This window comes from Ovis canadensis, chromosome 8 (genome assembly GCF_042477335.2).
Source record: "Ovis canadensis isolate MfBH-ARS-UI-01 breed Bighorn chromosome 8, ARS-UI_OviCan_v2, whole genome shotgun sequence".
NCBI lineage: Eukaryota > Metazoa > Chordata > Mammalia > Artiodactyla > Bovidae > Ovis > Ovis canadensis.
This window is the reverse complement of record NC_091252.1, coordinates 43,175,492-43,319,670: the sequence shown is the minus strand read 5'-3', so window position 1 is coordinate 43,319,670 and position 144,179 is coordinate 43,175,492. Positions and strand designations below refer to the sequence as shown.

The window sequence follows — 144,179 nt, the reverse complement described above, 5'->3', positions numbered from 1 at the left end:
CCAGAACCTTAAATGTTTACACAGAGGTCTCAACCACATTCAGTCACACACACTGTCCAGATGTCTCAACACCACATTATTCTCAAGGCTGTGTCGCTGAAACAGCTCCATCTATGGGAACTCTGGACAGAATGTACATTCCATGAGCAGGGGAGGGTATAGGAGACTGCTATTACCAAGGTCCAGCTTACAGGAAAACCAGCAGTCACATCCTCTCAATAACTTTCTCCAACAACACTTTACAGTGATACTTGGAAATATTTGCCAAAAATATAAATACACAAATTTTTAAAATTTATTTATTTTTAATTGGAGGATAATTGCTTTACAATGTTGTGTTGGTTTCTGTGATACATCAACATGAGTCAGCCATAGGTATACATATGTTCCCTCCCTCATGAAACTCCTTCCCACCTCCATCTCATCCCACCCCTCTAGGTTGTCCCAGAGCACCAGGTTGAGCTCCCTGTGTTATACAGCAAATTCCCACTGGCTATCTATTTTACACACGGTAATGTATATGTATCAATATTATGCTCTCAATTCATCCCACCTTCTCCTTCCCCTCCTGTGTCCACAAGTCTGTTCTCTATGTCTGCATGCTAAGTCACTTCAACAGTGTCTGACTCTTTGCAACCCTATAGACTCTAGCCTGCCAGGCTCCTCTGTCCATGGGATTTCCCAGGCAAGAATACTGGAATGGGATGCCATGCTGTCCTCCAGGGAATCTTCCCAACCCAGGGATCAAAACTGGGTCTCCTATGTCTCCAGCATCGGCAAGCGAGTTCTTTACCACTACTGCCACCTGGGAAGCCCTGAAGCCCTATTCAGTTCAGTTCAGTTCAGTCGCTCAGTTGTGTCCAACTCTGTGACCCCATGAATCGCAGCACACCAGGCCTCCCTGTCCATCACCAACTCCCGGAGTTCACTCAGACTCACGTCCATTGAGTCAGTGGTGCCATCCAGCCATCTCATCCTCCGTCGTCCCCTTCTCCTCCTGCCCCCAATCCCTCCCAGCATCAGAGTCTTTGCTGCCCTAGAAATAGGCTCATCAGTTAAATGCACAAATGTTGACACATAAGTTCCACTTACATTAAAATTAAGAGTCTATGAAAATTTTATAGACACTTATTCTGACCCTAATGTATCATATAAAAATACTTTCACATGTGTACAAATAAGTATGTAAATGAAAATTAAATTGTAACATTTTTGGTAATAGAAAACAATCAGATAAAAATCAAATGCCCTTCAGTGGAGAACTGGTTAAATAAGTGCTAGCACACACATACAATGAAATATTCTGCAACTGATAAAAGGAGAAAGCTATATCTAAGGGTATAAGAATATTACTATAAGAAAGAAATCAAGGTGCAGAACATGTGGCATGCTACCACATTTGTGTGTTTAAGGGATATGTATGCATGTATACAATTGTAGGATCAAGGATGGAGGAAATCTTTTGAATGTTTCAGTCATGTTCATATATTATCTATTCAAAATATTAAGAAAAAACGTTCAAGCAAGGTCTTGAGACATTAGGCAATAATCTGTGCTTTAGCACTGCTGGCACCACTGAGTCTTGTTGTTGACATAGATAATGAACAACTGACTGCATATCATCTCTCATTGTTCATCAAGCACTAAATTCAGTGAAGTCTGAAATTCAGGGGGGAAAAGCATAATGCAGTGTGAATGCACAACAAGTATTTGGAGTTAGAAGATCTGAGTTCAGTCTTCGGCTCCATGTCTTAAAAGCTAAATGATCCTCAAAAAGGCACTCACATGTTGAATCTCAGTTTTCTCAGCTATCAGGAGGGACAAATACTATAGGGTTTTCTTGAGCTCTTCCAACTGGGTAATATTTTTTTTTTTTTTTGCTAAGTCACTTCAGTCGTGTCCGACTCTGTGTGACCCCATAGACGGCAGCCCACCAGGCTCCCCCATCCCTGGGATTCTCCAGGCAAGAACACTGGAGTGGGTTTCCATTTCCTTCTCCAATGCATGAAAGTGAAAAGTAAAAGTGAAGTCGCTCAGTCATGTCTGACTCTTCGCGACCTCATGGACTGAAGCCTACCAAGTTCCTCTGTCCATGGGATTTTCCAGGCAAGAGTACTGGAGTGGGTTGCCATTGCCTTCTCCTGGGTAATATTTAGGTTGGTACAAAAGTAATTGCAGTTTTGGACCTTGAATTTTAAATCATTATAACTAAGCTCAAACACATCTTTATTAATCAAAATAGGAACCATTACAATCAATACATTTTTGCCAACAAGAAATGCTTGTTTATTTCTGTAACATAAAAATCCATGTTTCAGAATTCAGCAAACTCTTGGAAAGCATTTTCTGCCTCCTGCTGGTTGTGGAAGCATTTTCCCTACAAAAAGTTGTTGAGATGCTTGAAGAAGTGGTAACTGGCTGGTGAGAGAGGAAGGTTTACTGAGGCCCATGCAAGGAGATAGGTGACCTTAAAAACCCCACATTCCAAAAAAACTTTCAGGAAAGCCCTTTTCTAAGAAGGGGGAGGGAGGAACGTGGTTATTTGTTGCAAACTTCTTGGCGTCAGAGCCTTTATTCTTGAGGTCAGGTCACGGTCAGGTAACCATGTTCCTATCAATCTCTCCCAAACAAACGTTGTTCTCTGACAAGAGCGAGCAAGGTTGCAAGGCACAACTTTCCCCCTCTGAGTTCCCGGTCCTGGGGAAGAGGAGGCAGATCTCAGACGGCAGCTCCCTCAAGGACGGGTCCCCAGACACTGCCCACCTGTCATAGCTGAGGGAGCCAGGTGCCCAGGACCCAACTGGCCCTCAGGCTTCTTAGGCCACCCAAGGTGGCAGGATAGGTGAGTGGGAAGGGAGTAGGTAGGTCCCACAGACTGCGACCCAGGCAGACTGCCGTTGCTATTAAGTCACAGGGACAGGGATGGGAGAGAGGTTCGCCACTGTCTCACGGCCTCAATCCAGCCAGTGGGCGGCCGTGGAGAGGACTCTGGAGCCATGCAGGAGACAGCCCCCAGTTTGTTCCTTGAGCTCCCCCACTCACCCACTGGCCCAAGGCCCGGTGGGCTGGAGTGTGGGGGCGGGGTAGGGGAAGGCCGGAATCTGCCTCTTACCTCATTCTTCACCTCATGACCACCATTCCACTGACAGTTGGCTGAATGCCCCACTAACGGTCACTCTCGGACAGTTGGTTGCTTGTGGGCGGGGCCCACTGCGGCACTGACCAATGGCTGAGCAGGACCATGGCCGGTCCTGTGGTAATCACTGCCTGGTAATGGGGTGTGGGATTATGGGTGCACAGCAACAACAGCTGTGTGCTGAAGGCTATACTCAGTCTCGCTCTGTTAACAATATCTAACAGTTTATTGCCAAAGGGCTTCCCTGGTGGCTAGGCAGTAAAGAATCTGTTTGCAATGCAGAAGACGCAGGAGATTGGGATTTGACCCCTGAGTCAGGAAGAGCCTCTGGAGGAGAGCATGGTAACCCACTCGTATATTCTTACCTGGAAAATCCCATGGATTTTGGAGACTGGCAGACTACAGTCCACTGGGTCACAAAGCGTTGGATATGACTAAAGTGACTGAGCACACACACAGCACACAAACTTTAAGTAACATAAGCAAGATGGTTAATATGTAAGTTCCATTTAATTAAGAAACTCAGTGGCCTGACTATAAGACAATAACCTGGAAAGTCTTGACTATGGACTGTAGCCCACCAGGCTCCTCTATCCATGGAGATTTTCCAGGCAAGGATACTGAAGTGGGTTGTCATGCCTTCCTCCAGGGGATCTTCCCTATTCAGAGATCAAACTCGGGTCTCCTGCATTGGTAGACTGGTTCTTTACCACTAGCACCACCTGGAAAGCCCAGTTACACATCAATGAGGATTAAACAGAAAAACCCTCTGTAGCTACAGACCAAGATGCTCAATGGGCCCAAGTAGAGGGTGCTGTTCATATATTTGTCCAAAGAGTGGCCATTTGGTTTGTGTGTGTCTGTGTGTGTTTATGTGTGTACTGTGAGCAGGGGACATACTTTTTTTTTTTTATTTCAGCTTGATCCACTCAAGAAGTTTATCTTCCTCTTGAAGAAATTCAATGAATTTAACTTCTTCCTCTGCCCTGGCAGGTGTTGAGCACAAATTGAGCACAAACGGACATATACCAGAGGCAGCTTGCTACCCAGTCCAGAGCTCAGTGACAAGCAGGAAATTCTGACAAGCCATCTTCAGCAGGGGCAGAAGCATTTCATGAAGTAAATTTGACTGTCATACTTCCAAACAACTGTTAGAGACATATTATTTAAAATTTATATTTGACTAACCTCAAATTAAAACTGAAAAAAAATTCTACAAATAGTAGTAAGGACCCTCGTCTAAGGAAAGAGTAATACACACGCAACAAGAATAAAGAGAATGATCGGCAGAACACAGACAAGTCCTAAAAAGGCAGAGGCAACATTTAAATTCATGTCTGCAAATTCACTGACACTCTTGTCATCTCAAGATGGGTTTCTAAGTTCTACGCCCTTGAATATGGGTTGACCTTAATGATGGATCCACCACGAGTATATGATGATAGGGACACTATGTGACTTTCACAGTTGTGGGACATACGGCATCACAGAGGGCAGCATGCCCCTCTCTTGGTTTGCATGAGCGTAGTAAGTTGTTTCAGTCATGTCTGACTCTTTTTGCGACCCTATGGACTGTAGCCCAACAGGCTCCTCAGTCCGTGACATCCTCCAGGAAAGAGTACTGGAGTGTGTTGCCATGCCCTCCTCCAGGGAACCTTCCTGACCCAGGAACTGAACCCGTGTCTCTTATGTCTCCTGGACTGGCAGGTGGCTTCTTTACCACTATTTGCTGCCTGGGAAGCCCCTCGCTTGGTTTAATGCTCTATTACAATCTTGAGATTCTTAGCAATTTTTGAACAAAAGACCCACATTTTCCTTTTGCACCAAGCCCCACAAATTATAAAGCCAGTCCTGCTTCTGAATCTGGGTCATAAAGGCAATACAGCTTTCACTTGGTATTCTAGAACATAAATGCCTGAGCCCTAAGCTACCACACAAGCAGTCTGAATTACCCTGAGGCCACTCTGCTATGAGGAACCAAACTATCCCAACCAAAGGGAATGCGAGTGCTGAGACTACATGAAGAGAACAGTGCCAGGTAGCACCCAGCTACTCAAGGCCCCTGAGTCCCATTTCCAGCCACTGTCTGATGTAAACATATGAGAGACCCAGAATCAGAACTGTCCAGCTGAGCCCTCCCCAAATTCCTTATTGGAAATTGTCAGAGATGATAAAATGGTTGTTGATGTTCTAAGTCTTTACGATTTAGGCTATTTAAATTAAAAAAAAAAAAAAGTTAACTGGAACACTGGAATATGCCAGACTAGATTTACTTCCTTAAATCATACCTTCTTAATCTTTTTGTATGCAGCAAAGGAGAGAGGAGCAGCTAAGAAACAGTAGAGACACTTTCTTTAGGCCTTTTCTCTGAGTCAGTGAGTGAGTGAAAATCTCTCAATCGTGTCTGATTCTTTGTGACCCCAGGGGCTGTAGACCTGCCAAGCTCTTCTGGCGACGGGATTTTCCAGGCAAGAACACTGGAGAGGTTTGTTATTCCTTTCTCCAGGGGATCTTCCCAACCCAAGGATTGAAACCGGGTCTCCTGCATTGCAGGCATATTCTTTACCATCTGAGCCACCAGGGAAGCCTTTTCTCTAGCTGCTGCTGCTGCTGCTAAGTCACTTTAGTCGTGTCCGACTCTGTTGACCCCATGGACGGCAGCCCACCAGGTTCCCCCGTCCCTGGGATTCTCCAGGCAAGAACACTGGAGTGGGTTGCCATTTCCTTCTCCAATGCATGAAAGTAAAAAGTGAAAGTGAAGTCACTCAGTCATGTCCAACTCTTAACGACCCCATGGACTGCAGCCTACCAGGCTCCTCTGTCCATGGGATTTTCCAGACAAGAGTACTGGAGCGGGGTGCCATTGCCTTTTCCTTTCTCTAGCTACTAGCCATTAAACAAGAAAGAGAGACAGTCTAGGGGAGCAACTGGGCCGAGGATGCAGGAAACAAGGCACATCCTTCCAGTCACTGTCTGGATTGGTGCCTTGACCCAGAACCTCAGAAGCCAGGGCTGCATCAACTCCATGAGCCTAACTGAACGAGGTAAAGAGAGTAAAAAGAGACCGTATCTCACTAACCTAACTAATCTCCATGAGGTTTGTGTGTCTCATGGCATCAACTATCATACTGCTGAATCCTACAACTCCAACCCCTGATGGGGTTTGCAGGGCTCAGGGAGAACAGCGACCAATCATCAAGGACTCAGCATGAGTCAGACTCTCCACCTGCACCAGCTCTAATTCCACAAACTCCATGAGAGGGTTCTATTGTCCCCCTTCAAGGATTTAGGAAACAGAGCTTAGAGTTGAGAACTGATGTCTCTTGAGTGCTGACTGCATGCACGCCCTGCTGCCTCCTCCATGTGCATTACCCCACTGACTGCTCACAGCTGTGCTCTAAAGTAGGGACTAGCATCATCCCTGTTTCCAACAGAAGATATCTAGTTCCAGAGAGGTTAGGAAACTTGCCCAGGGTCAAGGGTGGCCTTGAGAAAGCAGTTTGAAATCTTGCTCAGGGCCTCTCTGCTCTGGTAACTGGTTCCACGGACCAGACTCAGCCCATGAGACTTCTCCCTGCCTACTCGCAAGACTTCCTCTTCAGAAAGAGGGATCAGCATGAACAGTATAATCTTTGGAGAGGGAATGGGGATATGTCCCCACTCCCAAGGTCCTGTAATGAGACTACTGAAATACACAATCTTTACAGATTGGGAGATTCACAAGGCCTATTTTATAACAGATATCACCATAAAACTTCAGTGAGTACATCTTGCTTCCCACAAAGTCTCCCATCAAAGGAGTGTGCCATTCAGATTATGTATGGCAAATGGTATAGTACACAATTTAGCCTGGGGAAAGTGCTCTGGAAACACAGGCTCCTCTTGCCTGTATTTGGCCTGAAATGTTTTCTGTGTTTATACACAGCTGTTGTTTGGTTCCACTTCTCTCAGACCAGCAAGGCAGTACTGCTTACAATAACAACCGGCTAGGCCAGGCCTTGTCACCCTTATGTGGGTGATGGGGAGCCACACAGAACCTAAGTTTTTTCTGTCTTTTTGGTTTATATTTACAAGTGTTTTATAACTTTCAGAGCCAATTTGTTGACAGTTTCTAAGGTTAGCAACATCACCGCCATCAGACACCTCTTGGCCATCTCCTAGACGGGATCTTACACCATCTATTCCCAATCATTGCTTCTTGCTTACTGTGTAAATTGCATTTATCACTCTAAAAGGACTTGAGACATCTTGACTGTTTTCTCCTATGTGGAACTTGAAGTGCATCGATTTCTGTTGCTGCAGCCCTAGCTATATGTTTATTATCTGTCAGTTCTAGTTTACACAGAAGTTACCTCGACAGAACTTAACAGTCTAAAACCAGCTCACAAAATAAGAGAATCAAAAGCCTGATTTCATTCACATATTGACATTTGTCATCCACCCTCCCGCTTCTACTCAACATAATGCTACCAGAAAGGCCTCTGGCATTCAAGGGCTCTCTCTCCCTCAGCACTGGCCAGCAGAAAAGCCTTCTAAAAGCCTCCATAGCTAGAAGAGAACAAAGTTGTCACTTCTTGTGATCAAATTCAGCACTTCCTGTTCTTCTGCCACCATCATGAATGCATGTTACACAGAAAAGCCACATGAGGCTGAGTCCCAGGACTCCCACAACGCCAGGAATACAGTTATCTCCAGGCAAGTCCTGGGGAACTACTGCAGGTAAGTAAAGGCAGGTCTAGAGGGCAGAGAGTGAGCTTTGGGGCCACAGATGTGGTGTTAAAAAGTCATTTAACTCCTCTTGAGGGGTAGTTTTCTTCTCTATACATGGTGATGCTAATTCAGGGTTCATATAAAAACTAGAAATAAAGTGTCTGGGACTTTCCTGGTGGTCCAGTGGTTAAGACTCTGCCTTCCAATGCAGGGGATGTGGGTTAGATCCCCTGTCAGGGAGCTAAGATCCACATGCCTCCTGGCTAAAATAAAAACAAACAAAACAGGAAATGAAAGCAATACTGTAGCAAACTCAATAAAGACTAAAAAAGTGGTCCAGTCAAAAAAAAAAAAAACTTAAAAAAAAGGAATAATGTCTCAAAAAACTTACTTTCATGACTAACAGAATGTCCTCAGTAAACAGTAGTTATTATTGTTATGAAAAGAATTTAACATAATAGTTTTCTTTAAAATGTTATTTTTAACCAAGTTACACATGTTAATATTTCAAATGGTCAAATGGGGCAAACAGTCCTCTTATAAAACACTATCTCTTAGCTTATGCCTACTTTCCCCTGCACATGTAACACCAAAGTGGTTTGATACATTGGTATTCCCACCAGTCCATGGGCTCTTTGATTCCTGAAACTCTTGTCCTTCAGTACTGCAATGTTTTAAATATTATTTTCTGGTCTATCTTCTGGCTTATTTCTTCATCTTCATGCCCTTCCACTGACTTTTCATTTCTTCTCTCATAGTTTAAACTTTCGGGATCGCTCACTGTTTTCCGAATGTTATTTTTATAGCCTCTATTTTTTTTGGTCCCTGGCTGCAGTGTGTTCTTCTATGCCTGATTATGTTAGTAATTTCTTCTGGTTCTATTTTCTTCTTCTATTGCTTTCCTAGTGCTTATTCCTCCAAGATGCTTTTTGTAGGTTGTTTTCATCTCTGTCTGTCTTAATGGACATTTTCCTAAAAGGCATGAAGATCTCTGGTTGTCTGCCTCTATTTAGAAATCTTTCACTAATACGTTTATTGCAGCTCTGTATACTTGGATGAGGTTTGGCAACTTTGTTCTTCTGTGTAGTCACCTGCCAAGGTCCATTCACATCAGAAGATGAAGGTCTTTCTCTTGGGTTGATCAGATTTTTCAGACTCTCAAGTTTTCCTGCATATAGGTAAAGCCTGACTCTCTAACCTGGGAACTGACAGGAGAAGTGAAAGGGGAATCGAAACCACACTACCAGTATGTAAACATTCACTTAATCTCTCTATTTTTAGTATGCGTGTGGACATGCTCAGTCGCTCAGTCATGTCCAACTCTGCAATCCCCATGTACTGAAGCCTGCCTGGCTCTTCTGGCCATGGAATTTTCCAGACAAGAGTACTGGAGTGGGTTGCCATTTACGGGATCTTCCTGACCCAGGGATCAAATCTGCATCTTTTGCATCTCCTGCATTGCCAGGTGGATTTTTTACTACTATACCACCTGGGTATGGTCCTGGATAAATAAACCTCCAGTATTCTGCCACGTAGGCAAGAAACAGTCACCTGGCTGTGCAGAATTAGAGAGAAGGTCTTAAGATCTGTTTTTTTTTTTGTTAATTAGGAAAATACTTAATTTTTATCTCGAAAATTAGTTCAGAAGTTGACAGATGGTCATGGGTGAGTGAGCTATGCTTCATGAGGAGAAAAAAAGAAAATAAAAAAGAAAACGAAAAATCCAGGTGCATACTAACTGTTGCTCCACCTTCCCCTAGGAGATCCTCTTCATCGGTATGAGCATGGTCAAGGTTAACTCAGTATGATATCTACATTCCAGCCCACAGGAAGAGAGGAGAGAGAAACTGAAGGGCAATTAATTTCTTTTCCAAAAACCTGACCCATCATATCCCATTAGGTAAAACTGATTCACGTAGCCATCTCTCCCTGCAAAATCAGTCCAAGAAATGCCGCTGCTCTCTGGGCAGCACATGCTCAGCTAAAACTCGGTGATGAGGGGGTTCTGTTTCAAAAGGAAGCAAGGAAGACTGGATCTGGGGACAAAAGCTTTAACACTTACCAGACAGATCGTTCAATCAGTGCCCCTGTCCTTGGCCCACCTCCACGTCTCCTTCTAGAACATTTCACACCAATGGGGGGCTTTATCAGAGTTTTGCAGTGCTACTCAGGATGCTTTTTTAACTTTCCCGACTCTGGGCCAGGGTTCAGACTTCTTGAATCTGCTTCGGCATTTGCAAAGAATCCGCCTGTTCTCCAGCATCCGAAATTTCATGGCTGTTGTCGTCTCCTGACTTCCTTTTCCTTGAAGATGTATTCCTTGTTTAATAAAACTTTTTACTCGTATTTTAGTGGGATTATGGGAGGAATGGTGGCTAAATATGTGTGCTCAATCAGCCAATTTTAAACAATTCTGATTTTACCAATTCTAATTTTTAATCAGGATGAAAGGTGACAGACATCTATTTGGGGCCTGTTCATTGGTCATATAGTCATTAATTAATTCCACAAACATCAATTAAGGGTCTGCCATATGGTAGTCATGGTGCTAAACACTGGAAAGACAATGCCTTTATCAACATCATAGCCCAAGGCAAAAACAGATAAGTAGATTTTTAGAAGGTAAACATGAAGTAAAAATTAAGAAATATGCAATAAAGAAAACAAACATTACACTGAGATAGAAAACAAAGAGAAGGTCTCTGAAGTGGTCACATTTGAGTTGAGACTTGCAAAAAACCTAGAAGGTAGCAAAGCAAGGAACATGTGCTAAATTTGCTTTGTTTGAGGAGCTAAAAAGATACTATGTTTTTATGGCTTCTTTGCAACTTCTTACCTAGTGACCTCTAAATAGTCCCATAAAGTTTTTCTTGCTTTTTTCCTCCCAATTTACAGTTGGTGGTGGCATAATAAATAGGATGTCTTCTGACTCAAAAGACAGGGGTTCAAATTCCAGCTCTCCCACTTTTCAGTTGTGTGACTCAGTCAAGTTATTCAACTTTTTCAAACTTAGTGTTCTCAGCTGAAAAATGAAACATTAGAAAAGGCTCATTTCTAGTAAGAATCAAATTAGATAATTCATGTGGAAGTGCCTGGCATTTAGTAGAAACTCAGAAACTGTTTGCTGAAACAAAATCTGAATATTGAACATGTTCTCAGCTAGCATTAAGCCTGGATTCTCACTGGCAAAAGACTCATGAATTAATTTTCTACTCAGATAATAAGGAAAATAAATGAATATCATCAGTGAATGTTACAAACAAAGTATCCTAGGTAAAAACACCAGAATGGCTGGGTTAGATCCCTGGCTTCCCCTACTTATAAATGCATCTGCTGGTGATATCCAGACCCAGCAGTTATGTACCTTGACATCTGTTTCAAGAGTAGGGATATAACATCCCTTAACACTCTGCCTGTCAATAATCCATTACAGAACTACAGCTAATGGACTTATCTAATGTGTTCTCAGTAATTCTGCTTTTTTAGCACATATGAAGTCTTGGAAGGCATAAGCTCCGTAAGTTTGGATTTGGAGTACTCTTGCTTATTTTTCCATAACTTAATGTCTTGAATATCATGAAATGCTCCTAGTGATATTATCTAGACTTAATTTAACAAGTCTTTCTCCTTTGCTTCTTAGACACACAATACTGTCTTCACATAGAGGGAGAAATACAAAGACGATGTGAATATTTGTGGTCTAGAATATAATAAATTACAGATAATTCCAAACTCTCTTTTCAGTGATTCAGAGGGTACTTTATGACCTTACAACATCCCAGAATCATCATTATAAACATCAGTTACTATTCTATAGGATCATGCTTGTAAGGAAAGGCCGAATAAGGTCTAAAATACACACAATAATGGCAGAAAAGTAAGTTGCTTTCTTCATGCTCCCATAAAGAGCACTCAGTTCCACATGGAACTTGGAGGTTTGTAGTAACTCAAATGCAGAGAGACCTGCCCTCCAGATTCTGAAGTGTTTAGAGGCCAGGTCTCTGTCCTGTCCATTTTTGCATCCTCAGTGCCTAAAAATCAGGTGAGACATGCAGTGTACACTCAGTGAGTGTGGAGTATCTAAGACTGTCTCTGTTTAGTGCCCTGGAAACTATACAATGGTAAATGTTCATACTAAAGACACTCTAGTGGCACACCAAAGCTTGGCATTAGCATTGCTTCCAGTGATGCTATCATTTCCATAGCAGCATGTATAGTTCGAGCAAAGGGTTAACACCAGGCCTGGCTGAGGCAGGCCTGCCTGAGAATGACCTCGGTCTCCCAAGGCCCTGTTTCCTTGGAAACAGTAGAGTTAAGATAAATAGAGAACAGTTGTCTCTCCCTCTGTACTGTGTGAAACAAAAACCTGGGTTGGGGATCTGCGAGCTGGCATGCAGATCTCAGGCTTGATGAAAACCATATACAAGACTGACGGGGGAAGGAGACCGTGGCCTCTTTGTAACAAGGTGACCCCACACACCTTGGCTCTCACACTTTGGCCTTGCATGGGTGAAGAGGCCAAAAAAAAAAAAGCTGCTACTAGGGTACCTGCCAGGCCTCCCCATGAGTTGACGATGCTGTATTTCCTTGTTGGGTCTCTTGTTGTCTTCCCTTCCAGAAAGCTCAGTAAGAGCAGTGTTAGATTAAAGCCTGTCTGTGTCTTCAGAATCTGATTTGCCAACTCGAACTCAAGGGCCACACAGTTGTCATAGTCAGTAACCATCATACCTGCTCTCTTGTTCCCAAATATCACTCTTAACACAGAGAAGAGGTGACGTAAAAGGAAAAACAAAAGAGAAGCAAAATCTTCAATACTATGGAAAATAAAATGTTTGTCTATATCTGGGGTTGCTGTGAACCCCAGGCAGAACCCAGACTTGCTCCCAAGGGGTCAGCACACTTGATGGTCATGTCCCAGCAAGATCAGAATGGAGGGGATTAAAATTAATCCAAGTGGCAATGTCTGAAGGAGGCACTGCACAATTTAAACTGCATCACCAAAGAAAGGCCATTTGGAAAAGGAAGTGAAAAAGAGAAAAAGCAGGATGAGGGTAATTTGATGACTAGGTAAAGGTCAAAGGGGCATATTCACTGAAGGTCTCTCTGGATCAGTGAAACAAGATGGAATAAAAGCACAGGCATGTTCCCTGAAGTTAAAGACCCTTTTAAGTTGTCCTCTCTGTTAAATTCTTATGGCTTGAGAATGGTTTAAATTCCTTCCTGAAACTCCTTCCTCTCTGAGTGAATGTTTAGCCACTTTAAGATGCTTAGCCTGGGAGTTTCATACGTGCCTTCAGCCAGGAAAAGTTTTAACAGGGTCTACTATTCCCTTTGGACATATGCAATTTTGTCAAGCACCAAACAAACAGGTCCACAAGCTAATCAGATATAAAAAGACCACAAGGGGTGACATCAGACAGAGCGCCACTCAAAGCACCAAGCTCATCCTCAGAACTCACATTCACTAAGCTGACCATCTTCACTATCCTTCATTCATATTTTTCAACTTGTATTGAGAGTCCACCATGAGCAAATCTAAATGGCCTTAAATTTCTTTTACCTCATTTATTCCAAGTGTTTAGCTCCAAAGAGAAGCAAACTATAGGTAATTACTCTCCACATATTTAAAAATATCTAAACCACCTTCAGTAGGTCAATTCCAAAAAATACTGATAGCTTTAGTTACATCAACACAATACTAAGGCAGACTCTACGAGAAAAAGCATTTTCCTCCAACAAAATCCTAAATGCAATATATTTAAAGCAGTCTACATACACGAATACTATTTTAAGTAAAACTGCTTATATTCCTATAGTCCTTTAATATCTAAACATTTTGCATAATCATCTCATTTGATATTCTCAATAACCTGTGATATACTAAAGCTGATATTATCACTATTCAGCTCTCTTGTTAAGAAAAGTGGTTTTAAAATGTCCGCTAGAACACAATGTTATTAAATGGCCTTAAACTACAGCCTAGATATTCTGACCTCTAGCAAAATGCTCTATTAGAGAACTTAATAAAAATTAATGAAAAATTTGTATCAGTTCATTTCTTCAAGTTTTCAGTCAGTTAAAACAAAAGTTGTTAAACGTATCTTTCTCCCTCAGTAATAAAGTAACTGAGTAATTCATCTGTAAGTAATTATGTAAAGAGTCAAGCTTTTGAAAAACATGCAGCCATTTCTGTGAAGCTACTGGGTAAGGAACTTACTCTATTTCTTTTCTATTTTTCAAGAGGGATTTGTTAGACAAATAGCAAGTTTAAAAATTCATATAGCTCAAGCGTAAATTCAAAAGATTTAATCCCAGCAATACAAACACTTAAAATTTCCTGGGAAGAACATTTTTTAAAAAATCAAAATTTGGACCCACATCCTTTAGTACTCAGTTCACCAAGCTCCAAATTTTGTTTCAGAACAATTCTAGCGGGCATTCCATCCGCTTGGGTAATCTTCAGGTTTGACTTAATTCTTTTGGAAGATTCATACTTTTATAGTTGGGAAAGGAAATTAAAGACTTCTATAAAGGATAGGGGGGGAAAGTATTTATAATGGGATTTAGGGGCAGGAGCTTTGCAATTAAAAATACCATTTAAACATTTTACTTAAATCCAACCAAACTAGAGTGTCAGCGCAATTCTATTCGTTAATTTTGACATGATTTACTGAGTATAATCCCCTTAAGTCAGAAGCTGACCTCCACAGCATTCAAACTTCCTGTGGGATCAAAAGGAATAATAAGAAACATGTTACTACTGTAAAATAAGCAAGGCTGGTGTTGTATGCAGGTTTCTTCCTATGTTGTCAAATAGACAAGCACACAGCAAATGCTCAGCAATAACAAAATAAATGTCCAGAGACCTTTTCCCAACCAACCAAGCCGACAACTCAGCAACTTCAAACAGATTTTTTTTCTTTCAGAGCCAATTCACTTGCAGTGTAGGCTGATAAAGCAGTATTAATCTCCTGCTTTAAATCAAGTTTCTGTCACTGGGCTCCATTAATCTCCACCCTGTTATCAAGTGTCTCCATGGCAGGAAATTATATTTCTAAATTGAATTTTGCTCTGTTTCGATGTAGTAAGAAATATTTTCCAGACTACTAATAGGATGCATAAAGATTGTGACTCCGACAATACTGTTAGACAAATAAAAGCTATAAATTAAAACCACCTTCATTCACTAACCAGCATAATAGCAAAATAGAAAACATTGATTACCTGGAAAGAGTAATCAAATAAAAGATTTTAGATGAAAAGTGAGGTAGCAGATGGTTAACTTTTTAATTTACCTTTTTATAGCAATTGCCCATAAAGGTAAAAAGAAGAAAAAAAAATCAATCCAATGAGTCTCTCAGTGCTAATAAAACACATATTGATTCTTAGCGCATATGCTTACTCTACAAGATGCTAGAACTTGGTTCTTCCACCCATAATGGAAGCAGATACTGTTTATGAGCACTTCAGTGGAGACAAATTTACAGTAAAGAAATATCTTTGGACTAAATTTATTATCAAGGAACAAAAACTTATAACCTCAAGCAACAAAGAGATTTCATTTTATTGGTTGGGATCCACTCACAGGAGGCCAGGACAATTCAGTCAAATGGCAGTTCAGTTACTGGAAAAGGTCTTCAAAATTACAGTCTCATTTTTTGTTGGTGAACAATACAGTGATTCCACTAAAGTTTAGATTTTTTTTTCATCAATATAAATTACTTTGTATTGCTTGCTTTAACACAGGTCTGGGTTCTCCTTGACAATAACAATGTGAGAAAAGTCTCTTCAAGATGCTATTGAAAGGATAGTCCCAAGGTGGCCCATTTAAAACTTCCCATATTTAAAGGAACACTGCACAAAAGAGGGGCTTCCTTCATGGCTTAGATGGTAAAGAATCTGCCTGCAAAGCAGGAAACCCGGGTTCGATCCCTGGGTTGGGATGATCCCTTGGAGAATGGAATAGCTACCCACTCCAGTACTCTTGCCTGGAGAATCCCATGGACAGAGGAGCCTGGCAGGCTACAGTCCACAGGGTCACAAAGAGTCGACATGACTGAGCAACTAACACTCTCACTGTTCACTTGCATGAAAGGTTTTCCTTGGGCATCAGTGTAAGGAGCTTGTGGAACAAGTAATGGATGCTACCTATACCAAAATGCTTGAAGGATAAGTAGGACAAAGGAATGGTTGGAATGTTTTCCAGACAGAATAGAGATGAATGGATACCAACACCTCTTTCCCACTCTGAAGCGTGGGAAATAGATAAGGTATTCAGAAAAACTCACATCTACATTCTTTATATCCAAACTCAGAATATCTCAAACAATTATCACGGTAGACTTAAACCACTGAAACACATACTGTCTTCATCAGCTTAACTATTTTGAAGCTCCTTTAGATTAAACACATAAAGGTGACTTCTAATGGGTAAAGAAACAATAATAATTTGAAGTCACAAGTCTTAAATTTTACAAAAGTAAAACTAAGAATCTGATGAAAATTATAAAGCATACCTTCAAAATAAGTATTAACTAGAATTGGAAAGCTAACTGAAATGGAATAAATTACTTTCAGAAGAGAAAGAAATAAAATGTGTTCTTTTTTTAACATAAATAAAAGCAGGTGGTAAAGGGGAAGCCAGCATTTGAAAAACATACATCCTCCTCCTCTATCCTTTGGGTGGATCTCACCTATATGTGTGAAAAAGAAACTCCAGCATCACAAAGCAGAGATCATAAGTCACATTCCCTAAGAACAACCAACTGGTAATGGTAAGTTTGAAACCCTGTGAAGCTTATCTACTATTATTATTATTGTCATTTAACTTAATTTTGACTAGCAAGCAGACAATAACATGCTCCTGGGAGGAATGGCAACAAAAGAGAACAACAATCATTACTTTTTTATATGCTGAAATTTGACAATATATTTTGCATAAACAACACCACCAGATGTCTAGCCTCTGGACTCACTTTTTATCAGAAAGACCAGCCATCTCATCAAGTGTGATATACATTTCAAACATTAATATTATGCTCCATTTAATGTCAAAAGGTTTGGTGGGGTTCCACATGGAATTAATTTATGATCCTGAAAGCCTGTTTAGGACATTCTCAGTTTTAAGCTAAGTCCAGCTGCCACAAAAAGGTTGCTTCACAGTCTGAGCCACCAGGGAGGCCTGAAGTGTACTTGCTAGTGGCTAATTTTCAGAAGCATCTCATAGTCACCTACCGGCACATAAAATGTATACTTCAATTGCTTATTCATTAAGGGGGGAAATCGATAGTGCCTACATGGAGTACAACACACACAAGGGAGAAAAAGCACTTCAGTCTTTTAGTAAGAGGGTCTCATCACATTTTTAAAAATTTTCTAGCATCAGTCATGCTCCTGGGCTGACAGTTCAAGATTTTCATTTTCACCATTAAATGGTTCCATCATTCTATTTGCAAGGCAGCAAAAGAGACACATATGTAAAGAACAGACTTTTGGACTCTGTGGTAGAAAGTGAGGGTGGGATTATTTGAAAGAATAGCACTGAAACATATATATTACCATATGTAAAATAGATAACCAGTGTAAGTTCGATGCATGAAGCAAGGCGCTCAAGGCCAGTGTTCTGGGACAGCCCAGAGGGATGGGGTGGGGAGGGAGGTGGGAGGACGTTCAGGATGGGGGGACACATGTGCACCCATGGCTGATTCATGTCGATGTATGGCAAAAACCACCACAAGATTGTAATTATACTCCAATTAAAATAAATTATTTAATTTTTTAAAAATAAAAGGACTGCCTTATTTAGCAAAACATATTTAGACACCTAGTCGTGTTGGTTCAAAGCCTTCTAGTTCTAAATGTTTACAGGTAGAAAAGAGAAAAGTTAGGAGCCTACTTCACCTTGCCTTTCCCTGAAATTTGTGAAAGTCTGACCACACACCAGAACGACAAGATGTGGCCAGAGGCTTCATTCTTCTGCTGAGAGACAGAGTCCCCAAGAAGGAAATCTCAAGTAAGAAAGGAATCGGGAAACCAAGGACTATGGCATTCATCTGTAAAGAGCTCAAAACACTTTTGAGCACAAAATGCTCAAGCCAGCTCTTTTTCTGAACAAAAGAATCAAATCCCACTATCAGCAAGAAGAAAAAGATCACAAGGGATATTCTATCTCTAGCTCAAAAAAAAAAAAAAAAAAAAAGCACCCATTCTCAGTTTTTAAAATGCATCTTTAGTCACTTGCAAATATAGCATTAAATATATCGGGAGTTTTAAATATACTGCTTTGCATAGTGGTCCTGGATTTTCTCTGATCATGTGTCCTAGGCCATGTACCTTGAATGTCAAAGTGCCCAGGATGCTTCTTTATGAGAGCTTCTCTTCCAGAAGATACCAATTCTTAAAACTTGAACTAGTAGGAGAAGAGATGCTTGATTTTAAGCATTTTGTCAAGTTCTAGTTGAGTAAAGGGGACAACTCCCAGGGCTAACATAAAGTGACTTTGAAGATCCAACTTCATAAGCAACTGGCTCATCGACTGTGAAAGCTTAAACAGGGAAGAAAGTTCACTGACATAGCTTCTTAATACCTATCTGGCTCCAAACAGCCAAAATTTATACTAAAAGGCTACAGCTGATGATTTTTTTCTTGTGTGTGTCAGTGTTAAGGTCTAACAAGACCATCTTCTAGAACTCCTTCAATTATATTCTTTAGCTACATCCATCACCAATTCATAGCAAGCTGAGGACAAAGCAAGATACAAATAAACTAAAACAGCAGGGTCTCTGACTTTAACAGAATTTTAAGAGTTTTTAATTCATTGCTGCTGTTTAAAAATTTGAAGATTTCCCATAAATTTCCAGATTTCCGTTATTTTTTAAATTTTTTTAATTTAAGATCCAGCATCACTAGGCCCTCAGCCCAGTCTAGCGATAATTGACTGGCACTGACTGGCATTGAGTGGCTGCTGTGTAATTCCTGGGCCAGATAATCTCCAAAACCTTTCCAGGAACAAAATTCTGAGTGTCTAAAATATGACTGTAGAAAGTTTGTTAAATTTTTCCATTCAGATTGCATTAGCAAAATAGAATTCAAAAGTGTGAAACTCAGTACACATCTTTGAACTTAAAACGAATTCCAGAATTGTTTATTTAAAATAACTGGGTGGTTCCTCTTAAACTAATCAGCATTACCATGGCAATAACATATCAACAGTAGGGTGCAACTAACCTGTCTCTCCACGGTGAAATTCCAGCTCACATTCTCTATCAGGGTGAACAATCTGACCGTTGAACTGTGCTTCATGATGATAAGAAGAGCCAACATCGAAGGATGGAAGAGCAGCATCGCTGTGAATACTTGGCTGCCACAAGTCAGTTATGCCTCTGGTAACTCTTCTGACATCTCCTACTTAAAATGCAAAAGGTCAGCAGGATCACGAGGCTCCACTTTCATGGCCTGTATTCATATGGAATATCAAGATCAAGGGAGGTTTTGCCTCTCTTCCCTACAGAAGGTTTTGGTCCTCCCAGAGGAGCCTAGCAGGCTCCAGTCCATAGGGTTCCAAAGAGCTGGACTCAACTGAAGCGACTGAACATGCACACACACCAAGCTCACCTTAGGATATCTGCGTACTATTTAAAAGGTCCACTGCCCCAGTCCTGAGCAGCCTGCTGGCCCCAGCACCTATGTGCTTGTTGAAAGAGATGTGCAGTGGGAATTCAGTCCTAGTTACTTGATTATGTCTAAGAGAGCTAAGGCATCATCTTCATCCAGGCTCATCTGCTCTAGACCCATGACCTTGAACTGCAGTCTCTTGAAGATCTCTTTCAGGGCCCAGTAGGTCTTACAGTTGAGCTTCTGAACCTCCTCCTGAAGCTCCTTGGACCAGAGGAAATTCATGGCCAGTGGTGAGGAGGGGAAAGAGGAGGTGATGGAGATGGACCAGGCCAGGGCTGACACTGCCAAAGAGGAGAAGGCTGCCCAGAATATGATGCCCATTCCTATGGACCTGATACAGAGGACCGCACTGCACTGTGCATGACCAGTCTGGCCACATCCCATCCAGCAGCCCCAGGCTGGCTGAACCTAGAGAGACACCTCCACTGCACCACCCGAGTCAGCTCATGTGGCATATGTGTGTCCTTATCGCCATGATGGTGTGGAGCATCACCCACCAGGGCTGGATGACCTTTGCGCTGCTGCTCTGGGCCTGCCGCATCCAGACAGGGCTGCAGTTCCCATCAACTGGGCGTATTCTGCTTCCCCTTCATCCTGCTTTATGGGCTTGTGCCACGTGTGGGCCATGTGCCTGCCCCGCCCTTCGCTCCCCCGACCCCGCCCCGAGTCCCCTCAGCCTGTGCAGCTAGGGCGGGGCTGGAGCTCACCCACTGCCGCTGCCTGGACCTAGGCACTGAGGCTGCACACTCTGACCTTCTAGCTCCTGCTGTGCTGGTTTAGTCCAAGAGCAGCTGCTGAAGAAGGTGAAGGCCGTCAATGCAGCGGCTGAGGTCATCGCAGCAGACAGAGAGCCTCCGAAGTCATAAATGATTCTCCAGAGCCTGGGGGAGCGGCTGGCAGCCATTTGGTCACAGAAAGGCTCTGTCACAGCAAGGCTCTGCCTCTCACTCTTCCGGGTCTACTACACACCTGTGGTGAAAGCTGCTCGAAGCGTTCTGGGAGCTGGAGGGGCCTACATGACGCTGGTATTCATCGCGGTCTACACCTTCCAGTTCCGGGACGTGCCCGTGGTGGAGCACACCTGCGCCAAGCAGGGCCGGGCTGGCCGCGGCCCGCTCCAGGGACTGAGTCCGGGAGCCAGGGCCCGCCAGTGCGGGGGGCTCCTGCCTGCCACAGAGATAGCGGGGGCGGCTCTGACTGGACCGTGCCACAGTCGTCCACTCCCGGATCGGCTTCCTTTTCGAGTCCAGAGGAGAAAGCCCAGGCCGAGAAGCCCAGGCCCCGGACACAGAGCACCCTCCAGAGGGACTACTAGGCATGGGTAGCCATGGCTCATAAGGTGCGGAGCCGGCCGGAGCCAGGAGGTGGAGGCGGTGAGGGTCCCAGAGCACAAGGTGGCGGGCCACTGGCACCTGACGCAGCAAGTGCCAAGCACTAGGCAAGCAGCCGGGGTGCGGGGCCAGCGCTGGCAGACTGACTGGCCGCCCACCTGCCGGTGACCGCCGGCCGTGGAGCTGCGCAACGCCCTCTCGTGGGAGCCCCTCAGGGTAAGAGGTGCACCTGGCCGGCTGTGAACGAATGAAGCTCACGGCCCCTTGGACGCCCGCGGTGTCCCGAGCACAGCGCCCAGAGGACCGGGGGCCAAGGAGCTGCTGAGCAGCCCCCCGAGCACGTGCTACAGCCCTGCGGCACCAGCAGCAGCAGGGAGGAGAGGGTCACCCACCCCTGGGCTTTCCGCGGCTTCCAGAAGCTTCCGGCTCCACACTAACACCAGGACTTACTCGGCCTCCCCTGGGCTCCTCCCCGCACGGCGCCTGCGTATCCGGAGCTGGAGGAGTCCACGCAGGGCTGGGGCTGCCGCTTATGCAGGCGGACCAGTGTGTCCAGAACTGCTCTGCTTCTTGGTCCTTGTCGTCCAACACGTGGCCACCTCCTCCCCATACTCAGTGAATGTCCTTTGTTCTACTCGGTGCTCCCCCAGTTTTAAGTATTTCAGATCCCACAGGGGAGGGATTGAGGTTCTGATATGGCTGGAGATGGCAGTGTGTAGGCCGATTACCGGGTGTCAGGTTCTGCTGGGGCAGCACTAGCTACTGGAAGTGACCAGTAGCCTGTTAGAGCTCATTTTGCTCCCTCTCTTCTCTGTGTGAGTGACACTGTTGCTCCATCCAGTACTTGACTGTGTTGTTTCCCTTGGTAACTCGGATACCAAGATGCAGTGGGCAGAGTGTTTCGATTTACCTTCCTGGTGACTGGCACTGTGATCTTTGCTATCCTCCATGCAGGTGGAGTCATTGATTCCTGATACTTGGGTTTCTTTGGGATGATGAAAATGGTCTAAACTCAGGTCATCAAGATGGTCACGCAAGTCGACAAAAGATACTAATAGATGAACATGGTAATGATGCTGTTTGTTGACAAAAATTCACCACAAATTCACTAAAATTAAAACTGTATATCCAAGGCTTTCTGTAGCCTAGGTCCAAGTGAGGATTATACTCTCAGGGGACTTCAACTGCTAAGAGAGTAGACAGGAGCCCATCAAGCCAGGCTTCTCATCTCCTCCTCCTCTCCATCACCTTCCATATTCAAAGAGCTCAAGGAGCCTAAACATAAAAGAGAGCTGTGATATAAGGGATGGTGTGTATGAAACTTTCCTCTTACTCACACTTGTTTCAGGGCTCTTTTGCTGATTCACCAGAGACAGAGTGGATGTCAGCTTAATGTCATCTCAACCTCTCTTTTTTATCTACAGCTAAGGCAGGCTGGGGATGTAATTTCGGACATCAGCCTTAAATTTCACTTAAGTCAGATATTCCACTCACTTTTTAAAAGATGACGTAAATCTTAGCATATTACTATTTCTTCTTCTTGATAGTATTGTTTCTTCTATTAAATTCTGGGGTAGGTTCAGAAAGGGGGAATTGTGAGACACCTGCATATATCTCAAAATATTTTCCATTGTTCAGTCAGAACATGAGTCCTTCCTCCTCCAGTTCTAACAGTGGTCAGTGTTGTGCAAATGTGATCAGAGTAGTACCTCACACATCTGTCACCACCTTCACAGTACATTGGGCACGGATAAAGTTGCTATTAAAAGCAATGTACCCTTCCCTCCCTTGCATATGCCTAGGGTCACTTTTGTTTGGCATTTACACTCCTTCACATTATTACAAAACCATACCCCAGAGTATTTGCTAACTCAGTTTTCTCTTCACTACAGTGGATGCAATTTTCACATCAAGGTGTTTCTATAGACTGGACACAGTTAGAGTTCAGCTACTTCTAGCCAAAGTGTTTAAATTTGACTAGACAGCAGCAATTGCTTTTTAATCTAAGCAAACTGATCTGTCAAAGGCAATCAACTCAGGGAAGTTATTCCTGGAGGATCCTAATAATCCCGATGAATCACACTGCCCTATGTGAAACTCAGCTGCTGAACCCTTGACATAGTATGTCACAAGTACTTAGAGGAATAAGCACATACAGCAGAACTCTGTGTTGACACACAAACTCTAGCCTCTTGTGCATAGGTTAATGATCACTGCTTTGGGTCTGGTGGAGGAGTACACTCCTGTGTGTGGTGATGTCAATTCATGCTTAATGACATAACATCCACCAGGCTTCATGTCATATAACCCATTATCCTCACAAGCACCTACCAATGGTGTGCTCCGTTCCTCAAGATGTTTGCCATGGTGCTTTTAATGCCTCCCTATCTCTTAAACAAGAGTTCCCAAACTCTTCATAATGCTCGTACCAACTTAGGGCTTGACAGTTATCAAGATCTTTAAGCATTTTTCTTGTTTAATTATCACAGTGCTGAGAGGTCGGTAGAGATGGGAGCATCATTCACATCATTAGGAAACTCCTAGGGCTGAAACTCAAACCTAGATCTGATGACCTCGAGTTTTGAGGTCTTCCCAATGCTGGAGATCTTGTTACTGGAGCTTTGGTTCTAGTGTCAGTCTAGAGTAGCTGGGTTAAGGGGGGATAGCAGTGTTGAGGGTCCTATTCCTGAGCAGGGTGGCACTGTCTGAGTCCCTCTGCTCCCTACAGAGAACCCTTCCACACTTTAGAGAAGGAAACAGAGAACAAATGTGAAGGCAGCAGTAAATGTGTGGGGTTTGGCAGAGGGCAGTGCTGAAAATTGTCAAATTCTCCCTAAGCGATGGGACAAGTGTTCTTTGAGAATGACTTCCACTTATTAACAGTTAGAAGAGAGCTTTAAGAAAAATATTGACACACAGTTTAAAGGGCAATGAGAGAGTAGATTGGCTAGAAGGTATATGAAAGAATGGTCATAATAAGAGGTAGGGAGCTCCCTTGTGGTAGACTCGGCACTTCCACCACCAGGGCCCAGGTTCAATCCTCACTCGAGGAACTGAGATCCTGCAAACCATGCAGCAGGGCCAAAAATAACTAATATATATCAAGCACTTAATATTTTCCATTATTCTAAATGCTTTATGTTAGTTATTAAATTCTCATCATAGCTACATTAAATAGGTACTGTTCTGATGAGATGACTGACGCAACAAAGGGTTGATTAACTTACCTGTGACCACACAGCTAGCAAATATTAAAAATAAGATTCCGGCCTAGGCAAACTGATTCTCTCACTGGTGCTCCAGTTACTGTGTGGCAGTAATGATGAATTAGGGAGGACTTCCTGAATTCTGAGAAATTTCATTAATTTTTCTTACTAAAATCAATAACAAATATTTTCATGTCAGGTCATAGTACAGCATAGATGGTCAGTCCAACTTAACATCTCACTGAAAAACACCCAAAATTGATACATAAACTCAAATGAAAAAAAAAAAATTAACACACTAACAAGCTGGCAGGAAAGTAAAGAACACTGAAGTGCCTAAAATCAAAAGAAAACGTGGGCCTAGAGAGGCAAGCTGAACCATGAAGTCGATCTTCGCTCAGATGTTAACGGATCATGAGGGCCTTGCTTTTGATTGCACAGGGTTGTGAAGATGGAGACAGAAGTCAAAGTCCAGGTTCTGACCAAGGTGGGAAGGCTAACAGGAGACTTCAATGACCCACAGATCCACTGCCTCCTCCATCACAGAAAAGAAAACCTATTGATAATTTCTCATTCTCTAGTGCTAGTAGCTCTTGCCTGGAAAATCCCATGGACGGAGGAGCCTGGTAGGCTGCAGTCCATGGGGTTGCGAAGAGTCGGACACAACTGAGCAACTTCACTTTCATGCATTGGAGAAGGAAATGGAACCCCACTCCCAGTGTTCTTGCCAGGAGAATCCCAGGGATAGTGGAGCCTGGTGGGCTGCCATCTATGGGATTGCACAGAGTTGGACACGACTGAAGCAACTTAGCAGCAGCAGCAGTGCCAGTAGCAGAGGAAAAAGCCTTTCCTGAGAATTTGGAACCTCAAAACAGATCTTCATTTAGGTTTCTAGTCCAAATTCACATCATTGGAGTGATACCAAAGAAACGTCAAGGTAGGACTACGGTTTAGAATGATCCTGGGTTGGTGGTGCACCCAGATGCCTAGCAGAATCAAAGCAGCCCCACCCTAAAGGAGCCAACCTTAGAGTCAGATGTCACCACATCCAAGTGCCCCTTGAAAGTGAAAGTAGCTGTCTGCAGAGGCATCTCCAGCTCAGTGGTTCTCAACTAGAGGCAGTTTTGCCTCCCATGGGACAATTGACAACATCTGCAAGGCATTTTTGAATGTCATGATCCAGGGACAGATACTACTGACATCTAGTGGATAGAGACACTTGTTCCTTGGAAGAAAAGCTATGACAAACCTAGACAGCATATTAAAAAGCCATAGACATTAGTTTGCCAACAAAGGTCTGTATAGTCAAAGCTATGGTTTTTCCAGTAGTTGTGTAGATGTGAGAGTTGGACCATAAAGAAAGCTGAGCGAAAGAAATAAGAATTGATGCTTTCAAACTGTAGTGTTGGAGAAGACTCTTGAGAGTCCCTTGGACTGCAAGGAGATCATACCTAATGTATGATCAGTCCTAAAGGAAATCAACCCTGAATATTCATGGGAAGGACTGATGCTGAAGCTGAAGCCCCAATACTTTGACCATCTGATGCAAAGAGTCAACTCACTGGAAAAGACCCTGATGCTGGGAAAGACTGAAGGCAGGAGGAGAAGGGGACAACAGAGGAAGAGATGGCTGGATGGCATCACCAACTCAATGGACATGAGTTTGAGCAAACTCCGGGAGCTGGTGATGGACAGGGAAACCTGGCATGCTGCAGTCCAAGGGATTGCAAAGAGTCAGACAACTGAGCGACTGAACCACAACAAAGTGGGTAGAGGCCAGTTTTGTTTAGTTGCTATATCATGTCCGACTCTTTTGCACCCCATGGACTGTAGCCTGCCAGGCTCCTCTGTCCATAGGATTTTCCAGGCAAGAATACTGAAGTAGGTTGCCATTTCCTTCTCCAGGGTATCTTCCTGATCCAAGGATTGAACTTATGTCTCCCGCATTGCAGGCAGATTCTTTACCACTGAGTCATCAGGGAAGCCCACAGGTAGAGGCTGGGAATGCTGCTAAATATCCTACACTGCACAGGACAGCCCCCTACAACAAGTATACAAAATATCAGTAGTATCAAGGTTGAGAAACCCTGGACATACACTCCATATATGGCCTGAAAAGAAAACAACAGTATGCATACTACCTCTCTTTGGCAAGAAATGAATACGGTTATTAATGCATTGATCGGAGAAGGCAATGGCACCCCACTCCAGTACTCTTGCCTGGAAAATCCCATGGATGGAGGAGCCTGGTAGGCTGCAGTCCATGGGGTCGCTAAAAGTTGTACACGACTGAGCGGCTTCACTTTCACTTTTCTGCATTGGAGAAGGAAATGACAACCCACTTGTGTTCTTGCCTGGAGAATCCCAGGGATGGAGGAGCTTGGTAGGCTGCCGTCTATGGGGTCGCACAGAGTCGGACACGACTGAAGCGACTTAGCAGCAGTAGCAGCAATGCATTGATACCTTACTATGTATTCATTCATTCATGTTACAGTATTGGTTTCTATGAAGCTAGCTAGTAGTCACCGCAAATTCTCAGGGTAGTTTCCCCCTCATTAACTACTTTCAAGCCACATGTTCCCTATATTTTCAACTTTTTTTTTAAAAGCAAGATATGAAATTTTATATTTAACTGTTTCAGGTTGTTTATTAATTCCCATTTTTCTAGTCCATAGCTATCTTTTTAAAAACTGAGATGTAATTGACATGTTAGTTTCAGATGTAAAACATATCAATTCAATATTTGTATATATTGCAAAATGATCACCACAGTAAGTCTAGTTAACACCTGTCATAACATCTAGTTAATATCTGTCAAAAATATGTAGTTTTGTAACATAACTACAAAAACTTTTCTTAAATTGATTCTTTTAGCAACTTTCAAATATGCAGTAATTATGAACTATAATCACCAAGTGATTAATGTAATACTTAATCATAATACTTAAATGTAATAAATGTAATGGTTTACATTTCCATGATTTATTTACTTTAGGTTTATACTTCTTGACTCTTTTCATCCATTTCATCCACCCTCTACCCTCCTACCTCTTGCAACCATCAATCTGTTCTGTTTCTCAAGATTCCACACATAATTGAGATCATATGATGTTCATCTTTCTGACTTACTTCACTTAGCATAGCACCTTCAAGGTCCATCCATGTTGTCACAAAGGGCAAGATTTCCTTTTCATGGCTGAAGAATATTCCATTCATACCACATTTTCCTTATCCATTTATCCATCCATGGGCACTTATGCAACCATATCATGGCTATTGTAAATAACGCTGGAGAAGAACATGGAGGTGCAGATTTCTTTTCTAGTATTTTCATTTCCTTCAGATAACTATTCAGAACTGGAACTGGTGGACCATATGGTAACTCTATGTTTAATTTTCTGAGGAACCTCCATTAAGTGAAGTTGCTCAGTCGTGTCCGACTCTTTGCAACCCCGTGGACTGTAGCCCATCAGGCTCCTCCACCCATGGGATTCTCCAGGCAATAAGATTGGAGTGGGTTGCCATTCCCTTCTCCAGGGGATCTTCCCGACCCAGGGATCAAACCCAGGTCTCCCACATTGCAGACAGACGCTTTAACCTCTGAGCTACCAGGGAAGCCCATACTGTTTAGAGGAACCTCCAAACTGTTTTAGAAATTTGGAATTTGAATGACAATATTAATTTTACTTGAATACTGTATTAGCCACCACTTTAAGAACCTTTCCCCACTTTTACAATAAGCTTTTCAAAAAGTCAGATATTGCCACTCTTCTCAGAAAAACACAGACAACCAGACACAATAGCCTTCAAATCATGAAGCCACAAGATCAGAATTCTCAATGAATAATCAGAACACATAACTGAGCGAGGAATAATACAGTAATGAAAAACTTTAGAAAAACTCACTGACTAGCACACATTAGTTTTATTTCACTCTAAGTTTATCAAGTTTAACATTTTCACCTATTTGCTCAATCAACAGGCTAATCATTTGTCTCCAAATCTAGAGGGCAATTTGACAATTCAATTAGACCAGATGCTTAAAGCTGCCTTGGACACTCAGTCTATATGAATCTCCTCTTCTCCTCACTAATACTTTCTGCAACTGGCTTCTACCCTTATCATATGCCACATGCCACAGTTTTAAAACCTCGCCAAGTAGGCCTTCCATCTGCCCAACTTCATTTTATTTTCTTTGAGGGGAGTGACCTAGTCACTGTCCCTAAACCAGTACTAAATACATAGAAGGCATTTAAGGGAATTTGTTGAATTGTTTTGAAACGTTTTCTCCACTAACCATATAACCAGCACCCACCTAGGACTTCTTCCCCTCCATTTCACTCAGCTAGACTCGATTCACTCACACGAATATACCATTATAGTCATTATATTTTCAGTTTATGGTTTTAATGGTTTTGCAACATTAGATGCACAATGTCTTTCCAAGCACCAAGTATGCTTGAAATTGAACACTTTTATAAAGATAATAAAAGTTAATGACTACCCATGATCTATGATCTGACAATACATCTGTTCTTTTTCATCTTAAAATGGTAAAATATCCACCCTCGCTTATTGTGGCACAGTAGGAGAGAAGAAATATAGTCCAATTAATCTCTCTTAACTATCAGCTTATTAAGTTATAGTTTCCCAACAGGCTTGTCTTACATGACTATTAGTAGGCTGCAGGTGTTTTTCTAAGAGTCTTTTTATAATGCAGTTATGTCATAAAGAGACAGCATGGAGTAAAAGAAAACCTACTGGACTAAAAAATCAGAAAATCTAAGTTCTGAATTCGAGTTTGATTAAGTAGCCATGAAGGCTTAAGGAAGTCATCACCTCTCCCGTCTCTAATTTTCTCATCTGTAAAATGAAAGGACTAGTTATAAATTAAATAAACAAATTTATGCCAATCTACACCAGACCAATAGTCAGGTAACCATAACCCAAGACCTAAGAATTTCACAAGACATTCTAACAGAAATCTTGTCCACATTTAACTATCTTAAATCAAACTGCCAAGTTGGGATTTATGTTACTACTGTTAACCTTAAAAGTATGTTTTGTTGCCTAATAAGTGTGGAAGTATATAGGAAACAGAGCATGTTTCACATGAAAAAGCAATTGTGACTATAGGCACACATGGATATGCCTAAATTTTGTGGTGAAAATAACCAAAATTTTGATATTAGCTAAAAACCCACTCACAAAGACAGCTATTACACATTCTCCAGTTGACAAAAGGGTTGCACTCCAAAAAAGCCATGAGTCCATGTTTGGGAAGTCTCATAAGTGGAAGCTAGGTTTCTAGTTTAACACATAGCACATACGTGACCCTTGATATAGCTGAGCTATGTAACATTAAATGCTTAAGTTCCAGATCCTGAGACTGGGTCTTGTGTCACATACAAGATGAATTTCCTTCCCTATTCTTGGAGAGAAGACTGGAAGTAAGCAGTTATCACAACTAATTTACCTTTGTCACAGCCTTCTAACACGAACCCTTTCACACTCTGGAAGGGTGCACAGCCCTAACTGTGCTTTTGGAACAATCCTATCAGTCCTACTTAAGGGTTCTCTGTTCCAACTGCCTCTTCCTGAGCCTTCCAACAGTAATTCCACAACTACGGAGCAACTGATGAACATTTCTACTTAAGCATTTCAACAAATAACCCAGAAAATGTTACTTATTCCTGGAATATAACTAGTGCTAAAAAAAAAAGCCACCTATTATTTTATTTATAAAAGTAAAAAATATTAGAAATCTAAGTGTTAATTTTTTTACAGATCTGGACAATTATGAAACATCTATATGACAGAACGTGCCATCACTTTTTATAAGTTTACAAATAAGCTGCAATAACATAGGAAAAGCTTAATATAAATGATGAATAAATAAAAAAGATACTAAATGCTATGTCCTTTATGAACTCAACTATGGGGAAAATGCACTGAGAAAGATTAGAAATTTAGTGCTTTTTCCAGTCTACAAGAATCCATGCTTTCTATATTTTACCATAATAAATAAGTACCACTTCTGTTATTAAAAAAAACAAAAATCGGGGTGGGGATGTGTAAATTCAAATAAATTTCCAGCTAATAGAATTTGAGAGCTATAAACAGTGCTGTTTATCAGGCAACATGGAAACAGAGCTTTGTGGGCAAAGAGGCATTCCTTTCTTTGACTTTGTTAGGAAAAGAATTTAATTAGGATATTTTAAACTTTTATAAAATGTTTTGTGATTATTAAAATATTACTTATCACTATTGCTGTGGCATTTTATAGATTAAACAAAACCTACTACTGAGATTTCTCCTGATTTAGGATACTGAACATGTAATACATATATCATATAGAAAATAACACAGGCTTATGATTTAGATGCTTGCTCCTTGGAAGAAAAGCTATGACCAACCTAGACAGCACATTAAAAAGCAGAGACATTATTTTACCATAGGGTTTTTCCAGTGGTCATGTATGGATGTGAGAGTTGGACTATAAAGAAGGCTGAGTGCCGAAGAATTGATGCTTTTGAACTGTGGTGTTGAAGAAGACTTGAGAGTCCCTTAGACTGCAAGGAGATCCAACCAGTCCATCCTAAAGGAGATCAGTCCTGAATATTCATTGGAAGGACTAATGCTGAAGCTGAAACTCCAATACTTTGGCCATGTGATGCAAAAAACTGACTCATTTGAAAAGACCCTGATGCTGGGAAAGGTTGAAGGCAGGAAAAGAAGAGGACGACAGAGGATGAGATGGTTGGATGGCATCACTGACTCGATGGACGTGAGTCTGAGTGAACTCCTGGAGTTGGTGATGGACAGGGAGGCCTGGTGTGCTGTGATGCATGGGGTCGCAAAGAGTCAGACACGACTGAGCGACTGAACTGAACTGTGATTTAGACAAACAGGATAAAAACTTTATATAGTGAAAAAGTCTTCATCCCATCTTATGCTTTCCCAGATATAGCATGTCTCTTGCCCAGAAACTTTTCTTGCATATAACCCTATATATATATATATATACAGTATTTACACACTAATATTAACAGCACTTTGATACCTCTTATTTCACTTAATGAAACATTTACGTATCAGATGTACACATCCATTTCATTCTTTGTAAATATGAATTAATGTTCTATTAGTATAGATATAACACAATTAACAACCCCTTACTGATATTTATTTCCATTTTTCTCTATAATGAACAAGTCTTCAGTGAACATTCTTGTACAAATATATGTGTACAAGTATCTCCACAGATGAAGTCTTAGATGTAGAATTGTTGAGTCAAAGACTTGTGTACATTTTAAAAGCCTGATACTGCCAAATTGCTTTCCAAAGAATTTGTTTCACTTTATACTCCAAGAGAACATTTCTAATCAACACACTTTTTTTTTAAAAGCAAACTCCAATGCCATCAATGTCCAGGAAAATAGTGAAGCAGGTTGGGATAAGACAATGGCAAACTGGAGACCATGTTCGGCATTCCAAGAAGTGACTTTTACTCAATTCCAGCCTACTACTAATGCCTTCTAGGGAATCTCTGCCCAATGTTAAATTATCTGATTTCTCAAAAGTCAAAAATATTGACTTCTAAGTGAAATCTCCTGATTTTTTCAAATGTTGAAAACTTATTCAACATTTAGAATTGGTACGACAAACAAAACACATGTGTGAGTGGGAATTATCTGTGAGCCTCCAACACATAACCTATGTTTAAAGCTACCATTCTGCCACCCAAGCCAACAAAGATCACCACAACTTGCTGTGCTTAGCATAGATTTCATTAGATTATATTACCTTTTGTTTTCAGATGAATTAGAAGATGGTTTTTATTAACTATGTGGTCACTATCCTCTCAAATAACTTTAATTAGACTTAAAGTTAATCATATTATAGCTATAATGATAATAATAATATCAATAATATTACTCTTGCCCAGATGTTTTCATTAGTCAGTTTCCTACAATATGCTCCGTTGCCTTCTAGTTTCATTTCTGTAAAATGCTGTATTTCTCTGTTTTTTTCCTTATATGAAACTCCCACATGTCGTAAGAGTTATTTTCCTATTAGCGTAATCTTTTACCCAAAGGGGAAGAAAATCTCTAATCATTTTTTTATACTTGCATTCAACATATTCATCTACTTACAGAAGAAACTGTGGGAACAGAATAAATTAGAGACCTGCTGCCTCTAGCTTAAATAGGAATTTTAATCCATAGAAAACCTTTTGGTATTAACTAAATTCTTTAAGTTTAGAAACTAAAGATAATGTAAAAGAACAAACCCTAAAATTGCTAGCTCTATATAAAAATATTCAAACCATGGATATAAAACCATGAGATTTTAAAGGTTCTATTATCTCCTCTCCATAAATACCTGCAAAAGGACCAGCGTGACAAAGCTGATGTATGACTATAAACAGAAATAAATGTTTAGAAATACTAAAATTATAAGCAACATAATATTAAATAACCTATTTGAAGTTAGAAGGCAATGACCTCTTGTACAATAATTTCAAAACCCAACGTTTTAAAAACTACTAGCTTCATTTATTGTAAATAAAGCATCTGAATCCTAATTTTAGAGCTACTAGTAATTTTAAGAGATTTCCTTGTTTCTAATGTAATCTGTTGAAAGATGTTTTCTTAACATTAAAAAACCAACAATAATGGAAGAGGACCAAAAACATGTATTAAAGAAGTTTTATAACTTAGCAAAGCAAGGCTTTCTTCAACATATAAGCCTATATACACATATATACATTTTGTCTATATTGATATATACATTGTCTATATTTGTCACAGACAACTATAGTGTCTGCTGTGTTTGCATATATATGAGAAAATATGCATATAAGAGTCATTTTACCAATAATGATGCCACTGGATAGTCTATTTTTAGTTTCCAGAGGCAAGGCCATCAGTTCAGTTCAGTCGCTCAGTAGTGTCCGACTCTTTGCAACCCCATGAACTGCAGCACGCCAGGCCTCCCCGTCCCTCACCAACTCCCGGAGTTCACTCAAACTCATGTCCATCGAGTCAGTGATGCCATCCAGCCGTCTCATCCTGTTATCCCCTTCTCCTCCTGTCCCCAAACATTACAAATTCCTCATTTATATCTTTGAATGTCGGAGTGTGCCTGCTTCCCCACTAAAAGGTATGCTGTAACTATTGAAATGTGTCTTTTCAAAAGAAAACTGATTAGCCCACCCTAAAATTTAAAATCCAATGCTCTATATTAGGTATCTATCACTTGAATTCAACATTTTAATCATAAAAAGCAAATTTAAAGAAGAATTACATACTTAAATTGTAATCTGCACACTGGATCATGTTTTCAAATGTGACATTAGATTTCACAGATAAATCCATAGTAATGAAAAGAAACATGGTAAAATATCATATTTTAATTTTATCTAAATAAAATTAAAACAAAACATAAGAATAACTTTGAGACAATAATTCATACAATACAGAAAAAGCTTTAATATATAAATCAGATGTCACTTCATCAGCTGTTTTAGTCACATCAGTCTAAACTTTACATATTAAAATATTGAAAAGCTAAAAAACATCACTGCAATATAGATTCAATATGGGAAAATACATATTTGTGGCTTTATATACAATGTAAATTAACCCATTCTATACAGTAGTTTTCCAAAATATAAACGGCACTTTACATGCAATAGGACATACCAGGCTGGATGTCCTATAACAATTTATTATATAGAAAAATAAAGAGACAACACCTTTTTAACATAACAGTTACATAGGAAATGTGGAATGTAGAATAGGATGCTGCCTTAACACACTCTTGGATAAGATTAAAGAAATGTGAAAAAGGACAGTTTCTATTATTTTCAATTACCATTTTTGAAATGAAGACTACTGTGATTTTATATTTTCTAATTGTATCACAAACTGAGAAAACATAAAAGGGAAAGTGAGAGAGAAAAAAAGGAAACCTGATCCTTTATGAATTTTAAACGTCAGCCCCGCCTATGGGCTGCAATTGGGCTGCTTTTCTGTTGACAGTTTCCTAAATTACTTCTGCCACTCTGAATTGCTCATCAGCAGTCAGATGAATTTTCCAGACTTCATTATGCCATTGTGTAACCATAGCTGCCACAATGTAGTGCCACAAGAAGCCTGTCCTTGAGTATTTCCTTGCTTGGGTATTCAGGTAACTTGAGCATGTTGATGCTTTAAAAGAAAAATATACCACTATTACATAGGAAAGCTCTAAAATATTTTATTGTTTTGTCTAGAAGTGAAAACACCACTCAAAATTAACATAAAACCATCCTCTCAAATTTGCATTCAAATTGGAAAACCCTGAAGTAGTATTTAAAAAGGAAAAAAACACCAAACCCTGCTGCACTGCAGTTTCCTTTAGTATGCAAATTACCAGACCAAAATAAGCTCCCTCCAGTCTAAAATAAATAAGCAATAGGGCAATTAAGTTTGAAATGATAGTGTAACTCAGTGATACTTATGACAGTGTAACTTTAGTGATATTTGAACTATATGTATTCAATTAGAGTATAGATGGGGCTTCCCAGGTCGCGCTAGTGGTAAAAAACCCACCTGCCAATGCAGGAGACATAAGAGACATGGGTTTGGTCCCTGGGTTGGGAAGATCCCCTGGAGGAGAGCAAGGCAAATGACTCCAGTATTCTTGCCTGGAGAATCCTATGGACAAAGAATCCTGGAGGGCTACAGTCCATACGGTCGCAAAGAGTCAGACACAACTGAAGCAACTTAGCACTCATGCACACACAGAATATAAGTAGGTAGTTTCCTCAAACATTTTCCTACATACAAAGCGGAAGGCAAGAAACTATTACTATATAGTTCTTGATTTATCAGTGATTACAAAATGAACAGAGATCACTGCTGAGATTTTCCTCTCAATGAAGCAGTAAGCAGTCAGACCTTTGATCATTTAAAATTAATCAGAAATTCACAGTGCATTTAAATAAGCCAATTTAACATACCATGTGCTTGAAGTAGGTAGGAGATTTGGAGTATATGGAACAGCAGCAATTGTGAAGTTTTGCAATCCACTTCCACCCATGATATTAGCAAATCCACCATGTGGGACCCTGGAACTAAGAGTTCATATCTAGTAAGTTGTAACCATGCAAGAAAAATCTTTGAAATAGATATATTTTGAATTATAAAAATGAATAGTATCTAATAGATATTCATTAAATATTTGCTGAATAAATAAATGGTTTACTTGATTAATTCAAGCAACAGAGGCTTTTATGTGGAATCCAAAATGATTTCCCTGTCTGTGAAAAATATCTAGGCTCAAACATTTTTGTTTTGTATTCTTTTACACAGTGGGAAAACTAGAAAATTCTTTACACTTATCTTTCCAGAGATTTACATCGGATGCATTTTTTAAAATGTTACTTGACATAATGAGAATGCATTTGAATGCAGAGTGCTAAAGAAAAGCAAGGAGAGATAAGAAAGCCTTCCTCAGTGATCAATGCAAAGAAATAGAGGAAAACAACAGAATGGGAAAGACTAGAGATCTCTTCAAGAAAATTAGAGATACCAAGGGAACATTTCATGCAAAGATGGGATCGATAAAGGACAGGAATGGTATGGACCTAACAGAAGCAGAAGATATTAAGAAGAGGTGGCAAGAATACACAGGAGAACTATACAAAAAAGATCTTCACGACCCAGATAACCACGATGGTGTGATCACTTTCTTGGAGCCAGATGTCATGGAATGCGAAATTAAGTGGGCCTTAAGAAGCATTACTACAGACAAAACTAGTGGAGGTGATGGAATTCCAGTTGAAGTATTTCAAATCCTAAAAGATGATGCTGTGAAAGTGCTGCACTCAATATGCCAGCAAATTTGGAAAACCAGCAGTGGTCACAGGACTGGAAAAGCTCAGTTTTATTCCAATCCCAAAGAAAGGCAATGCCAAAGAATGCTTAAACTGCCACACAATTACACTCATCTCACACATTAGCAAAGATTACCATGATACTGAATGGCTTGCCTTGGAAATGAACAGACCATTCTGTCATTTCGGAGATTGCATCCAAGTACTGCATTTCGGACTCTTTGTTGACTATGATGGCTACTCCATTTCTTCTTAGGGATTCCTGTCCACAGAGGTAGATATAATGGCCACCTGAGTGAAATTCACCCATTCCAGTCCACTTTAGTTTGCTGATTCCTAGAATGTCAACGTTCACTCTTTCCATCTCCTGTTTAACCACTTCCAATTTGCCTTGATTCATGGACCTAACATTCCAGGTTACTATGCAATATTGCTCTTTACAGCATTGGACCTTGCTTCTATCACCAGTCATATCCACAACTGGGTGCTGTCTTTGCTTTGGCTCCACCCCTTCAATCTTTCTGGAGTTATTTCTCCATTGATCTCCAGCAGCATATCGGGCACCTACTGACCTGAGGAGTTCATCTTTCAGTGTCCTGTCTTTTTGCCTTTTCATACTGTTCATGGGGTTCTCAAGGCAAGAATACTGAAGTAGTTTGCCATTCCCTTCTCCAGCAGACCACATTCTGTCAGACGTCTTCACCATGACCTGTTTGTCTTGGGTGGCCCCACATGGCATGTCTCACACTGAGTTAGACAAGGCTGTGGTCCATATGATCAGAGTGGCTAGTTTTCTGTGATTGTGGTTTTAGTGTGTCTGCCCTCTGATGCCCTCTCTTAGCGCCTACCCTCTTACTTGGGTTTCTCTTACCTTGGACGTGAGGTATCTCTTCATGGCTGAGAGGTCAATAGATTTAAGAATAGATAGCCATTTAAAAAATTAGATCTATAAATGAATTTATTTTAAACAATATATTGTTTTTTTAAAAGAGGAACAATGTTTTTAAAAAATAAAAATTTGTAAATGTCAGAAAAACTCTGGAAGAATAACCAAAATAGATTACATTCAGAGACTGAGATGAGAGATGATTTTATAAAACTTTAGTCTAACCTTCCTACATATAAAAAATAATTTTAAACTCCTTTTATTAAATTACTGAAATCTCTAGGTATTTCTTGGCAGTAAGAAGCCAAGTAAACAAAAAACTGACAAGATTTTGTTTCATATTTTTAGTCTATAATCTGTGACTAATTCGATTTATTCTTTAAAATTAGGTATTCAGAATGGGAGAAAATAATAGCAAATGAAGGAACTGACAAAGAATTAATCTCAAAAAATATACAAGCATCTCCTGCAGCTCAATTCCAGAAAAATAAACGACCCAATCAAAAAATGGGCCAAAGAACTAAACAGACATTTTTCCAAAGAAGACATACAGATGGCTAACAAACACATGAAAAGATGCTCAACATCACTCATTATCAGGGAAATGCAAATCAAAACCATGCCATTTTCACATGGCCATTTCAAGGCAGTCAGAATGGTTGCTATTCAAAAGAGCGTGTGGAGAAAAGGGAACCCTTTTACACTGTTGATGGAAATGCAAACTAGTACAGCCACTATGGAGAACAGTGTGGAGATTCCTTAAAAAACTGGAAATAGAACTGCCTTATGACCCAGCAATCCCACTACTGGGCATACACACCGAGGAAACCAGAATTGAAAGAGACACATGCACCCCAATGTTCATCGCAGCACTGTTTATAATAGCCAGGACACAGAAGCAACCTAGACGTCCATCAGCAGACAAACAGATAAGAAAGCTGTGGTACACATACACAATGGAGTATTACTCAGCCATTAAAAAGAATACATTTGAATCAGTTCTAATGAGGTGGATGAAACTGGAGCCTATCATACAGAGTGAAGTAAGCCAGAAAGAAAAACACCAATACAGTATACTAACACATATATACGGAATTTAGAAAGATGTTAACGATAACCCTGTATGCGAGACAGCAAAAGAGACACAGATGTAAAGAACAGTCTTATGGACTCTGTGGGAGAGGGAGAGGGTGGGATGATTTGGGAGAATGGCACTGAAACATGTATAATATCATATGTGAAACGAAACGCCAGTCCAGGTTTGATGCATGATACAGATGCTCGGGGCTGGCACACTGGGATGACCCAGAGGGATGGTATGGGGAGGGAAGTGGGAGGGGGGTTCAGGATGGGGAACACATGTACACCCATGGCAGATTCATGTTGATGTATGGCAAAACCAATACGATATTGTAAAGTAATTAGCCTCCGGTGAAAATAAATAAATTTAATTTAAAAAAAAAGAATGTCACATTATAATTGACCTGAATAAGGTCATCTAATGCCTCTCCTTTCCCTAAAGGAATGAAACTACAAGGCATCCCTCGGGAACAGCAGCAGTAGCTGTGGCACCTGCAAGCCCATTTCATTGGTCTATCTGATCCCAAAGGGCCTCTCCCAATAAACATGGTGTTTGTGTTCCCTTCTCCTTGTAAAACAGGACACAAATGCATCAACCCCTCTCCTTAGTCTAGAAAGAAAGGAGCATAGAAAAGGACCCTGAATATCTGAAGCAAATAAAGGATTAACTGGAAGCCCCAGATGGATAGTCCCTTGGACTGCAAGGAGATCAAACCAGTCAATCCTAAAGGAAATCAATCCTGAATATTCACTGGAGGTACTGATCCTGAGGCTGAAGCTCCAATCCTTTGGCTACCCAATGTGAATAGCAGACTCACTGGAAAAGACCCTGATGCCAGGAAAGACTGAAGGCAGGAGGAGAAAGGGATGACAAAGGACGAGATGGTTGGATGGCATCACTGACTCAATGGACATGAGTTTGAGCAAGTTCTGGGAGATGGTGAAAGGCAGGGAAGCTTGGCGTACTGCAGTCCATGGAATCGCAAAAAGTCGGACACAATTGAGCAACTGAAAAACAACCAGATGGATAAATGAAAGCCTTCCTGGCCCACAGCAGAAGGGATAAAAAGGACTGCACAGGACACACTAGGGTCAGTGTTTCTCAGACTCACAGGCTTTGTCTTCTTGGAAAGCCTATCCCAAATAAACCAAGATGGAGCTTTTGTATCTCCAAAGCCACAGTTCACCATAAAACCTAACATTTACAGAGAAAGTAAACAACTGTAATGGGGAAAAAGCTTCAGCTGAGGCACTCTGGACCACAAGGAACATTTTTTGGTAGATGAGATGCATGCGTGTGAAGGGAGCTTTGGAGAGGAGCCAGCCAAGGCCAAGCATATGAAGACGTGGGCTGTTATGGTTCATGAAAAGTGAAAGAGAAAACCCAGAGAGGTCACTCACCGTGGACAAACTAAAGCCCAACCTAGTCTGCGGCTACCTTTAAGACATTTGGCCTGAGAGGCAAAATTCCAACACTTCTGCTCAATAGAATTCGTGACAGCAATAATGGCAATATTATTATTAAGGTTTTATGGCTTTTTATAATTTACAAAGTCACATTATCTCATTTGATCCTAATCTTCATCCTGAGAAATAACCAGTAGAGATTTATAATCCCCTTTGGAAAGTAATCATGAGTAAAGAAGAAGAAACTCAAGACATTTTCCCAAGATTGGAGGGAGAGTCAGTGGCAGGGAAGTTCCTGGCACCAGAACATCAGCTTCTCTCTCCAGAGCTCTTCATGCATCAGCTACTTGATTCTATGTCACTCATTTCTCGGTTCATGTGTCCTAAGGGGTGTTCATTTTGTCAGCTACTATCAGGTCAGGAGACTTGGAAAATAAATAAGTAATGATACTAATGTAAAAAATAATAATAATAATAAAATAAAAGTAGGTATACACTGTAACTCCAACTATTTTTCTAACTATATACTTAAAAAACTAAAAAATACAGCAAAATATTAATAGTGTTATCTGTGAACAGTTTAATTACTTAGTGGGATTTTCATCTTGTCCTATCTATATTCTCCATTTTCCAAAGTTTCTACAATGGTTACAAACTACTTTAAAAATAAAACAGTGGGAACTTCACTGGTGGTCCAATGGCAAAGACTCTGCGCTCTTAATGAAGGGGGCCTGGATTCGATTCCTGGTTGGGTAACTAGATCCCACATGCTACAACTAAAGAACCTGCATGCTGCAACAAAAATCAAACAGCCTGCATGCCACAACTAAAATGCAGTGCCGAAAAATAAAATTAAAAAAATAAAACAATGGACTTTAAGTTACATATATGTAATATAGATTTACATTCACACTATGCTTTTAAAACAGGTAGTAAAAAATAAATATATCAAATTATTTATAATGGTTGTTGCTGGCAAGTGATGGTTTTTCTTATTTCTTTTAGTCTTCTATGTTCCAATCTTCTTAGAAGAACCATGCAAATTTATAATGAAAAAAAGTGAACTACATTTTGATAAACAGAAGGATACAGATGAAATTCTAAGTTATCAAGAATGAAAAATCACACCTTTCTTTTACATCTTTCAGAACTATAAGTTAAGAGAGATTTAAATAATTTAGTTTTCTAACACTGATGATGTTTAATTGTTTTCAAATGTACACTTTTCAATGTATGGTATCACAAATTAGTTTTTAGGCCACAAATCTTAAAAGATTAAAATCTGACAAAAATTGAAGAAAAAATGCTGTGTATGCATATTATATGTATTGTGTGTGTGTGTTGTCCCAGCAACAACTATTGGCTACTATTATTGACTTACAGATTGAAAAGACTACCAAGTTACAAACTAATATATATGTTGACAGTTCTGACAGGAACATTTTTTACACCTTAAATAAACATATTTTGGGTACTACTATATATTTTAACTTTAATGCCTAAACAAACCTTTGTTTAATGTCTAAAAATATAGAAAAGAAGGTGAGAAACAGACAATTTGGAGTAATAATTCACTTTGAGTTGCTTATCTCTAATCAATTAGAAATGGAATACATTAGATTCTTTCTACATTATCATAAAAACACTTCTTACCTGCCAGTAACAAACTGCAAGAGAAGAACTCTCTCCTCTGGAGTAATATCTTCCACAACTTCCCAGAACCACTAAAAACAACAATAAAAAACTAAACTTATATTTCAAAGCAATTGTAGGCTTCTTATTACCAGAGCAATATGTAATATTCATAAAACATATTTTATTCTATGAAACTCATTTATCAAAAAAGATTTCATACAAAGCTTTCATATGGAATTCCCATGAGAAGAATTTAGGGAAAAACTTTACTTTGTTAATTAATACAGGTTTTCATTCAATAGTGCTGAAAAGCTTACAAGATTAAATGGCAAAACTTAACTTCATTCTAAGCTCTAGAGAGATTTTACCTGAATAACTGGATCTTCTCTTTCATAGCCACTTGTGTATTCTGTATTTTTCATCCAATCACTCACATCAATTTCTGGCATGCCAGAAAGCAGTAGCTCCTTTGGGAAAGAAGAAAAATATTTCATTAATCTTCTTTGGGGGAAAAAAGAGATTACATTTAAATAGCAAATCTGTCTTAATTAGAAACTAATCCCATGTAAAACTGATTTATCTCTGTGACAGTGTCTGCATGTTATCAATAACAAGTACTACATGGCAGAGAACCCTTGATACTGGTAATCACAAATACTGTGAGATGTGGAGATGTTGCTAAAGTAATACAATTAAAACATAAGCCTTCATGTTTATATACAAACACATATGCCACAAGTTTATATGTGCAACAATTTTATGAACATTATTCTCTTTGGTTTATATATATTTTATGAATTTGTTAAATTTTATAATGATACTATACTCTCAATATAGAAATAACCACAGAGATCTAAATAAATCTGAGTTAAGCAAAGAAAAGATCAAGCAACTCTAATCACTAGAAAAAAGAAGTCATAATAAAAAGTTATTTTTAAAAATCAAAATAGATTTAGGCCTTAGAACAACTCTATTCTGAAATAATTTCAATCCTTTAAAGTCAAATTTCCATAAGGTGAAAAAACCCACAATTTTCCTACTAATGACTTTTGGTATCCATTTTTTCAGGAAGATCATCAAACAAACAAAATATCAATCAAATAACTAAGAATGAAATTAAGAATGGCAAAAGTATTTTACCATAGTATTCTTCAAGTGAAAACAGAACATGAAAAAGTTTGTCCACATCTCTGAATCAGACCGTATCTATCTCACAGTTGGATGTGTTTACTCATTAAAGTAAGGCAATAACTAGCCTACGCTCAAAACGGACAGGCCAGAACAGCAGATCTTGTTATTGCAGAGAAAGATACAATGTGGTTCAAAGTCACTTCTCCTACAGCAACTCCTCAAAAATATATAAGGTATATATAGTATAGAGTGTGCTCTGAAAAAGATTAATGAAGGTCAATATAAGGGGGTGTCTGAGAAATCTTGGGTGTTTGAGATCTATTCAAGGAGTCTGCAAGGTTCTCCCTTTTCCAACTGAGGCTGAATTTTCTCTATATATTTCAGTCAAACAACATATCACAACAGATTATAAGCAGAAACAGGTATGAGAACCCAGTTTCTTCTATGAAGCCGGGCATTAAATTTGGAAAGATATAAAACAATAATACTTTCCCACTATTTTTGTTTTATTCTGGAAAATAAATAATTTTATTTATTAATTTAATTTTTTTAGCTTTAATTTTTAAAATCTTATTTATGTTAATATGTAATGAATTGTTATTCTTATATGAGCTAATAAAATATTTTACATTTCTGTTCAAATTTAAAATACAGTAAGTATCAATTACTATAACCAACATAAATTCTTTTCTTGTAAGGGGTCTTAAGACCAAATAATTTAATAATTCCTGTCTAGGTTGTCTTTTAGTCCTCCTTACTAAGTATTTGGCTATGGTCAATACTTTAGCCACCTGATGCGAAGAACTGACCCATTAGAAAAAGACCCTGATGCTGGGAAAGATTGAAGGTAGGAGGAGAAGGGGACAACAGAGGACAAGATGGTTGGATGGCCTCACCCACTTGATGGACATGAGTTTGAGCAAGCTCCAGGAGTTGGTGATGGACAAGGAAGCCTGGCGTGTTGCAGTTCATGGGGTCGCAAAGAGTTGGACACAACTGAGCAACTGAACCAACTGACCATAGTATTATAAAATACTTTAACTGATGAAGGCATTCTGGTAGCATCCATTTACCACCCCCAAATACATTTTCCATCTTCCTTTGCACGTTCTGTGCCCCGGGTGGCTGATCCCTGCAGACTGGCTCTCTTGCCTGTTGGCCTCAGATTGGGTTCCATCACTGGGCAACAGGCAGGAGTCTGAAGGTGAGAGTATATTCTGCTCCTTCCCTTCTCCAGCACATCTTTGCAGTAGCTGTGCCTCCCCAACTATAGCTACTACCTGGTGGTTCAGACTCTCACAGGGCTCCTCACAGTAACTCCTCCATGCGTCTTCAGTTTTAGGGATGAGAAAGGCTTTCTCCTGTTGCTATTCTCTGGATGCCTCAATCATATCTTGTTTATTCTTAACCTGCCCATGCCTCTGTAAGTTCCTTCAGTAAAGTTTCTTTATTTGAACCATCTAGGGAAATTCTGTTCCCTGGCACTATACTGATACAGATCTACCAAAAAAGGAATATGGATGATTGTTACATGTTTCTTACAATCCATGAGTTTAATCCTCTTCCCTTCTAGGCTGAAGATAAGCTTTTAATAACATTGAGTATGCTTTCATTGTTAATAATTGTGAATAAAAATGAGACTAAATTCTCTCAAGGAATTTGAAGTATTTCATGAACATCATACGTTATGATTTTGTGACAGGAACAAAATATTCTTATTAGCTCATTTAACACTTGGGGGGAAAGTTATTAAGTTGACTAAAAGAAGATGAAATTGGAAGTATACAATAAAAAATATCAATACATATACATATAGCAAAAGATTTTAGTCCAAATCAACAATTTATTATTTTTAAAAATATGAAAAAATAATTGGTCTTTTGGAATTGGGAACAAAGTATATATCCCCAAAACAGTCAGAAACTGTGTCATGCAAGTGTTCACAGCTGTTCATAGTATTCACATGGCTCGGTGTTTTAATATCCTGGTACCACCATGGATAAACTCATAAGCAGCACAGTATGGCAGGACAGTCCCTCAGACATTTGAGGAACCCTGCAACTCTGGAGAAGAAAACGGCAACCCACTCCAGTATTCTTGCCTGGAGAATCCCATGGACGGAGGAGCCTGGTGGGCTATAGTCCACGGGGTCACAAAGAGTTGGACACGACTGAGCGACTTCACTTTCACCTGTAATAATACTATAGATATAGTAATCACAACAATGTTGTCACCATATTTGAGCCTGATGATCATCTCTTGACTTGAGACTGCATTCTGTCCACAACTTGATGAACACATCAATTTGTAAGGACACTGATGCTACTAAATACTTTCTTTTCATGAAAAATCCAGAATCTAAACTGTATCTTGAACTCTGATGAACATGTTTATGCCATGAACTTAGATGAAATGAACTTAGATATTTGAGTCAACTTTTAAAAAAACATTTCCTATCCCAGCGTAGCAGAGCCCTTTCCTATGAAAGACACACAAGCCACAAAAAAGGTTCCAAATCCAAGCCCCATTTATAACTCACACCACTGAAAAGTACCCAACAAATGTTCACCAAGAGTAGAAAGGAGAGAAAAAAAAAAAGTAGACTGACACAATGAAGTACTACAGAGCAATGAGAATGAACACATTACAGCTGCATGCAACAGCACAAATGATTCTCACAAAGAAAAAGTTGTGCTAAAGAAGTCAGACATATTCTAGGTGACTATTCCATTTACATAAGTTCAAAACCAGGTAACCTAACCTACATCATAACAAATCAGGGGAGTGGATGCCCATGAGGGGAAAGTGACTGGAAGGGAACATCACAAGGATCTAGGATATTAGGATTTCTCAGTTTCTTGATCCAGATGTTTCATGGGTGTACACAGTGTGAAAATTCATCAAGCTATACATGTATGATGCATGTTAGGGTTAGGTTATATTTTTCTCATGTATACTGTAACTCAGTAAGAAGTTTTATAAAACTTACCAGCATCAACAACTTACAAGGCAAAGTTTTTGTCAATTATCTGTATTGTTGCTATTTGTTTTTTATACATTGGTCCAGAAAAAGAATATAATTTTCTGTTTAATAATGCATAAGTACACCTCCATTATCGAATGCTAAAAATAGCAACTCATGACATTAAAAGACTTACTCCTTGGAAGAAAAGTTATGACCAACCTAGACAGCATATTCAAAAGCAGAGATATTACTTTCCTGACGAAGGTCCGTCTAGTCAAGGCTATGGTTTTTCCAGCAGTCATGTATGGATGTGAGAGTTGGACTGTGAAGAAGGCTGAGCACTAAAGAATTGATGCTTTTGAACTGTGGTGTTGGAGAAGACTCTTGGAGAGTCCCTTGGACTGCAAGGAGATCCCACCAGTCCATTCTAAAGGAGATCAGCCCTGGGATTTCTTTGGAAGGAATGATGCTAAAGCTGAAACTCCAGTACTTTGGCCACCTCATGAGAAGAGTTGACCCATTTGAAAAGACTCTGATGCTGGGAGGGATTGGGGGCAGGAGGAGAAGGGGACGACAGAGGATGAGATGGCTGGATAGCATCACCGACTCAATGGACATGAGTCTGAGTGAACTCTGGGAGTTGGTGATGGACAGGGAGGCCTGGCATGCTGCGATTCATGGGGTTGCAAAGAGTCGGACACAACTGAGCGACTGAACTGAACTGATTCTAGTTATTACCCTTTAGAGAAGCACAATCACAAATCTTACAGCTCCCTAAACATGAACATTTTAATGGTTTACCATATTTTCTACATTATTCCATTCACTTTTGTGCACTAAAATTATTTCTAAATTATATCAAGTGGAGTTTTGTTTTGTATTGTAACAGCAAAAGAACTGATGCTTTTCCTTACCAATTCGTATTCATCAAAAAGTTGTATGAGGGATGGTGGAATGAACATATGAAAGCCCTGTAGAAAAGCATTGATCTGAGGCTGAATGGCTCTTGTCATTCGCAGTTCAGTGACAAGCTGGACGTACTCCGCCTATTAAAAAAAAAGGTTTCTGTGATTATTATTTTTTTAATTTCACATACTTAAGAGTTGACTCATTGGAAGAGACTGATGCTAGGGGGGATTGGGGGCAGGAGGAGAAGGGGATGACAGAGGATGAAATGGCTGGATGGCATCACTGACTAGATGGATGTGAGTCTGAGTGAACTCTGGGAGTTGGTGATGGACAGGGAGGCCTGGCGTGCTGTGATTCATGGGGTCGCAAACAGCTGGACGTGACTGAGCGACTGAACTGAACTGAACTGAAGATACTGCTGACCATTTCTCATTTTAGAAATAAAGGTTTACAATTAGTTTGGCACCAATGTTCACACATCTCAGCAAAAGAGTAATCTATCATTCACTAAGCTGTTTAGGCCAAAATCCTAGGAGTCAATCATCCAGGTTTCTCTCACAGCTTCTATCAGGGAGTGCTATCAGCTCTATCTTCAAAAAATATTCTCAGTCAGACCCTGTGGCATCACCTCCGCTGGCAGCACCTTGGTTCAAGCCATCATCTCTCACCTGGATATTAGACTATCTGGTGTCACTGCTGCCATGTTTGCCTCTGTATTGCTTCTTCTCCACATTAGAGCAACTTTTTAAACTATGTGTGTGTATATATATATATATTTTTATATATATATATAATTCAGATCACATAACCCTCCTTTCAAAAACCCTACAATGACTTCCCATGACACTTGGAGTAAAGTTCAAATTCCTTCCCTAGTCCATAAGGCCCCAAACGACCCAACCTCTGCCTTACCCTCTCATCTCATTTCCTCCCACTTTCCCTTTTGTTCCCTCACTCTATCCCCCAAACACAGCTTGTTCAGGTCTCACCATCTGTATATTTACTGCTTTTTTTTTTCTTAAATGTCTCATTAGACTGTAATCTCTTTGCAAGCAAAGGTTCTGTTTGTTTACCAGTATATATCCTCAGCTCTTCCTCAGTGATCAGTGCAAAGAAATAGAGGAAAACAATAGAATGGAAAAGACTAGAGATCTCTTCAAGAAAAGAGATACCAAGGGAACATTTCATGCAAAGATGGACACAATAAAAGACAGAAATGGTATGGACCTAACAGAAGCAGCAGATATTAAGAAGAGGTGGCAAGAATACAAAGAAGAATTGTACAAAAAAGAGCTTCATGACCCAGATAATCACGATGCTATGATCACTCACTGAGAACCAGACATTCTAGAATGTGAAGTCAAGTGGGCCTTAGAAGGCATCACTATGAAAAAAGCTAGTGGAGGTGATGGAATTCCAGCTGAGCTATTTCAAATCCTAAAAGATGATGCTGTCAAAGTGCTGCACTCAATACGCCAGCAAATTTGGAAAACTTAGCAGTGGCCACAGGACTGGAAAAGGTTAGTTTTCATTCTAATCCCAAAGAAAGGCAATGCCAAAGAATGCTCAAACTACTGCACAACTGCACTCATCTCACATGCTAGTAAAGTAATGCTCAAAATTCTTCAAGCCAGGCTTCAGCAATATGTGAACTGTGAACAGACAGGGAGGCCTGGTGTGCTGCAGTGCAGGGGATAGCAAACAGTCAGACAGGACTTAGCAATAGCAACTGAACTGAACTGATCCTCAGCTCTTAAAAATGTGGCTGCTGCTTTCTGTTCAACAAATAAGGTGATGAATATACATTTAATAAATTTATTTAAAACACACTTTGAACTTGATCAAATGACTCAATTAAGTGCAGCCTATTCTGAGTTAAACAAGAACATTCTGAGTTATGGTAAGCTATTTTGACACATTTAAAATATGCATCATCAAGAATAGTGTCACTTAAAATTTAACTAGCAGTAAAAAAATGTATTTTGCCTCAAATCAAAGTGAATGACTGTATCTTTCTGTATACAAACCCTATCATTGTTATTATTCATGCGTGTGTGTGTGTGTGTGTGTGTGTGTGTGTGAGTCTTTCAGTCATGTCCGACTCTTTGCGACTCCATGGACTGCAGCCCACCAGGCTCCTCTGTCCATGGGATTCTCCAGGCAAGAATACTGGAGTGCCAGTTCCCATTATTATCCATACATTTTAAATTACCCATCTAAGTGAAACTTTAAGAATTAAAAGCATTATGTATATAGTTCTCACCTCCCAGGAAAGAATGCTCTAAACGCAGAGAGAGAAAACTTATTTTAGGCCCCTTCTTTTAATCTTTTTCTGGGGGTTATTAATCTGACACAGTTCCTCTCAATCCCTAAAAAATACCCACAGGCACTGAGCCAACACGTTGTATGACTCCAGCTATGAATTCTCCATACATCTCAGAGCTACAGGATTGTCACAATGGATTGCTCACAGCTTTCCCCAATCCTGCATGGCTCTTTCTGCAATCTGGCATGGGGAAAGCTACTATCTATTACCATCTATATAGCACACTATTCAATCTACTTTCACTCCAAATCCCACTCCCAACCACCCAAAGGTTTTTCTCCACTGAATAGGAATTAATCAGATTCTACAAGTTACATCCAGGTATTTAGAGAGAGGGGGACATAGAAACGTGTGCCAATCAAACAGAAACACAAACTGAATCTTGAGGATCCAATCTAAGAAATAAAATATACACATAATAACTACCAATGATTTTTGCACTAACACATGATTATCTTTTAATTTAATTTGCCACTGCATCCCATTTTTATCTGAATAGTACACACTTTTCTATCAATTAATTCCTATTATTTCCACATACATTGTTTTAAAAAATTAATTTTCACAAATATACTATTTCCCACACTTATTTTTATAGCTCTGGCCCGTAGTTATTGGATATCAATTTGTGAAAAATCAGTTCCTTCAAATCCCAGTCTCCATATTAATTTAAATATGGAAAAATCTTGATCTAAGTTATTTCTCAGTAAAATAATAAAATCCTAGCCAGCACAAATTCTTCTGAGTTGTTTAGTAAAGTGAGAGTTTTCAGATAGCTGAAAGATAAGTGTTTAATAGGACAAAAATCTAAATCCAACTGTTTCTAAAATGTTTCCCTGCTTCCTTACAGAACACATCCTCAAAGACAGTAACACATATTAACATGTTCTTGATAATACAATTATTACTATGAACATCAACTATCACTATACACTAACATTTTTACTATTCATACTGTGCAGAAATACTACACTGGCTACAGTCCCACCAGCTACAAAGGCCAAGTGACTCACCCCCACATTTCATGCTCCTGAGTAACTACATCAAATATCTTAAATGCTCTAAGGAAACAGTCAACATGTAGATGACCAGCAGTCCACAAAACACTGGCATAAAGAGTTGCTCAAATAAACATGAAATATAAGTGAAACCTAAAATCTCGCTTAATTCTAAGGTATTTAAAGAGATGACATAACTCAGGGGTGAGGGATATTTTATCACCAACAGATAGCACATCCTAGGAGTCGGACACAACTGAAGCGACTTAGCAGCAGCAACAGCAGCAGGAATCATATTTGTTCCTACCTGAGTTTTGTTAATCCTTTGAGGGCATAAAATAATACCAGATATCACAGAATTAAACTGGAGAATTAACTATACTAAAGAACGTGGTGAAATAGCTGTGATTATAGAAAGTTTTCAACTTAGAAAGTCTCACTCAGCACAGGCAACTGAGTCAATTCCTAGGCAGGCTGATAAAACGTCAGAGGTCCTCCCGGAGGAGAAAGGGGCCTGGGGCTCTTGAAGTGGAGATGGGGTCTGGGATTCTCAAGGAGGAAGAAAGGACAAACATCTTTTCTCTACATTCTTTAGTCTTAGTCACATAAAATGTTTTTCTCTTTAAGCCTGAAACTGATGATTACACAACAAACAACTCAGCTTAAACTATGTACTAAGCATTATATAACAACACTGCATCCTGCTTGAGGACAGTTTCTCCTTCCTGAAAACCTTCTGGCTAATCCTGTTATCTTAAAATGTAAATTATGGGAGTGGGTCTAGTAAGATCTTTACAACCTTGAGACATTCTTTTGATTTACTGTAATAAGCAATTTTAAAAAGTACGTAACTCCCTTTTCTAAGACTAGTGAATGGGGCACTCTCCGTCCCTCTTCTGATGTTAATGTCAGACGCTTTCTCTGTCCCTTTTCATACTTTAATAAAATTCTGCTATACAAAAGCTCTTGAATAATCAAGTCTGGTCCCTGGTCCTGAAGCTAAATCTTCTTCAGAGATCACAAATCCAACATTGTTCACCATAAGCTATCATAACAATAAAAAAGAGCCTTAGCAAATTCTTTCAAGCTCAACCCCCAGCCTCATAACTGATATAAGATAGGTAAGCAAAAAATAACTGCAAAGGGAAAAAATAAGAACAGTAAGATTGAGACTCAGTTTTCAGATATAATATTCTAGTTAAACTACATACATAGTTACAGAAACATTTTGTTTTAAAATCTAGCCTTTTGCACCTATGGAATGAACAATATCATCCCTTGAAATCTTCCTTAAAATGTTAACTTCTTTTCAGGCTTTGAGTCTAAATTATGTCTTTTTACGAGGGGTAGTGGTAATGCTGAAAACTGACACCTTTTTTAAAAGCTATTTTTCCTCTTGAAAATTTTTTTCACTACGCTTCTTAAAAGATATACTTACTTAACTAATAGTTAACTTTTAATAGTGAAAGCAAGGTGTTCTTATCCCCCTCGAAGTAAACTGATAAACTTGGACACACCTGTAAAATTGTTTGAAATAGTTATTTTTAGTTTTAAATGAACAGTTTAAATGGCATTATAACTGGCACAATGCAATTCACTGTTTGAATATAAATCCTTTAACAATAAAAGCTTCTTTCCTGGGCTTATCCACTTGATTACTATTGCTATCATATGTAAGAGTTCTTACTGAAAATTTCTTCAGGGAAAACTCAAAAGACACCAGGTTTCTTCTGCATGAATAAATAAGTATAAGAAAAGAGAGGCACATTTAAACAATGTAACATTTTCCAATAATTTATCCTTTACCAGTATATTATTTTTAAGGTCACAAATTAAGCTATAAAGATTGATAGTATGATAAATATCCTATTACTTCAGTTTCCTTGGAACAAATTCAGTCATTGAAAACAGTGACTCTTCAGATTACCATTACATGGATTTGGTGATTTTTGAAGTGAATTTTTAGAATATATGAAATGCAAAGAAAAATATATTCTCCATTGTTGACAAAAAGATAATTTAAAAAGATAATTTACTAAAGATAATTTAAAACCCGAATCGAAAAATATACTCCATATTGAGAACCTTAGACCTAAACTGTTTTAAAAGTTTTCAGAGTATTAAAAGATCTTTCATAGTATACTTTTCTGAGGACACACCTAAGCAATCCACTTTAAGTCAATAATCTACATAGAGAAGTTTCAATTTTTTACTAGTACAGGCATCAAATGTGTCTGTATGTGAAATAAATCAAATGATACCGACAATAAAATATAATAATGAGTACACACACAGACTGGGCTTCTCCGATGACTCAGAGAGTAAAGAATCCGCCTGCAATGTGGGAGACTTGGGTTTGATTCCTGGGTTGGGAAGATCCCCTGGAGGAGGGCATGGCAACCCACTCCAGCATCTCTGCCTGGAGAATCCCCATGGACAGAGAAGCCTGGCGGACTACAGTCCATGGAGTCGCAAAAAGTCAGACACGACTGAGCACAGCATAGTTAACATACACACTGAGAACAACCAAATAAAAATGAAATGGAGGAAAATATACCAAGTTTTTAAAATTGAAGTGCAGTTGATTTATAAAATGGTGTTAGTTTCAGGTGTGCAGCAAAATGACTCAGTTACGTATGTGTGTGTGTGTGTGTGTGTGTGTGTGTATTCTTTTTCATATTCTTTTCCATCATAGGTTACTACAGTATATTGAGTATAGTTCCCTGTGCTCCATTGTAGGTCCTTGTTGTTTATCTGTTTTATATATAGTAGTATGTAACTGCTAATCCCAGACTCCTAATTTATCCCTCCCTCCCTCTCCACCTTTAACCTTTGCTAATCATAAATTTGGAAAGCATACTAAATTTGTATTTGTTACCTTGTTCATATTCACTGCCTCAGTAGATAAGAGACCCAGCAGTTACACAACCATACAGAACTCGATTTAAACTGAGGGTCTACCAGTCACCAATTTTAAGCCCTTAGACAGTTACTTAATTTCTAAAGAAATATAGTGTCATAGTTACAAGCTCAGGCTTGAAATTTATAGACTGTCTGGATTCACATCCACCATTTATTACCCTGCAATTTGGAGGAAAGCAATTTAACCTTGCCATGCTTGTTTCCTCACCTGCAGAAATGGGTATCTAGATCTCATATGATTGTTTAAGCTAATACAAATAAAACACCTTTAACAGTGCCTAGCACATTATAAGCACCTAATAAATATCACATGCTTTTATTATTAAAGCTGTTTCTACACTAAAAGAATAGAAATAATTACCTCAAAAGGTTGTTACAGTAAATGAGAAATGCACAAAGAACATGGCTCAAATACATAAAATACAGACTCAACAGGCAGTGGTTATTACTATCCCTAGAAAATACAAATGCTATGATGAGGTTAATGGCTAGGAGGATAACGATACCACTTGTCATTCTGGAGCCCATCCACCTAAGCAGCTCATCCTCCAGTTCTTTTTCACCTTTCCAAACAGCTAGTATGGATACCATGTTCCATAAATTCTACATCTTAAAAAGCTATCTCATTTTCTGTATCCTTGCTCCCACTGTCTTATAAAATCCCTTGTGCATGCTCCCCAACACCAATTCTACCATCACCTATCAGTTGCCCTGACTCCCATATTGCCCCATTTCAACTCATTCTTCACAATCCAAGCTGAGATTAGTGCTGTTTTCCTTTAAAAAAAAAAATTAAACAGAAATTCAATCATGTCATTGCCCTCTACAGCATCTGCAATCATCCTCTAGCCTTCAGAGTAACTTTCAAATTTATAATGGTGGATGCAATGTCTTTCAGGATTTGGCCCCTGTCTACTTCCTCCACCTCATCCTCTCCTATTCACTTACTTTGCAATCTAAGCTAACATCTACAACTCTGACCTACCTGTGCTTACAGAAACATATCACGCTCTATCATCTCTGTGCTTTCCTATATGCCCAGAACGTTTCTTTCTCCCCTTCATTACTCCTATCTGATCACTTAATGCTTTTCCTCTGCAACTCAATTTCCATGCTATTTCTTTTTTTTTTTTTTCCATGCTATTTTGTACATTCCCTGATATCCTGTCCCATCTTTCCTCACTTTTTTCCCCTCCTACCCTGAATGAACTTTATGATCAGTAGGGTAAAGGTGTTAACGCTTAAAAGCCACAAAGCTTACTCTTCAGTTCTAAGAAGTAGAACTGGGTCTAACAAAAATATTTCATTCCTAACACCTTTTGGTCAAGAATTTAAAACTGAAAATGAAAAGTGAAAGGAAAAAGCTCTTCTTTAAAAAGCTGAAAACACCATTTAAATATAAATGTTAATCCCCTGGTAATTCAGTCATTTTCTAAAGTGAAACGAAAGGGGTTTTTTTTCCTCTAGATTTTAAAACAAATCACAGATAAAAATTAAATTTAAAAGAGCATTTTATTTCAAATGTGGAACTGATATATATTGTTCTTCCTATATTATCTGTATTTATTAATGTACCTTTTTTTAAACAAATGTATTTTGCCTATTTGGTTTCAGTCTATAATTACCAAAGCCTTTCAATAAAACAGGAATAAATGACTCCCCCATGTGGAGACCAGCTTACATAGACTTTTTTCTTACTAACAAGCTTGGCAAATCATTTAAGATTCAATATGCTTACAAATTCTGAAGTTGACTCCAAATGTGACAATTATAACTTTACATCTATAAAGATAAATAAGTAAAACGCTGGCCCTAGAATAACAAAAATTCATGACAGAAATATATGTTAAAAATAACATGTCTAAAGAAGACAATGTGACATTTTTACTTGTAAACTGAATTCTAAATCAAGTGATCAATTTAAGATATTTCTAAAGATTTTTAATTTAGAAAATCAGCTTGCTTATTGCTTACTGCTAATATTAGAAACTGAAAAGGCTCAATTTATTGTGGCAATTGTTTATATTAGAAAAACAAAAGTTGAGAACTAACATATTAGTGACTGAGATCCTCTGTTACCGAAGCTCATCGTGAGAAAGTAACACTGACATACATACACCACCACGTACGTGTAAAACAGACAGCTAGAGGGAAGCTGCTATATAAGACAGGGAGCCCAGCCTGGCATTCTGTGATGACCTACAGGGGTGGGCAGGGTGAGAGGAAGGCTCAAGGGGAAGGGAATATACATATAGTTATGACTGATTCACCCTGTTGTATGGCAGAAACCAATACAACATTGTAAACCAATTATTCTCCAATTAAAAACAAATACGTAGTTAGCCTGTCACTAACAAAACAATGTCAATAGTGTAATGTTAAACTTAGAAACAAAACTTACAAGGTTTTTAATGTTACAGGATTATTCCAGCCTCAGGCTAGACTATAATCAAGAGTATAACCATAATGTAAGTGTATTTGTTATTATTTATTTAAAATGTTCCTTTGTTCTAAATTCCCACAGAAAGATACAAAGGGAAAAGAATTAAAAAACATATTTTTAAAATATAAACAAAAATCACATCAAAGTGGGAGGGACGCTGTTAGGAGATATAAGTGTCAACATAGCTATTTACCACACAATTGCTAACAAGCCTTTATACTTCCTCACATAAAATGTATCCAAGAGGAGTGACAGATCCACCTACCAAACAGTGTATTCACAGACAGGAGTCAGGTAAGAGGGTCTCCCATGAAAAGCAATCTCTTGGTTATAATGAAGATTCTATTCTATGACTTTATTACCCCTGAGAGGAAGTATTCAGTGTAAAATAAAATAATAAATGCACCATGAGTGTGTGTGTGTGCTGAGTTGCTTCAGTCATGTCTGACTCTTTGCAACCCAATGGACTGTAGCCCACCAGGTTCCTCTGTCCATGGGATTTTTCCAGGCAAGAACACTGGAGTGGGTTGCCATGCCCTCCTCCAGGGTATCTCCCCAACCCAGGGATCAAACCTACATCTCTAATTTCTCCTGCATTGGCAGGTGGGTTCTTTGGCACTAGTGCCACTTGGGAAGTACTATGAGACAGACAATCTAATCATTAGATTTTTAAAAATATTTCCATTCACTGACAAATCCATCAATTTAATTTTGCTATTTTAATAGCATTTTAATCTTCTAGAGCTAAACATATTCATTATATTAAAAATATATTAAAAGATCTTCCCTAATGTGGTTAATTTTGCTAACAGGATGAAGAACATTAGACTTGAAACTAGGAGACCTGGGTTTTGGCTCCAGCTGTACCATTAACTTTTCAGACTTCAGTGTCTTCATGTGTAAAATGAGAGGTTAGGCCAAAATTAGTAAGTATAAATATGTAAAAACTTAGCTCCTGATTTTATTTTCCAAAAGTAAATTTCATATATTTTTTTAATATGTATAGTATCTAAGTTTCAAAAAGTAAAATTACATAGCTTAACTTAGGTCTTCATTCCTATAGATATGTGAAACCCATAAATCTATTTTTATAGAAAACTATTCAATAAAAACTAATGTTTGGGTTGTGTGTGTTTCAGTTTACCAAATGCTGGTACCAATTCTGCATGGAAGGTATTATTCCAGTTATACAGAATAGAAAACTGAGGCTCAAAGAGGTTAAAATATGGCCAAGTCTTTAGGCCTTTAAGAAAACAAACAAACAAAAAATTATATTAGATCTTTAGTCTACAAAATGATTCAATGATTATTATTTTATAGTTAGCTGATCCTGAAGCAGTCTTGGAACTAAAATCCAATGAAAGGAAAGGAAAAAGGTTTTAGTTCTGTTTTACCATAAGTTGCTACTGGTAAGTGCTGCTGCTGCTGCTAAGTGACCAAACTGGAATTCCAAAATCAGATTTTCTGACTCTCAATTTCCTAATTTATCAAAACATAAAACATATTTTGGAAAAAAAAGGTGAAAGTGAAAGTCACTCAGTCGTGTCTGACTCTTTGTGATCCCATGGACTATGCAGTCCATGGAATTCTCCAGGCCAGAATATTGGAGTAGGTAGCCTTTCCCTTCTCCAGGGGATCTTCCCAACCCAGAGATTGAACACAGGTCTCCCACATTGCAGGAGGATTCTTTACCAGCTGGGTTACAAGGGAAGCCCGTATTATATATTAAAGTAATATAACTTTTAACAGTGTAATTTAAAACGTGCACCAAGTTTTTAAAACTATATATACAAACAGGAGATACAATAATAAATAAAAATAATCAAGGTATAAAGTTAAAAGAAAAATCAAATTCAGAGGTCTAACAAAATATACTGGATCCCAAAAGTGTGTACAAAGTTTAAACACTGGAATTTTTTCTCTGTGTTAGAACTCAATATTTTACTTTTAAAAGATGAAACAGTGATTTAGTGCAAATATATTGATGTGAGTTTGTATTTCTAATTGCATGTTTTGACATGCACATTCCCAACTTACACAATCAACTGAACTGTGCTCTAGGTTGCTTAAGAAACTGCCTCAGGATATCTAACACAGCACAGAAATGATCCTTTATAATTTGAAGTTTATTTGATGGTTTAGTCAATTTAAATATTTTATCTGCTATAAATGTTACAAAACTCTTAACAGTAAAAGTTTTTCTAGCTAGTGCTAAGACTTTACAGCAATTAGCAAAATATCAGGGCTAAGTTACCAACAATGGTTAAGGTAAAAATGTGAATACTTACTTTGTTATTTTGCGTTACAAGAATACTTCCACCCCCGGGTTTCAAGGGCACCTCTTCCATTGCTCCAAACACATCAGTCTCAACAGAAAAAGTTAATTCTAGGCCCAAATCACTAATATCATTATCTAAAATCCATTGCAAGTTTTTGGCATATTCTGGATCAATGGATGCCACATCTTGGTAATTCACGGGAATACCTAAAAATGCAAACATACAGTAGTTATATTCTAAATGTTTCTGCCTTTCCTTATCTGTTTAATGGTGAAACACTGCCCTCTACAGATACTCTGTAAAACTGCAAAATATTATAATCCAATTCACAGCATGATTTAAATGAACACTAATTCCTAAATTTGGAGGTCTGTAAATTTAAGCTTATGTTACTGCCACATTTCTACAATTAGCCTTTCTAATTGAGAAAGAGATTTTTATCAAAAATGTAGATTATTTTTGCCTCTCCCTCAGGCCCTCAAATGCCTTACATATACAAACAGCAAAATAGCAGGAGCAGAGCAAAATAACATCAATCAAATAAATCTCCAATCAAAATAAAAATTACTCACCCAACTGCCAAGGCTTACTTAGCTTTCTCTATTTAAAAAACACTTTAAATATATGTCTATGAAATAACAATAGAGCCATACCAAGAATGTGCTTATAGAATGATCTCGTGAAGTAAATGTTCACCAGTTGCCTATGGTTCAGAGCTAATCCCAAGATCTGTCCAGCAAACCGGAAATAGTTCAAATGATCAGGATTTACAGAGGAGTTGCTATTGGGTTGAAAAGTTGTTCCTATTAAAATCAAGATAAAATAATTTATTTTTAAGATTATGTATAAGAGAGATCATTTCAAAGCAGGTAAATTATTAGTTCACAGACAACTTCAGCAAAGCTAAGGTTACATTGTGCATAAACTTCCATAAGAACATTCTTTGTGGAATATTTAACAGTGGAATTGAAAATACTAAAGATAATCATTAATTTTCATATACGTATCAAAGTAAGCCTGTGCAGACAGAAAATTTTAGAATACTTTTCACTGAAGGTAGCTGGAAGATGTGTCAGAGAGATCCTAGAAACACATAAACACACATTTTCCCAAGCAATGTGGAAATAACTATTTAGGCTGTGAATTAGGGCAGACATTGTCTCATTCGTCTATACATGCCCAGCGTAACAGGTGTTCACCTCATTTTGTTCCTCAAAGAATAGAGCACTGTAAGAGAATAACTAAAATTTCTAAATGTAAAATTGTTTCCATCATAACAAATAAAACAAGTTTGAATAGGTACCACTGAGGTAGAAAAGTTAAAACACTATCAGTAATAGTTACTATTGCCAGACTCTAGGATAATGGAGTGCAATTCCATTTACGTGAAAAAAAAAAAAAAAAAAAGGCCTGGAAACAGATAGTGATGAATGTACTTAAGGCCAGTGAAGTATACACTTCTAAATGGTTAAAATGGAAAATTTTATGTTATGTCTATTTTACCACAATAAAACAGTCTCAAAAAAAAACCCCAGTGCAATGGAAAAACCTAAACAGCAAGATCTCAATCCTCTTTTCTTATCTTTTCATGTGATCACTACCTCAAATTACAAATTCTCTCATCCACTCGACAAATACTTAAGATCATGCTATTTACTTCTCTTCTAGGCACTTGGGCAAAAAGAAAGAATAACCGATAAATCTAATGAAATAACATCTAAAATAAGTAAAGGAAAAGCAAAGTATTGGAAAGTAGAATGTTTGGTTATTGAGCACACATTTTTGTTTGTTGGCCAAATTCATTCAATACCCCTCGATGAGCATCACCTCTAACCCCTGCACAGTGCTGGGAACTGAAGACATGAAAGTGACCGAGACGAGGGCAGTCTCTGTCTCACGTGCGGGATGACGTGACAGGTACACAAGTGAAACCTGACTCAGCAGGAGCATACATAATCTCTTTGTGCTTCGCTGGTCTTTATCAGTGCTGGCACTGGACTAAATTACCATGGCCAGTAAGTTTACTTAAATGTAAGGTACATATATGGATACTTAAAGCTGAATGACTTAAAAGACCACTGTTAAGTATCTTTTGAGAATCATTCCCAGTCACTTTTGGTATCAAAAGTCAAAGCAAAGTTTTGTGAGATGAAGAAACACTTCAAAGACAGAAAAAAATATAATTTAAAAGATAACAATATTCTGAAAATAATCACAATTTTACCTATTTCCCCTCATAAGTCTGTACATAACAGGAAATCTGATTTATCAAAAAGAATAGATACAGAGAAATCAAAAGAACAAAAAGGAAATAAGGGGAAAAGTCTTCAGGAAATGCGTAAGTTTTTAACTTGATGATGAACTAAGATAGAATATAAAGTGTATGTCATGCTTTAAGTTCAAATCCGTAAAACTGTGACATTTCATCATCTCAGAAAAAACCTATTCAATAAGAAAATATCATTTTCACAGAATAGTAATAATAGCCCCTAATATTTATTTTTGATTTCTATGTGCCAGGCACTGGACTAAGCATTTTTATACATCAGCTGATTTCCCACTACATTACAAACCACAGGTACTCACCATTTTCAAATAAGGGAATTGAGCTCCAGAAATATTACATTTGCAAGCCCAAGATCACAGCAAAAAGGACAGCATAAGGATTGACATTCAGTAGAACACACCAAAGGCACTGGTCCCTCCCCTCCACTATTACTGCTCTACAGTAAGCATCTCAATTTAATTAGAAAGCATGTTTTAAAGAAATTACTGTATACATTTGGTCTACCCAAGCATCTCCCGTATTTGGGAATCCTAAATGTAACTTTCTAGAACAAGATAATGTTTTCACCTACTTTTAAATTTATTAATATAACCCCAAAGAGAAAACCTATATGGCTTACAAAACGGACGAGTCACAAACTTTATGGTCTAAACACATGGTGCTTCAACATATTATCTGCTATAAATCTGTAGAGTAAGTGGTGGTGATGGTTTAATATCTAAGTTATGTCTAACTCTTGCAATCCCATGGACTATAGCCTGCCAGGCTCCTCTGTCCCTGAAATTTCCCAGGCAAGAATACTGGAGTAGGGTGCCATTCCTTCTCCAGGGGATCTTCCTGACCCAGAGATCAAACCCAGATATTCTGCACTGCAGGCTGTCTTCTGCATTACAGGCAATTCTTTACCAACTGAGCCAGCAGCAATGAGTAAGTACATCTAAAGTGAAATCTAATGATTTCACACCAAATGTATTCCTCAGACATGAAACTAAAGAGACAGCTCAGAATAACGGACTATAAAGACAAGACATAAACCTAAAATACAATGTCTCAATATTAAAAAGCAGAAATATTACTTTGCCGACTAAGGTCCATCTAGTCAAGGCTACGGTTTTTCCAGTGGTCATGTAGGGATGTGAGAGTTGGACTGTGAAGAAGGCTGAGCGCAGAAGAATTGATGCTTTTGAACTGTGGTGTTGGAGAAGACTCTTGAAAGAGTCCCTTGGACTGCAAGGAGGTCCAACCAGTCCATTCTAAAGGAGATCAGTCCTGGGCGTTCATTGGAAGGACTGATGCTAAAGCTGAAACTCCAATACTTTGGCCACCTCATGCGAAGAGGTGACTCACTGGAAAAGACCCTGATGCTGGGAGGGACTGGGGGCAGGATGAGAAGGGGATGACAGAGGATGAGACGGCTGGATGGCATCACCGACTCGATGGACGTGAGTGTGAGTGAACTCCGGGAGTTGGTGATGGACAGGGAGGCCCAGCGTGCTGCAATTCATAGGGTCACAGAGTCGGACACGACTGAGCAACTGAACTGAACTGAATGCTAAATCTTGCTTCAGAGATTAGGCCTAAATAGCTAAACCAGGGCTTCATCAAATTTGTCATAAAAATCACAAAGATGCCAATTTATCTCAGAGAAAATAATCAAAAGGTTACAGAATTAAAGCAGCAAGTCCCACATTCCTAAATAATTTCAAATACACCAAGTGTATTTGAGGAGCCCATCAAACAGGTGAATTCCTGCAGTTGCCTAGCATCATGAAGCCCAGCCCCACTTGCTCCTCTTACAGTCATCCTTCTTATTCAGTGGAGATTTCTGCTGGCTTGGTTGAATGCAATCAGAAACTATAATTAATGAGACACTCTCCTCTTACACAAAAATTTAAACAGAGAAAGAAAAATTTTTCAGAAAATAAAAGCAACTGTACAAAGCATTTAAAAACTGAAATCCTACCTTGACTTGAATGTAAGTCTTAAGTTAGAAAACTTTCAGGTATATCTTATACACATGAGGTGGTAATCATCTCCATTTAGTCTACAATGTATGTGTGTTAGTCACTTAGTTGTGTCCGACTCTTAGGAATCCATGGATGCAGTTCAGCAGTCTCCTCTGTCCATGAAATCCTTCAGGCAAGAATACTGGAGTGGGTTGCCATTCCCTTCTCCAGGGGATCTTCCCCACCCAGGAACTGAACCCAGGTCTCCCACAATGCAGGCAGATTTCTATACTGTCTAAGTCACCAGGGAAGCCCTTTAGCCTACAATATCAAATCGTAAGTCTGTAGGCAGCAAACAACATTTCAATAAGGAAGAGTCTTTTATCTGTATTACATGATTAAATAAAAGCTTTTTAGTTACCACGTCAATCTTTTAAAAGGACTGAAAACAAAGTTACTATAGTAATGTAAACATACTATAAGTTAAGATTTAATACAATGACTTCTAGACTTGCTTTTAATGATCAAAAAACTTCCAAGAGTTGGAAACTCATATAAGGTTAGCAAATTTTAATTTTCCCAAACAAGGACTTACATTTTTTTAAAAGTTCACCTACTAGCACCATTTTATAAAAGGAAATTTTAATTCAAGAAAAGTAGACTAAAGGACAAGCCTTAAATTGAATAAATTTAGCTTTATTTTACAAATAACTGATGAAAACTTCCTTGAGGCCAGCAACAGTAGTTGAGATAACCATTTGAGAACCAACTGCTTACAGAGGAAAGAATGCTATGCTGAGTCAGGTTCTACTCATGATCCTACCACTCATGAATGGCTATCATAGACAAAAACTCTGAATTTCAATTTTCTCATCTATCAAAAGGGAACGGTCACCCTAGCTTAGAAGGCTACTGTAGAAATCAAAGGATAAAAGGCACTGAAGTAGTGCAGTCTGAAAATGTGACAAATCACAGAAGAAGTCATCTCAACTGTACAACTTACCATCAGCTGACTGGGTAAACAAAGCATAATCAGGATTGACTATCTCATTAGACAGAATATCAAACCACTCACGGACAACACCTTGACCCTGAGTTCAAGAAAATAAGATTAAGTATCAATAGAAATATAATGATGAAATTTTTTCTAAATTATAATAACATTAAATTTCTTCCATTATTAATTATATATTAAACTTTATGCAAGGGCTTTTCAATCTTTTATAGACAGTGATCTTAACAACACTTATTTATACACCCACCATGCCTTCTTCTCCATGGAACCGTACAGCAATTCCTTGCTTTAGCTTTGCACAATTTGCTTTTGACACAACTTCACAGCTACTCCTAAAAATAGAATCTAAATATGTAGCAGTGGTTAATTTTACATACTAAAATTTACAAAAACTAGTATTTTGTGCCTTACACACACATCACTTGATTTCTAAACGTACCTCTATGAACCAGCAGGATATCACTTTCATTCACTGGCCTGTGCACCATGTCTGAATCCGGCTGTCCTGAGTGCAAATGTTCATAGAACCACTCACAGCGATCTTTAAATGGCTACCCCAACAAATAACAGTGAAATATGTTAGCAGGATTTCAGTCACTTAGCTATCAGATTTACTTAACTAGCATTCTAAATGTCCTTTCTACAAATAATCATTCTTATACATTTATAATTAGTTCTAAATAATGTTCTGACATTTCATCTACTATTCACAAAAAGGCCAATCTAAGTTGAAATACTTTGACTACCTAGATAGTGTATTTCTTTTAATTCCCTGCATTATCTACAGAAAAGACTTGATAAATTAAAAGAATTTAACATCAGACACAGAATTGAACACACACTCAATTTCTTTTAAACCCCAAAAGGTTTGTAAGAATGAATTTCCATATCTAGAAAAATTATGTTGCATATTCCATTTAATACTCCATGAAAACAATCTTTACACCTAATTCTAACTTCTATCCTTCGAACATATGCAGCAACTAAAATGGAATTGGTTAAACTGTTTTTCTGTCCTTCCTCCCCACTAAAAACTGAAAAATAAGATCCTGTGAACAGTTAAGATAGTCTCTACCTTTCATTCATTTGCCAGATATGCAAACTGTAAGTGATCTGTAATTTTATTAACCTGAAAGTATTACTGAGTACCTAGAATGTGCGGATACTCCAGGTAACATGAGAGCTGTAAACATTTCACTGCTAGAAACTGTTCCGTATAAAGAGATGAGACTAACACTGAAACAATACAACACATTTAATGATACCAAGTTCTAAACAGTAATGTACAGATCACAGTGCACTAAGAATTCTGAGACTGTGCAGATGAGTGGAGTACAAAGGCTTCATGGGATCCTGGTCTGAACCAGGACTTACAGGTGGGTAGGATCTGCTCAAGCAGGAGGAAAAGAAAGCACACCAGGCTAAGGGAGACAAGAAAAAAGGCACAAAAGAAACCATGTCCCCCTGGAAGATGCAGTGAAGGTGCCAGCATAACCCTATATATATTGAAGGAAATAAGTTTTTGTAAGTAAATCAAGGACACAATTATGGATTCTTTGAATCAAGATACAATGGCCACTGAAGGTACCTGGTCAGAGAAATAGCATGGTAAACTCAGTAATTAACGTGAGAGTAGTACCAGGATAAAGGGAGGCCATCTACACAGCAGCTGAAATACTAGTAATTGAGTGATATGGTCCTGGTCATGGTAAGAAAGAACAGTAAAGAAAATCTGAAAGACATTACTCCTTTAAGAGAAGGTCTCTAAGGACAGAACTTTACATCAGAAATAGCTTAGAGGAGGAACCTCCTGCCCCAGCACTATCTACCCCAATTCCTAGAAGGTACTCGTGAAGATAACAAATGAGATCTTATAAATTCTTAATTTAAGGCTAATAGGGATATAAGTACTAAGAGCTTGGAAATAAATACTGGAATGTTCTGCAGGTGAGACACTGGAAAGAGTCATGAATGAAGATAATATAGGAGACAAGGTAATCTCTCATGTTCAAGAGATTAAAGATACAGGGACACACACCAAGAATGGAGAAGTTTATGATCACAGGTCAATACTGAGAATTTGCTTATTACCAAATGATACACACAGCTAGAAAAGTCAAAGGAGAATCACGGTGCTGCAATATCAGAAAAGGCAACAGTTTCAAGAGATAAATATGATCAATACCCAACACCACAAAGAGGTTCTCTCTCATGCAATTTTTAGGACACCAGTAAATTTCTTTATCTGAGCTAAATATTAGTTTTGCTTCAAAAGACTTAAACACCACTTTTAACCAATTCTTAATAAAATATTTTTATGAAAATAACTTGTGCAATATTAATTTTTACCTTTTAATATCTGTTCTTCCAATAAGAAAAAATGTTCCCTTTCCAAAATTAAATGTATAATTTTATCCATACTTCTAGAAGTTTTCCACATTTTGAATAAAATGTTGCTACTGTTATATTCATTACTGGGTATATTTCATTTTTAGTACACAGACTAGAATGTTAAGTGCTTGACATTTTAATGCTGATTATTCCTAAAATCTAGGTAAACGAGGAGAAACCATTACACAGAAGTAATGTATTTAAATACGGGCTTTGAATTTTGATGAACAACGTTTTGAAATCCTAGATCTATCACTACTAGGTTTGTGACCTGAGGGGAATTACCAATCCTCTCAGAACTTCCTACATGTAATCCTCTCAGTCTTCCTACCTGTAAAGTGGGGGAAATCATACCAACTTGGAAGGGCTAATTCTGAGGATTAAATGAAGACAGTTATTATTATAATCATAAATTAACTAATGTTTATTAAAGCACCTATAAGTCAGGTACTATTTTAAGCATTTAACATGCATTTTCACATATAACCTTTACAACACTCCGAGAAAAAGGGACTCATTATTATTATCCCCATTTTACAGAAGGGAAAAAATGCAGCACCAAGAGGTTAGGTAATTTGTGCAAATACTCAACTCCCAGAATCCTAACTCTGGCCACCTGATGCGAAGAACTGACTCATTGGAAAAGACCCTGATGCTAGGAAAGATTGCAGGTAGGAGGAGAAGGGGACAACAGAGGATGAGATGGTTAGATGGCATCACCAAATCAATGCATGAGTTTGAGCAGGCTCCGGGAGTTGGTGACAGACAGGGAAGCCTGGTATGCTGCAGACCATGGGGTCGCAAAGAATCGGACACGACTGAGCAACTGAACTGAACTGAGAATGCTAACAGATACTGCTCTTATCACTCACACCAACATTAAAATGACTGCAAATAAGTATTTTAAATGACAGTAAACCTATTTGCCATTATAAGAGATTAAATATTAAACTCTATCCTTTATCTAGAAAACGAGAACCAGTTTTAAAATAAACACATACGGCAACTTTTTTTTAAAAGTAATTCAAATGTAACATTAAAAGGTACAAAAAGCTAGTAAGTTATCTGTTAAGATCAAAATATCTCAACACATATATGTACATATGCCTACAAAACCAAAGGACACATTTCTGTATGTAAACTTTCTGAGTACCTGTATTTCCATAAAATAATTCACAAAACAGGACTGATAACAGAGGCTCCTCTTAACAGTGTTTGTACAGCAATACAAAATGTCTCTCCCTTTAACTACCAGGCCACCTAAAAACCACCAACAGAAGAAGAAGTCAATCTCTTAGCAGAGGTAGTTGTTTTCACTTTTTTCTGTCATAGCCTCCAGTTTCTTAGTATAGTACAATGGTGTCTTTTTCCCCCTAATGTGAATAAGTTGCTAACATGATGTCCAGACAGTCCTAGAAAATACTTCACTGTATATTTCCTACAGATAATTCATCTACATAAGCAGTTCACAATCATCAAAATCAGGAAATTAACACTGCTATATTATTATATCTAATCTTCAGACCCCCATTTCAAGTTTTGCCAAGTTCCAAATAATATCCTATATAGCATAATGACTCATGAACTGTATTTATTAATAGCTGTCTCTTTCATTTGGCACAGTTGTTCTGTGCTTTCTTAATTTTCAGGACCTACATTTAAAGATTGCTTATATTGTAAGTTATATTGTAGAATGCCTCTCAATTAGAGTTAGTCTGATTATTATGGTGTCACAGAGAATGGGACACAACATAGTGACAGAATAACAACAATCATGATTTCCCATGATTAAATTCAGGGTGTATATCTTTGTCAACCATATCTAAGAAGTGATGCCATATTCTCAGTGCTAGCACACTGATACGTCTGCTGGGATCATTGCCAAACTTTTCCACTGTAAAGTCCCTTTTTAATCTTTGTAATTAGTATTCTAAAAAGAGATACTTTGAGATTATAAAAATATACCACCCTTCATCATAGTTTCCACTTATTCATTAATCCTTTCACTATAGACTTACAACCTTCAATTTTATTTGCAGTATTTTGCCATCATTATTTATTTTGATGTTCAGATTATTCCAGATTTGGCCACTAGAGTCTATTCAAGCTGCTTCTGAATCATTTTGACACAACCTCATCATTCATCATTCTTTCAACAACTTTCTTGCATGATAAGATGATCCAGGTTCATCTCACACTATCCCTAAATTAGCCATTTCTCCAACAGGCCCTAGTCTACTGAGAATGGTATTCAGAGGCCAAGAAGTGGGGTCCCAGATTTGCTATATCTATCTACCGACATTGGAAACTCTTAAGTTCACACTGGTATCTCCAATTCTAATTCAACAGTACATGATTCATTGTTTTCCTCCATCTTTTAACTCCTTTCTCCAACAGTAAGACACTAGGCTTCCATTATCTTCACTAATTCAGTCAACTGCCCTCCCTCATACATAATCAATCTTCTGTCACTGATGTGGACCATTCATTGCATAGACACCCGATGCCCCACTCAAGCTCTGTTACTCAAGTTCTGTCAAACTACTCTGAGCAACTATCACCAGCTTGCACACTGGACATCCTCCATATACTGCTCCAGCTCAAACACTCTACGCTGAGCTCCTCTTCCACACATACACCCTTCGTTAGCACGTCCAAGTTCCAACACCTCTCACTGGACCCACCACTATGCCATGTGGACATATGTATTGGTTAGGTGACAAAACCCCCTCTGTGAGTCAAGCAGGTGGATAGCTAATCCAGATGGTTTTTGAATGAATCATTCAGGAAGGGAAGAGGGAAAAGGAAGGGAAAAACAGAGACAATATTAGAAATAACAAACTACCTCTTTCAAAAAACTTGAGTTTCTTTTACCTATAATCACATTTACCCTAGATAATAGAGTAGATTAAGAAAATGAATTTAAGAACCAGAGAAGATTTTTTAGATTCTAGTTCCCCCACTAAGCAGCTGAATGACATAAACAAGTTATTCAAACTCTTCAGTAAACAAGTAGCTATATCACATGATTGGTATGAAAATAATCTATATAAAACCAATGTATGGAACCTGACCTAAAGTTAGCATTCAATAAATGTAAGTTATTACCACTACTTTCTCTTTTATATCATCATTATTAAACAGATGCCAAAGAAGACCTATATACATGTGTATAATTTTATAAGGCTTAGTTCTTAGCTTTTTTTAATTATTGAGAGGGTCACTGTCCCTGAAGACATTTTAAAACACCTATAGCATTTACCTTATGACTAATAACCAAACCTTTGCCTCCAGGCTAGCCTACATTTCACACAAATTATTTCCTAAAACTTTGACAGGATCATGTTAGTCTCCTGAAATAAAGTTATCAGTGGCTCCTGACAGTCTAGCAAATGAAAATTCTTCAATGTGGCAATCAAGGTTCCATGTAGTATTAACCCTAATCTACCTTCCCAGAATTATATCTCATTCCTCACCTACACAAAATTCCTGCTTTAACCAACTTTTCCATCTATATGCCCTAACCCATATCTTGGCTAGAATGTTCATCTTCCCCATTTATTTCTATCAAAAATTTGCATGTTTTTCAAAGTCTAGATTAAAATCCACTTCCTCTTTAAAATCTCCTTTGACTACAGCAGCCAAACGTAAGCCCTTCCTTCCTCAAAATCCTGAAGAACTAGGTAAAACTGTGATACTACAATTATACAGGTACATTTATTATCTCCCCTGCTAGGCTGAATTAAGATCCCTTTGGAGATATAACATATGCTTTTGATCTCCAAAACAATTACCACTTATTGAATATATATACCAGTCACTATTTAAAACATATTCTTCACAACAGAGGTTTTATGAAGTTAAATAGTCATTATCTCTGTTTTTGTAAATGAAGATCTCAAGGCTCAAGAAAGTTAGAAAGATGCCCGAAGTCACATAGCTGATAAGTAGCAAAATGAGCTTTTCCCAAGCATGTCTTATAAAAAATGAGATATACGGAATGAACCCTTGGGAAGGAAAGCTCTCAGGTCAAATAAGTTTGGAAGATTAACAAAGTTAAACCACTGTATTTACCAAAGGGCTTCCAAACTCTTTAGTAAACTGCTGATATGCTTTATAAATCCCCAACAAGGCATTTGTTTATTTCCCAAATGTATTTGGGGATAAAATCCCCAAGAACCATTGCCCTTACAGGATTAGTGTTCCATTTAAGGAATGTGACAAGGTGCTATCTTTGCACACAGTAGGCACTCAACATACATTTCTTAAATTTACTCTTCATACAAAAGGAACACACTAGGGTAATGCCATATACTAAAGAATAAGGTAATGTCACTTCACTTACAGCAGGTTGTCTCTAGTAATCACTCTACTGAATAGTGTTCAAATTAAAAACTTAATTTTCCTTAGACAGGCTAAAGAGAGATTTTAAAAAGCACTACCTGTGCCTTTATGATATGCATGAATCTTGACATCAATTCAGGACATTCGAGAAGGAAGTGAAAGTGGTCAAATATAATCTTGGGATTCCTAAAAGAAAAACATGCCGTGCTTGTTAAATGGGAAGGATGAGTAGCATTAAGTGACATATAAATTTAGACACACAGATATTGAAATAGAATAAAAATACATATTAATCCACACCTACTATCTCATACTTGTCACTGAACATTTTTTAGATAATAACAAGTAATATTTTTTCTGTTGAGATAAAAACTGTAAGAAAGAAAAAGTTACAAGAGCAGTCCATTAAACCAAGGAAGTTTTACCTGTTAACAAAGCATTTTAAAACTTCATCATGTTTGCAGACAAATTCAATGAAACGGGGCGAAGTCATTCTGTGAAGGGTGAAAAACAATCAGAACACGTAGACAAAAGTTGGTGATATGGTAAATTTGACTATGTATTGAATTCGACTGGCTTCTAACCAAAAAAGAAAATGGGGTCTGGTTTTTCTTTATAGACTCTGAGGCATGCCTAGCCAATTTATAATGTGAAATATATAAATATATACACACACTCATATAGATGATAAAATAACTTCATTAACAGATGATACAAAGTGACTTTTTAAAAACCTTGAAGTTTTAAGTATCTCTGTTTCCAACATATAATTAAATGATCCTATACAAAGTAACATTCACCATCCTACATGTTAATAACACATATGGATGTTTAAAACTCAAATATTCTGTACTAATTTCAGATCAGTTCAATGAGTATCCTGAAGATTAGAATAGAACCAAAACAGCAAAGTATTATTTATTTCTGCAATTACAAAAAAAAAATTATAGCTTTTCTTCATCAGAAACTGGGTTTTCTCTACTTTGTAATGCAAGTACCTGACTTAAGGCTTGGTTGGTGAGGCATCCACTTTAAAGACGGCTATCTTGACTAAACACAATGCCAGCCCCACAACTAGATAAAGAGCCAGAATGCCTCCCACTGAGGCTCTTGTGTTTAGAGATTTTGGTTAACTTTGATAACTGACCATTTGGATCACTTGACTTTTATTTTTCTCATACTTTATATTCCTACTCTTATGTTTTAAATTCATCAATAAAAAGTGAGTCCTCAAAACCTTTCCCAGGTGGCGGTAGTGGTAAAGAACCTGCCTGCCAATGCAGGAGATACAAGAGATGTGGGTTTGATCCCTGGGTTGGGAAGATCCCCTGGAGAAGGGTATGGCAACCCACTCCATTATTCTTGGGATTCTCTGGACAAAGATTTGAAAAATAAAAAATAATTAGAAGATTACATGATGACCATATAATTAAAGAGAAACAGAGTGTCTTGGGATATAATTCATTCATGTCATAATAGGGCCTGATAGCTCAGCTGGTAAAGAATCTGCATGCAATGCAGGAGACCATGGTTTGATTCCTAGGTTGGGAAGATCCTCTGGAGAAGGGATAGGCTACCCATTCCAGTATTCTGGTGGCTCAGCTGGTAAAGAATCCGCCTGCAATATGGGAGACCCAAGTTTGATCCCTGGGTTGGGAAGATCCCCTGGAGAAGGGAACGGCTCCCCACCCCAGTCTTCTGGCCTGAAGAAAACTATATAATCCATGGGGTCACAGAGAGTCGGACACGACTGAGTGATTTTCATTTTTCAAAACCCGAGTGCCTCTCCACCCTCAACCCCAGGCTTATGTGCACTTTTTCTTGCTCCCTCTACAACAACCTTGCTGTGTGGCCCCAGGTGCACCATGTAATTTCCAGGTCCTAGAAGTAATAAATCTTTCTCCCTTCAAAGGTTTCCAATGGTTATTGCTGAAGGACATCTGTAATCATAAGAATTAAGGATTAGTCCAGCCACAACACTGGTTATTGATAGGTGGCGACTGGCATATAAAACAGTTGGCATAGTCAGCAGAACTGCATGATTACCACTGCAATAAATCAAAGGGAATGCCTGTTAGCTGTAGCTTGCTTACTACCACTTAACTCAGGTGAGTAACACCATCTGGGAAAAGAGTACCACTTGCTGAGGGTCTGACTTACTGCAACGTGCTTTTACATAGTGCCTATCACGTGTTGCCTGAGGCATCCAACCCAAAAGGTCAAGGATGCCATAATCCAACAATATCAGAGAAGTGTGATCAAGGCCATATGGTCTAATGAGATGATGAGACCACTAATTATAAAGACCTTAATTGACTATTAATGTGTGTGAGGGTCCTCCATACCTCAAGGCCAAGAAGAGCCAAGGAGTGCGAACTGGATAGCGAGACTATCACCACTACCCGAGGAAAGGCTCCGGCTAAAGGCACAAGAAGATTCCCTTAGGTGAGGAGGAGAGACTCCCACATGCAACCACGGAGTCAGTGGGTTGTGCCTAGACTATGAGTTCTAACCTAGAAGAGTAAAATAGCCTCACAATTGAAACCAATGGCACCACCAGAGAAGACTATGGACCCCATGTCACTACTTCACTCACTACCATTGCTCTTCGTCCCCTAAGCCAATGGGACAGGGAGTCCAATCTCTGGTATAAAGCTGCTAAAAAATGAACGGACAAATTAAAAAATTCTAAACCTCTGGTGCCAGTGCCTCCTGGGAACCCTGAGGAGATACACTAGCTCTTTGATCAACACAAAACCTCCTGGCTGCTTCCTGGGCATTTTTCAACGTCATGCATGCTAATATGCTAAGAATTGTATATTACATTTCAGGCGCCTGGAAGCTTTTCCCAAGAGCCTGAGCATATGATGCTAATAGAGGCAGACCACCATTCTGGAATGCTCCCTTGGGACACCCTGCAAAGGAAAGCAGCCACCTACAATGGGGCTCACCGTGTTGTCATCTAAAATTTTCCAGTAACAACACATAAGATTAAGGTAAAAGGAAAAAAAAAAAAAAGAAGTTGAAACTGAGATCAAAAACTACTCTTTAACTGACAGAGGATAAGATGGTTGGATGGCATCACTGACACAACAGACATGAGTCTGAGCAAAGTCTGGGAAATAGTGAAGGACAGGGAAGCCTGGCGTGTTGCAGTCCATGGGGTGGCAAAGAGTTGGACAAGACTGAGCGACTGTACAAGAAGAACAGTAGTCTAATACAAATCCTGACCCACTTTCCACTTTCTCTTACAAAAGGCAGAACCTGGAAACATTCCTCATGAGGCTTCCCTGCTGCCAAATCAAAAGGTGACAGGGTCATCAAGGCTGTGAGTGAGGAAAGAAAGGGACACGAGAAGGCAAAAGGCCCCCAGACCCACCGATATTCATTACCAGGGCACTGCCTCCCCTCACCTGGGTATTTAATACCTGACCCCATGCCAACTTTTCCATCATAGTGATCCCTGCTAAGGCTCACTGTGAATGGAAAATATTAAGATGAGGCCCATCTCCTGCTGCACAAAACTGGCATGTTCCAATGAGTTCACCATGTCCATGACCAAAGTGACCAAATTGATTGCCTCTTCATTTTTAACCCTGGATAAGCCCCATTTGACCCTGAGTCCAGAGAATTATTTTTACAGGACACTCATCCTAAGTAGAAGGTAGCCCTACTATCTTTTGTTGGGATATGAAAATCATCCAAAAGGCACTAAAAATCCTAGGAGGAAACTTACATTCTTCCTCTGTCCCTGAAGATGTAAGTCTCATCATGTCTCTGAAACATAAATATCCAAGAAGGTAACTAAAACTCTGACCACAATCACCAGAGACTGAAGGAAAAAGTGGGAGGGAAAGAGGTCTTTTAAAATATAAACTGTTGTAAAATCTCTCTTACTGAAAATCTAGTCCACACCCTCCTGAAGATAACTTACCAAGACAAATACAAATCTTAGAAGTCTTCTCCACAAATGCTAGTAAAAAGCTCTAGTCACAGGAGAAGGTAACCTTAACTTGTTCCATCTGCCAGACACAATCTGGACTCAAAGGTAATCTACAAAATAGAAAGTTGTATACTGTTGCACCTGATTCACAGGGAAAATTTTGGAATGGAAACTACAGAGTGGTTCTGTCTGGCTGCACGTTTCTGTACGCCTATGGATATATGTTACATGCAAGTGACTTTTTTTCTCTCTCTCTGGATAGTATTGACAAAATTAATTTGTAAAAAAGCTGTATTTAATTGGCTTAAAAATAAATACTATGAATTAAGTATTCTGAAAATCAGTAATACAGTAACTAATCCAACAGTTTTCAATTCCATGTGATCTGGGATAATCTTCTATAAATAAAAGGTAGTTTAAGTTTGTTAGTTCAATTAAAAGTCATGTCTCAAATTTATCAATATCAGCTATAATACAGACATGCAGCTTTTATTCTACTTGGATTTACTATTCAAATAAGTTCATGTTATCTAGATTACAAAATTTGTCAGTAAGAAAAACTACTCGGGATGATGACCAATTTTGCTTAATGTCTCATGAGACTTTCATAAATAATCTAAACATAATTGTTAAGAACAAGCGATTTAAAGAGATGTAAGCAGAATAAGAGTTTAGGTGAACTTTTCAGCAATAGTTTTGTTGTTCAGTCATGTCCAACTCTTTGCAACCCCATGGACTGCAGCACACCAGGCCTCCCTGTCCTTCACTATCTTCCAGAGCCTGCTCAAACTCATGTCCATCAAGCCAGTGATGCCATCCAACCATCTCATCCTCTGTCGTCCCCTTCTCCCCCTGCCTTCAATCTTTCCCAGCATCAGGGTCTTTTCCAGTGAGTCAATTCTTCACATCAGGTGGTCAAAGTATTGGAGCTTCAGCATCAGTCCTTCCAATGAGTATTCAGGATTGAGTTCCTTCACAATTGACTGGTTTGATCTCCTTGCAGTCCAAGGGACTCTCAAGAGTCTTCTCCAACACTACAGATCAAAAGCATCAATTCCTTAGCGCTCAGCCTTCTCTACGGTCCAACTCTCACATCCATACATATTTTATGGAATGTCTTCTTAAAAATAGTTTCCCAAATCTCTTTGGTGATTTGAAACGTCAGAGTTCTGCTAAGTTAAATGCTGGAAAATTTATTGACTATCTGGGTCACTTCCAAATAAGGTAAAACATTAATACTGAACATCGGTTTATCCACTTTGAGCTTTTCACTACAAAGGAGCCAATGATAAATTTGGTTCTCCTTGGTAAACATGTGTTGTACCACACTGAAAAATTATACTATAAGGAAGCATGTGCTTCTAGAAATTATGAAACTTATTCATAAATTTGCCAATACGAAGAATTCTGATATAGCAGACAGTTTATAGTTGCTTGCTTCTCAGTTTTCACTAGAAAGTTAAGTTTCTAAGGGTTAAGAATTCTGATTAATATATATAATTTAAACTAGTGAAAATAACAGAGGAACTGTCTCTGAATGCAAGGAAAGTTGGATGTGTTTTGGAATAAGAAAGGTATGAGGTTGTTGATACTCAGTCAATAAGTCCTGTCCAACTCTTTGCAACCCCATGGAATGCAGCATCCCATGCTTCCCTGTCCTTCAAAGGGAAGGGAAGTTTGCTCAAACTCATGTCCATTGAGTCGGTGATGCCATCCAACCATCTCATCCTGTCACCCCCTTGTTAAGAGAATTTTAAGTAATTTTGTCCTAAAGCAAAGCTGGTTATTTCAGAAGAGGAAAGAGGGAAATAAAGAACAAAATGATATAGAAAAGACAGCAAGGTGGAAAGATACAGAATGAGGCTTTTACCTTGTACTGGCAGGCTGGCTAAAATTCAACTGTTATCCTAAGGGCCTTTTTTCCCCAACAAGCTTTATTATCAATGATATGTTTATGCAATATTTTTCATCTCCTAAAAGGACAGTTTTCCTGCAGGGTTTGTCTACTGCTGATAGAGAAAGAAACTGTAAAAGGTTTTCCTTTACCCTCTAAGTAATCTGGCTAGAAAAGCAAAGATTTTGTATTTTATCAAAATAATTTCCTGTATTTCATGCTGTCTTTAAGTGATTAAGTGAAACTCGCTCAGACATATCCAACTCTTTGTGGCCCCATGGACTGTAGCCCATAAGCCCCTCTGTCCATGGAATTCTCCAGGCCAAGAATACTGGAATGGGTGCCATTTCCTTCTCCAGGGGATCTTTCTGACCCAGGGTTTGAACCCAGGTCTCCTGCATTATAGGTGGACTCTACCATCTGAGTCACCAGGGAAGTCCCATGCTATCTTAATCAGGTATTTGATTACTTAAGAAAAATGAATCTTCTCAATAGGAAGAGTTAAGATTTGCTCGTAACAATGTAAGTATATACATTTGCCTTTAAAATCATCTGTCACTTTGGTTAGGTAGATAAGTATTATTTCATAATGATCTGTGATCCTATTTAGTCAAGTGTCTAAAATCTTTTTAATATTTTTAAACAAACTTCCCCAAATCAAATTCTAAACGAAGTCTTTTTGATCTAGAAGTAACTTTTGGATTTTTTGAAAGGCCCCTGGAACATCTCAAAAGACATGTTCTCTCTCCTTATAAAAAGAGAGACATTAAACTAATTAGGCTTATCTGATACATTAAACGTCAGATAAGAAATAATGCTAAACCTTCTTTATCAATATCCTTATTTGGATATGTATTATTAACATAAGTGTTCCAGAAATAATACGAAATTTCCTAAAACTCTGATATGGAATGCTATTCACTGTAATTCTAGGTATCATCTTAAAGTGTTGTGCGTCACATTTTGTGTTGTGTCACACACATTATTGGGTCACAATAACCAAATTCCCCTGTCAACTGCATTACAATGAACTCTCATCATATCTCTAACCACTGGCATTTTTCAAGCCTTTTCTCAATTACAGGCAGTTATTATTTCACTCTGATGCTTTTGCAAAGGGGCTTCATCTTTAAGGAGATGCATGGAAAGGACTCTGACAAATACAAGTTTCTGATAATTTTCACATCCTACCACTGAACATGGTAAGCATTTATAGAACTCTAAGGGAAAAACAGATTCATAACACTGTTAACCAAAGATCGATATCAAGAATTATATAGGACTTAATGAATTCATGAAGGATGATCACAATTTTTATGAATTTTTGTTTGAAACACTGCTAGTTCTTCAATATTTGCTTTTCAGACTTACAGAAACTTTTCCTTCTACACTAGCAATAACTCAACAATCTGGTAAAGCATACCTCTGTGAACAAACATGAAACAACTACTTTTTCTCCTAACCTGATCCCTCCAGAATTTGGAAACTCTCTGGGTATCCTTATTTTCATAGCAATATAGTTACCTGCATAAGTTCAGTAAAAATCTGTTCTCCTTGTAACATGACACAGTCAAAAACACTGGTTATACTGCCAAAGCTTTGACTGGAATGTCTCCCTTTGACAGAAGAATGTACAGACTCTGATATGACCAGACAACTTTAGGGAACTAAGGGTGTTAATTTTATGAAGCCAATAAAACTGCGGAAAAATCAACCTGGTACTTTGCTTACAGGGTTCCTGGCAGAGTTACCAGGTAAGTAAGGAAGGTCACTTCCTGGCAGGCGCAGAAACTTCAAGATATTTTGGGGACCTCAAGAAGAGAGGAATTCACCCAAATCTATAGGTACTGCAGGCAAAATGTGATGGTGAGTCCTTGGCTTGGCTTCTTAGCCTCCAGAGGCTTTTAAACGTTCTATCTGAGATTCCTCATGAAAAGTTCTGGCAAAACAGACATGCTGCAGCTAAATCGCTTCAGTCGTGTCCAACTCTGTGTGACCCCACAGACGGCAGCCCACTAGGCTCCTCTGTCCCTGGGATTCTCCAGGCAAGAATACTGGAGTGGGTTGCCATTTCCTTCACCAATGCATGAAAGTGAAAAGTGAAAGTGAAGTCACTCAGTCATGCCCAACTCTTAGCGACCCCATGGACTGCAGCCTACCAGGCTCCTCTGTCCATTGGATTTTACAGGCAAGAGTACTGGAGTGGTTGCCATTGCCTTCTCCAAAACAGACATAAGGAGCCTAAGTGACCAATCACTATTCTTCCTCCACTATATAAATAACCAGGTCAAGTTTAACAAAACTAGATTTACTGTGCAAATATACTAGTCTTACTTTGATTATCTCTGATAGGAATGAGGGCAACAGTAAAGAGAAAAATTACATTTCAATGGAAAATTACAGTACACCCTCGTAGATATCAGATTCTAGTCCTCTTAATTGTCTTTGAGGATTTTTCCCCTACCTGTAAACTGGACTGGATACTGAATTTTCATTTCCTCCAACATCTAGCTAAAATTCTCCAAATTAATGTTTCCAATTTTTCTCCCATTCTTACTTGGAATTATTGAGAACTAAAACTGCTCCTTCTCCAAATTCATATAAGATAGATTAGGACAACTTGATGTAAAATTCAGAGAAATAACCACAACAGCTCATATATGGACAACCTTCGTGTCTATTGCTAGATGGGCCACTCAGAAAAATCACCAGATCCATTCAAACTACAAACCAGGAAAATCTATCAGATGGCCTCCACTTTGTCCACTTCAAAGATGACTATCTCCAATAAACACAATGCCAGATCCACAACTAGATAAAAAGCCACCCTTCATCTCCAAGCTCCTTTGTTTCAGAGATCTTGATTGATTTTGATAACTGACGATTTGAGCCACTTGTGTTTTCTCATGCTTTAAATTCCCACTCTCAATGTTTTAAATTCACCAATAAAGAGTGAGCTTTTGAAACCCCAGGCCTCTACCTTAAACTCCAATAAAAACAGAACCCCAAGCCCTCAAGCTTTTTTTCTACTGGCAACCTTGCTGTGTGGCCCCAGGTGTGTCATGTAATTTCCAGGTCCTGTAAGTAATAAACTTTTTTTTTTTTCAAAGTTTCCTGATGGTTATTGCTGAAGGGTGTCTTGCAACTATAATAAGAACCACAAGGGCTGCTCCAGCCACAGCATTGGTTACTGACAGGCAGAGATCAGCACACAAAATAAGCAGAAACTTTCTTACCCTGGAGGCATCTGACAAGAACAGCACATGTAAAAAGCTTGAATGACAGCACTTAGCCGGTTAGCTGTCATAGAAATAACATCCTGACAGTCTGCACTGGCTTCCTGTTTCCCTCCAAGAGCATCTGGTTTAGATTCCCCTGTGCCAGTGGACAGATTTTCATAGCTCTCAGGTCCTGGAGGTTCAAATGGAGGAATGGAAGCACCATCTTGATCTTGGCCTTTTTGTTTCAGCAAAATAGAAGTGATATCCGTTGAGTCCTTTTTGTTTTTCATCAATTCTGTAGCTATTAAAACTAGCCATTCATCTAATGAGTGCCAAAGCAATTCAAGAGGCTAAGAAAAAGAGAAAAGTGTTTTTTTTTTTAATCCATCATTCTTAAACTGCAGGAAAAAAAAGAAACCCACTCAGACAAATATTATAAGAGAGAACATTTACTCTAGATACTTCTATTTTCCCAAGTTTATGTGACTGCAATGCCTAAAGATAAGTAACAAAAATATAAATATCATATAATTACTTCATTTATAGCAAAAGCTTATTTTGTATTTATTTATTCCTTGGAATAAAAAAAGGAAAACTAAACTCTAACAAAAAAATTTATAAGCAATCTTCATTCTTTTAAAATTTTTCAATTATTTACTTTCAAAACCATTATTACCTTTATGAGATTTCCCTAAAATCTTTACTGTATTAATGTTGTCAACTGTTTTTAATTACGTTGCTTTTCAATTTAAAAAATAAGTATTCATAAAGAACTTAATAAGCAACTTGGTTTACTGCCTTTTTCTTTACACATAATCTCTGAGATTTTGAAAATTTACAAGGAATTTTAGATATCACGGCATTTACAAGTACACATACACACAGAGGCATACCCAATCACACACAACTCATCTCTAATAATAGTAATTACCAAATTTGGCTAGCAAATCCATAATTCAAAGTAAAGATTAACAGCTTAATAAAAAATAAAATGGGAATAAAGTTTATTAATTCTATACTATATAAAATATTCCTTTTGAGAATAATGAAATGTTTCTTGTAAATTAACAGCAAATGAAAATTTATCTTTAAAATACCATGTGATCACAAATGCTACAACAGGACTAAGGAATGGAGAAGACGAAATACATACATCATCTCTAGTAAATAGTAGTTTTTAACAGAAGGAGAAATATAAATGCCCAACTACTATCAAAAGACATGCTGCTGGGGTTCTAATGTACAGCATGGTCACTATAGTTATCAACACTGTATTGTACAATTAAAAGTTGCTACGAGAGTAAAGCTTTAATGTTCTCAGCACAACAAGAGCAACAAAGTAGTGATTATGTAAGGTGAAGGATGTGTTAACTAACCTTACTGGAGTAAAGATTTTGCAGTACATATTTATATGAAATCATAACACTATATCATGAAGTTACTCAACATTTTATATAACAATCATAGCTCAATAAAACTTGGAGGAAAAAAAGACCTATTAGAACATTTTAAAACCTAAATAAAAATGAACAGTGAAGGCACAGGCGGGCAGGGGAGATAGCAGTTAAATAGTCTTCCATTCCCACACTATTCTCAATATTCCTAATGAGAGTCTTTCTACAAATGAATACAAAAATTAATGTTACTTTTTGATTCTTATATGATCACAGAATGCTACAAACCAGACATCTGCTTCTGAAAAACCCACCCTTAACTATTTCAAGTAAAAGATTCTTATTTTTTAAAGGCCAGTATTGTAAAGAGATTACACAACCATATTTAGAACTTTCTAAAGTTCTGTTCTGTCAAGAAATTCTTATCTAATAAATCCCCTATTACCTTCAGCCTATCTTCAGATTTCCAGAACATTCTCTGTTTGAGAATATTCTACTTATTGAATCTGCAAACACTTAAATCACCCTTAAGTTTTCACTTAAATATTAAACCAAAAAGCAAGAAGGAAAAAACCCTTCCACCATCAACAAAAAAACAGTTCATTCATTCAACATATATTTAATTAATACAGCCTAGGTAAACAGGTTCACAAAGTGAGACACTAATTTCTGAGAAACATTTTCTGAGGTTGAAATGAGCACCCTTCTCTCCCACAAACAAGGCTTTTCCAAGGTTAGGCACAGGAGTTGGTTGCCTAACTTCTTAAAGGATGGCTGAACTGCTTAAAAGAAGGACAAGAAGCACCAGCAGCCATCAACACTGACACGGTACCTTCACTGAAAATGTCTTAATTTTAATCATGATCCAGGTTTGGGTCTATAGTTTCTCTTCATGAGAAAAACATTAGCCCTGCTATAAAACATGAAAAAGAACTTTTTATGTCAGCAAAACTATTTTAGCTTTACATCAAAAAATAAATGCCCTCCAAAGAAAGAACAGGTGGTGATGAAAAACTGCTTCAAACAAAAGGAATAAATGGCCTCTGAGTTGACAAAACTCAGAAAATCTCCACATTGGATGGAGATGAAGGCTAAGGCAGGAAGCGATACCTAGTGCTCACGTGCAGATGAGAGCACTGAGCCTGAACTGCAACCATCCTATTCTCAAAAGCTGACAACCTGAAAAAATTAAAGGTGAAGTTTGAATAATTCCAGAAATAATATCCAAAAAAGCTGATCTGTGTAAAAATGACAGTGACAAGAACGATACTGAGAAAAGCTAGAAAGAGTTTTCAATAAAGCAGTACAGCTAAGAATTAAAAGAGAATGAGGAAAAAAAGCAGAGAAGTAGTCAGTTATCTTAGGCCTTTCCTTATTTTCTCTTTTTCTCACTGTATATTTCCTCATTCATATGTGCACTAAAAAGAAATCTCAACCTTAAAGCATTTTTACCTAGGGAGTTGTCCCTTTGAAGACTTGTTCAGAAGATTCATTCCTCAATAACAAAAAGAATGCTGTGAAAATAACTTTAATTTCTAACTGGAGCAGCAGTCACAGACAAAAAAGATTAAAATAAGTTTTAAAAATTAAAAATAAATAATTGCAAACCACATCTATTTATAAATAATACTGATAAAACACTAGATACATAGAACCATACATATCAAATGTTATAGAAAAATGAGTCAATGGCTATGGAAAATATTAGGCTTCTTGGCACTATGGAAATAATACTTCATTTCTTGAGTTGATTTTCACCACAGAACTATATTCTACCGGTAACATCAATGATTTGACAATCATACGTGATTTTCAAAACATTTCAAATTAACAAGTCAAAGCTGTAACATAAAAATCCCAGACTTGTTGGACAATTAAAAAAACTTCACTATCCATGTGCCAAATTAGATACAAATTTGATAGGGAAGCTTTATTAACTTAAATTCATCAACAGTATTTTGAAATTCTGTTGATTAGTCTAGTCTCACCTCCTAATGTCAAATGCCATAATCCAAAAGATAAGATCTTAAAAGTTTCTCAATCTTTCTCAGCTTCCAAATTTCTCCAGTTATAAATCTATGAAGCCATTAATAGTCACAGTTTACTACTCACAAAAAAAGAATGTATCAGGATTCAAGAAGCCTAGACTGTCTTCCTCATGCTCACCCTGCTTCAATAACCAGAACTACCTTCTCCTTCAGATGTTTCAAAGTTTGCAAGGCTCTAGATAAAAATCTCTTAACACTGAAAGAATGGCTAAGTGTTAAGATTAACTTAAAGTACTTCTAAGATAAATCAGAAAACTAGTAACAGGATGTTAAACAATTTCACCTACTAAAAACACATGGCCTATAAACCCACTCATTCTTAATGGAAAACCCATTAGCTAATCCCAGCAATAAAGTGACATGTTAGAGTACCTAGCTAATGAAACAGAAAGTATGGAGCAACAGATACCTTAGACAAAATGTGGTAAAAATTAAAATGGTATTTCCAATCTTACATTGTAGCAACTCAGCAGATGGTTCAGATTTTTATAACTTCAATCATCCCACAAGGAACAGAAGACATTAAATACATGGATCACAATGTAGTTTCTATTTTTTATCCTTGTAAGTGGGAGGGCAGATCGTTTTGCCATCCTCTAAAAAGTCCACACAATTAATTGATAAAATTAGATAGAAAGAAATTAATTCCTTAAGAGCAACACTTGCTAATGTTTAAAAAAAAAACAACTGACTGAGTTTTGTAACAAAAATGTTTTACCAAAGAGAAAGGTCAAAATTTAAGAGAAAATAAGTGGTCAGAAACCAAAGCAATTGTCAATGACACAGAAAAAAAAATTCCTCAAGAAGAGAAATAAAGACACTAACAAATGAAATAAAACATAAGTAAAGAACTTTATATTAGGTTGATGAAAATGTAATTGTGATTTTGGACCATGAATTTTAAATCATTATAACTAGGTTCAAACACATCTCTATTAATCAAAATAGGAACACTACTATCAACACATTTTTGCCAACGAGAAATAAGTTTTTTTACTCCTATAGTGTAAAAACCCATGCTTCAGGTTTAGATGAACTCTTGAAAAGTATTTTCTGTCTCCAGCTGGTTGTGGAAGTGTTTTCCCTACAAAAGTTGTTGAGATGCTTCAAGTGGCAGTCAGCTGGTGAGAGGTCAGGTGAACACGGCAGATGACGTAAAACTTCATAGCCCAATTTGTTCAACTTTTGAAGTGTTGGCTGTGCAACATGTGGTCGGGCACTGTCATGGAGAAGAACTGGTACCATTCTATTGACCAATACCGGTTGCAGGCATTGCAGCTTTTGGTGGATCTCATCCATTTGCTGAGCATACTTCTCGGAGGTAATGGTTTCACCAGTATTCATAAAGCTGTAGTGGATCAGACCAGCAGCAGACTACCAAACAGTGACCATGACTTATTTTTGGTGCAAATTTCTTTTCAGGAAGTGCCTTGGAGCTTCTTCTTGGTCCAACCACTGAGCTGATCATCGTCAGTTGTCATATAAAATCCATTTTTCATCACATGTCACGATTAGATCAAGAAATGGTTCATTGCTATTGCATCGAATAAGAGAAGACAACACTTCAAAACGACGATTTTTTTGATTTTTGGTCAGCTCATAAGGCACCCACTTATTGAGCTCTTTCATCTTTACAATTTGCTTCAAATGCTGGATGACTACAGAATGGCTGACATTGAGTCCTTTGGCAATTTTCTGTGCAGTTTTAAGTGGATCAGCTTTGATGACTGCTCTCAATTGGTCGTTGTCAACTTCTGATGACCAATCACTACATTCCTCATCTTCAAGGCTCTCATTTCCTTTGCAAAACTTCTTGAACCACCGCTGCACTGTACATTCATTAGCAGTTCCTGGGCTAAATGTATGGTTGATGTTACAAGTTGTCTCTGCTGCTTTGCAACCCATTTTGAACTCAAATGTTTTAAATTGCTTGAATTTTATTTTTTGTTTAACATAATTTCTATAGTCTAAAATAAATATAAATGGCAACTGATGTCATTAGCAAAAAAAAAAAAAGTGAGAAATGTGCATTAAAATCATCTATAACATAACCATATTTATTTAAGAAACTATTCCAGTACCATATGGCAAAGTGCAACCATTTAAAACCACAATTACTTTTGTACCAAACTAATACACTATATACTTCATTGATATATAACAATGAAAACAAAGAGTCTGGATTCCATAAGAGAAATGCTAAAATAAACACTGATATCTTTTTCTACTATGTTTTATCTGTACTGACTGGCTGGGTAGAAAAATAACATTTAAATCAAGTACTAACTGCCTATAAAGAGGTTACTTATTAGCACATAATTATTTTCTGATATCATTAGCAATAGGTGGCAAATTGAAACCATAACAAAACAAAGACAATAATAAATATAATCTATACTCAGTTTGTCTATAGTGACTGTATCTATATTTGGTTTGATTGTTTACCCATCATTACAGATGAATAGAAGAACAAGTAGAAAAATCAATCAGGGTAGATTTAGTAACTAACAGCATGAGTCATATTTAGAAACACATTAAGAACAACTTCTGTAATGTGAATGTCTGAGCAGTAAAACCCACTTAAAACAGCACTAACAAAACAGATCAATAATTCAGATTCGAATTTTACAAAGACAAGAAATTATCACTTCTAACCAGTATTAAAGAAAGTGGTACACTGAAAAGCCAAAATCTGAATTATAAGATGCACAACTTCCTTCTTCCAGGAGATGGCACAATGAGGGAAAAAAAGGAAGGGGAAAAAGACACAAAGCTGATGCAATACAAAATACATTAAGAAAATATCTCAATGTTTCTTAACTTGAAGTTATCCCAGGAATTGCTAGTAAACCCAATAAATTAAAGTAAACTTACTTTAAAAAACAAACACACGCACACACAACACACAAGATAATAAAACCTAAATAAAAACTGGATGTTTTCTCTCTTTCTGAATAAAAAATATTTTTTTTTAATTGTGATGGCTACATTTAAGACCTCTAATCCGATTTTTTTCAGTTCAGTTCAGTTGCTCAGTCATATCAGACTCTTTGCGACCCCATGAATTGCAGCACTCCAGGCCTCCCCGTCCATCACCAACTCCCGGGGTTTTTTTTAAGTAGATTTAATTAGATTTAAACATTAAAAATCATTACTCTTATTAGAATAAAGACTAGTGGAATTAAAATTTCACTTGTAAGAGAAACATAGAAAGCTCACCAACTGACTTGCTGCTGATTAGACAGAAGAAAGGAGAAAGGTCTTAGTTTAAAAAGTGTCAGTCAAAAAAAAACAAAAACAAAAAAATAAAAAAATAAAAAGTGTCACTCACAGGTATAAACCAAAGTTACATCCTGTTCAAGAGGTTTCTGATTAATGAATGTTCGCTTTGTCAAATTCATCTCTTTTACATCTATCTTCCTAACAACATCATATATTTTTCTGACCTTGAACACCTGGCTCCTTGGAGTTTTATTCCCATTGTAGCCCATATCAATTCCATTACTGGGAGAGGATGGACCAATTCGAAAGACATGACAAAATATCCTCACAATCCTTAAAAGGCTCTTCATTTGAGCATCGTAATTACTAGATATGCTGAAAATAAAAATTAAAATATGAACAGATTAGGTGGAATAAAACAAATTCATCTTAAAAATACTTATTTTAAAACATTTTTATTACGCTTACCATCTGTTTGATAATTTAATGAGTAAAATTTCTTTCCTATCATGATATGGGATGGAATGTTTTACCAGAAAGTTAGCAAATATACATTATTTGGATTGCATATGAATGAGTTATTAGCTTTTAAGCAACTAGAATATACCAGTGATCAAAGTATAAAATATGAAGAAAATCACCACTTAATTATAAATTAAGCTGATTCTTTAGAACTCTTGAGAACATTTCACTGAGAACCAATAGTAGAAATGTTGATTATAATATTAGGCCAACTTACAAGTCAATGGTAGAGGTTGAACTTTGTTTTTCTATCCATAACCCCATTTTCCCTAGCCCAACCCAGAATAGAAACCAAACGTTCACATACAGAACATATACAAATTAAATAATCTTAAAGTTACTATCTGTATCAGGGTGGTTCTCTATATAATGGGTTGTCTAATGACTATACATAAAAGAAATATATCCTACTATGAAAAAGGCTGATAAAAGTAATTCTAAACCATATTAAATATAATGTAACTTTTCTTTGACAAATCAAAAAGTCCTCTAAAATCTCATAGCACCTGGAAATTGTTCATCATCATTATGGATATCAATCATTACTCTTCCACTGAGAAAATGATGGAGTTCCACTAAAAGTGTATGGAATCTAACAACTGATCTTGAAAACAAAAATTTGTCATTGTTGTTCAGGGGGTGGTTTTATTTCGAAACCTTCAACGTAAGTTATCTTGTATTACAATGGTACACAAAAGCAGAGTAAAGAGCTGCATAAACATTTGGGCAGAATGGTTTGACTGCCTTTGTATAAATTTAATCATCAAAGCTTACCCAACCTTTCTCAGTTCATTAAAATCTTCCTTTATGATATTTTTGGGTATCCTCTAACACTGAAAACAATAATGATTAGTAATGAAGAAATAGCAAATGCCTATTCTAAGTATTCTGATTTGATAAGTGAAAAATCAGAGGCTATTCTCTATTCTAATGACAACTGAACCAAAATTTCATGACATTTTAATTTCAACATTCATGCTGTTTCCTCATTCTAAAAATTATTAAAAATAATAAATAAAAATTAACTATCAGTTACAAGTGTTAGTAAAATATAACAGCTATTGTCATCCATACTGTATTTGACTAGGATAGCTACAACACATTAGCAAAACTTTTTGTTTTAGTAACTGTGGATCTAATGTGCATAGAATCTTTAGTTTAACTTGCATGGATTTTAACATATTTGCCTTTACAAAGTTGCTTTTAATTCTACAACATAGGACTCTTGAGACTGACAAAAGAAAAAAGGAACTTGGTTAAAACTAATATTTCTTTCTTTTATTGTGTTGCAGCTATTGCAACGTTAGATCCAATGACTCTCAAATTTTTCTATGAGAAAGATCTGAATTTAATTTTCCTCAGTGAAATTACCATATATATAAATATTCACTTTAAGTACCTGATCTAGAGAACTTCATGAGTTAATTTTACAGTAAGAAGTATTTTCTTAATGGAGTATGAATATCATCAATTATTAACATAGTTTAATAATAGTCATTATACACTCAATGAGGACCAGCAGTGGGACAACTAGGGTCCTGGGCATGCCATTCAGCTACACTGAGTGGCTAAAGGCACGTCCCTGCTAGTTAGGGCCTGACAAAACGTAGTCCACTGGAGAGGAGAATGGCAAACCACTTCAGTGTTCTTGCCTTGAGAAACCCATGAATAATATGAAAAGGCAAAAAGATGTGACACTGAAAGATGAACTCCCCAGGTCAGTAGGTATCCAATATACTACTGGGGAAGAGCAGAGAAATAGCTACAGAAAGAATAAAGACGCTGAGCTAAAGCGGAAATGATGCCCAGCTGTGGTTCTATCTGGTGGCGAAAGTAAAGTCCAATGCCATAAAGAACAATACTGCAAAGGAACCTGGAACGTTAGGTCCATGAATCAAGGTAAATTGGATGTGGTCAAACAGGAGATAGGAGGAGCAAACACTGACATCTTAAGAATCAGTGAACTAAAATGGATGAGAATGGGCAAATTTAATTCAAATAACCATTGTATCTACTACTGTGAGCAAGAATCCCTTATAAAAAATGGAGTAGCCCTCATAGTCAACAAAAGAGTCTGAAATGCAGTATTCGGTTGCACTCTCAAAAATGACAGAATGATCTCGGTTCATTTCCAAGGCAAATCATTCAACCTCGCAGTAACCCAAGTCTATGCCCCAACCACTGACGAAGAAGCTAAAGAAGATGAAGCTGAAATATTCTATGAAGACCTACAATTTTCTAGAACCAACACCCCCAAAAAGATGTCCTTCGCATCATAGGAAACTGGAAAGCAAAAGTAGGAAGGAAGTTAAGAGATACCTAGAATAACAGGCAAGTTTGGCCTTGGAGTAAAACTCAGTAGTAGCCACAGGACTGGAAAAGGTCAGTTTTATTTCAATCCCAAAGAAAGGCAACGCCAAAGAATGTTCAAATTACCATACAATTCCACTCATTTCACATGTTAGGAAAGTAATGCTCAAAATCCTTCAAGCTGGGCTTCAGCAGTATGTGAGCCAAGCATTTCCAGATGTACAAGTTGGATTTTAAAAAGGCAGAGGAACCAGAGATCAAATTGCCAACATCCATCAGATCATAGAAAATGCAAGGGAATTCCAAAAAAAACTACTTCTACTTCTGCTTCACTGAATATGCTAAAGCCTTTGACTGTGTGGATCACAGTAAACTAAGGAATATTCTTAATGAGATGGGAATACGAAATCATATTACCTGCTTCCTGAGAAATCTGTATGAAAGACAAGAAGGAACTGTTAAAACTGGATATGGAACAACAGACTGGTTCTAAATTAGGAAAGGAGTACATCAAGGCTGTACATTGTCACCCTGTTTATTTAACTTACATGCACAGTACATCATGCAAAATGTCAGGCTGGATGAATCACAAGTTGGAATCAAGATTGCTGGGAGAAATATCAACAATCTCAAATATGCAGATGATACCACTTAAATGGAAGAAAGTGAAGAGGAACTAAAGAGCCTCTTGATGAAGGTGAAAGAGAAGAATGAAAAAGCTAGCTTAAAACTCAATATTCAAAAAATGCAGATTATGGCATCTGGTCCTATCACTCCATGGCAAATAGACGGGGAAAATGTGGAAACTGTCAGATTTCATTCTCTTGGGCTCCAAAATCAATGCAGATGGTGACTGCAGCCACAAAATTAAAAGACGCTTGCTACTTGGAAGAATAACTATGACAAACCTAGACAGTGTATTAAAAGGCAGAGATATCACTTTGCCAACAAAGGTCCATATAGTCAAAGCTATGGTTTTTCCATAAGTAATGCACAGATGTGAGAGTTGGACCATAAAGAAGGCTGGGCACCAAAGAACTGATGCTTTCGAACAGTGGTGCTGAAGAAGACTCTTTGGAAGTCCCTTGGAAAGCAAGGAGATTCAACCAGTCAATCCTAAAGGAAATAAAGCATGAATATTCACTGGAAGGACTGGTTCTGAAGCTGAATCTCCAATACTGTGGCCACGTGATGGGAAGAGCTGACCTACTGGAAAAGACCTTGCTTGGGAAAGACTTGCTGGGAAGAGTAAGGGCAAGAGAAATAGGTGACAGAGGATGAGATGTTTGGATGGCATCACTGATTCAATGGACATGAGTTTGAGCAAACTAAGGGAGATAGTGAAGGACGAGGAAGCCTGGCATGCTGTAATTCATGGGGTCACAAAGAGTCAGACACGACTTAGCGACTGAACAACAACAACAAGAAATAATCTAAGATTATTAGACTATATGAATATTAGTTTACCCAGTTTAAACTTCTTCCAAGTTAAGTCACTGATCTAAACAATATTATTTTTCACCTTCCAACCTGTGAAATATCTTTCATATTATACAGAAAGATCATAGAATCCAAACTTCATCACAAACTGCTCCAGCTCATCATAAAATGAAAATTTCTTCACAAGCCATCAGGTCTCAATATAAGAGTTAAAAAGTTAATTTAACTTTTATATTGTAAACTTCCTAATTCAAAGCCCTGTCAACTTACTTACTTTTGGTTAATATAAGAGTATAATTTCAGTCAATGTCTTATTTAGCAAACAGCTGTGATTTCTCTTTTACATTTCTCTTTTACAAAGATAGCACACCGATAACTATCTTCACCTTCAATCATAACTATATAGGAACAAAGATGACTCACTTATTTAGTGAAATACAACACTATGTGCAAAAGGGCCCTCATTAAATATTTATCTTTAACAAATATTCCTAATATCAGTTAGACAGAAGGCTATCCATTTTTCCCAAAGTACGCTAAAGAACATCTCAATCGTTGCTAATTAATAATACATATTTGAATTATTTTAATTAAAATTTCATTTTAAATGGCCAAAATTATATCACCTTGTGAGTTAAGAAACATAAAATGATTCACAAATAAATGAAAAAAATAAAGACAATCTGCAAAAAGTACCATTAAACTAAACTGGCAGAGAGGGATGATCTGTATTTGAGGTCTTCTTAAGAAACTAACCTGGTAGCTGTGAGATAGTAGAAAAAGTAAGTATTGTCTTCTGCCCCTCTCCCAACTTTCCTGGTATGAAGCTCCTAAAACCCTTACAATTTCCAAACTGATAAGTACATTAGGAGCATCTTTCATTCTCACATTGGGTCTTTGACCCCAGTTCCTGAAACAGAGTTCCTAAATCCCATGGAACTTCTTGGGTGAAACCAGTATCTTTTGTTGTAATTAGGCAACTATTACTGGGTTTTTGAATGGGGGCTGGTCACTAGAAAGACCAAGTGATGATTAGAAGCTTGGAATTTTCAGCTTCAATCTCCATTCTCCAGAGGAGGGTAGGGGCTGCAAATGGAATTAATGATTAACACATCTATGTGATGAAACTTCCATATAAAAAACAAAAATATTGGGGGTTCAGCAAGCTTCCAAGCGTGCACACACATACACATAATATAAGGGTGAAACACCCCAACTCTATGGCAACTCCTGCACTCTGGACCCTTTCAGACTTCATTCTATGTATCTATTCATCTAGTTGTTCATCTGTGTCCTTTATTATAGGCTTGCCAGGTGGCACTGGTGATAAAGAACCTGCCTGCCAACTCAGGAGACATGGATTTGATCTCTGGGTTGGGAAGATCCCCTGGAGATGGTCACAGCATCCTTTAATAAAATGAAAAAAGTGAAAGTTGCTCAGCCATGTCCAACTCTTTGCAACCCCATGGACTGTACATGGAATTCTCCAGGCCAGAATACTGGAGTAGGAAGCCATTCCCTTCTCCAGGGGATCTTCCCAACCCAGGTCTCCCGCATCACAGGCGGATTCTTTATCAGCTGAGCCACAAGGGAACTAGTAAAAAAAAAAAAAAAGTGTTTCCCTGAATTCTGTGAGCTGTTCTAGAAATCCAAATGGCAGGTGATCATGAAAATCTCTGATGTGTGTAGTCAGGTAACAAAAGTTGTGGGTAGTCTGGGGATCTACTACTTGCAACTGATTCTGAGGTGGAGGGCAGTCTCCTAGGACTGAGTCCTTAACCTATGGGATCTGATGCTTTCTCCAGGTAGACAGTGTTAGAATTGAGTTAAACTGTAGGATACCAGCTGGTGTCCTAAGTGTCCTACCAAAGAATTGCTTGGTGTCAGACATAAAAATTCATACACTTGGTTTCTAAAATGTTGTGAAAAGTGGTAGTATGTCAAAGTAAAGAAGAAACACAAGAGGAGGACTAGTTTTGCCAAGACAGCACCAATACAACAAATTCTAACACTCACTATCAATTCTAACAAAGATGTTTACAGACCAAACTGGCCAAAATAATGGATTCCATAAGATATCTGAAAGGTATCTTTGTAAGTGGTGAGGCGGTACAGTTTAGCAAAGCAGTTTTAGAACTTGTTCTGGCCATGGAACCCTTTTTCTTACCCTGTTTCCACTGTTCCACTAATAACCCTGTCATTTTTAAGAGCCAAATTGGAGCCCAGGATCTGCTCTTCATTAATTAGTAAGGATATAAGTCCTGGTTCTTCTAGTTAGCAAATCAATGAACTTCAATTTTCTTATATATAAAATGGAAATAATACCTACATCACAAAGCTACTGTGAGGTTTAAAGCAAATAATGTATTTGAATATTCCATAGCTTATTAGAAGCTTCTTAGATATGTATTAAAGGTGAACATAAAACAAAAACAGAGAAACATAAAAATACAAAAGCTTCTGATTACTAGGAAGAGTGGAAAATAGGGCAAATATTTAAGCAGAAAAAACAAATAAGTTTTCTAATGTAGGAAAACAGGATAAAGATATTATGAGGAATTTTAAAAAGAACTATCATTATCACCATCATCATCGCTACTATGTGCTAGACACGATGCTTGGCAGTATGCTTACAACATCTTAACATTTCATTCTCACAACAATTCATTAAGATATTTACTATCATTTTTCAACAAGGAAATTAAACGTTGACTAGAATATAAATTAAACACAGGATGAGATTTTGTCTGTGTTAATCATGAGAAACGCTGGGCTGGAAGAAGCACAGGCTGGAATCAAGACGGCCAGGAGAAATATCAATAACCTCAGATATGCAGATGACACCACCCTTATGGCAGAAAGTGAAGAAGAATTAAAGAGCCTCTTGCTGAAAGTGAAAGAGGCGAGTGAAAAAGTTGGCTTAAAGCTCAACATTCAGAAAACGAAGATCATGGCATCTGGTCCCATCACTTCATGGCAAATAAATGGGGAAACAGTGGCTGACTTTATTTTTCTAGGCTCCAAAATCACTGCAGATGGTGACTGCAGCCATGAAATTAAAAGACGCTTATTCCTTGGAAGGGAAGTTATGACCAACCTAGATAGCATATTCAAAAGCAGAGACATTACTTTGCCAACAAAGGTCCGTTGGGGTGGTTTTTCCAGTGGTCTTGTATGGATGTGAGAGTTGGACTATAAATAAAGCTGAGTGCCAAAGAATTGATGCTTTTGAACTGTGGTGTTGGAGAAGACTCTTGAGAATCCCTTGGACTGCAAGGAGATCCAACCAGTCCATCCTAAGGGAGATCAGTCCTGGGTGTTCATTGGAAGGACTGATGTTGAAGCTGAAACTCCAATACTTTGGCCACCTGATGCAAAGAACTGACTCACTGAAAAGACCCTGATGCTGGGAAAGATTGAAGGCAAGTGAAGGGGATGACAGAGGAGAAGATGGTTGGATGGCATCACGGACTCAAAGGACATGGGTTTGGGTGGACTCCGGGAGTTGGTGATGGACAGGGAGGCCTGGCATGCTGTGGTTCATGGGGTTGTGAAGAGTCAGACACGACTGAGTGACTGAACTGAACTGAATCATCATTTTGTAGCAGACGGCTTAGTGGATAGCAGGCACTCAAAAATATGTACTGGCCAGATGGGTGGACGGTGAAGAGAAACTCCATAAAGTTACCTGCTGGAGACACACAGTTAATGGTGATGTCGGAATTTAAACCTGAGTCCAGCTAACTCCAGAGGCCACACTTATACTCAGCATGTCTTAGAAGGGCCTCATCATATAAATGGATTAACAGAAATGACTAATAAAAGGAGAACATTACGTTAAGCTAGAATTCTATGACTCTTACAGACAGTATCTAAAGCAGTATTAAAGGTAAAAGAGAATAATAGAAAAATTAGCAAATGGTTTATCGAGTAAGACTGTTTAAGAAAGACTTAACAGATAATAAATAAATCCAAGATAGCAATCTTGGACCATGAATGTAAGGAACATTTTAAGCAAATAGTCCCGAGTATGATTCTGGTCTGAAGTATATGAAAAGTACGAAGGAAGACAGGAATAAAGGGCTGACATAATGGATTTGACAATGTAGCTGATTTACAGAAGCAGCATCAAGCTGCGAGGAACAAAACCCAGTTGCACACAGAGGTCAGAGAAGATCATGATCTATTCTAAGACCATCATTGTATTAAAAGTTGAAGTAAAAAGAAAGCTACAAAGGAAGAAAGTATCCAAACTAGAAGTGGGCCAAATCTGTAAGCTAAGGAATAACACATTAACTATTTTTAAATGGCTGTTTAGTCCTAACTGGGGTGGCTAACCATATACAAATTAGTGGAGGTGCACGAAAATATTAAAAAGGCATTAACTTCATGGACTTAATTATGAGCCACTAAAACCACAGAATTGGAAAGAACAAAGAACTGAACTGAGGGGCACAGTTCAGGGAGAAAACTTTATAAAGAATCATGAGGGTTGATTCTTTATAAAGTTGATTTTTCATAAAGAACACTGCCGGGTTGAATAGTAGCCTATACTCAGTTTTGTAAATTAAAGCTTCCTAAACTACATTCTTGACACTTTACACATAGGACTAGTCTAAGCAATCATTTATAAAATTCTAGACACATAACCCAAAATCCACTTAAGTCAGTCTCTATTTTAGTCTCTTTAGACAGATTAAAGTCTCCTCAGTTAATTGCCCTAGTCCTTTAAAACAAAACAAACAATGATAACTCAACAAATTTTTAGAACATCTTAACACTGACAAAAGGCATCAACAAAATAAACTATTCCCAGAAAAGCCTAAAAAGAGACAAAGCTGACAGATATTGCTGCCTACTGATTTGTGTGTATTTTTAAACACTTACCTAAGCAATTTATGACCGTTTGTTGTGGCAACTTCAGCAAGGCTTGTTAGAATCTTTAAATACTGGCTTTCACTTTGCTGAGACAAATGCTCCAGAACTTGCCGTAACTAAATTTTTTACAGATAAAAAATATAATTACATAATAATCCAATAAACTTCGTCAAGAAAGGATGTACTTATTAGCTTGGTAAGTTATCCCAAAGCCCAATTAGCTGAATCAAGTCCTTTACAGATATCTGCCCTTGCATAAAATCAAAAGCTTATACAGAGATAAGATGACATAAAATCTTTGTTCAAACTCACCCAGTGAAAAAGTATAAATAGATAGAACAGAAATCACCAAGTTTTTTTATGGAAATTAATGCAAAACTTCTAAATTGTAAAAAAAAAAAACTTAAACTTTATAATTATTCAAAGAGTATATTATAAATACAGAGCTCAGTAAACTAGTGATTGCTAATCATAACATGATATTCCTTCTTAGGTTCTTTTCCTCTACCAATGGGAAATATTCTAATTATCTTAAGAAGAGATCAAAGGTGCAGAGGACAGAAGACTCACAGGGCCAAATATTAGCACAAAGTTTATTAATTATTATGCAATTCATACTCACCCTATAAGCAGATAAGCCAATTCAAATTATTTAAATATTTACATAGTAAAATTACTAAACACATTTGTAAAATGCCATATACACCACATATGAACAAAGCTTGTTCATTTACACACTATTAGCACAATTGTATTACCATGTTTTCTCGGAGATCTTCATTCTGTGTCATTTGAATAATTGTCTGGAAAAGCCTAGGGTGGTACTGAATTAATACTTCACAGGTCTCTCCATAACCACCCTAAAAACAAGATTTAAGATTATCTAGGTTTAAAAACAAAATTCCTAAAGGAAAACTAGTCTCTTCTACATATAAGTTTGGTACCAAATATGTGAGTCTTCCACATCAAGCAACTGTCCAGTTCTCTGTGGACACTGACTGGGTGTCCCACCGTTTAATTCAATTATGATGCTAACTGCCTGGAGTTAGGGCATACTACACAGGAGGGAGTCAGTCCTGCAAGAGTGCCCCCAATTCAAAAGCCAATCACAGGTCCACATCACCCATCCTTTTGACTAACTATAAGCAAGGTCCTCTAAGACCTACTCCTCGGGTTTAATAATTTGCTAGAATTGTTCATAGGACTCAGGGAAACACTTTACTTACATGTTTACTATAAATGCTACAACTCAGGAACAGGCAAATAGAAGAGATGCGTAGGGCAAAGCATGTAGGAAGGGGCACAGAGCTTCTGTGCCCTATCTGGGTGAGCCACCCTCTCAGCACTTTGATGTGTTCATCAACCTAGAAGCTCCCTGAGAACCACATTGTTTAGGGTTTTTATGAAACTTCCATTACACAGGCATGAATGATTAAATTACCCAGTCACTGGTAACTCAACTCAGACTCCAGCTCAACTCCCCCCCCAGGAATGGGGGAAGAGGCTGCTTCTAACAACATGGATGGCTCATCTGTCAACCAGTCCCTTTCCAGAAACTACCGAGGGTCTTTCAGTCATCAGTCATCTCATTAAAACACAAAAGACATTCTTATTACTTTGGAGATTCCAAGGGTCTTAGAACCTCTTGTGTTCGTAACTGGGATATAGGCAAATATATATTTCTTATACTATCACAGTTTCTTTTAAAGATCAAATTCTTAACAGACTAAGAATCTTTGCACCCATCCTCTCACTTGAGGAAAAAAAAAACGATCTTACCTGTCTCAGTTTCTATTAGAAAGTAAAGTGACGTGAAGTGAAAGTCGCTCAGTCATGGCTGACTCTTTGTGACCCCATGGACTATACAGTCTGTGGAATTCTCCAGGCCAGAATACTGGAGTGGTTAGCCATTTTCTTCTCCAGGGGAACTTCCCAACCCAGGGGTCAAACTCAGGTCTCCCGCATTGCAGGTGGATTCTTTACAAGCTGAGCCACAAGGGAAGCCCAAGAATACTGGAATGGGTAGCCTACAGTAGGAATATACATTAACAACATACCTGTACACATAAATCCAGAGGGGTTACTCCATTTTTATCTGACAGATACTTGGCTCCTCGTAACAGAAGAATCTGTGCTGTGTCTCTCTGACCATGACTGTATAGAAACAGAACCAAGTTAACATATGATCTTTTTAATAAGACATAAAAATGTCTTTTGAAACAAGTTATGGACAGTTAGCATCAATCAACGGAGGATGACAATTTTGACACACTGAGAGGAAGATCTGAACTACAACCTCAACAGTTAGAAAAACTTACCAATGTTAAGTCATACCTTAATAATGTAGATAAGAAACTGACCTAGTGAATCTCAGAATTGACATATTACTTGGCACATATTACTACAATAACTCAAAACATTTTGAGATAAGTTGCTGCTACTCAGGCTTATGCTGTTTTTTTTTCTTTCAATCACTTTCTTCTCAATTCTAGCCTGACCTGCTTTCCACCACAAAGGTCCAAGTTTCCAGATTTCTTAGTCCAAAAGAATGTCAATACAAAAAACAAGTGTACATTTTATGACGCTTCAATACTTGGTGAAAAATAAAAGAAGGAGAAAAGACAAAAATCAAAATAAATTAATGGGGGGAGATTAATTAGCAAAAAATACTATCTAATTTCCAACCTTCATTTTATCAGCCCACTCAGTCTGGTTTCTGCTGACAGCTATTCAATCTGACCTATGATGAAAAATTCTTATCCACATGCCCTATTTGCTCAATTTGCTCTTTCAGGTAGGTGTAGCAACCACTCTAAGCCAGAAAGACGTTGTTCTGGGAGTTACAACCACTAGACTCTAGATTTCATTATTTTTTTTTTAATATTTTTTTTATTTAATGTTTTTGGCTGTGCTAGGTCTTAGTTGCTGCTTGGGCTTTTCTCTAGTTGTGGTGCATGGGCTTCTCATTGCAGTGGCTTCCCCTGTTGTGGAGCATAGGCTCTAGAGCGCTCGGGCTTCAACAGTTTGCTGCACATGGGCTCAATAATTGCAGTCCCCTGGCTTTAGAGCACAGGCTCAGTAGCTGTGGCACACGGACTTAGTTGCTCCAAGGCATGTGGGATCTTCCTGGACCAGGGATCAAACCCATGTCTCCTGCACTGTCAGGCAGATTCTTTACCACTGACCCACCAGGGAAATCCCTGAAAGTGGAAGTGTTAGTCATTCAGTTGTGTCTGACTCTTTCTGACCCCATGGATCATAGCCCACCAGGCTCCTCTGTCCATGGAATTCTCCAGGCAAACATACTGGAGTGGGTAGCCATTCCCTTCTCCAGGGGATCTTCCCAATCCAGGGATTAAACACATGTTTCCTGCACTGGCAGGCAGATTCTTTAACACTGCTGCTGCTGCTGCTAAGTCACCTCAGTTGTGTCCGACTCTGTGCGATCCCATAGATGGCAGCCCACCAGGCTCCCCAATCCCTGGGATTCTCCAGGCAAGAACACTGGAGTGGGTTGCCATTTCCTTCTCCAACGCGGGAAAGTGAAGTCGCTCAGTCGTGCCCAACTCTTAGCAACCCCGTGGACTGCAGCCTACCAGGCTCCTCCATCCATTTTTCCAGGCAAGAATACTGGAGTGTGGTGCCATTGAGCCACCAGTAAAGCCTCTAGGTTTCATTATTTAAAGCTACTTTTACAAAATGCCCAAGGAAGTCATACAGCTTCAAAGAGTAAACTACTACTCAAGCACAAGTGAAACTCGAACTCATATCTCTGGTTTTCTAGACCGATACTCTTCCCACAGTACTGTTACCTAAAAAGGTATGTTATTTCATAGAGATAAAGACTATACAGATTATTAGAAACTTAGATAAAAGCAACCTACTCATTCTCTTCCACAAAATGACACTGCATAAAGTTTAACTGAAATTAATTTCAAAAACAGCATCCTAGTATTAACCTGGTGGCAGATATTGGTGTATCACTCTCTTGAAACTTTATTATAATGCTGATTACCTTCCTTAAAACAAATATCAACAGATGAAAAATAACTTAAGAACAGTGTCTAATTAACTCTGAAAAAGCAGAAAATCGAGCAACCAAGTAAATCAGTAATCCCTCCAAAAGCGACAGAAACTAATTTTACTAGTCTACATTAAGATAAGTCTTCATCAAGCATCATTTCAGGTGGAAGTGCTGGCCACCACATTATGTATTATATAGTTAACAGTAATTATTTTACAAATAACACTGTCCTAGTCTGTATAATACCTAAAAATAAGGACTATGAGAAAAGAAACTAACTCGAGTTTACTTAAGGAAACAATGATTTTCTTTGCTAGGACCCAAAGTTCACAAAGAGTCAGACAGGAATGAAGTCACTTAGTACTAGTACTCATACTAAGGTTATGAAAACCCCAGATTTACAAAGCTGTTCTGTTCGACTTTAGTGACATTTCTTTTACAATTATTCACTACCTGGGTCAGATGAGCAATCTTCCCAACTAAACTGTAAAGTTCTTGACAATAATTTGTTCCATAACACCAAGCAGGGCAATTGGCTTATAACATGTACTCAATGTTATCTGTTGAGTTATATAACGGGCTCTAATTTTAGATTACCATTCTTTTGACAAGTGAGCATTAAATAAGGTACTGAGCTACCAAAAAATAATAACAAAAAACCTTGAATAATAATTTATTTGGGATTAATTTCTTACCACATATAGCAACAAGAATAATTAATATCAAGGAAAAAATATCACTATGACATTCTTATGAAGCTGGAGTAATTTCCAAAACTACATTAAAATCTCATCTGTAACCAGGTGGCATTTAATTTCAAAAATAAGTTAAAAGAAACAATTACTATAATACATAAAATCTGCATAATCTCATTAGGGTCACAAGTGACTCATGTGAAAAAATTGCAAAGAAGATTATCCTGTTACAGACTTCTCAAAATGCTGCATGAAAGATTTTTCAGTTCAAATAACTACAAACATGTGCTCATTAACTATTCTTTACAATTCAACTTATTTTTTTATACTGATTGAGATAACTCCCTTCAAGGAAGTGCCAATGTATTTCATGGAAACTAGGAAGTTGGCAAAGTGAAGTTGCTTAGTTGTGTCCGACTCTTTGCGACCTGTGGACTGTAGCCCGCCAAGCTCCTCTGTCCATGGGATTCTCCAGGCAAGAATACTGGAGTGGGTTGCCATTTCCTTCTCCAGGGGATGTTCCCGACCCAGGGATTGAAGCCAGGTCTCCCACATTGCAGGAAGACGCTTTAACCTCTGCATCCCCAGGGAAGCCCTTAAATACAAGAATCCAAGTACTAACATTAAAGATTTCAAGGGAGGAAAGGAAGCCAGGAAGGAGGGAGAAGGGGGAGGAGGCGGGAGAGGAGGGGCGAAAGGTGTGGCCTTACAGACATCTCCTGCCACCTACACATACCCAGGCGTTGTAGGACTTTTCCCTGGGCTGGCAAAGGGAACACTACAGGTTTTATTTCTGTATTTCTAAAGTAGTATTTCTAAAACACTTAGAACTGATTTCTCAAGAACTTTCAGGTCTCCAACTTTAGGCTCTTGCAATGATACAATTTGAAAACTTGGCTAATGTGCATATAGTACACATATCACAACATTTTTTGGAACTGCTGATGAAATAAAGAGGCTGTATTTTCTAATAATGGTTCTTTCCTATTCTTAAAGTTTGCAATTTTGAGTCTATGGACTGTTTTATGTAGCTACTTTGTAGTGGATTTCCTAACTGAAAGGAGTTGCCCGGTAGTAGTTGTAAACCAGGTTCAGAATCTTACCTCTCTCACTTTTATTACAGACCTCCAAAATGCCATAAAAATCTCTCTAATTTATTGAATTTATATAACCCCAGCTAAACCTTGCTTTCCTTAACAGAATAAAAGTTATCTGCAGTTACACAAACTATTTGAAAATCACTATACATCCAAACCTTTATTAAAAGAACCAAGTTAAGGGAATGGGAAGTATTATGACTGAATACAAAACCAACCTAATCATTTAAGGATCTGAAGCATTTGCAGATACCATATAAAAGTCTTGAAAACAAAGGCACCTGAAGATCTGGGCAGAAGGAGAAAGTCAATGTGTGTTTATAGTCCACATGAAAAAAATCTAGTGAATTATCCTAATTCTCGTACAAAATACCTAGAGAGGAAAAGCCAGGAGATACTTCCTGTCATAATTTTAGTTCGAAAGCAATCTGAAATGACTCATTCACAGAAGTATTATTTTATTAAATAGTGTTCAGAATTAGAATAGAATACAAAGGAAGAAAGAAAAGGCTTGCCTGTACTATGGGATAAGAGTCAAACTTCTTAGAAAAACCTGCAGAGCAATGAAACTGAATGAGGACAAAACAACTCTGTGCTCCCGGGGTGCGGAAAAGTGTGCTAGGGCTGAGTGAGCGTCTCCCAACTACCAAGTGCAAAATCCTCTGCAGGATGCTTTAAATAAGCCATCTTATTTAATTAGCACAAGGTATGTATCAGTATTTCCATTTCACAAAGAAACAAAGTTTCAGAGGTCAAGAAGTTGCATAGTTTGGGGGCTGTGATTTGAACCCCACCTCCTATACATTTCAATACCTTCTCAATTTAATTTAAAAAAAAAACACCTGTTTCAGCTGATCCTTGACTGAGACACATGATATACCTACTAACATCTCTCAACAACAAAAACTTACATTAAGTTCAGCTTTTCTATCTTAGAGCCCTGTAACTTGTCTACAAGATCAACTTGTTCTATTTCTCACTTTCCTTTCCCTTTTATGGGAGACAATACATTGGGAATAATTTATAATTTTTAACGTATACCGGGAAGTCCTAATGTATACCTTTAGATATCATGAATACAGTTAGAAGTCGCCTACAAAATGAATCATCTTCCATGTTCCATATTTATCATCCTGCTACAAAATGAATTTATTTTCTAGTTTCAATTTTAATCGCATTTGCTTAACCATCTTTGTTCAGTGAGATATAATGTTTGCTCAGTTAAAACTTAATGACGGATATATAATACTAGCAGAAAGCACTTCTAAAAAATTCTTTTACACATCCCTATGCTCAGACTAACTATACGAATATCACAGTTAAGTGCAACACTAATATACCTATATTTTACCAGTACCCATAGCATTGTTTTACATAAGATAGCTTTTAAAAATGTAATTACAGTGATTTACTCATTCAAAAACATTTGCAAGCATCTAAGCACAAAGCACTGTACCACACAAGGAATATAAAGTGATGAATAAGACAAAATTCTTTCTTTCACTGGGCTTTCAGTCCAGCAGGGAGACACATTATAAACCAGTAAATAAACACTATAAAATACAAAGTGCTATGAAGGAAATGATCATGATGCTGTGATAGGAAATATGCAGAGAGGCCTACTTAGATTGGTCAGGAATTCCCTCCTAAAAATTAACAATGAAGCACATGGAGTCAGTCACATAGAAAGTCTACGGAAGAACATTTCAGGCAAAACAAACAGCACGTAGAAAAGCCTACTGGAAAAAATCCACTGCATTTGAGGAACTCAAAGAAAAACAATGTGGCTGAACCACAGTGAGCTAAGCAGGGTCAGACCACGCAGGTTTCGTGGAAGAAGGCGTACATGCATACTCAGTTGCTCAGTCATGTCCAACTCTTTGTGACCCCATGAAATGTACCCTGGCAGGCTCCTCTGTTCACGGGATTTTTCAGACAAGAATACTAGAGTGGGTTGCCAATTTCTCCTCCAGGAAAGAAGGCAGAGTTTGGATTTTAATGGAAATTCAATAAAGAGGCACTGGAAAGTTTAAATACAAGGTTTAAACACAAAGAGATAACAGCCAAATCATGTTTTAGAAGGTCACCATGGCTTCTGAGGAAAGAACAGAAGGTAGGGAAACAACAGAGGAATCAGGAAGACCAGTTAATAGGCTATTGCAGTATTCTAAACAAGAGATTACAACTTTAACTAAAATGGTTTAGCAAGGTGGAGAGAAGTGATGAGATTCAGAATGTATTCTCAAAGTGGAAATTATAGAACTTACTAATGTACTCCAAGTTGAGGGTCAGTGAGAGAGATAAAGAGAAATAAAAAATAATGATTAGTTTCTGGCTTACACAACTGAGAAGATACGGGTTCCAATGACTGAGATGAGAAAAACTGGAGAAAAGCCTTGAAAAGGAAATCAGAAGCAATATGTTGGATATGTCAACAGTTGAGATTCTCTGAGACGTCCAAGTGATGATATAAATCAAGAACTGGACATTCAAATCTGAAGTTTCAAAGAAAGGTCTAATCTAGAGATAAGCCCTCAAGATAGGATATAATTTCAGGAAATCAATGATATTATTCATAAATTCAGGACACTAAAAAAGGAAGGGGTAGGGTATTCTAGCCAAGTAATTGAATTTTAAGTATAACATGAGAAAAAACCTGGATTCAGGAAAGATCTAGAGGTCTAGAGATTCAGAAGTCTTTGTGTTCTAATTGAAGGCTTAATGATTTGAATTAGTCAGAGCAAAGCAACATTAGAGACCTTAAAAGAGAAGTTAAACAAGGAGAAAAGCAGATGTTTCATCTAAAACAAATCTCCAGGGAATTCCTGGGCGGCCCAGTGGTTAGGACTCAGCTCTTTTACCGCCAGGTCTCAAGTTCAACCCCTGGTCAAGGAAATAAGATCCTGCAAGCAACACAGTGCGACAAAAAAATTTTTTTAAACCTCTGGTAAAATGACATGAAAAAGAAAAGAGCTTTCTGGAGAGCATTACAGCTAAAATAGGGAGCCTAAATAAATACTACAATTCTTATAATCTAAACCAAAAAGAAAAATTAAGTGTACTGTGAACTGCTCCTAACTGCAACTAATTGAACATACTGTATGGGGTTGGGGGGGAGGTATGTGTATTATTACACTGTCAGCTCCTTAAGGACTGGGGTTTATTTAGACTGTATCACTAATGCCTATAATACTACATGGCACATTGCTGCTAAGTTGCTAAGTCGCTTCAGTCGTGTCCGACTCTGTGCGACCCCATAGACGACAGCCCACCAGGCTCCCCTATCCCTGGGACTCTCCAGGCAAGAATACTGGAGTGGGTTGCCATTTCCTTCTCCAATGCATGAAAGTAAAAAGTGAAAGTGAAGTCAGTCAGTCGTGTCCAACTTCTCGACCTCATGGACTGCAGCCTACCAGGCTCCTCCATCCATGGGATTTTCCAGGCAAGAGTACTGGAGTGGGTTGCCATTGCCTTCTCTGTACTAAATAAATGTTTGCTTATTACATGAATGAATCAATGAATAAAAAGTATGCTTAAAGAAAATGAACTAAGACAAAAGTATAAAAACAACTTAATGCATAACTTAAAATTTAATAAGAATGATTAAAGAATATTTTTTAAGTTACAAATCCAGAGAAAGCAAAGACACAGCTCTGAACTAAGACATGCTTTAATAGCTTATCCTATTGAAACTAAGCTGGTACTCGATAAAGAAAATGATGGAAATTACTGGATTATTGATACACTCTTCTTATTACTTACCAAGTAATTAGCCTAAAATTTAAGTAATCAAGTAAATCAAAAGCTTCCACTTATGACATATGAAAACACTGGCAGTATAAAACACTTTTCATCATGCAGTTAAATAAAAGAAACATAATGCTATATAAGTCTTCTTAAAAGGGAGCACAGTATTTCTGGGAAAACAAGAGTTTTAGAAAATATAAAAGTATGTTTGCGTTTGCAAATACAGCAGATACAACTTTCTTTAATGAAAGCATCAGGCAATATAAAATATCATACCTGCAAGCAAAGTACAGTGGAGTGGCTCCTGATACATTTGGTCTGTTAATATCAGCACCACTGTCCAGCAAGCACTGCACTGTCTGGGAAGAAAACAAACAAAACTAAAGCCAGAGAAGTCAAATAAAGACAGTTACGACAATTTTAATCCACTTAATAAGGAAAGTTCTTACCACAACCCGAAGCTTTGAAGAAGAGTAGCAACGTGACAATTATGATGGCTGAATAAATTACACTTTTTGTTAAGCTCCAAGTCTCAGGCACTACACAGTATTTGTGGAATTATCAATGTAATGTAAATTGTGTTAACCTGGGAAGGTTCCAGAAAATCACTGACACATGAAGTAGGTACCAAAGACTTGAAATGTGGCCAGTACAACTGAGGAATGGAATTTTAAACTTTATTTTATTGTAATTAAGTTTAAATAGCCACATACGGCTAGTAAACTGGAGAGTGCTGATCTAGATATGCGAATTTTTTGCCTCTAAAAATAAATAGTAGATAGCAGAGGCTCTAACCTTCTCAAAATTCAAAGAGCATAATAATTAAAACACAAAATATTAAAAAGCTAAGAAGTCCTTTACTGTTCACAGTAGCCAATGCCAACTCAGTTTCTCTGATAGCCATTCACATACAATCTTGTCCCCTAAGCTCTACTTCTGCAATCATCTGAAGTGTACTAAGGTATACGTCATCACATGTCTACAGGATAACTAAACATGAATGGACAGACAACATTTAAGACAGAACTGAAGTAGGCCTCTAACCTGAAAAACAAACAGAAAAAGGAAGAAAAATAAAGAAATAAAGGGAACCAAAGTAAATAGCAAAAAAAATCTTTTAAAGCAACTAATACTTTTCAGACAGACTAGATACTATCCATGGGACACAAACGAGATTCTGGGGGGAAAATATTCAGAGAATTAGACGTTAAAAATTTGATGGAAGAGTAAAAATTCAATGTATATATACATGTGAAGCCACTTCAGTCCTGTCTGACTCTGCGACCCCGTGGACTATATATAGCCCACCAGGTTCCTCTGTTCATGGGGTTTGCTAGGCACGAATACTGAAGTGCGTTGCGTTCCTGGGGATCTTCCCAACCCAGAGACAGAACTTGGGTCTCTTGTGTCTCCTGCCGTGGCATGCAGGTTCTGTACCACTAGCACCACCTAACAAGCTCAAAAATTCAATGGAAGTTTAGAAATACAGTGTTGAAAAATTCTACAAGAATCAAAAAGACAAAGAACACAGGAAAACTAGAAAAAAAACGACTGGAGAAAACTAGCCAAGCAATCCAAGGAGGCATGTTATAGAAACTGAGAATAAAGGAAATAAAGGAGGTAAGAGACCAAAAGGAAGTCATGAAGAAATAATACCAAAAAAATCTCAAAGAACTGAAGAACATAAGTTGCTAGATTGAAAAGGCTCACCAGTGCACAGCTTAAAACATTAAAAGGCCTACAATAAGGCATATCAAAGTAAAATTTCATAATACTGAGGATAATAAGATTCCAGAGATAAACAGAATTCAGACTGCCATTAAACTTTTCAAGAGCTACATGGAAATGTAAACGATGAAACACCCCCAAAATTATAAAGTGAATGACTTTGAATGTAAAATTCCACAGCCAGCCACACTATCATTCAAATATAAGCTTTTAAATAAAAAACACGCTTAGCTATGTAAGATATCAAAAAATTTAACTTCAACACATCTGTTCTCAAGAAGCTACTGGAGGATACTCTCCTCCAAAACAAGGGAATGCAATATATCAAAATAGAAGATGTGGAATCTAGAATACTGAAGATCAAACATAGATGAGATTAAGAAATACTCAGGTTTAGAGAAAAACAATGGACATTATCTAATGATTTTGTCTTCGAAGAAACCAGTACTGAGAAAGATTTTGTGGGAGCATATAGGAAGAATTACTGATTTACATCTATTGGATCATAGAAAAAGCAAGGAAAATTAAAAAAAAAAAACATCTATTTCTGCTTCACTGACTACTCTAAAGCCTTTGACCGTGTGGATCACAACAAACTGTGGAAAATTATTAATGAGATAGGAATACCAGGCCACCTTACCTGTCTCTTTGAAACCTGTGTACAGGTCAAGAAGCAACAGTTAGAACCGGACACAGAACAATGGACTGGCTCAAAGTTGGGAAAGGAGTACGTCAAGGCTGTACATTGTCACCTTGCTTACTTAACGTATATGCACAGTACATCATGTGAAATGCTGGGCTTGATGAATCACAGGCTAGAATCAAAATTGCAGGAAGAAATATTAACAACCTCAGATATGCATTGATACCACTCTAATGAAGAAAGGGAAGAGGAACTAAAGATGAAAACGCTGGCTTAAAACTCAACATTCAAAAAATGAAGATCATGGCATCTGTTCCCATTACTTCACGTCAAATAGATGGGGAAAAAGTAGAAACAATGGCAGACTTTATTTTCTTGGGCTCCAAAACTACTGCGAACAGTGACCACAGCCACAAAATTAAAAGACGTTTGCTCCTTGGAAGAAAACCTATGACAAACCTAGATAGTGCATTAAATAGCAGAGACATCACTTTGCCAACAAAGGTCCATATAGCCAAAGCTATGGATTTTCCAGTAGTCACATACAGATGCTAGAACTGAACCATAAAGAAGGCTGAGCACTGAAGAATCAATGCTTTTTAACAGTGGTGCTGGAGAAGACTCTTGAGAGTCCCCTGGACAGTAAGATCAAATCAGTCAATTCTAAAGGAAATCAATCCTGAATATTCATTGGGAGGACTAATGCTAAAGCTCCAATACTTGACCACCTGATGCAAAGAGCCAACTCTCTGGAAAACACTGATGCTGAGAAAGATTGAAATTAGGAGGAGAAGGGGGCAACACAGGATGAGATGGTTAGATGGTATCACCAACTCAATGGACATGAGTTTGAGCAAACTCCAGGAGATGGTGAAGGACAAAGAAGCCTGGCATGCTGCAGTCCACAGGGTAGCAAAGAGTTGGACATGACTTAGTGACTAAACAACAACTGATTCACACACCAAAAACAAAAACAAAAACTGAGCAAAGTTAATAGTTATCCTAGAGAAAATGTTATTGTATTACACTACTTGACTCAGCAGTAAACAATATTTACTGAACTACATACAACAAAGGAAATCAGTCCTGGGTGTTCATTGGAAGGACTGATGCTGAAGCTGAAAGAAACTCCAATACTTTGGCCACCTGATGTGAAGAGCTGACTCATTTGAAAAGACTCTAATACTGCGAAAGATGGGGATGACAGAGGATGAGATGACTGGATGGCATTACCGACTTAATGGACATGGGTTTGGGTGGACTCCAGGAGTTGGTGATGGACAGGGAGGCCTGGTGTGCTGCAGTTCATGGGGTCGCAAAGAGTCAGACACGACTGAGCAACTGAACTGAATACTGTCTCACAAAAATTTGACATAATTAATTTTAGAAATGGGAAGATAATGAATGGGAAGAGGATTTAAATTAGTTAAATCCTCACTCACTCTAACAAGAAATGATTCAGTGATATCTAAAAGTCATAAATTAAGAAAGAACAATAGAAGAATATTATGTGGAAATAGATACAAGAAGAGAAGCTAAAAGAATTGAAAATTGTCACCTAATGATCATGAATTGAGAAAGAAGGGTATTTAAGGGAGTATAATTTTTTATTACAAAGATTTTGATAAAAAATATTTTAAGAGGTAAGCTATTCATATATTATTGCTATTTGAATTTACTTCTATTTCAGGAGGAATTAAAAAATCTATGTAAAAAAATTTTTTTTAAATCTATGTAATAGCAACATTATTATATTAAACTATATTATCAGCTATACAATTGTGAAACTCAGGAAGAGTGGTCAAGAACAACTCTCAAATATAAGAAAATAAGCACTTAGGTTATTATTTTATAAGGCAAGGCCCACTTGAACCTTTTGATTACGGTTTTTGCCTTTTTGACCTCTGACCAAGAAGCTGTGTTTGTGTAATCCAAATCTGAAGTGAGACAGATAGCAGCAATAATGTTCACTGACTGTTACAGAAAGCATATAGACAATAAGCCATCTCTCAAAAGGCACAGAAGAGATGAAGTCAATTACATCGAAAACACATATTAATATTCAATTGAGATGCAGCAACCAGAGAGGAGTTGAAATAAAGTAATTAACAAAACATATTATGCATTCATAAAAATTATATAACAGCTAAAAGTATATAATGATATATTAATAAAAATAACCTTGGCATGTGCTTGGACACTGTGCTAATAAGCATTTATCATTTCATTTATTGCATCCTGTGGGGAAGTTGATATTCTTCTCTCCAGTTTTACAAGTAGGAAACTCAGTCTCAAAGGGGTCAAGTAATATGCAACCCAATACACAAATAAACAGGGGAGCAGGGATTAACACCTAAATCCATGGTCATAACCACTAGACAATTTACCAAAAAACAAAAATTCTAATTTTTCTAAATTCAGAATAGTAAACAGAATTATGGTTAATCTGGAATATCTTCTTAAATTACATTAATTGTAGATGATCTAATAGTTCCCTATAAATATCTACTTAAGAGTCAAGCTCAAGGACCAACGTAAGTTATTTGTGTTTAGCTTTTAAATAATGCCATTTCTAAATCCACATAGTTTTCAAATTATTTCTGCATTTTTAAAATTTATACTGTTGAGTTCACAGTAAAATAAACTAGCCATTAAACTAACATATTCCTCTACAAAGTAGTAAGACAAACTTCAGGCAAATCATAGCAAGAAAGTATGATGCACAAGATGAACTGTAATACATTTCTATCATATCCTTGTACGTAGTAAATATTCTACAAATACATTAAAAATTCTGTTCTTAAGAAAGGAAAACAAGAAAGAAGAAAAAAACTCATCCAGTATTTTCTTTTATATTCATAAATCTTTCTGCTTTTCTAACAAAATTATCCCAATTAAGGGCCTCAAAATACACAACTATTAAAAGAAACATATATTTTCTAAAAGCTTCAATAGATCCCATGTAGATGAAATGTTGCCTGAAGACAAACAAGGAGAAAAACCCACTTCCCTCAGAGGAAGAATAAAAAAATACATAAAGGGATTTGAAGGTAAAGGGAAAAAAAAATGCCTTTCAGCACTGAAATGAGTGAAAAGTCATCAATCTTCGTAATTAAAAAAAAAAGTTCGCAGATTTCTTTTTGTAAAAGCTCTGTACCAGAAGGAGAAAGGATAATGCAGAATTCAATTATTGATTAAATTACATAATAAAAGGAGCAAGAAAGTCACATAACTTAAAAGTTTGTTTTTAAATTTCCAGTCTATGTTAAACTACCTATATGTATAATAACTCTGAAACAAGGAAAATTCAGTTGGAGGAAACTCTTGAGTATTTATTAAATTAAAAATATAAAAGGTCTTGAACAAACAATACTACTTAAGGATTTTAAATTATACAGAAGCACAAGGCAGGGAACCCTCCTACACTGTTGGTGGGAATGCAAACTAGTACAGCCACTATGGAGAACAGTGTGGAGATTCCTTAAAAAATTGCAAATAGAACTACCTTATGACCCAGCAATCCCACTGCTGGGCATACACACCGAGGAAACCAGAATTGAAAGAGACACATGCACCCCAATGTTCATCGCAGCACTGTTTATAATAGCCAGGACATGGAAACAACCTAGATGTCCATCAGCAGATGAATGGATAAGAAAGCTGTGGTACATATACACAATGGAGTATTACTCAGCCATTAAAAAGAATTCATTTGAATCAGTTCTGATGAGATGGATGAAACTGGAGCCGATTATAGAGAGTGAAGTAAGCCAGAAAGAAAAACACCAATACAGTATACTAACACATATATATGGAATTTAGGAAGATGGCAATGACGACCCTGTATGCAAGACAGGGAAAGAGACACAGAAGTGTATAACGGACTTTTGGACTCAGAGGGAGAGGGAGAGGGTGGGATGATTTGGGAGAATGACATTCTAACATGTATACTATCATGTGAATTGAATCGCCAGTCTATGTCTGACGCAGGATGCAGCATGCTTGGGGCTGGTGCATGGGGATGACCCAGAAAGATGTTATGGGGAGGTAGGTGGGAGGGGGGTTCATGTTTGGGAATGCATGTAAGAATTAAAGATTTTAAAATTTAAAAAATAAAAAACTAAAACCAAAAAAAAAAAAAAAAGAAAAAAAAAATAAATACAGTTTTTATCACCCTTAAAAAAAAAATGTAATAGGAAAAGCAGATTTATTTATGTAGCAGATGTGCTTAAAAAAAAAAAAAAAAGAAGCACAAGGCAAAATATAATTGAAGAAAATTCTGGATTCAGCTACTAAAATCCCCAAGAAGTTTTCAGTAACAGAAAAACAATCAGATACAATCGTTTATAAGAATGAGCACTATCAACATACACTTCTCTTAAAGTTACAAAAGAAAAAAAAATACAAACATTCAGAAATGGAAAGAAAATGGCAGAATACTGGTTAGAAAGATTTTGCATTTAAATAGTCCATTCTCCCTTATAGGAAAAATTGCAAAGTTTGTATGTGCTGGTAGGGGGGGACCACTTTAGCTGCAAGAGTCCCAGCACTGAACAAAATGGACAAACATCTGCCTTCATAAAGTTTACATTCTCAAGGAAAAGGAAAACAAAGGGACATAAGAAATAAAACATGTAGTGTGCTAGACACTGATTTAGTGCTATCAGAAAAACTGATAGGATTCTCTACGGCAGATCTGGATTCAATTTGTTTTAGCTAATTTCTCACCCCTAAGCCCCTACACACAAATACTTCTGTGAAAACTGCACTGCATCTGTTTAAAAGACTACAAGCTGTAAAGTCCAAAAACACAAAAATCATTGTAATTTACAATTGTCATAAGTTCCCGTTTTCAAAATTTCATGGCTTCTCATTTACTTGCAAAAATTAAGTTTAGCAGTTTACAATTTAGTAAACATGTAAAGGTATAGTAACATAAATATCTGTGACTGATAGCTGATTACCTATATCTTTCAAGTTAACATAACAATTTCAAGAACTACACTGAACTGAAATCATTTTATGTATCTAATATAGGTCAGGAAAATGTGCTTTTTAAATAATTCAGAACTTCAAATTCCCTGTCCAGCCCTCTTCCCTTTAAAACAACAACAACATCACACTATTCTCCTATTCCTAGGTAATCTACAATGGGAGTCTTCCTCCTTACAGAGTAAGAAACTGCTGGGAAGGAATCCTGAAAGAAAAGCATTGAAAGGGGATTTGCATATGGCCTTCAAGAAATCCATAAAAAGAAACTACACTTTCAACAGACTTCATGACCTTTCAAGTGATAAAACAACATCCTGAGTGGAAAACTAATGTGCAAACCTAATGTTTGGGTCAATCTCAAAAGTCATTTAATTGAAGGCAGCGACTAACCAAGACCACCTGTGCCCAATAAGCTGATAAATCACAAAGCAAGAAATCCAAGGCAGTTCTGCTTTATCAATGTCAACTCTCTGAACAACAATGATCAAAGTAAAAAGGAACAGATACTCAGTATTAAACCATAAGTAAAAATCTGAGTTGCTGTATTATCATTACTAAAGAAATGATAATCAAAAAACAAAAAAAGCATCTTTCATCTCTTATTAAAAGTAATTCTGATGACAGGACAGCAATGCACAAACAACTTATATACTAAATAAAATGGCCAACTCACTAATCAGTGACTGGTTTACACAGGTCTTCTCTAGAAACCTGTCCACCTAAGCCTATTGAGACTTTGAATCCATATGTAATATCGAGCAAAAATCAGTATTATCCAGTTGTGTTAGAAAAAAAAACACAGTAACAGAACTTTCTATTATATCCTCACATTTCTCAGAAGTGATGAAAGGAAAATCCTAACATCAGAATAAATAAAATTACTCTGACCCTAAAAACACACTCTGAAATGTTAAGTACATCTACCATTGTGCCTCAAGGCTGAATTCAGTTAATGTTTTTGCAAAAGCTTTCAATTAAGTTTGCATGGCTGTCCTATAATTCTCTGGATGAAAAGCTTGGAATCTGGCTAAAAATTTCAAGAGAGCTGACTGAACGTAATTGAACTGTTCCTTAACAAGCCTACAATTTTAGGAAAAAAAAATGCAGTCAGTTGTATCAAAGATCATCTACTCTAAGCATAGTTCAACTATCATTTCATGTTGCTTGTGAACCTTCATATCACTGTATAAATTTAGCACTATAAAATTTATTCTGATAAAAATAAAATGTCTTTTTTAAGTGAACTGAAATTAGTCCAAAAACTAATCCTTCTATATACTCTTACATAAAATTGAGACTGAACCAACTGACAGTTCTCCAGAGTTTCTAAATCCAAGTTATTCCAGGAAAACAGTAATCAACCATTTGTGGCAATTAAACATGTCAATAAATCTTAAAGACCTAAAGACAATGAAAAAAGTTATCAAAAAGTAAGTTCAACTCATTGTCAAAAAAACTGGAGTCAATTATACATATATCTTGCCCACGGACAGAGGAGCCTGGCGGGCTATAGTCCATGGGGTCACAGAGTCAGACAGAACTCAGCGACTATATCTTCATAACAATACTAGTTTTTTAAACTATACTTCTAAAAATGAGATTAAAAATCAAACAACACACTGAACCTAGCTTACTGCACAAGAGTAAATGAATTAAAGAGTTCAGGTAGTGATCCTTGTACTGTTTCCACAGATTCATATCATCAATAATAATGGCAATAATAGTACCAATACTATCATTACTCTTAAGTATCTTCCAAAGTGTTCACAACACTTTCTTTAATTATGTAATCAGTAGACAGAATATACCTTAGGAGATAGATAAGGATAGAAGAAGAAAAAAGTTGCCAGACTATATAGTAAGCCAGATGAATAATCAAATTCTCAAATGATTTTCTATTTGAAATCAATATCCACAGACAATACAATAATTCTGGTATTGTATAGCTCCCCTTCATGGATCACAGCCTGTCTTGATGAAGGGGCTGGTGTAACTTAATAAAGTGAAGAGCCATGCCATGCAGGGCCACCAGACAGACAGGTCATAGTGAAGAGTTCTGCCAAAATGTGGTCCACTGGAGCAGGGAATGGCAAACCATTCCAGTATTCTAGCCTCAAGAACCACGTGAACAGTATGAAAAGGCAAAAAGATATGGCACCAGAAGATGAGTTACCCAGGTCAAGAGGTGTCTAATATGCTACTAGGGAAAAGTAGAGGGCAATTAATAATAGCTCTAGAAAGAATGAAGTAGTTGGGCCAAGGTGGAAATGATGCTCAGTTGTAGATGTGCTGAAAGTGAAGTCTGATACTGTAAAGAAGGCTATTGCATAGGAACACAGAAAGATAGGTTTATGAATCAAGGCAAAGAGCTGACACATTGGAAAAGACCCTGATGCTGGGAAAGACTGACGGCAGAGGAGAAGGGGACACCAGAGGACGAGATGGTTGATGGTATCACTGACTCAATGAACATCAGTTTGAGCAAACTCAGGGAGATAGTGAAGAACAGGGAAGCCTGGCATGCTGCAGTTCATGGGGTTGCAAAGAGTCAGACATGAATTAGCAACTGAATAAATTAGATGTGGTCAAGCAGGAGATAATAAGAGCGGAGATCTACATCTTAGGAATCAGTGAACTAAAATGGACAGGAATGGACAAATTTAATTCAGATGACCATTATATCTACTACTGTGGGCAAGAATCCCTTAGAAGAAATGGAGTAGCCCTTATAGTCAACAAAAGAGTCCAAAATGCAGTACTTGGGTGCAATCTAAAAAATGACAGAATGGTCTCCGTTCATTTCTAAGGCAAACAATTCAACATCACAGTAATTCAAGTCTATGCCTCAACCACTGATGCCAAAGAAGTTGAAATAGACTAGTTCTATTAAAATTTACAAGACCTTCTAGAACTAACACCACAAAAAGATGTGCTTTTCATCAGAGGGGATTGGAATGCAAAGGTAGGAAGTCAATAGATACCTGGCAAGTTTGGTCTTGGAGTACAAAAAGAAGCAGGGCAAATATTAAGTGAGTTTGGTCAAGAGAATACACTGGTCACAGGAACCACCCTCTTCCAACAACACAAGAGACAACTCTACACGTGGACATCACCAAATGGTCAATATTAAAATCAGACTGACTATATTCTTTGCAGCCAAAGATGGAGAAGCTCTATAAAGTCAGTAAAAACAAGACCTGGAGCTGACTGTGGCTCAGATCATCAGCTCCTTATTGCAAAATTCAGGCTTAAATTGAAGAAAGTAGGGAAAACCAGTAGGTCATTCAGGTATAATCATCTTCCTTATGGTTATACAGTGGAGATGACAAACAGATTCAAGGGATTACATCCGGTAGACAGAGGGCCTGAAGAGCTATGGACAGAAGACTGGAACAATGTACACGAGGCAATGATCGAAATCATCCCAAAGAAAAAGATATTTAAGGCAGAATGGTTGTCTGAAGAGGCTTTACCAATAGCCGAGGAAAGAAGAGAAGTGAAAAGCTAGGAAGAAAGGGAAAGGTATACCAAACTGAATGCAGAGTTCCAGAGTATAGCAAGGAGAGGTAAGAAGGCCTTCTTAAATGAACAATGCTGAGAAATAGAGGAAAACAACAGAATGGATAAGACTTGAGATCTCTTCCAGAAAACTGGGGAAAGGGAACATTTCATGCAAGAATGAAGAATGGGCAGGATAAAGGACAGAAATAGTAAGGACCTAACAGAAGCAGAAGAGATGAAGAAGAGATGGCAAGAATCACAGAAGAACTGTACAAAAAAGGTCTTAATGATCTGGGTAACCACAATGCTGTGGTCACTCATCTAGAGGCAGACATCCTGGAGGTGAAGACAAGTGGGCCTTAGGAAGCATTACTATAAACAAAGCTAGTGGAGGTGATGGAATTCCAGATAAGCTATTTCAAATCCTAAAAGATGATGCTGTTAAAGTGCTGTACTCAGTGTGTCAGCAAATTTGGAAAACTCAGCAGTGGTCACAGGACTGGAAAATGTCAGTTTTCATTGCAATACCAAAGAATGTTCAAACTACTGTACAACTGCATTTGTTTCGCATGCTAGTAAGGTAACGTTCAAAATCTTTCAAGCCAGGCTTCAGCAGTATATGAACTGAGAACTTCCAGATGTACAGGCTGGATTTAGAAAAGGTAGACGAATCAGAGATCAAATTGCCAACATCTGTTGGATCACAGAGAAAGCAAGGTAATTCCAGAAAAACATCTATTTCTGCTTCATTGACTACACTAAAGCCTTTGACTTTGTGGATTACACTGTGGACAATTCTTAAAATGATGGGAATATCAAACCACCCTACCTGTCTCCTGAGAAACCTGTATGCGGGTAAAGAAGCAACAGAACTGGACATGGAACAACAGACTGGTTCAAAATTGGGAAAGGCGTAAGACAAGGCTGTATACTGTCACCCTCTTTATTTAAAATCTATGCAGAGTACATCATTCGATATGTTGGGCTGGATGAATCACAGGTTGGAATCAAGATGGCAGGGAAAAATATCAACAATCTCAGATGTGCAGATGATACCATTCTAATGGTAGAAAGTAAAGAGGAAAATAAAGAGCTTTCTGATGAGGGTGAAAGAGGAAAGCAAAAAAGCTGGCTTAAACTCAACATTCAGAAAACTAAGATCATGGCATCTGGTTCCATCACTTCATGGCAAACAGAAGGGAAAAAAGTGGAAGCAATGATAGATTTTCTTGGGCTCCAAAATCACTGCAGATGTTGACTGCAGCCATGAAATTAAAAGACACTTGCTCCCTGGAAGAAAAGCCATGACAAACCTCTGCATATTAAAAAGCAGAGATGTCACTTTGACGACAAAGGTCCATATAGTCAAAGCTATGGTTTTTCCAGTGGTCATGTATGGATGTGAGAGTTGGACCATAAAGAAGGCTGAGTACCCAAGACTTGATGCTTTTGAATTGCAATGCTGGAGAATATTCTTGAGAGTCCCTTGGACTGCAAGGAGATGAAACCAGTCAGTCCTAAAGGAAATCAATCCTGAACATTCACTGGAAGGATTGATGCTAAAGCTGATGCTCCAATACTTTGGTCACTTGATGAGAAAAGCCAACTCACTGGAAAAGATCCTGATGCTGGGTAAGACTGAAGACAAAAGGAAGAGAGAGTAGCAGAGGATGAGACGGTTAGATGGCATCACTGACTCAATGGACATGAATTTGAGCAAACTCCAGGAGATAGTGAAGGACTGGGAAGCCAGGCACAGTCCAGGGGGTTGCAAGAGTCAGACCTGAAGTAGTTTAAAATCATAATGCTATTATGTCACAAGGACAAAAATGATCATACTGTACTCTTCAACTGACCAAACCACTTCCTTCCAGCAAGAGGATGAAAACATCCTTATCTTGATTTACCTCTAACAAAACAGATGCATCTATATGAAATCATGTCAAAAATTACTTGATTTCTTAATTATGACAAAATCAATCTTTCTTCCAAATCTTTTATCTGTAAAAAAAAGTAATGTAAATCTATAATTTATGTGTCATCAAAGCAAGAACACAGTATTCAATCATAAATTCTACAAAGCTTTAGAGCTCTTAGCCAGTTCAAAATCTTTTCATGCATTCTTGAGATTTTCCCTAAAGTGAGATTAAAAGGTAAATTTCAGAGCATTTCTTTATAATATCATCCTCTTTAATTTGAAAAGAGCTTATATGCTTTAAAAAATATTTTTAATGGAGCTTCTTTTCCTCTCTAAAGTTTTACATTTTATAAAATATGTGTGCATGCTCAGTCCTGTCCAACTCTTTGCGACTCATGCACTGCAGTCCACCAGGCTCCTCTGTCCATGGAATTTCCCAGGCAAGAATACTGGAGTGGGTTGCCATTTGCTACTCCAGGGGATCTTACCAACCCAGGGATCCAACCCACATCTCCTGTGTCTCCAGCACTGGCAGGTGGATTCTCTACCACTGAGCCTCCTGGGAAGCCCCATAAAATACATAATCAATATATAGTATTAATTCTAAACTTAAAAATAGAATCTTAAAACCTATGTGGACTGGTATATGTCTACATGGACATAAGTTCTGAAGACCTTTTAATGAGTTTATGCAAAAGTTAACTACTTTGAGACAACACAAAGGCCATTTGCATTTGCTGATACCTGACAAAGCATTTTAGACTTTGTTCAACTTATGGAAAGATATACAGTTAAAAGCAAAATCAATAATCCCTACACCCTGTAGTAACTTATATCTCAGAGCCCTTAAATCAAATTCAACTTAAGATAAAAGAATATGCTCATCCACTAAGATTTGAACAGGTCTCAGAAATACATTATGACAATAGGTAATATTAACACAACTATCAACACAGATTTTTAGAGGTGGAATTCCGTCTGAAGGCTGGGAAATGGACTAATTTTTCAAGGTTCCTTCTTGCCCTAATTGAAGGATTAAAAATATATACAATGAATTGGAAAACAGTGCTAAACATTCCCTTTGTGTATGATCCTCGCCGGTAACTATAATGGACCAAATATAAAGGAAACTTACTCACTAATACAATCAACCACAAGTCAACGTGGCTTTTTACACTCGTCCTCCTATACTATATCTGCAAAATCTCACCCTGTGAAACCTATCACCACCATGAACTCAGGCCACCTATAAATCTGAAAATACAGTTCTTCAAAGGCCATCTGACTATGAGCAATTCTCCCTTACTCTACCACACCTGCTTTAGGTTGTAAACCATATGGAGTGTATTATACTAACTACTCTTCAATAACTTCAGTAGGCAATTCTAAATTTTCAATGTACCCTGTAATGCACATGTTTTGAACCAAGGTTTTCTGAGTAATTTTTGCTTCTTCACTGGCTCAAGGCACCTAAAATTAGCTTTTGTAGATAATTCCTAATTTGAATTTAGTCTTTTTACTACACACGTTACTGGGCAACAGATACAGTTTACACTCTTAGTAAATCATATGCCACTCATTTGCTTCAGCAGAGTGTTTAATATTAAAGCAGGTGCTTTTCTGTCGAGTAAGAGCTACCAGCAGGACTCTAACAGGCAACAGTTGCTTACTAGGGCCTGTCAAGACTAGAAGATTTTAGAAGATTTTTTCCCCCACCCAGAATACTTCTTAAATTTAGTAATACTGACCTGCAGAAAGTAAAAAGTAATGAAAAGGAATAATCCTGAAAACACTGAATTAGTTTTCAGATGATAAAAGACAAAAAAATAATAATGAACACTGATGTTCAGAAGAAATGCCAGGGAAGAAAAAAATATTCATGTATCTCTTTTATCCAACTCTTATTAAACATATGACAATGTCAACTTTGAGCTCACTACCTTAAAGAAGTGCAATATTTTGTGAATTGAGGTTGTACATAAAGCATCTTAGTATATAGGAGCCAACATCCTGAACTCAGGTTAAGAAAAAAGTGTTTGCAAAGACAGAAATCCAGATTCCACTAAGAATTTTTCCAACAAAAACATTAGACCCAGAATGTGTACAAAATAATAAACATAAACTATGTGTCTTTGTAGATGCTGGTAGTGTTTTTTTTGTTTTCAGTTGGTTTTTTATTTTAGTTAGCAAATAAATAATATTCTATTATCCATAATGTTAAATGTGGGAAAAAAAATGAAAGCAACCAGGATATGAAATTATAAAACGCAGAAAGTCAATCTAAAATCTTAAGCTAACAATCTTTAAATAAGGTAGCAGTCTCCTAATGAGAAAGAAAACTATTAGCAATTTTAAAAGCCAAATGTTTATACATAGGCATAACAGTAAAGTTTTGCCATAAAACAAATGCATGATTTTAGAAATCAAAAGTAAGAAAGGAAACAGCTGTGATTCTAGTACTTATATAGTACTTATATGCCAAGGGAGTAGAAAAATATGATAACCCAAGTTGAACTATTTAAGCCAAGCTGGAGTTTACTCTCTTCATGGTCTAATTCCAAAACTTGAGGCTTAATGGTAAAAACATGAAAATGGTAAAAAAAAAAATGAAATAGTTGTTTGATAAAACTGACAACAGAATAAACATTATAAACTTAAATTATTTGTTAATATTTAAGATTTAAAGCATACAGCTAATAAATATGAATCAAAAATAAAACTGAAATCCAAATTACATTAAACATATTTTAAAGCACTATTTTCTGTTCCCTTTATCCACAAAGAATATACTAATCAGAAGTGCACATGATGCAGAAAATGTTTTAAGATTTTGCTTTATGTTTCCAATTATGCACAGCAAAAAGCTTTTCATGAATTCAAAGTTTAAAAAAAAAAACAAAACACATGCAACTTAAAGTCCTTAAGGCTTAATTTACCGTCTTGTGACCATTCTGGCAGGCCACATGCAGCGCTGTCTGCCCCATCGCGTCCTCAACATCGACATCACTGACGTGTTGTACTAGGTCATGGAGTAGTTCTGTCCGCCCATTCACAGCCAGCCAGTGTATCTGTACAGCCATTTAGTTACATAACATTTATACAGGAGTATTTCATATAAAAACAGCAAATAAATAATGCAATTATTTCTCAACTGTGAGCACTACATGCATACCAAAGATTAAAATTTAAGCCAATATAATTTTTTCCTATATGTTAAATGTGGGAAAATATGTATCAGGATATAGGTTATACAGTCATGTATTTCAAAATCAAGCATTTCAATGTTCAAAGTAATTAAAAATCCTAAACTGAGGATCACTAATACTCTGCTTCTTAGATGACCATGGACTGTATGTATCTCTAGAGAAGAGGTACTAAAAGTTTTCCCTTCCCCAGAAACAAACATAAGTTAAAAAGTAATCAACACAGTAGGGGTCATATTCTTTATTTCCTATATTTTACATATAATGCATAAAACATACATAAATAACATACATCGGGAGGATAAAAAATATAAAACACCTAGAAGTCTACAACTCAAAGATAATGTTATAACTTTGGTTTATGCTGTCCACGCATTTTTCATCTGCCTTTTTTCCATTAAAAAAAATATATCATGCAACTTGTTTTAAAATGATAGCTTTGAACCCAAGCACCAGCTCCTACTTCTTCCCACACCACTGAAATGACAATAAAGGGTACTTTTTCTTAAACAACTGATCTATTAAGATAATGGAGGAGGAAATGGCAACCCACTCCAGTATTCTTGCTGGGAAAATCCCATGGACAGAGCAGCCTCCCAGACAACAGTCCAAGGGGTTGCAAAGAGTCGGACACTACTGAGCAACTGAACATGCACATTAAGATAAAGAACAGGAGAGAACACAATAGCAACACATTTTGGAAGCTTTTGTCTGCTTTGTCAGAACAGAAAGATGATCCCTAAGCCAGTAAAAGAGAACACTAAGAAGGAAAATTGAGATCACAGAACTCCCCAAAAGCTCAAGAATAGGTAGCAAGCACCCTGCAGTGTCTCTTGGTTACATATAACTTTTGTATGACCCACGAAACCAAAAGATCCGTGTGACTAGCTTTACTGCAGTATTCATTTTATTAACATGCTCAGGAACAGAACCTGCAGCATCTCCGAGGTAGGTATACAAATAAAAACCCAAAACAAGAGAAAGGCAAAGGCATCTCCAGGATGATGGTGAAGAGATATTCCAAATAACACTGTACAGCAAGCCAAGAAATCAATCAGCAGTCTCCGTAACAGACTCCCTCAAAACTATTCAAGATGAAAGGTAGTGAACATACGTTATGAGGATATTTACAAAGTTCAGGGAAACTCTAGTAAAGAACTGACAATACACATTTAGAAAACAAAATTCTGAACTGCAATGAAGAGAGAAACAGAAAAGATATATGGATTGAAAAGGAAAAGCTATAATTATCTTAATTTGCAGATGATATGATTATCTATGTGGAAAATCCTAAGGAGTCTACCAGAAACTCCTAAATTAATCAAGTGAGTTCAGCAAGGTCACAAGATATGTGATCAACACATAAAAAGCAATTGTATCTCTATGTACCATCAAGGAACATGCAAAATTTAAAATAATGTTACTTACAATTGCTACAAAGAAAATAAAATATCTAGCTATACACTTAAACCTTGCACAAGATCTGTAAGCTGAGCAACATAAAATTCTAATGAAAGAAATCAAAGACTTAAATAAATGGAGAGACATACTGTGTTTACAGACTGGAAGACTCAACATAGTAAAGATATCAATTCTCCCCAAATTGATCTATAGGCTTAATGCAATTCCGATTTAAAACATCTCAGCAGGGTTTTTCATCATGGACACGTTTATTCTAAAATTTATATGGATGGGTGAAAGAACCAAAGTAGCTAACACAATCTTGACAAAAATGAAGTGGGAGGAATTACTCTACCTGATCTTAAGGCTGTATAGCTAGAGTAATCAAGACAACGTGATAATGGCAAACGCACAGAGAGTGGAACAGAACTGAGGGCCCAGAAATAACCCTGTACAGGGACGCCTAAAACATTGTTGAGAGAGATACAAAGCTAATTTCACACAGGAAGTATGTAGTCTTTACAACAAATAGTGCGAGAGTAACTGGAATCCATAGGTAAAAAAATGAGCCTTGACTTTAGCATCACAGACAAATATTAGCTCAAAACAGATCATAGGCTTAGATATAGAATGTAAAATTATAAAACTTTTTGAAAAAGGTAAGAGAAAATCTTTAGGCTCCACAGCAAGGTAAAGAGTTTCCAAACTAGACACCAAAAACACAATCCATAAATGTAAAAACTGATACACTGAACTTCATCAAAATTTAAAACTTTCACACTACAAAAGACCCAGTTAAGAGTTTGAAAAGGCAAAGTAAAGATGGAGAGAAAATATTTGCAGGTCACATACCTGACAAAGGTTTGGTATCTCCAAAATACAAAGAATTCTTAACAACTCAAAAAAAAAAAAAAAAACCAGAAAATGGGCAAATGACTTGAACTCATTTCACAAAATAGGATATAGAGATGGCAAATAAAACACGAAAAGCTGTTCAACATTGGCAATTAGGTAAATGCAAATTAAAACCATAATGAGATATTACTACATACACACCTATCAAGATGACTAAAATAAAATACAGTTACAACACCAAATGCTGGCGAGAATGATAGAAAACTAATCATTCATATGGTGCAGGTGGGAGTACAAAATGATACAGTGAGCCTGGAAAAGCTTTCCAGTGCATTTTAAAACTAAATATGAAACTACCATACAACCTAGCAACTGTATTCCTGGGCATTTTACTCCCTAAAACATGAAACCTTTATGTTCACACAAAAACCTGTACACTATGTTCATGGCAGTTTTATTCCCAATAGGCCCAAACGGGAAACAACCCAGTGTCTTTCAACAGGTGAATGGTTAAACAATCAGTGGTACATCTACACCAATTAGTCAGCAATGTAGAGAAATGAATTATTAATACACATAATCAAGATCCATCCCCATGGAATATGATGAGCACACAAAGCCCATTCCTAGTATGATTCCATTTATATTACATTCTTGAAATGACAATATTTTAGAAATGAAGAACAGATTACTGATTGCCAGGGTTAGGCATGGGATGAAGGAAAGGAAAGGTGTGGTTATAAAAGGAAATAAAAAACATCTTTTTGGAGTTGGAAATACTAAGAATATTGACTGCGGTAGTGGACACACAGACCTATAAAGGTAGTAAATCTGTCTAAAACTTAACATACATAAACAGGTAAAAGTGGATACACGTTAAACTGGAGAAATCTGAATAACATAAATTATATCACTGTCAATATCCTGGTTATAACATTATACTATGGTTTTATAAAATGCTACCATTGAGGAAAACTGTGCAAAATATACAGAGGATTTCTTTGTATTATTTCTTACAACTGCATATGAATCTACAAGTATCTCATTTTTTGAAAATACAATTATTAATCACATGAGAAACAAAATGCTATGAGAGAAAGAAAAGCAACTATAGGGACTTCCCTGGCAGTCCAATGGTTAAGCCTCTGCACTCCCAGGGCAGGGGACATGGGTATGATGCCTGGTCATGGGACTAAGAACCCACATGCCACAAAACACAGCGTTCTCCCCACCCTCAAAGAGCAACTGTAGTAAACTTTTTGGCCTAACTATGAACAGTTTTTATTTAGCCAAAAAATTAGAATAGTGAAAAATGATCTAACAAAAATTACAGTTCTACTGGATGGGTGTGAGAGAAATGTGCTTGTACATGATGGGATAAGAGGAGGTGAGGCTAAAAGAGAAACACTTAACTTCATATTCCAGAAAGGCAATAGGTGATGCCTAAAACTGAAAAGTCAAAAAGCAGTAATACTAGCATGTTATTTAGAATTAGGGAAACAAAATTTTTAAATCTATTAAAATAACTGAGAAAAGTTGACTGTGGAGTGAGAAATTTGGAAGCTGAGGAGGAAGGTAAAAAGAATGTTACAAAAGACCTAGATGTGAAACCAGACACTATAAAACTCCTAGAGGAAAACAAAGGCAGAACACTCTCTGACATAAATCACAGCAACATCTTTTTGATCTACCTCCCAGAATAATGGAAATAAAAAATAAATAAATGGTGCCTACTTAAACTCAAAAGCTTTTGCACAGCAAAGGAAACAAAAAATACAAATGAAAAGACAGCTAGCAAATTGGGAGAAAATATTTGCAAATATTTGTGACTGATAAGGGATTAGTCTCCAAAATTTACACACAGCTTATGACATTTAACAGCATCAAAACAAACAACCCACTCAAAAAATACACAGGAGACCTAAATAGACATTTCTCCAATGAAGACATACAGATGGCCAATAATCACATGAAAAGATGTTCAAAACTGCTAATTATTAGAGAACTGCAAATCAAAACTATAACTATCATCAAAAAAATCACAAACAATAAATGCTGGAGAGGGTATGGAGAGAAAGGAACCCACCTACATTGTTAGCAGGAATATAAATTGGTACAGCCACTATGGAGAAGAGTATGGAGGTTCCTTTAAAAACTAAAAATAGAGCTACCATATGACACTGCAATCCCACTCCTGGGCATATATCCAGAGAAAAACATGATCTGAAAGGATACATGCATCCCAATGTTCACTGCAGCACTGTTTACAACAGCTAAGAGGGGAAGCAACCGAAATGTCCACTGACAGAGGAATGGATAAAGACGTAGTAAATATATACAATGGAATATTACTCAGCCATTAAAATGAATGAAATAATGCCACTTATAGCAACACAGATGGGCCTAGAGACTGTCATACTGAGTGAAGTAAGTCAGATAAAGAAATGTCATATGACATCCCTTATATAGGAAACCTAAGAAAGAAATGATACAAATGAACTTATTTACAAAACAGAAAGACACTCAGACTTATAAAAGGAACTTATGGTTGCCAGGAGGGAAGGGATACTTAGGGAGTTTGAGATGGTCATGTATACATGCTATATTTAAAATGAATAACCAACAAGGGCTTACCATATAGCACTTGGAACTCTGCTCAATGTTATGTGGCAGCATGGGTGGGAGAGAGGTTTAGGGAAGAAAGGGTGCATGTATATATAGCCGAGTCCCTTTGCTGTTCACCTCAAACTGTCACAGCATTGTTAATCGTCCATGTGTGTATGTATGCTCAGTTGCTCAGTCATTTTCAACTTTTTGCAGCCCCATGGACTGTAGTCTACCAGGCTCCTCTGTCCATAGAATCTTTCAGGCATACTGGCGTGGGTTACCATTTCCTACTCTAGGGGATCTTCCTGGCCCAGGGATTAAACCCGCGTCTCCTGCATCACTTGCACTGGCAGGTGGATTCTTTACCCCGTGCCACCTGGGAAGCTCTGTTAATTGGCTACACCCCAGTACAAAATAAAAAGTTCAAAAGAAAAAAAAGAGAATGTTTATTTTTTTTCAGGCTAAGAGTGTCATAAAGTAGATGTATATTTATTTGACATAAAATGCCATACATTCACAGGCCTTACAATTCATCTATTTAAAGCATACAGCTTACTGGGTTTTCGTATATTCAGAGTTTTGCAATCATCACTACAGTCAATTTTAGAACATTTTCATTTCCCCCAAAGAAGCCCTGTACCCATTAGCACGCCCATTTCCTGAGATGGATACAGAAGATACATGTCTCACTCTGACTCTGCCACCTGGGTGAAGAAACTCATCCACTGCCTTCAGTTTTTCTTACTGATATTCTTCTGCTTTTTCCCCATAGGACTCTTAGAGGCAATGAATTTTGACAGTAGTTGGGAGACAGTATAGGCAACATAACCAAACATCACATCATTCTTATGCCTCACTTTTATCATTTTGCTGAGTTCAGAACAAATCAAGTCTAAATATTTCACCCTTAACATCAATATGTATAAATTGGCTGAGAAGTATACCTGAAATCATTCTGTATCTTCTCAATTACTACAAAGAAATAACTGCAGAAATATTTGTACACTTTGCATTACTATTACTTTTGATATTATTTTCTCAAAGTATTTCTAAAATCTCAGACAAAAACTCTTAGCACTTACTGCAGTAAGACCTTCATTATTACAAATGTTGACATCAGCACTGTATTCTAATAATTTACTCATGCATTTCTTTTGCCTGAAAAGAAAGAGACAGTGAAGACAACTGTTACTAGAAAAATAAACAAATGAAAATTATTTTACTGAAATATTAACTACACTCAATATTAACTGATAGCAAATAACCTGTATCTGCAATATTTAAATAAATACTTCAATAAATAAATGTAGCATATGAAACAAAATTGTTTCTATGACTCAAAGATAATAGGATTTTAAAAGGGCAAAATGAGGTTTTAATGCCACTGGGACAAATTCATCACTGAAAATGCTATGAAATTTCTAGTGTTGACAGAATATTTGAAATAGTAATCTTCATTAAAAATGTAAGACATTCATAAGCCTAACAGAAGGGGAATGGATAGAGTAAAATGATGTCTCAATGAATGCTATATCCTATATTCTTGACTGTATAATATTTAAAATACTAAGATGAGTTGTAAAAAATAACAAATTAATAAAATAGCTATCTATTCATACCCTTACCCACTTTTTTTTCAGCTTTTTTACTGTAGTAAAATACACATAACATAAATTTATCATCTTAACCATTTTTAAGTGTACAGTTCAGTGATATTAGGGTTCCCTGGTGGCTCAGACAGTAAAGAATCTGCCTGCAATGCAGGAGGCCTGGGTTCAATCCCTGGGTCAGGAAGATCCCCTGGAGAAAGGAATGACTACCCACTCCAGTATTCTTGCCTGGAGAATTCCATGGACAGAGAAGCTTGGCAGGCTACAGTCCATGGGGTCGCAAAGAGTCAGATACGACTGAGCGACTAACATCTGATCACTTGATCAGCAATATTAAGTATATTCATATATTGTGCAACCACCATCACCATCCATCTCAAGAACACTTTTCAGCTTTCTGAAACTCTGCATCCATTAAACAGTAACTCCCCATTCCCTCTCTTGCTAGTTCCTGGCAACCACTATTCTACATTTTATCTCTACAATTTGTCCTTATCTAAATGTCTCACAGAAGTAGAATCATACAGTTTGTCTTTTTGTGACTGGCTTATTTCACTTAGTATAATCTCCTCAAAGCTCATCCATGTTGCCACATACAACATGGATATAGAATTTCCTACCTTTTAAGGGGCTTCCCAGGTGGTGCCAGTAGTAAAGAACCTGCCTGCCAATGCAGGAGATGTGAGAAACACGGGCTCAATCCTTGGGTTGGGAAGATCCCCTGAAGGGCATGGCAACCCACTCCAGAATTCTTGCCTGGAGAATCTGATGGATAGAGGGGCCTGGTAGGCTACAATCCACAGGGTCGCTCAGAGTCTAACTCAGCTGAAGCGACTTAGCGCTCACGTAGGCTGAATAATATTCCACTGTATGTATACACCACATTTAGTTTATCCATTCATGTGCAAATGGATGGTTAGGTTCCTTTATTTTAGCTATTGTGAATAATACTGCTATGAATTCAAGTATACAAATATTTCTGTGAGACTCTGCATGAAATTGTGGGGGGTATATACCCAGAAGTGGAACTGCTGGATCACAGTATAATTCTATTTTTATTTTTGAGGAAGCAATGAACTAGTTTCCAGAGCATCTGTACTATTTCCCTTTCCCACCAACAGAGCACAAGGGGTCCAATTTCTCCACACCCTCATCAACACTTGTCATGTTTTTTTTTTTGATAGCCATACTAATGAATCTGAGTTAGTGTCTCATGGTAGTTTTAACTGGCATTTCCCTGATTAGGGATATTAAGCATCTTTTCTTGATCTGGACACCTGTATATCTTACTTGGAAACATATCTACAATAGTATGTTGCTGCCTTTTGAACTGCCTACCCATGTCATTTTGCTCACAATGTTTGCTCCTAGTCTGATCCATTCTTCCTCACTCTTCAGTGTTTATCTCAATTTCTCCTTCATTAATAATTAAATGAAAACTTCATGCTTTGGAAACAAAGTGATATACACACACACTATATGTATACACACATAATGTATATATGTGTGTTTATATATACATATAAAAAATATACAATTTATGTATATGCTTAACTGTGCTCAGTAATGAATTAAGAAAATATGATTTAATCTGTGGCATGAAAAAGTTTATGATCTAGGTAAGTAAATGATTATATACATACATAAAAAAATTAAAATGGGGTATACATAATAGCATATTATGTATAATGTTATATAACATAGTATATATAGTATTAATGTGAATACTCAGATATTGTGATTTACAGCAAGAATACCTATTTATATATTTGGTCTTAATCCACACTTCTTGGCTCACAGTTCTAAACCCTAAACAATTAAAAGCAATGGGCCTCTTTTCCTGAAGAGAGGTGAAGGTGACTTTTGGGTGCCACCCAACGGTGGGGGCTGGTTGCCAGAAGAATCAAACCACAAATTAGAGGGCACTTTCAGTCCCACTCCTATCTCCAGGGAGGGGATAGCAACCAGAGGTTGAATCTGCTGCTAACAGCCAATGATTTAAGTCAATAATGACTATAAAATGATGTCTACATAGACTCAAAAGGACAATTTTTTGTCCCTTTCAGGAAGAGCTTCCATGGAGGGGAACCAAAATGCTACTACCTGCGACCATGCCCGAATCTCTTTGTTCAGGACCTCACCCAGTATATCTATCTCTTCATTTGGTTACTGACTCATATCCTTTAATACTCTCATAAAAAAAAAAAACAAAAACGGTACTCTAGTGAGTAAACAAACACATCTTCCTGAGTTCAGTGAGCCCTTCTAACAAATTAATCAAGTCCAAGAAACGGATCATGGCAAACTCTGATTTCTAGCCAGTTGGTCAAAAGTACTAGTTACAACCTGGACTCTTGACAAGAATCTGAGTTGGAAGGGGATGGCAGAACCTCCAATCTGTAGCCAGTCAGTCAGAAAACTACTTGAAACTGACCTGGCAACTGGCATCTGAAGTGAAGGGTGGTCTACAGGACTGAGCCCTTGACCAACAGAATCTGCTTCTACCTGAAGGTACATCATAGTGTCAGAACTGATCTGACTTTTAGGAAACTGCTGTCATTTGAGACTTGCTTGTTGGTTTGATGAAGCCTACAACTGCCCCGCCAACATACACACACACATACACACACTGGAATTGGGTCCAGGAACCCTTTACAAATAAGCTATACATATATAATAACATATGGTATACAGAGAATATACATAATACATGTAATATAATAACTATTTACTCTGATAATAAATTTCTTCATACCCTATCACATTTCTTTTATCAACTCAGTACTAAGCATAGCTAACTAATTACTAATTATTCAATCTTATAATAGCTATCAGTTCAGCCTCTCAGTCGTGTCTGATCTGTAACCCCATGGACTGCAGCACATCAGGCTTCCCTGTCCATCACCAACTCCTGGAGCTTGCTCAAACTCATGTCCATCAAGCCGGCGATGCCATTCAACCGTCTCATCCTCTGTATATATAATAGTTATAATTGTTATTAACTGAATAAACCTTTTAAAAGAAAACAAACTACTTTTCTTGCTACGACTCTTTCTTTCTAAAGGGAAGTTAAATTCAACTAAAATCAGATTTTAATCAAAGAAATGGAAGAAAATAAAGCTCTGAGTAAACTTAAAAGTTCAAACGTTTACAAAGTTTCTTCATCGAATGCAGTTATGAAAACCTTAGGAAATAAATCTTCATTACTGTGAGGAAACAGACCACAAAATCCTATTAAAATTAATATTACATTGTTTAAATTATGCCTCTGTGTGTGTGTGATGGCACCCATAATGTGGGACTTCTAAAATCTATTCAGAAGCCTGATGTGGACCATTGGCCTACTGTCAAAATAAACACTTAGGTAGGACTATGCAGGGAAAGGGTTCCAAAGAAGTGTTTAGGGCAGAGGTTTGTTGAAGAGAAGCAGCAAAACATAATGCTCCCCCTCCTAAAAATGAACTGCAAAAGGTACAGGGCAGTATGAGAGAAATACATCTTTTTTCTTACTTAACAATCATCACTGCTATTTTCCATAACCTTGAGTAAATCAAAAAGACCCACTAAGTGCTCACCTCTTTTGCTTAGAATGGAGCTAAAATATTAACTAATACATGAGCTCTACCCTTTATGAGCTCACAATCTAGCTCAAAAAAAATAGTGAAAAAATGTTTCAAATCTGACCAATATGCAACCTAAAGATACACAATAATTTTTAAGTCTTCTCTTTTAAAATTCTCATATAATCATGAGCAATGCTGGATCCTTTTGTACAGGAAGCAACAACCTTCCTGCCTGGATACTGCAACAATTATAAGTTTATGGTAACCCAAAGGACAGCGGGACCAGTCATCCAAGTGCTCTGAGGCAACCTAAGGGGTCTTCCACTAGAAAGGAAGGCAATTCAGTACTAACGTACACAGCACTGATGGCTGAAGATAGAAACTCTAAAGCTGGTCAAGGGAAATATTCTACCTTTCTGACAATGACAGATGAGGGAACAAAACAAAAAAATCCCACAAATCAGATGGACCGGCCAAAGGAGCAGAATTCACCTATGACTTCTGCTTCAGTCTAGACAAATTTGAACTTGTAGAGAAATCACACCAAAAAACGTTTTCTGAAACCATCAAAAGCTACAGGAACAAGTAGCTTTTAAGTTGAACAAGGTGTCCCTAAGCTGTACAAGGCACCCATTTAGTAAATAAAAAACAAAATAGTTATGTACTGAATATCAAAAGTAATCTTTATAGGAATGAAATGCATCCAAGTTAGATGCTATGTAAGGGTTCTGGACTCTTATTCCTTTTCTCTTGACTGATTTGCCATATGAATTATGAAATAATATGTCATATGTTTTCATCTTTAAAATGTAATGGTCTCCAAATTGAATGTCTCAACAACAACAAAAAAGATAAATATTTGAGGTGATGGATGAGAGAAATCCCTTCACAATGTATAGATAAAATCATGATGTACACTATTCAATGGTCTCCTAAATGACAAAGTCCCCTATTACAGCAGGAGTAAACGTTTTATCCCTGCTGTGCACCAACCTGTCCTTCCACTTACAGTTGTTGAGACAATTTGTTATATGTAACTTCTAAAAAGAGCTTTGTCCCTAACCTACCAACACATGGGATAATGGATCTAGACCTGAGATCAGGGCAGCAAAGGAGCCAGTGATTTACTCTTGTTGTTGTTGTTCAGTCACTCAGTCGTGTCCGACTCTTTTCAACTCCAGTACTCTGTATTTATTCTGTTTACCCTAACCTAGGCTTTGACACCCTACAACATACCTAATGCGGCCGATTATTATAAAAAGCAATTGTTTAACCAGCACATTGTCTTTTAAAACATGAACAACTAAACTGGTTCACATGCTAAATCAGGAAATGGGACAAATCAGACAGAGTCAAAGACTATGCCTCTCCCATGTCCAACCTAGATATCACTATCGTTCTTATTTTACTGGTTCCACTATAACCCTTATCTGAAAAAATTTGGTCTCACGTTGATGAAGTTGACAATTTTAGCCCCATATCTATCTCACTTAGGCAGCCACCTTAACTATGCAGAATTTCAGTTCAAAACAGGCAAGAAAAATACTTTCCAGAGTAATCAAAAGAATAAACACATAGAAATATTTTTCAAAGAGAAGTTTTCTGAAAGTTTCTCAAGCCGTGAATCAAAAACTACTTATTTTCATTGTAAACATAATTCCAACCATTTTGGTCTGGTCCTCAGTCCAAGAGAATTTTAAGAAGTGAAAAATATTATTGAGGCAGATACATATGTGACTGTGAAATTCTCAATAAAAAAGGAGAAATCCATAAAAAGTACAGTAGGGTTTAAAATAGCACACAAGTTAGTACACTAATTCACAAATAATTATAAACTAGGTAAAACATATTTACTCTGTCTTTAATTGCATTAATAAAATTAACCGAACAATTTGGAAAATAAGTCATGGAGTCATGGAGTTAAGACGCGGCAAAAGACTAGCAGGAAAAAGGACACTGAAACAAAGAGGTGAAAATTACGCTTTTCAAAAAATGTCATTAAAAGTAAAAATAAACTCTGACAAACATATATTTAAGAAGAAAAATATTAGTGGGCTACTTAATAAATTATTGATATTATTATAGTTATTTAAAAGGATAACATAATAGTCCAAGACCCTCTTCCCAAGGGAAATATTGGGGGGAAAACAATTACCAAATGAAGGCAGAGTGCTTTCCTATGTCATAGCTGATAATCCAACTTAAGCTACTCAAGAAAAAATATTTACCCATTTCTAGCTGCCAAATGAAGAGGTGTACAGCCCGAAATATCTTGATAGTTAGGATTTGCTCCTTTCTTTAAAAGCAGAACCAAGCATTCCACTGATCCACAACTAAAACAATATTAAAAACAGTTCAGATGCATTTAACATACAGCCATAGTTGACAAAGCTTAATTAAAAAACGAAAAGCTCTATTAAACACATTATTTAGGGGGTCCACACTGACCAACAATTTAACTCCTATTACAAAGAGTAAATTACCTCTACTTTCAAGATGGCACATTCTACTACAAAATCTATGAAGTATTTGAGAAATTCATATGAAACAAAATAAAGTAGCAGTAGCACATAAAAGAAAACATATAATACTCTCAACTTTTGGCCTTCCAGAAGCCAAATTTATATTGAAAAATCAATTTTATTTAGGGAAAGTTAGCACTACCTAAATCTTAAAAGGTGAGGTCAACAAACTGATTAGTTACACACTGGAACATTATGAATAAAAATCATTCTCACACCTAAGAAAAAAGTATAAAGCCAATAGCTTCACATTCAGTTAGCATATAAAATCTTACATTGGTGGTATAAAAGTAAAATGTTGATGAATGCACCCTCTTAAGTATATCCAGGAAAGATAAACCCCATGCCTAACCTCCTCTAATCTGATCTAGGACAAGCAAAAACATCAGATATGACTTGAGTCCAATCCCAAAATTAAAAAACTATCTTAGAGAAATGATGCAAGCGTGGCACACTATGGCCTCAATAAGACAAAGAACCACTCAGCTACCTGTTCTCATCTCTCTCCATAACTACTATGGAATCACACTGCTTCAAAGCTTACTGATCATTACTTTAGACCAGAGCTTAATCCAAAATATTTAGTCTTACTTTGCTGCAATGTGAAGCAAGCTTCTTTTCACACGTCCAAATGCATAATTGACATCAAACTTTGAATTTGATAGTAGTTCAGAAACAGACCTATGCAAAAAGAAGAATGTTTAAAAAAAAGTTTTTAAAAACATAATAACTCAAGTTAATAGCTCTTTAGTATTACCCTTACCAATTACGCAAAAGGTTTTGTCTCACATCAGCCAAAAAACAAGGCACTACTCTCTATGCAGAGCACGGCAGCCAGCGCAGCATCATCCAAACTTCAACTGCCCTCACCTATAAGCTGGTGCTGAAGGGCTCCTCATCTGCCGCTCTGACTATGTCACCTGCTCTGAGGACACCTAAGTTGGCTTCAGCTCCCACTAGATTCTTGAGAAACAATGACAGTAGGGCTGGCTGCTCCCTGTGCACAAAGTTGAGCCTATCTGTATTAATTTTGGCCAAATAAGAAAAATCAGACAAACATATTTTAATTATATCAGACAGGAATTTCAAAGCAAAAAAAAAAAAATCATTTATATTTTAAACTTGTTTCAAAATACAGTGCCTCTTTCTCCTCATAATACCAAACTACCTAATGGCTAACCATAGCAGAGCTGTCTGTTACAAGTTACACCTCATCACACAGCCAGACAACTGTATCTCACACAAGCCCTATAAAAGTGTCAATACTACATTAATAAAAAGAATATTTAAAGAAAAGAACTTCAAAATAGTAGAATATCAAGGAATAAGTTGTCCATCAGGCCTAAATTTCTGCTACAAAGGTCAGTAGTAACCTCTAACAGAAACCGTATTTTTTTCACTGTCAGTAACCAAGCAAAGAGTTATTTTAATTTCTGACTATTTGTTTAGAAAATCTCTAGAAAATCTCTTCACAACACTGTAAATCAACTATACGTCAAGAAAATATGTAAATTTTTTAAAAAATTAAAGAAAATCTCTAACCATAGATTATTATAGTTAATAAAGAACTTGGAAAATCCTGTTTCTTATTTCACAGACAGAAAATTATAACAGAGTTTAATAACTTGCCCCAGGTCATTATGTCCAAACTCTGTGTCCATGTTTATATATACAACATTTAGGTAAATTCATATTCTTAAAAAATATAAATTTCTGAAATATGCACTCACCTGTGTTGATCAGCCATTACCATTGGCATTAATGTATAAACAGCAGTTTCATTATCTAAGTATTAAAAAAAAAAAAACAGAGAAAGGAATTAATTTATCTCCTGTTTTTTCCAAAAGGCGATACGATGATTTTAAAGTTTTTTTGACTCTAAATAAAACGCTAAGAGAAGAGACGGAAGATAATCATGAACAGTGCAAAACACCAGAAGTATTACACATACTATTTGCAAAAATGTAGAATGTTTCATCATACCTACTAGTATTTTGGAGGAATTTTAAGTATATATGGATATCAAAGATATACATGCTAAAATAAATTTAAAACATTAAACATACATAATAGTTGCTTCGTATTAATACTGTAACAAAATAAATTTTTAGAAGTTTTTATAAAACAGCATTAAAGTCTAACTTTTACTTATTACTTAATTTACATTTTCATTTTTTATAGAATTCACAGAAATGATTCAAAAGAAGTTAAAAGTCAGTAATACCTACGATCTCATGTGATACTTTATGTAAATTTCAGCCAGTGTTTGCATTTACTTTTATATTACTAGTGGTCATTCCTCAATTCAATGCATTTTAGAGCTTCATGTTTTTTAATAAGTTATTTACAATGAATAACCCTGATACATCCCATTTAGTCCTTAAAAAATTAACAGCGGTGCTAAAATCAATGAGTTGAAGTTTGAGGAAAAAGAGTATTTGCATATCAAAACATCTCCCCCAAATACTAACTACAAAGGAAAAATAGTGAATTTACAGTGGAGAACGCAGCAGATATCACCTTAATCAACTCAAAAAGGGTAACATCACCAGAAATAATATATATCGATATTTCACAGTGCTTGAGTTTCCACTGAGAAGAGCATACCACTTTCACAGTATTCTTGCCAAAAATCTTTAATTTACTCATGGGAAAAATTAGACAAATCCAAATGAAGGAGAATTCCACAAAATACCTGATCAGTCCTCTTAAAAAAGTCTCAAGACCGTGAAAGATGAGGAAAACTTAGAATTATCATAGTTCAAGGGAGGCTAAAGAAACATGACACCAGGATGCAGCACGCTTGGGGCTGGTGGCATGGGGATGACCCAGAGAGATGTTACGGGGAGGGAGGTGGGAGGGGGGCTCATGTTTGGGAATGCATGTAAGAATTAAAGATTTTTAAATTAAATAAATAAATAAATAAATAAATGCAATGTCGTATTCTGGATTGGATCCCAAAATAGAAAAAAAGGCATTAGCAGGAAAACTCCTGATATTCTAATAAACATCTGTAATATCTCTAATAAATGTCTTAAATGCTAACAGCAATATACCAATATTAACTCCTTAGTTTTGATACTTGTACTTTGGTTGTATAAGATGTGAACATGAGGCGAAACTGGCTGGAGGGTATACAAGAACTGAGTAGTATTTACGCAACTTTTCTTTAAGTCTAAAATTACTTAAAAATGGAAAGTTATAAAAAAGGAGAAGGAAAAGTTATTAAAAGATTCCTAAGAGACGAGTCAACCAAATGTAATTAAGGTGTGGACTATGACTGGATGCTGATTCAAACAAACCAACTGTTAAGATATTTTTGAGAGGAGAAAACTGAATATGATGAACTGGATATCTGATGAGAATTAAAAATTACTGTTGTGTTGGCTCTATTAATGATATTGTGATTATGTTTGAAAAAATATTTAGAAATATATCTTGAAGTATTTATAAAACAAAAGTAACCATTTCTGCACATTTTTATTCATTATTTTAACTATTTTTGAGTATGGACATGAAGAACAATTTAATCCCAGGAAACTTCACAAGTCCAGAGTGCAGATGCAACAGTTCTTTCACTATAAAAATAAAGTTAATAACCAAGGAATCCTATTAATAACTAACAGCCAACATGTTTTAAACCATTATCTTCAAGGTACTATTCTAAACACTTCATATACAAATACATCATCTCTTTTATCCTAACGGGCACTTTATGAAGCAGGCACTAGTATTATCCCCATTTTGCAAATTAGAAAATTGAAGCACTAGTTATGCAATAAGTATGTGATGGTGGCGTTAAGTGGCTCAACTGGAATTCAAAGCTGGCTGATTCCAAAGCCCCCATTATAAAAATTTTACAGTGCACACAGTATACACTACATATAAATAACCAAAAGGTCTACGATACAGTACTTATTCTTGACATGTACAACAGAGTCTGTTTTACTCTTCTATTTCGATTTTTTCAAAATGTTAACTGCAATGACTAAATCATTCTCATTACGTATAAGGGAATCACCAACAGGAGTTGAAAAAACACTGGACTAAGCCTCCCTCAGCACGGCAACGCTCTCTCTCTCTTATAAAACACGTGCCCCCCAAAATTAAGACAATTTCAATTAAGCCATTCCATACTAAAGGAATAAACAGGAAATACCATTATTTGTGAATTTAAACTTATATAACAAGATAGTACACAATTTTAAGTGAACATCATAAGTTCACATGGGTTTATTTACAGTATTTAGATAAAATTTATAGATAGATCTTATTTTTCAGTCACACCTCACCTTATTAAAAAAATATAGCTTACATACACTAAAAGGTATGAAGACACAAATATAACCACAACTCTGATGCTAGAAGGAGACTCTCCAGCAAATACTAAGAAAATACTGCATAAAATTTGCTGTCAGGTGATTCCTTCTCCACACTCATGAAGAAATCTTGAAAATTAGGTATATAATGAAAGTTCAGAGTGATAAGATTAAACTTTCTCTCACTTAAGAGTGGTAAGACTAAACTTTCTCTCACTTTATTAGATACATTGGCCATTTTTATTAATAGTTTCAGAAAACTGTTTAAGGAAAACCTTAAAGACCAGAAAGCAGATTCACTATGCTATATTCAATTTCTCCTCAAACCATAAAATGGAGGAAGATGTTTTTTAATTGGTAATTGCACTCATCTCACATGCTAGTAAAGTAATGCTCAAAATTCTCCAAGCCAGGCTTCAGCAATATGTGAACCGTTAACTTCCAGATGTTCAAGCTGGTTTTAGGAAAGGCAGAGGAACCAGAGATCAAATTGCCAACATCCGCTGGATCATGGAAGAAGCAAGAGAATTCCAGAAAAACATCTATTTCTGCTTTATTGACTATGCCAAAGCCTTTGACTGTGTGGATCACAAGAAACTATGGAAAATTCTGAAAGAGATGGGTATACCAGACCACCTGACCTGCCTCTTGAGAAACCTATATGCAGGTCAGGAAGCAACAGTTAGAACTGGACATGGAACAAGACTGGTTCCAAATAGGAAAAGCAGTATGTCAAGGCTGTATATTGTCACCCTGCTTATTTAACTTATATGCAGAGTACATCATGAGAAATGCTGGGCTGGAAGAAACACAAGCTGGAATCAAGATTGCCAGGAGAAATATCAGTAACCTCAGATATGCAGATGACACCACCCTTATGGCAGAAAGTGAAGAGGAACTCAAAAGCCTCTTGATGAAAGTGAAAGAGGAGAGTGAAAAAGTTGGCTTAAAGCTTAACATTCAGAAAACGAAGATCATGGCATCTGGTCCCATCACTTCATGGCAAATAGATGGGGAAACAGTGGAAACAGTGTCAGACTTTATTTTTCTGGGCTCCAAAATCACTGCAGCTGGTGATTGCAGCCATGAAATTAAAAGACACTTACTCCTTGGAAGGAAGTTATGACCAACCTAGATAGCATATTCAAAAGCAGAGACATTACTTTGCCAACAAAGGTCCGTCTAGTCAAGGCTATGGTTTTTCCTGTGGTCATGTATGGATGTGAGAGTTGGACTGTGAAGAAAGCTGAGCACCGAAGAATTGGTGCTTTTGAACTGTGGTGTTGGAGAAGACTCTTGAGAGTCCCTTGGACTGCAAGGCAATCCAACCAGTCCATTCTAAAGGAGATCAGTCCTGGGTGTTCTTTGGAAGGAATGATGCTAAAGCTGAAACTCCAGTACTTTGGCCACCTCATTCGAAGAGCTGACTCACTGGAAAAGACTCTGATGCTGGGAGGGATTGGGGGCAGGAGAAGTGGACAACAGAGGATGAGACGGCTGGATGGCATCACTGACTCGATGGACATAAGTTTGCATGAACTCCAGGAGTTGGTGATGGACAGGGAGGCCTGGCGTGCTGCAATTCATTAGGTCACAAACAGTCTGACACAACTGAGCGACTGAACTGAACTGAATTATCCTAATCATCATTCAAGCATATACTCCAATGGGCTCAAGTTCTATTATTTTATTAAACAAATTACATTCATTGTAAATGCAGAAGTTTAAGGTTTTTTTTTCCACATAAACAAACGATATAAGCCAACTTTTTAAAGTGCACTGAGAATCTATATCCCTAAAATCATTGTTTTTCCTTACTTCCTATCTCACAAGATTCCTAATAATAGCACTCCATAATTAGCCCTAATAATCAGCACTTCATTATAGTGGGAATACTCAGGTTTTCATCATCTCAAGGGAACATAAATATGTCCTCTCAGTATCCAATTCAGTAAATATCTGCAGTTTAATCCTAAGTAACAAAGTTAGAGTGAAGTCTGAATAAAAACACCAACCTTAATAATTTATTCCAATCAAATGATTAATAACTGAATTCTAACAAGGCAAGATAAATATTTGATTATTTCCTAAGTTTAGTTAGATCTCAGAAATCCTGTTCAGCCCTTAAAATGTAAGCACAACAATCTGGATTTTTGTAACTGGAATGTAACACATACACACATATGCACGCACACATGCACGAGCGTACTTGAAAGAGCCAATTTCAAAGAATTAAAAAAGATTCATCAGAATTTGGGGATAAATTAAAACAAGATGAGCAAACTCATTATAATCAAAGAAAAACAAATGTAAGCAACTTGCAGAAAAGTTTTATTTTTCATTAGTCTAGTGTCCAGGGGCTGTCAGACTGTCAGTGGAACTTTCTGTTTCAGAGAATAACTTGAGAGACTGATACTTAGTCTTTAAAATGTTGATATAATTAGATCTATATTCTTCTATGTAATAATCCTAAGGAAATAATTATAAAGGCAGACTAAGACTTAAAAATCAAAGATGTTCCTCATAAAATCTATTATAAAAAATTAGATTCAATGTTTGTTACATATTATCATCTGAAAGCCTGAAAAATCATAAGCATGTTTAAAGACATAAAAAGCGTTGTGCTTTCTAAAAGCAGAACAAAAGACTATATGCAGTATGATTTTAATTTGGTAGAGAAAGAAATAATAATAGAAAGAACTCAAGAGAATACTAGGCATTGTTTATTACTGGGTGAGAAATAATAATTTTTTTTCTTTCAAGATTTTCTACAATGAAAACATATTATCTTTAAAACCAGGAAATATTCTCCAAGTATTCTAAGTCACATTTATGTTAAAGAAAAAAAATGGAGATTTAAGCTGAGCAATACAAATTGCTGTGTCAATGAAACTACACGCGCAGCAGCAGACACCGAAAAACCTGACTGTGAGAAATGAGTAAGCACTTAAAAAATGGACTCAAAGTGGAAACAAAACAGAGAAAGAGTTAAGCTGAAGGCAAAAGTCTTGTTCCTAACATCAAGATTATTTCAGTCTGTTACTTTATACGAGCAAAGTACCAAGTACAAACGTACTTTTCAGAAACAGTCAACTCAAATTATGTTGTTCTGAATCACAGGTACAAACAAGGGAAAATCTTTTCAGGAAAATCATCCCTAGGTTCCCAGTCCACATTTCTCTGTTGACTCTGTGCCAAGGTCTCCTTCCCTAACTTAAAAATCATTGTTCCAGCAGCAATTCAAAGAAAGTTTCCGGGCGGGGGCGGTGGCGGATATAAACTAATACAATGCATTAAAAAGAAAAACAAATCACCAGCCATAACTGCTACCCTTTCTCTCAGTTGCGCGTACACAATCAAAAGCCTGTAAGAGGCAGCACGGCTCTCACCCACTACCACTAAACCGTTCATGAGGCTGCAAACAAAACGGCTTTTTCACCTCTTTTATTACTTGTGTGTTACCTATCCTGAAGGAACTTAACTAAAAATTACTAAACGACAAGGATCATGCCTTACTCCTTTGTAGAAGCACAGTAGCCCCAACCTGTCTGAAGTGGATATGCATATTAAAGTGTATACATGTAAACAAACAAGCACTTCAAGTACACGTTTGACATTTGACCTCCTTTTATTTATCTGCTTATTATAAAAATAAAATGGCGCTCTACATGTTGAAAAGGAAAAGACCGCTTAATTACCCCCAGCAGCTTAAAGTAAACGATACTACCTGGGTTGGGACTGGGGGGATCTCTCTACCCTACCCCACCAGCATTTCCAGGCAGCAAATGGAAAAAGGCCAACAACTATGCTGTCTTCTGACTCCGGGTCTCCGCCATCCAGGTGATACTTCTGCTCCTTCTCCGAAACACCTAACCGATAGTCCGGAGAGACTTCCTTCAAGCCCTGCTTCTTCCAGCTGCAGGACACCCACGGCCCGGGCCCCTCCCACAAACCCCACCTGCCCGGGGCGGGAGTGGTGACCGAGGTGGCCAGGGGTCCTAGACCTGCCCCTCCCTGCCAAGGAAAGTAAATGTGGGCGTTTGTTCAGCTTTCAGTTAAGTCTTCCCCAACCCTCGCAGCTCCCTGAGCCCAGCCCCCGGCGGCCCCAGCCCCGCGGCCCGCTCACCATCGGGCAGCTCCACGGTGCGCGCGCGGCGCAGCGAGCGCGTCAGGCGATTGAGCTGCTCCATCGCTCTCTCCATCCTCGGCGCGCCCTCCGCGCTCCCCCAGCCCGCCCGCGGCCTCCGCACTCGAAGCCCTACATCCCGCCCCGCGCCCGTCCCGCAGGCGGTGGTGCCGGCTCGCCCGGACTAACTCCCGGGGCTGCGGGGAAAGCTCGGGCCGCGTACTCCGTCCGGGGGCTGTCGGTCCGACGACTTAGGAGACACCCGCCGACGAAGACGGCGCTCTCGCCCTTCCGGCGGCCGCCGCCGCCGCTTCCCTCTCGGACTCGCACAGCCTTCTGGGAGCAGTAGTTTGGGGCCGCGCGCGCCCGGGGCGGAGCCACACTCGGTGCGCCCGTGGCTACACGCCTCCACCACGCAGACGCCAGTAGAGCGGTGTGTGTGGGAACCAGTGGGCAAACTGGGCGTACCCGCAAGTTCCTGGGGAAAATACCAGGGTGTTCCCACGCCCTCTTTTCCTGCTCCACAAAGTTTTACGCGAGCAGCTCCCTTCAACTCCTTCGGATTATATAGCCGATTGGGGATTTGCACAATTGTTCTTAAAAAAAAAAACAAAACCCATCCTCAATCATGCCAGTATTGGTACGTTTTCCAGATACATGAACTTTTGAAATATAACATTTTCATATGTCAGATTTAAACAATCATAAAGTCAAACAATGCAAACGCAGAATATACGTTATCCTTTGTTTACTTCAGTTCAGTCGCTCAGTCGTTTCCGACCCCATGGACAGCAGCAAGCCCGGCTTTCCTGTCCATCACCAACTCCCTGAGCTTGGTCAGATTCGTGTCAATCGAGTTGGTGATGCGATCCAACCATCTCATCCTCTGTCATCCCCTTCTCTTCCTCCTGCCTTCAACCTTTCCCAGCATCAGGGTCTTTTCAAATGAGTCAGTTCTTTGCATCAGATGGCCCAAGTACTGGAGTTTCAGCCTCAGCTGAAACTGAGTCCTTCCAATGAATATTCAGGACTGATTTCCTTTAGGATTGACTGGTTTGATCTCCACAGTTCAAAAGCATCAGCTTTCTTTATAGTCCAACTCTCACATACATACATGACTATAGGAAAAACCTAGCTTTGACTAGATGGACTTTGTGGGCAAAGTAATGTTTCTGCTTTTTAATATTCTGTCTAGGTTCATCATAGCTTTTCTTCCAAGGAGCAAGCATCTTTTACTTTCATGGCTGCAGGCACCATCTGCAGTGATTTTGGAATCCCCAAAATTAAAGTCTCTCACTATTTGTTTCCATTGTTTCCCCATCTATTTGACATGAAGTGATGGGACCAGATGCCATGATCTTGGTATTCTAAATGTTGACTTTTAAGCCAGCTTTTTCACTCTCCTCTTTCACTTTCATAAAGAGGCCAGTTAGTTCTTCTTCACGTTCTGCCATAGTTCAAGTTCAAGTTCAAATTCAGTCGCTCAGTCGTCTGACTTTTTGCAACCCCATGAATCACAGCACGCCAGGCCTCCCTGTCCATCACCAACTCCCGGAGTTCATGCAAACTTATGTCCGTTGAGTCAGTGATGCCATCCAGCTGTCTCATCCTCTGTCGTCCCCTTCCCAGCATCAGAGTCTTTTCCAATGAGTCAGCTCTTCGCATGAGGTGGCCAAAGTACCAGAGTTTCAGCTTTAGCATCATTCCTTCCAAAGAACAACCAGGACTGATCTCCTTTAGAATGGACTGGTTGGATTGCCTTGCAGTCCAAGGGACTCTCAAGAGTCTTCTCCAACACCACAGTTCAAAAGCACCAATTCTTCGGTGCTCAGCTTTCTTCACAGTCTAACTCTCACATCCATACATGACTACTGGAAAAACCATAGCCTTGACTAGACGGACCTTTGTTGGCAAAGTAATGTCTCTGCTTTTGAATATGCTATCTAGGTTGGTCATAACTTCCTTCCAAGGAGTAAGCGTCTTCTAATTTCATGGCTGTAATCACCATCTGCAGTGATTTTGGAGCTCCTGAAATATAGTCTGACACTGTTTCCCCATCTATTTGCCATGAAGTGATGGGACCAGATGCCATGATCTTCGTTTTCTGAATGTTGAGTTTTAAGCCAACTTTTTCACTCTCCTCTTTCACTTTCATCAAGAGGCTTTTGAGTTCCTCTTCACTTTCTGCCATAAGGGTGGTGTCATCTGCATATCTGAGGTGATTGATATTTCTCCTGGCAATCTTGATTCTAGCTTGCGCTTCTTCCAGCCCAGCATTTCTCATGATGTACTCTGCATATAAGTTAAATAAGCAGGGTGACAATATACAGCCTTGACATACTCCTTTTCCTATTTGGAACCAGTCTTGTACCATGTCCAGTTCTAACTGTTGCTTCCTGACCTGCATATAGGTTTCTCAAGTGGCAGGTCAGGTGGTCTGGTATTCCCATCTCTTTCAGAATTTTCCACAGTTTCTTGTGATCCACACAGTCAAAGGCTTTGGCATAGTCAATAAAGCAGAAGTAGATGTTTTTCTGGAACTCTCTTGCTTTTTCCACATTCCAGCAGGTGTTGGCAATTTGATCTCTGGTTCCTCTACCTTTTCTAAAACCAGTTGAACATCAGGGAGTTCACGGCTCACATATTGCTGAAGCCTGGCTTGGAGAATTTTGAGCATTACTTTACTGGCTTGTGAGATGAGTGTAATTGTGCGGTAGTTTGAGCATTCTTTGGCATTGCCTTTCTTTGGGATTGGAATGAAACCTGACCTTTTCCAGTCCTGTGGCCACTGCTGAGTTTTCCAAATTTGCTGGCATATTGAGTGCAGCACTTTCACAACAATATCTTTCAGGATTTGAAACAGCTCAACTGGAATTCCATTACCTCCATTGGCTTTGTTCGTAGTGATGCTTTCTAAAGCCCACTTGACTTCACATTCCAGGATGTCTGGCTCTAGGTGAGTGATCACACCATCGTGATTATCTTGGTCATGAAGATCTCTTTTGTACAGTTCTTCTGTGTATTCTTGCCACCACTACTTAATATGTTCTGCTTCTGTTAGGTCCATACCATTTCTGTCCTTTATCAAGCCCATCTTTGCATGAAATGTTCCCTTGGTATCTCTAATTTTCTTGAAGAGATTTCTAGTCTTTCTCATTCTGTTGTTTTCCTCTATTTCTTTGCATTGATTGCTGAAGGAGGCTTTCTTATCTCTTCTTGCTATTCTTTGGAACTCTGCATTCAAATGGGTATATCTTTCCTTTTCTCCTTTGCTTTTTGCTTCTCTTCTTTTCACTGCTATTTGTAAGGCCTCCCCAGACAGCCATTTTGCTTTTTTGCATTTCTTTTCCATGGGGATGGCCTTGATCCCTGTCTCTTGTACAATGTCACGAACCTCAGTTCATAGTTCATCAGGCACTCTATCTATCAGATCTAGGCCCTTAAATCTATTTCTCACTTCCACTGTATAATCATAAGGGATTTGATTTAGATCATACCTGAATGGTCTAGTGGTTTTCCCTACTTTCTTCAATTTGAGTCTGAATTTGGCAATAAGGAAGTCATGATCTGAGCCACAGTCAGCTCCAGGTCTTGTTTTTACTGACTGTATAGAGCTTCTCCATCTTTAGCTGCAAAGAATATAATCAATCTGATTTCAGTGTTGACCATCTGGTGATGTCCATGTGTAGAGTCTTCTCTTGTGTTGTTGGAAGAGGGTGTTTGCTATGACCAGTGCATTCTCTTGGCAAAACGCTATTAGTCTTTGCCCTGCTTCATTCTGTATTCCAAGGCCAAATTTGCCTGTTACTCCAGGTGTTTCTTGACTCCCTACTTTTGCATTCCAGTCCC

General features: G+C 37.7%; 1 protein-coding gene across 5 annotated transcripts; it reads right to left on the bottom strand.

Moving 5' to 3' along the window:
- Positions 1 to 33,529: 33,529 nt before the first annotated feature.
- On the bottom strand, positions 33,530 to 140,674 carry HACE1 (HECT domain and ankyrin repeat containing E3 ubiquitin protein ligase 1). 5 transcript variants are annotated; one of them, XM_069599198.1, is made up of 24 exons: positions 140,331 to 140,674; positions 133,616 to 133,670; positions 132,477 to 132,566; positions 131,592 to 131,696; positions 125,273 to 125,348; positions 119,061 to 119,192; positions 103,619 to 103,701; positions 95,837 to 95,933; positions 94,538 to 94,639; positions 93,789 to 93,895; positions 84,854 to 85,004; positions 77,981 to 78,315; positions 69,333 to 69,401; positions 69,006 to 69,093; positions 62,612 to 62,723; positions 62,420 to 62,517; positions 62,161 to 62,248; positions 57,578 to 57,727; positions 56,934 to 57,130; positions 45,962 to 46,093; positions 41,320 to 41,418; positions 40,970 to 41,040; positions 35,068 to 35,181; positions 33,530 to 34,273 (listed from the first exon to the last, which is right to left on the bottom strand). In XM_069599198.1, the coding sequence occupies exons 1-24, from the start codon at positions 140,404 to 140,406 to the stop codon at positions 34,171 to 34,173; spliced, it is 2,730 nt and encodes a 909-aa protein (XP_069455299.1). In that variant the 5' UTR covers positions 140,407 to 140,674; the 3' UTR covers positions 33,530 to 34,170. The 5 variants fall into 5 exon arrangements, with proteins under 5 accessions (XP_069455299.1, XP_069455302.1, XP_069455300.1 ...); XM_069599201.1 differs by lacking the exon at positions 103,619 to 103,701; XM_069599199.1 differs by lacking the exon at positions 119,061 to 119,192 and having other exon boundaries at positions 140,331 to 140,658.
- Positions 140,675 to 144,179: the final 3,505 nt, after the last annotated feature.

What these genes read in the sequence shown, in the direction of transcription:
- HACE1 (XM_069599198.1), bottom strand. Translation starts at nt 140,406, where the DNA reads ATGGAGAGAGCGATGGAGCAGCTCAATCGCCTGACGCGCTCGCTGCGC. An exon ending in TATCCTGCTGGTTCATAGAG is followed by an intron (nt 62,518 to 62,611) that starts GTACGTTTAGAA and finishes CTACATATTTAG; the next exon opens with ATTCTATTTTTAGGAGTAGC. An exon ending in CTACCTACTTCAAGCACATG is followed by an intron (nt 34,274 to 35,067) that starts GTATGTTAAATT and finishes TTTCTTTTAAAG; the next exon opens with CATCAACATGCTCAAGTTAC.